Here is a 144179-nt window from a genome sequence, read left to right on the forward strand (position 1 = left end):
TCACATTTGCCCCATTTTATCGTCGTTACATTGGTTACCTGTTAAATTTAATATTAATTTTTATATTTTGTTAACTACGTACAAATCTTTGAATGGTGTAGCTCCACAGTACTTAAGTGACCTTCTACCATGCTATTGTGATAATCTCAGTTGACTTTTAGTTTGTGTACTTTTATTTAGAAATTTCCTGTTAAGTTCCTGTTTCCTAGTCTTGTCATTTCCTGTTTTCCCTTCTTGTTCATGTGTCTGGTTTTCATTGGTTCATTGTTTTGATTCAGTTCTAGTTTGTTATTGGTTTTAGTTAATTGTCTTGTTATCTTGTTTTAGAGTTCTGTTTGTTTTATTGGCCTGTGTTATCCATGTCTTGTATATTTAAACCCTCATGTTTGCCTGTGTCATTTGTCAGGTATTGTACGTGTAACCTTGTTGTCAAGCCATAGTTTTGTCCAGTCAGTATACATGTACCTTGTAGTTTTGGTCCAGTCTACCCTTAGCCTTAGCCATAGTTATTTCATGTTGTGTCTAGTTTTGTCATTATTAGTTAGGTCCTTGGTTTCTTGTTTTGTTTCCTTTCACACTGATAGTTAGGGATATTGGTTTCACGTTTTAATAAACTGCACTTGGGTTCATCTTCACTTCGTCATCATTGTCTCTGCCTGTTTCAGCAACACCGTTACAGCTATATTCCATCACGTTCATTATAATCGTAAAATTCTGGCCTGATAATAGTTACTAGGATATCAAAATCCACAAAAGGAGGTAAATCCTTTTCCTGTTTGGCTTCTAAACTATGGAATAGTCTACCTAACAGTGTTCGGGATGCAAACATGCTTACTGAGATTAAGTCTAGACTAAAGATTCATCTATTTAGCCAGGCATACACCTAATTATCCATCAATTCACAATTAGGCTGCTTTAGTTTGGTGTGCCAGAACCAGAAAAATTGTTTGTGATCTATAACTCTGCAAAACATTTAATGGTATCTACACTAATCATATCCTGCTCCATTCCTGCTTGGTTTCAACCTCATAGCTACGTGTCTCTGAGTGATGATGGTTAAATGCAGGTGGTGCCAGCCAGACATCTGTCCAGTGTATTATAATGGACTTCAGAGGGTGAACTGATGCCAACTCCAACCATAAGACATGGAACACTTTATATGCCACTGACTGAACCTTGGACTTAAGGTAGACATCACCAAAATGACCTGCTAGTTGATCTGTGGTGCACTTCACTGATCTCTTTCTGGATCACCTTAAAATGGAATACATAGAATATCAATAAATTGCCAACAAATGCCTTCATCAGCCAACTAACAAAGGACAATGCATCTATATGTACTTCTGCAGTTAATCCAGGATGAACTTCAAAGACAGTAGTCATTAATCTTACAATTCATACAAAATCTTTGTTTAAACACTGGCCCTTAACACTTATTTGTTGACTAATTTTAAACCATGACATGCACTGCACACAAATAAATAATATTGGCATTATATTCATGCTGTTTAGCCAGAGGGGAACTAGCCCCCACAGTGAGCCTGGTTTCTCCCAAGGTTATGGAGTTTTGTGTTATGGAGTTTTGTGTTCCTTGCCACAGTCGCCTTTGGCTTGCGCACTGGGGTTCTAAATATAATTATGATTTATTTATTTATTTTTTATACACAATTTACAATAATATATTTAATCAAACTACATAATGATGACTCTAAGACTTCATAGATATTACAGTTTCATTTTCTGTTAATGCATGATTTTCTGTCAAGCTGCTTTGAAACGATGTGTGTTGTGAAAAGAGCTGTACAAATAAAAATGACTTAAATTGACTTAATTTTGCAATATACACCAATCAGCCACCTGCCTAGTATTGTGTTGGTCCCCCTCGTGCTGCCAAAACAGCACCAACCCGCATCTCAGAATAGCATTCTGAGATTATATTCTTCTCACCACAATTGAACAGGGTGGTTATCTGAGTTACCGTATACTTTTATCAATTTGAACCAGTCTGGCCATTCTCTGTTGACCTCTATGAAATCAGCCCATCTGGCACCAACAATCATGACACAGTCCAAATAAAACAATGTCCCCATTCTGAGGGTTCATATGAACATTAATTGAAGCTCCTGACCCGTATCTGCATTATTTTATGCACTGCACTGCTGCCACATGATTGGCTGATTAGATAATCGCATGGATAATTGTTGGTGCCAGACAGGCTGGTTTGAGTATTTCTTTTACTGCTGATCTCCTGGGATTTTCACACACAACAGTCTTTAACATATACCCAGAATGCTGCCAAAAACAAAAAACATCCAGTGAGCAGCAGTTCTGCAGACGGAAACGCTTTGTTGATGAGAGAGGTCAACAGAGAATGGCTAGACTAGTTCAACAAAGTCTACTGTAACTCAGATAACCACTCTGTACAATTGTGGAGAGAAGAATATCATATCAGAATGCTATTCTGAAATGCGGGTTGGCGCTGTTTTGGAGGGGGACCTACACAATATTAGGCAGGTTGTTTTAATGTTGTGGATGATCGGTGTATGTAGGAAATCATGACCAGTCACATTAAAATGTAGACTCCAGTCATATCAGTAAACTTATAAAAGCTGTTTTATTCTACATGGAGTGGGTCCACATATGGGGGCTGCCACCTTTAAAGGTGCACTCAGTAATTCTTTTTGTCTTTTTGTCTTTTTGTCTTCTTGGACTTACACTGACACCTAGCTGCTTGGATGCAGCATCATTTAAAATCAATAGTTTTCAGATTCAGTTACCATTGTAGAAATGTATTATTCACAATTAGCCATGATTACTTGAATCAATGAAAGTGTCAAATAACAGGATGTTTACTAAGTAGTATTCGGCTGGTCATGTGATTCTAACATGGCTGCCCCCATGTGTGGACCCTCTCCATGTACAATTTTAGCTTTTATAAGGTTACTGATATGTCTTAATTTTAATGTGAGTGGTCATGATTTCCTACATATATTGCAAAATTACAATTCATGTCTTTTAATGAGGAAAACCTTTAAAAGTGATGTTTAAAAGCGTATTTTTAAAGTAACAGGAAATGTTTAATCTGTATGTTACATACTGTAATGCATATTTTTCTTAGCATATTTAACATAATGACTTTTGCAGAACAATAAAATATTCTATTATTACAATACTTTTAGATTATATTTGTACTTGAATGATGAAGTACAATTTTAAGAATGACGAATTCAAATGTGATAAAATTCAATCTATTCATACATCTTATAGAGAGATTTCTCAGGTGTTTGAGAAAGATTGTACAAATGTAAATGTTGGTATAATGTTATTGCTGTCCAGATGTTCACTGCCAAAAGAGGCTTGATATTCAATAAAAATACAAATTACAGCGGGAGACATGAAAATCTTTAGGAAAAGAATATCTGGATAGAAAAATTGCCTGATGCGTTTATTTGATAGAAATGACAGAAGTGTTGTAACATTTGCTTAAGATGTGGCATATTGCAACGTGTCGTGGCCCCATCTCTGTAGATTTGGCTGATGGTATGCTATCCAGGTGTTAATTTTGCTCTGAAAGTAAGCGTCCACTCTCTTTAGCCATGTGATCAATTTCTCACCCATCAATCACAATCTGTCATGGATTATGTCAATTTAAAGCGCTTAATTCTACACCAACAACCTAAAAAGCAAAGCGGACCTGGACAACGCAGACTAGAGCAGATGGCACTTAATTGCCTTGAGGTGGAAACAGGGAGGCCATTTTACGGGTCTCCCGGGACTTGATCATAGTGCACTTGCTAAAATACAGGTGCGTTTGTTTTTGTTAATCTTTCTCTTTAATCAAAGTATTGCCATGATCATTGGAAAACTGTCAGTTTAGAGAGTTATAATTCACACCAGGGGACATCCATTCAAGCTCCACTTATGCTGGGGACTTGATGCATATTATGAATGTGGGCAAACCCTACTCACAAACTCCTCTGTAATAGATTAATCATTTTTTTTCCTCAGATTGGAGCAGGGGATCTCTATAAATAGCCAATTGTAAATTGTGATCATAACAGCAGCCAGATCTGGAATGGAGCAGGTGTGCAAATTCTTCAAAATGAATTCTACCCAGCACACACAGCTTTAGAGTTGAAATATGTACTAGAATTTAATTTCTGAGCTGATTGGGAAGTGTGTGGGTATATGTGTGCTGCTAGGATAGCTAGAGATAGGAGGAAATAACTTTTCAGTACTTGGTCTCACTAATTACTTGTGACTTCAGGTCACTTTGTAACTGCAATTCTTGTGCCAAGAATCTGGAAACTGTATGGTTGTGAAATGCCAAAAAGACACATACACTGGCATTTGGGACTGTGCTCAGATACAACCAATGTTGTATTATAAGTGTTGAAGGTGACAGCCAACTAGGGATACACAGGGATTTATTTAAAACTGAGTGTCAGCTGCTGTGGAAGTTATGTGTGTCCCTGCTAAGACAATTAATTGAACGAAAATGCAGTTGAACCAACTCTATATAACATAAAATCTACCACAAAGGGTAAACAAGCAGAATATTATACAAATATCTGATCTGGGTTGTGAATGTTAATGCATGTTTATTCACCTTTTTTTTTTTTTTGCCAATCACCTGAGCTGTGAATTCCATGTGACTAATCACTCTGGAGCTGCAGGAAAATTATGTCCTGACAACATTGATTAGCTAATGGCACCACAATGTGCATGGTCCCAAGCCCTTCGCTAGTCACTGTTCATTCCAAGAATGTATTTAGTAATATTTAGCAGCAAGAAAACGTATTGTCTGTCAGATGAGATTGACATCTTATTTTTAGTGTCTTTATATCCTATTTGTGATCAGATTTTCAACATTATGGTAAGTTATATGGCCCACCAATAACGTTAGGGTACCCCTCCACAGGAACGAAAACTACAACCAACAATATTGCCACTTGGCACAGTGCAGTCTCATGATGGCGTCATCACCGTAGCGATTATCCAGTGTGCGGCAGTTCTGCGGGTGGAAACGCCTTGTTGATGAGAGAGGTCAATGGAGAATGGCCAGACTGGTTCAGATAAGCACTCTGTACAATTTTAGTGAGCAGAATAGCATCTCAGAATGCACAACACGTCGAACCTTGTGGCAGATTGGCTGCAACAGCAGAAGACCACATCAGGCACTTTTTTTTAATGGAACCATAGAGTTCCTAATAAATGCTAAGTGAGTGTATATCCCCATACCGTTCCAGCCCTAGAGTGACATTACAAATACAGACCATAGTCGACAATTTGGGTGTGCAAGCAACAAATCAAGGGTGACATATTGGTGGTGCAGGGAAAATAAGAATGTGTTGCTCAGCGACTTCTAGCAATAAAATTGTTGTAAGTGTAAATGCCCCATAACACATCTTAAGCGATAGGTTGAATGATACATATTTTATAAATGTTTACAATTTGTCCAGAGAATTGTGAGGCATGCTTGTAAGTTTACAAGCTAACAAAATTCAAAAATGTGTATATTTAACTAAATCTTTGAAAAAATCAACTTTTGCATTTGAAGCTTGACATCGACGTAGCGAACTATAAAATATAGTGACATTATATCATTGATAAATATTTGCTTCAAAAATCCCTGAAAAAAATACTAATCCCATTAAGCCACTCCTTACAGATTTACAAGGCTGGGCAGGCTATCCAAGCCTAGTATGTTTTCTTCCAACTGAATATGCAGAAACCTGGCTCAGGTGGTCAATTTAAAGATGAATGGCTCTGAGATGCTACAAGGAATGCACCGGAAATGGGATAGGGCATGAATTCCAAACAAGCTCTGTGGAGATTGGCGGTGCTGTATAATACCTTTCTCTTTTTTTATCAAACTAATAAATTACAGCCCATCTCTCTGATAACTAGGGAGAGAAAGTGCTTGATTTAGACCCCAGATGTGACCCAGGGTTACCTGGCAACTGTACAAGCTCTACAAGCAAAAAAATAAAAACACCAAGAAATCATTGGCTGGTAAGAAAGACAGAGAGTGGCAGAGAGAAATGTAAGTATACAGATATGACCTTTCCATTTTGTGATAACCTCCTCTTGCTGACATTTCCTAACATCAAACGAGATAGATTTGAATGTGTTTGGTTTCATGTGTATTAAACTAAAATAAAACACAGTGTTGTTTATGTTGTTTAACACTTTATTGGCAATGTGCACTGCCAAATGATCTTATCCTCATTGGTATTATATGTATATATTAAGTCATCTATATGAACATGTGTAAATGTCTCATTTTTTATTCCTTTCCTCTCTTCCTGCTTCCCCTCTTAAAAGGAATGCAGTATTTAGTGCTGTTCATATCCACTGGTGCATGTTTAGTTATGTTAGAAATTGCAGCTTCTTTGTTACGTACCCATATCGCCTAAAGCCTATGAGAATGGAACAACTATTCTCTCACAACGCAAGCTGGGGTCCACTTAAATTTTTGTAAATATATATTTTTTAATAATATTTATACAATATCTTTTTTGTTAAATATATGTTATTATTTGTTTACATTCCCCTATTACATCCCCATTATTTATGCATAATGTCATATCAGTAAGACAGTGCAAGATTATTAAGCTTTATCAGCACATTTAATATGCAGTGGTTATTTAAAGTGCTTTTCACAATCATAATAATGAAAAAACAAAATAGACAGTAAATAAACATTAAATAAAAAGTGCATTTATCCTATTAATTTCTGGTATCTGTCATTTCTATCTTTTAAGATTTAAACAACTGTGCGAATAAATAGATTAGTATAATCCAAGTGAGGGTGTTTTTCCAATTATCCAGTACTCACAATCTCAAGAGAGAGCCAATTAAGGTTATGGACTTTGAGCAGTCATGCCCAGACATGCTGTAGCCTGAGTGACTGCATGCACACTCACCAACAACATACATACTGTGCTTTCTCTCACATCAGGGAAATTCTGCATCATAGATCCTGAGCGCCTGCAGGACATGACCTCTCACTTTCTTTCACTCGGTCTGTCTCTCTTACTCCCATGATACACTGCAGATTTTACTCTGCATTCCATGCTGATCACCCAATTTACATCTTACCCCTCTCCATTAGGCATAATTACCACGGTAACCTGTGCCTTTAGAGACAAAAAGAAAGCAGGACTCATATATTTCCATCATAAATACACTCACAACAGACACACACAAATAGTGTTTGAGCTCAGCCACATTCCTCGAGGGTATCTGTACTACAGGGGAAAAGCATGTAATAGTAGAGAAGACAGGGCAGTGCAAACCAATCATGTGACAGCTGATCCATATCATATTGACAGAGGAAATACAAACCCAAGCAAAACACCCAGACACCTGTATTAAAAAAACAAACAGTTGATAGACAAAAAAATTGGGGTTGGGGGATAGGGGGTCATCATAGGGATTGCCACTCTTCATTAGAGGCATGATTATGGTGGTAGAGGAAAGGCCCAAGGGAAATAGTGTGATTTTTTTTTGGGGTGAAAGAAGTAAATAAATTGAATGAGAAAGAAAGAAAGGTGGCACACTGGACAGCCCTCCTCAGGCAAGACACCAGTTCCTCATATCCATGTGTCCACTCCACTCCCATCACCCACAAACATACCCGGCCACACAGACAGACATGACATAAACGAAACATGATGTGAATGCAGAGGGAAATCTACACAGCCTAATAATATACCACAGGTTTAGAAACATTAAAAGCTTGATTTTTATTCACAACAAATGCCTGCAAGAATGTTCATTGTACATTGCATTTAGAAACATGAATGCCAGGACTCTGTCTTTGGTTGTTACTTGCCATGTAGTTTCTCTCAATATGAACAATGCAGCTTTTTTTCATTTAATTCACTTTTTGCATGCCTGTATTGTATTCTCTCTCCCCTGCCTATAGTCACTGTGACACCATCCGATCTATAGAGTGCAGTCATATTTCAAACTTACAGAGCAATATTACAGTTAGGGATGTGCTAAACTACCACTTTTAATAATCGAATAGTCGATCGGTTGTATGAAAAACTAGTTGTATATTCTGTGTTAAGTCGCTCTGTTATGTTTACGTGACCCCGATCAGACACGTTTCAGTGGGATATACTGACACTAAGCGCAACACTTCAACATGGTGACTAATGGATATTTAACAAATAAATAGGCTAAATAAATATAACATCTTATTGCACAAAACTATCTTAAAAAAGAAGAAAGGCTCTACTCAGGGGCATGAATTTGCTTAAGCGCATCCTGACTGCAGAATGACATGCTTCAATATATTTGGAGTACTTACATTTAAATTTATGCATTTGGCAGAAGCTTTTATGCAAAGCAACTTACAGTGCACTTATTACAGGGACAATCCCCCCAGAGAAACCTGGAGTTAAGTGCCTTGCTCAAGGGCCCAACAGTGGCATCTTGGTGGTGCTGGGGCTTGAACCCCTGACCTTCTGGTCAGTAACCCTGAGCCTCAACCACTGAGCCACCACTGCTACATTCAAAATGGTATGGCAGAGGCCTCCTCTTTTTAGCAAGTGGTGCCCTAGTTCGCTTATGCCTAGAAAGGGCCCTGATTTAAAGGTTTGACAGTGATCATCTTGAAATGCATTGTTTATGCAGAGCTTTGCTCTAACAACATTTGGCAGAGGGTTTACTGTGCTGACTGTTATTCACTAGTAAATATCATCACACAAAAAACTCTCTTCAAAATTTGTCTCCCATTAAAACCACCACCACTAAAAATACTAATTTTAGTAGTCAAACCCACTAATTGACAAGTCAGTTGTTGGATGACTAGTCAATTAGTCGACCACCCTGGCACATCAATAATTACACTACATGACAACAAGCCCACCTGTCTAGGGCTTGTGCGTAGATTTAATATACAGGTGAAACTCGAAAAATTAGAATATCGTGCAAAAGTTCATTAATTTCAGTAATTCAACTTAAAAGGTGAAACTAATATATTATATAGACTCATTACAAGCAAAGTAAGATATTTCAAGCCTTTATTTGATATAATTTTGATGATTATGGCTTACAGCTTATGAAAACCCCAAATTCAGAATCTCAGAAAATTAGAATATTACATGAAATCAATAAAAAAAAGGATTTTAAATACAGAAATGTCGGCCCTCTGAAAAGTATAATCATGCATATGTACTCAGTACTTGGTTTGGGCCCCTTTTGCATTAATTACTGCCTCAATGCGGCGTGGCATGGATGCTATCAGCCTGTGGCACTTCTGAGGTGTTTTGGAAGACCAAGATGCTTCAATAGCGGCCTTCAGCTCTTCTGCATTGTTTGGTCTCGTGTCTCTCATCTTTCTCTTGGCAATGCCCCATAGATTCTCTATGGGGTTCAGGTCAGGCGAGTTTGCTGGCCAATCAAGCACAGTAATACCATGGTCATTGAACCAGGTTTTGGTACTTTTGGCAGTGTGGGCAGGTGCCAAGTCCTGCTGGAAAATGAAGTCAGCATCTCCATAAAGCTTGTCTGCTGAAGGAAGCATGAAGTGCTCTAAAATGTCCCGGTAGACGGCTGCGTTGACTCTGGACTTAATAAAGCACAGTGGACCAACACCAGCCGATGACATGGCTCCCCAAACCAACACAGACTGTGGAAACTTCACACTCGACTTCAAGCATCTTGGATTGTGTGCCTCTCCATTCTTCCTCCACACTCTGGGACCTTGGTTTCCAAATGAGATGCAAAATTTGCTCTCATCAGAAAAGAGGACTTTGGACCACCGAGCAACAGACCAGTTCTTTTTTTCTTTAGCCCAGGTAAGACATTTGACATTTGAAGCCCATGTCCAGGACCCGTCTGTGTGTGTTGGCTCTTGATGCAGTAACTCCAGCCTTAGTCCACTCCTTGTGAAGCTCCCCCACACATTTGAATGGCCTTTTCCTGACAATCCTCTCCAGGCTACGGTCATCCCTGCTGCTTGTGCACCTTTTTCTTCCACACTTTTCCCTTCCATTTAACTTTCTATTAATGTGCTTTGATACAGCAATTTGAGAACATCCAACTTCTTTTGCAATTACCTTTTGAGGCTTTCCCTCCTTGTGGAGGGTGTCAATGATGGTTTTCTGCACAACTGTCAGGTCAGCAGTCTTCCCCATGATTGTGAATTCAACTGAACCAGACCGAGAGACCATTTAAAGGCTCAGGAACCCTTTGCAGGTGTTTAGCTGATTAGAGTGTGACACTTTGAGCCTACAATACTGAACCTTTTCACAATATTCTAATTTTCTGAGATTCTGAATTTGGGGTTTTCATAAGCTGTAAGCCATAATCATCAAAATTATATCAAATAAAGGCTTGAAATATCTTACTTTGCTTGTAATGAGTCAATATAATATATTAGTTTCACCTTTTAAGTTGAATTACTGAAATTAATGAACTTTTGCACGATATTCTAATTTTTCGAGTTTCACCTGTAGATTATTGCTCGCTACCGTTTATATTTTTTTAAATATTTAAGCATTTACCACATTCATTTTCTGACTTTTGATTTATACTTTTCTGACTTTTATAGGATTGCACAGGATTCTACTTTGGATACTCATTCTGCACTGGAAAGTAGTGGAATAGAGATAGGACAATAATAGGGACTGGGATTAGGAAATTATCTGGGCTGGATACAACCCCATTAGTATGATTTTACCTTATAATAAACAAAAATACTTGTTATGTTTAACAAAACAATACATGTACTTTTTGGTAAACTATTGTAAACTTTACAGGGCAAATCAATAATTGGGCGTTCCCATAATTTCCAGCGTGACATCAAATGTTATTATATTTTATTGAAATATTTATGTTTTTTCTTATTTTTGATATTAGATATGTACAGTGGTGTATTTATGCTACATCTTATGTTATGTAGTTAATTCTTATTGCATTATTTTAGTGTCATGTGTGTTACCCTGATGGTGTTTTGTGTTTGTGTGAGTGACACTCTGCTGTCTTTACATACAGTATGAATTGGCCATTGTTCCTGGAAGGGCAGCTCTAGATTAACTTTAAGTCATGTGGACTTCTGTTGCTTCTACTGTGATTGATAATATATTTCAAATGAGATTTTTGTAGTTCTAATTGGGTGGTATTTTAACATTATATCATTTAATACTGTATGGAAAAGTACTTAAGTATTAAAAGTGTTTTAACAGTGTACAATAACAAGTAAGAAATAAAACACTACCTTTACATAGGTTTGAATATGTGATCCTCTCTCTGAAGTGTTTGATAACAATAATTTATTGGATTAGGTTTAGATGCAATATTGACAGTACCTATAATGCCCATCCTTTATTATTGTCTCTCTCTTTACATGCCAGTGACAGTTTCAGTCAGGCATCACTTATTTGGTACATTTATGTCTACACTGCTTTATTGATTTTAATATCAAGCCTTATATGTATACCAGACTGACAAGAGAAACAGAATCTCTAAATTTATAATGCATTTGTATGAAATAGTAAATACATTTTGTATTTTTATTTTGTAATTTTGTATAATTTGCATTTAATAGGAAAGAATTAACATTTGCAAAAAATGTGTTAGAAGGGTTAGAAATGAACCCTGTAGAAGTTTTTCATAGTTTTACTCCTTATTACTCCTTATTCTGTATTCATACCAAAGTTCAGTTAGTATCTGTTGCCTTCCTCTAGCTCAGAATATGTATACACAGACCAACTATTCCTCCGATGGCAATTCCTTTTTTAAAGTTAATTTCTCCTGCACTGTCCATGGTGCTGAATTGTTTTACTTGCTGGAGACAGCTTCATATAGAATTGTGTTCCTCAAAATCTTAGAGGAGGCCTCTTCCATTAATATAATGTAAATGAAGCACTTTAGGGTTATTTTATATTAAAATTGATCACATGGAAAATAGAGAAACTTTAAATTCTGAGAAACGAAATGCAACGAATGGGGATAATATAACAAAAAGAGTGTGAATGCTTGTTAGAAAACAAATGCCTTTAAATTCAACTAGGGACATAAGGAAGCAAACTCTGGGTATACAGAGCTGATCCTCACCTTTAGTGTACATATGTCGGCGTGGGTATGTATACATGTCTGTATATATACAGAAGCAAAGATACATTTTTGGAAAAATATAGGTAATCCACAGGAGCTATGCACTGTCTACTCACACACACAAACACACAAAGCAGTATTAAATGAAAGTATTTGGGGGTTCCATTCTGTCACATTATAGCAGATGGTGTCCAGTTCAAGCCAGGCTTGTACAGTCCCTGGAGACAAAGTGGGAGGGAAAAAGAGAGAAAAGCAAAAAGGGAGAAAGATGTTGGGTGCTCTCTTAACTCCCCCTTTGTCTCAGTTATTTACACCTCAAAGATTGTTCTTGGGGGAAAGGCTGACCAACTCAGGCGTGCACACACCCACTCACAGTTATCACCCTGGATTTCAGACTGTGGAAACAGTGAGCTTCTTGTCTGTATCAGGGTAATAACACATTACGCTCTAAGAAAAAAATGGTTAATTAGGGTTTTATATAGAATCTAAGGGCCCTTTACTCAACACCAAAAGAACCCTTTATGCCAAAAGATTTTCAATCCTATTTGGTACAAAATGGTTCATTAAGCTAAAAAATAAATAGCTATATAATACAATAATGTATTATACAGTATAGTTAGGGTTAGTTTAGGGTTATTTATATACCTATATACCTATATACCTATATACCTATTTAGTTTACATTTCCTTGAAATATTTTGCCAATAAAAGTTAAACTAAAATTGTTTTGGATTTCTATTTGAAACTTTTTTTGCTTCAAAGAAACTTTTAGGGGTTCCAAGTATGACGCAAGCATTAGAACCCAGTATAATTTCTTAGAAGAGTGTGCAAGATAAGAGAAAAGCCCAAATTAGATTAGAGTTTTTATTACTCGGGTTGTCAAACTCTTTAATTGCCAATATGTGCAGGTGCTATGATGACCTTTCCAATTGTATCCATGCATTTACACACACCAATTTGCCTCCAGGATCTCTCACAGGTGCAACATTGGCCCCTGGCCGGCCTGGCACACTATTCTCCTGCTCATCACCACCACTACCAAAACACACGCACAAACCCTCTGCCCCCCCCACCCCCCCCCACCCCACACACACACACACACACACACACCCACCCTCTCCAAGGTCCAGCTGATCCCCACCTGATCCCAATTCATGTGGGAGGGGGAGGTGTTCTGACTTGAGTTCACCCCGGAGATGTGAGAGAGAAGAAAATATATGACATCGCTCATCTTTCCTGTCTCCCTCTCTCTTTCTCGCTGTTTCATGGAGGGATATAACTTCTTTGTGTTCCTGTCAGCTTTAACCAACAATAACACCAAAAACACCATGTTATATAGTGTCCTTGAGAATTGTATGCACGCATGCCCATATACGTAATATTGTGTATATGTGTGCAAGAGTGTGCAAGAGTGTTATTGTGTGTAAAGGGCAATATGTCCAACTAGGGCTGAGCTCTGAGCTCAGGTGTCCTGTGCTGATGAGCTGCAGCTGGCTTTCATTGGGGCTGTATCCAGTGCTTGGGTCAGTCATGCAGCTGAGTTTAGACTACCCTGACTCTAACAAGCCATGTTAAAACTCATTTCAGCCTCATAATAATGGCTCTATACTTATGTGAGATCCTAATGAGGTACACCATTGAATGATTTCCTTAATTAAACCACATATTTTATGTTTTGTTGAGATTGCCTTTCTTGTTTTAATATTTCTGGTCCCATAGTTGGGTAAAATAGTAATTTTGTAATAAACATATTATTTTCACTTCATATTATTTAATATGTTCCTCTGACCTCATAGCCCAATAGACTGAAAATATTGAAGCTTTACCCCTCTGTTTTACCACAAAGTAGGCAAAGACTTTTCAAAAATGGGACTAGTATCCATTCTAGTTATTATGCTCACCCAAACCATACCATGTTGTTCACACAAATAAGCAAATTAACTTTGCTTCTCATATCATCAATACATGTACTGCTTGGATTGACAGTATGTTGTGATTCATTTTAACAGACATTTTCAACAGATAATATATATACTCACACAGCTCCTGGGTCAAAATATTCCATTGGTAAACATAACTGTAAATGTCGCTTTGTTTTAGCTCATTATGGGACTGAAAACTGTTCACTACTAAGTGGGGAATTCTTCTGATTTTCCCGTGGAACAAATTTCCCTTTTTTAGAAATTAGAAAGGGAACACTTAACTGACTTTGTCAGTGTCACCTGTCACAAATGCCAGACTATTCTGCTTGATACTGGTAACGCACAAATTGCATACATGGGTTACAACCTGTGAGACTAAAGGCCAAAAAATAGTAATACATGGTGGTTTTCTTTAATTCACCTTCAATACTTTGCATTATTGAGATGATGTGGGGAATGATGGCTACTTCAAATTTTTAAAAAAAGCATTCGAAATATGTGTACCTATTTTCTACATGTGATTTAAATGTTCATGCATGACAGCTTGGCCTGGCAGAAGATATTCTTATTGACCGAGTATTTGGACTGCATTAAGCCGTGAAATGAGCTTCTATCCATTTTTCTATCAACGTGAACAACAGGGATCAATACTTTTGATATCCACCAGCCCTCCTGAAACTGAGCAAAAATAAATTAAATCTGACTACAGATTTTGCCCAAAACACACATGATCTTCAATTATCCACTCTTTCCAGTGCAAATACTCCATCCCACTCTATTTTCCTTCTTTATGCCCAATACTCTTTACCTCCTGCTTTCTATTGTTTCTCTCTCTGGTTCTTGTTATTTTCATACCCCTCAATTGGCCCTAGGTCAGATATCCTACCTCCATCCATCTCTCCATCCATCCATCCATCTTTCCATCCTTCCAGCAACATCAGCCAGCTTCCCCAACCCACACACACACACACAAACACAAACACACACACACACACACACACACACACACACACACACACACACACACACACACACACACACACACACACACACAGAGAAAAAGAGAGTAGACCTTGATTCAGTCAGTGAGGTCCTTGCCCCCTTCCCTAAGCAATGCCCAGATATAAACACATGCACCAGGCAAAGGGGGCAGCAGAAGGGGGATGGGTGACTCTGGAAGCCATATGCCTCTTTCTCACATTTGACTCTGAGTATTCAAATGTGTATGTGTAGGAAGGGAGGGGTATGTTGCAGGAAATAGCGGAGCAGCTGACTTTGTTCACAAACAGAGGATACATTTAGGAGGTTTTAATGAAATGTAATATGTCTCATCAGCCTTGATAAATACAGTCTAAAAATACTCAATTTAGCTGATGTGTTTATCCTGCAGAAATCTTTTTGATAATTTAATATCGAAGAGCATATTTTCTCATCAGACTTGGATTGAACTATTCAACTTTACTGATTATATTTTAAGCAGTTGTTGTTGATTTACCAACAGTCATATGCACAGACAAACACAGAGTGACAGGGTGGCTAGTAGTCATTGACGTGCCTGCTAGAGTGAAAGTAAAAGGGAAGCCTACCATTTACAGGTCTTTTATGAGAAGTTGGGCAATCCATTGCCTACTTTTTACCACCCCATGTCCCTTTTACCTTTTATGAGAGGTGTCTCATTAAAATTCTTACTCTTCGAGTCTCTCGTCTCGAAGAGTAAGCCTCTCCAAGGCTGGTCTCTAGCCATGATTTTACCCACAGACACAGATAATATGAAAGATCTGTAGAAACAGAGAAAATCTATGGGGTATTGCTGATCCAAAAGTTGTTTAGAGGGGGGTGGGTTTTGGGGTGTCACTGACTGTAAAAAGTGCTCCCCTTTGGCACATGGACTCTCCCAGCTACCCCTGTTATTCAGCGAGAAATGGACTATTCCAAAACTGTCCACTGGAGGTTTTGCGAAGTGACAGGGAGAGAGTTAGACGGGTGATAAATGGAAAGGAGATCGGCTGAATATTGTATATAGTTTGTAGAGTGAAACATAGTGTATTAGCCCAAATCGGAGGAGTTTATCGATTGTGCGTGTGCGTGCATTACACTGTAAGTAATCACATAATTGTTGAACATTCTCAGCGGAGCTAATCCGCCTGTATCCCTGTTTACATTTAAGGTTGTTTACTTAATTTTATTCTACTGCTGTGACACTGCTACAATTCCATGTATATTTATGTCATTTGTTGTTAGTAATAGTTATATTTATTCCTTATTATAACCGAGGCACGGTTGTACCTCAGATCGTGCGCATGCGCTCATAGTTGTTTACATCTCGGTTCGACCGCACATGCATCAGTAGCCATGCTCGCGTGCACAGCTCGTGCACAGTGTTAGCGCAAACACATCCATCCCCACCTTTTCAAGTATATCATCATCATAGAGATTGTATTGTATTATATTTCACTGCTATTCGTCAGTATTTTACCAAAGAAGCTTTATTGACGTTATTTATGGTTTATATATGTTTATATCTGTATTTTGTATTAACAGAACCACACATCTATGCATCTTCAATAAACCAACGATTTGGAACATAACCTGAGTGAGACATCGTTGTTCTAACCGGACAAACTGCAGCCTTCGGCCAACCTGAACTAGCAATTAGAGTGAATAGTTGAAAGATTTTTCATGGTCCTTCGAGCCGGATGTTGAATCGCTACAGAGATGTCTCAACCCGAGAGGAAAGAGCCTGTCGTGCGCCCACGAAGACAGATCAACCCACCGACTCATTTAGTTTATTACGAGCTTGGTGAGCCATTGCCACATCGACAGCCACTCCCAGAATTCAGTCATAGCAGAGTTCAGTCACCAAGTATGATATGACAGACTCGATCGACTTCTCCTGTCAGTCAAGAGTTAGATCATGATAAGTGGACACTGAGAGATGAATGGCAAAGTGAAAGATCTGATGGGCGGGGAGAAGAGGAAGTAGAGCTTACAGCTATGCTGCAGGTGATGAAACGTGAGAATGCAGACTTGCGGCTACAAACCAGCCAGCTTCCAGATGTTATTTCAGCATTACAGGAGATGCGACAACAGAATGCCATGTTACATCAGGAACTTCAAAGTCTTAAGGCGGAAGGGGGAGCCCCCTCCAGGCCAGTGACTATACCAGTGCTATCTCCAGGTCCCTTTTCTTCAGTGGTGAGCCCTGAGACTCCAAAACGGTTCCGTCCTACTCCAGCCCCACGGACAAACCCCCCAACACCGCTTACGGCCATGAGAGAACCGTGCTCAGTTACAATGGATGAGCGACTTGGATTAGCTGAGGATTTCAGAAACATGGATATTTCCTCCTCAATACATGTAAGAGCACCACCACAAGTGCGTTACAGTGACTCACCTCAACCCAGGTACTCTCGTTCCTCCCAACACATTCCAGCTCATCAGCCAGAGTTCGAAACCACAACATATGAGCGTGTGCTACCTCCGCATTCAGGCCATAGACAGGCGTATTATCAGTCTTCATCAATGCAGGAGAAAATGTACCGGGGCCCTGCTCCAACCATTCCCTTCCTAACCTCCCCTGATTCTAGAGATTTCTCTCGAATGAGAATAGCATTGGAGAACATTTTGCCTGAGGATGCAACAGAGCGATTCAAGTATCAGATCCTCACGGACCATCTTAAGTTGGAGGAAGCCCTACTTGTGGCAGACTCATACAGTAACTCAAGCTTTCCCTTCACAAACACAATGATAGCCCTCAATAAAATGTATGGCCAGCCACATCAGCTAGCCTTACAACGCATTGCAGAACTGATGGATGGACCAAACATTCGCAGTGGAGATGTGAAAACATTTCGCATGTTCGGACTTGGCATTCCCTGGTCAGTATGTTGGAACAGCTGGGTCAGAAAGGTAATGTTGAGTTGGAGTGTGGATCACATGTGTCCAGACTGATGAGCAAATTACCACATGATCTCAGGTCCAGTTTCAAGAGGTACACACATCCTCTTCATGTCACTATCCCCACATTATTGGACTTTGCGGACTGGCTTGAGTACGAGCTACAAGTTCAGGATGACCACACTGACTATACCAGTCAGTCTAGAGTTACGACAGTGCCGAGGAGGGAGTTGAGGAGCGACCATAGGCAGCCCCGCAAACCCACTACCATCCTCCTTGGTACAGAGAAACCGAAGGCCAGCCCAGCATCACCATTTTATCCACCCAAACCAACTGCTGCTAGGAGAGAAGGGGTGAATGTTTACTGTCCATACTGTGACAATAACAGACATTTCCTGAGTGGCTGTGAGAACTTTAAGTTACTCAACAAAGAGCAGAAGGTGAATTGGATTAAAGGCCAAAATAGATGCTGGCGCTGTGGGCGTGGCCATCATGCTGCCAATTGCACACTGAAAGCCCTTTGTCCATCTTGTAACAGAAAGCATGTGTTAGCCTTACATGATGTGAATGAACAGAGCAGGGCCACAGAAGCATCGGCTCCAGCCAGTGCAGTCTTGTATGTGGATCGTCCAACCTGTGAGAATAAAATTCTGCTAAAGGTGGCTAAAGTTCTGCTCGAAATGGCAACAAATCCATGGAGGCGTATGCAATCCTCGATGATGGGTCAGAGCGGACTATTATTCTACACAAAGCTGTGCAGAGGTTGAATCTGAAAGGACAGCCAGAGGACTTGGTTCTCTGTACAGTCAGGCAAGATACACAGACTCTTCACGGGGCGGCTGTGACCTTTACTGTGTCTTCAGTGGTTAACCCTCGTAAGGCTTTCAGGATACAGAGCGCATTTACAGCCAGTATTCTGGGTTTAGCAGAGCACACGCATCCCGTCAAGGTACTCCAGAAGAGGTACAAGCACCTTGTAGGCCTGCCACTACAGCACCTTTACAAAGTGAAACCTGTAGTTCTCATTGGTTCCGACTGCCCTCACCTCATCACACCCATAGAACCGGTCAGATTGGGTCCACCTGGAGGCCCTGCTGCTGTGAGAACACGCCTAGGATGGACGCTACAGGGCCCAGCACAAGAACTAACCAGCAGACTTTCCCCACAGCAATGTATTTTCACCAGCTTACGGCCCACTAACGACCTTTATGTGAATGTGGAGAAACTGTGGAAAATGGACATTCTTCCATATCGAAACGAGAAGGTACTGATGAGGTCTAAACAGGATCAAGAGCCCATCCAACTTCTTCAGGATAAAACCAGGAGAGTGGATGTTAACGAAATCCAGCGCTATGCGACCCCCCTTCTACGTGCTGGAGATATGCCAGGTCTACATGCACCCAAAGAAGCTGTCCTGCCACAATTAAGGGGAATAGAGAATCGTTTGAACAAGAATCCTGATCAAGCGGTGGCCTACCAAGAGGAGATAGTCAGGTTACGGCAAGCTGGTAACATCACAAAACTCACTCCTGAGCAGGTGGACTGTTCCAAAGAGAGCTGGTACATTCCACATCATTTGGTGGAGCATAACGGAAAGAAAAGGGTTGTCTTCAACTGCTCGTTTGCTTACCAAGGCCGCAACCTGAACGAGTACTTGCTCCCGGGTCCACCACTCAGTCCTTCTCTTCTGTCAGTTCTTCTGTGATTCAGAGAACATTCCATCGCCATTAGTAGTGACATTCGTGGGATGTTCCACCAGGTACGTCTTTTGCCTGAGGACAAACCACTACTGAGATTCATTTGGAGAGATCTTCAGAGAGATAAGGCACCAGATGTGTATGAATGGCAAGTACTTCCATTCGGAACAACGTGCAGTCCTTGCTGCGCCACATGCGCGTTACAGAAGCACGTCCTGGATCACAGTGAGTCTGAAGACACACAGTACTCATTAGAGAAATCTTTCTATTTTGACAACTGCCTTCAGAGCTTCACCTCAAGTGACACAGCAAAAGATCTTGTAGACAGACTCCGCAGTCTCTTAAGTTCTGGAGGCTTCGATCTAAGACAGTGGGCGAGTAATGATCCATCAGTCATCAGCCACCTGCCAGCTGATGCTCAATCTCAAAGCAGCATCCAGTGGCTCAGCGAGGGTTATCAAGATGCACAAGAGTCAACTCTTGGGTTACACTGGCATTGCTCATCAGACACTTTCTCCTATAAGCAGCGGCAGGCAGACTATGACTATGAACTAGCAATTACAGTGAATAGGTGAAAGATTTTTCACTGACGCAAAAGTTGTTGAGTGTCCTTTTGTCGCTGTCCTTTTCTGTCCCGTTTCAGCTTATCGCTGCCCGTTCTCTATGTGTTTTTGTTTATGTGACCTGTGTGATGTCTCAAGGGAGCTAGCAGACATTGAGATTAGCCAGTTTGTCTGCTTTCTGACCTGGGCCCCAGTTAGTTTCGCAGCCGGCCCACAGAGAAAATTCCCAGTTCTCCCTATGGCCATTCCTCCCCTGGTAGCTTGCTAGCCCGCTTAGCATTACTTATTCCTCTACGCTCATAATTTTATTTTACCGCATGATTTATTTTTTCCCCTACTTTCTACTGTTTCAACTGCATATATATTACCGCATGCATCTGTTTTCCTTCTTTTCTTTTCTTTTTTCCGCATTTCAACTATGTGCATTCGTTTTCTCCTCTGTGTTTTCACAGATTATTGCATCAATCTCAAATCAGGAACTAACACAACAACATAGGTGATTCTATTGTAAGGAAGGTGGAAATAGAGACTCCAGCCACTATTGTTAAATGAATTTCTGGTGCCAGAGCATCTGATATCAGATCAAATTTACAAGTGCTGGCTAATGGTAAATGTTGATTTTCTAAAATTGTTATTCATGTTGGCACTAACGATGTGCGGCTTCGCTAGTTGGAGATCAGGCCCCCTCTGGCCCCCTCCCTGCTCATCGTGGTGATGAAGTTTATTGTAGATTAGTGTCACTGAACGGCTGGATGTCTAAGTGGTGTCCAGAAAATAGCATAGGATTTACAGATAATTGGAAGATTTTTGGGGGGTAGACCTAAACTGATAAAGAGAGACGGACTCCATCCCTCCAGGGAAGGTGCCGCTCTCCTCTCTAGTAATTTGGCTCATAGTCTTAAAAGTGATAGTATTTGACTAACTGGGGCCCAGGTCAAGAAGCAGACAAACGGGCTAATTTGAACATCTGCTAGCTTCCTTGAGACATCACACAGGTTACATAAACAAAAACACATAGAGACTGTATCACCTAGATATCACATAGAGACTCGTCTCTTCCCCAAACTACCAAACACAAACCCCTCCCTAAATAATTTAGAAAACATTTAATTACCTTAAAACTTATATAAGTTAGTGCTTTGAAAGAAATCAACCAAAGCTCTAATTGTAAAATAAAGTATTACAGATCACAATTTGGATGCATTCTGTTTGAATGAAACCTGGCTTAAACTGGAAGATTATATTAGTTTAAATGAATCTACTCACCCAGGTTATTGTTATAATCATGAGCCTTGCCTGAAGGTTCGAGGATGAGGTGTTGCTGCAATTTACAGTGGTGTTACTCAAAGGACAGGATATGAGTTTAAGTCTTTTGAACTAATAATGCATAATGTGACACTGTCAGATTCAATAAAAAAGTCTCTGTCGTCTTTTGCGCTTGCTACAGTATACAAATCACTCTGGCCATATTCTGATTTCCTTGGTGAATTTGCAAATTTTCTATCAGATCTATTAATTACTGTTGATAGAGCTTTAATTGTTGGTGACTTCAACATTCACATAGATAATAAAAATGACACATTGGGATTAGCATTTATCGATATTCTAAACTCTTGGAGTCATGCAAAATGTGACAGGACCAACTCATCGCCGTAATCATATGCTAGATTTAATTCTGTCACATGGAGTTGATATTGATACTATAGAAATTCTGCCGCAGAGTGATGACATCTCAGATCATTACCTCGTCTCTTGTATGCTGCAATCAGCTAATGTAACTCAATCTACACCATGCTATCGTTCGGGTAGAACTATTCTTTCGACCACTAAAGATGCTGCAATCAGCTAATGTAACTCAATCTACACCATGCTATCGTTCGGGTAGAACTATTCTTTCGACCACTAAAGATAGCTTCACTAATAATCTTCCAGATTTATCTCAGATACTTAGTAAGCCAAAAAGTCTAGAAGAACTTGAAGTAATATCAGAAAATATAAATACAGTCTTCTCAAGCACTTTTTATTGTGTCGCCCGCTTTGATTAAAGAAAAAAGCCATGCACCATGGTACAATGATCACACTCATGCTCTCAAGAGAGCAGTTTGGAAAATGGAGTGCAAGTGGAAGAATACAAAATTAGAGGTATTTCGTGGTGCATGGAAGAATAGTGTCTGTAACTACAGACAGGCACTAAAAGCTGACAGGTCAGCATATTTTTGGCAAACTCATAAAAAATAACCACAACAATCCTAGGTGTTTTTTCAGTAATGTGGCAAAATTGGTTAGGAATAAAACCTCGACTGAACCAGATATTCCATCACAGCACAATAGTAATGATTTAATGAATTCTTTACTGATAAAATTTAAATCATCAGAAATAAAATTGGAATTATGCAATCGTCTTTCACAGTACCACAGAAAACAGTATCTCATAATTTTCCTCACAAGCAACTTCAATTCTTCACTGTCATAGGCCATGAAGTGCTAACAAATCTTAACAAAACATCAAAAGTCACAACATGTATGTTAGATCCTGTACCAACAAAGCACTTAAAAGACATATTCCCAGTCATCTCAGAACCTCTTCTTAATATTATTAACTCATCGCTATCCTTAGGACATGACCCAAGAAACTTTAAAATAGCAGTTATCAAACCGCTTATTTAGAAGCCACAGCTTGATCTTGGAAAAATGGCTAATTATAGACCGCTTTCAAATCTCCTGTTTATGTCAAAAATACTTTAAAATGTAATGTCCTCCAAACTTTGTTCATTTCTACAGAAAAATAGTATATATGAACAATTTCATTCAGGATTTAAGCCTTGTCACTGTACAGAGACTGCACTTATCCGAGTTACAGATGACTTGCTCTTATCACCTCATCGCAGCTGCATTTCCCTTCTAACGCTTTTAGATCTTAGTGCTGCCTTCAACACCATAAATCATGACATTCTCTTGAATAGGCTTGAGAATTTTGTTGGCATTTGTGGACTTGCATTAGCATAGTTTAGGTCCTATTTAGCAGACCGCTACCACTTAGTCTGTGAAAACGAGGAATTGTCAAATCAAACAAAAGTTAAAGTATGGAGTGCCACACGGATCAGATTTAGGGCCTCTTCTTTTCTCCTTATATATGCTTCCCCTGGGAGATATTATCAGGAATCATGAATTAAGTTTCCACAGTTATGTCGCCGTTACTCAACTTGATATTTCTTTGAAACCTGGTTAAATTTCATAATTCTCCAAATTAGCAGTGCATCAGTTAAATCAAAGATTGCATGGCCAGAAAATTCCTTCTACTCAATTCCGATTAAACAGAGGTACTAATTATTGGACAAAAAAACCCTCTAAAAATAAGCAGCTAAAATATGATTTGCCTCTTGATGGATGTACTATTACATCATCCTCTACAGTTAAGAACTTAGGTGTTATATTTCATACCAATCTGTCCTTTGAAAATCTAATTTCCAATGTTTGTAGAACAGCATTCTTCCACCTCAGAAGTTATGACTCAGGATCTCTGTTGCTGATGCTGAAAAAGTAATTAATGCATGACCTCAAAACTAGATTATTGTAATGCATTACTGGGAGGATGTCCTGCAAGTTAACTAATAAATAAACTTCAATTGGGCTGACTCGAACAAAGAAATATGATCATATTAGCCCCATTTTATTATTGTTGCTTAAGCTACCTGTTAAATTTCATATTCATTTTAACATTTTGATAACTGTTAACTTTGGGTGGAAGAGTAGTTGAGGACAGGGCGACACATGTCTGGGGAACCAGCGAGCAAGTTTTTCTCTCTATGTCCTCTCTCTCCCTCTCCCTCTGTGTCTACCACTCGCCCTTTCGTTTTTGATGACAACTAAATGAAGCCGGTGCCAGCCAGACATCACTTCAGCCTATTATGATGGACTTCAGGGGATGAACTGATGCCAACTCCAACCATAAGACATGGGATACTTCATATGCCACTGCCTGAACCTTGGACTAAAGATAGTCCTCACCGAAATGACAACTAAAGCCCTCATCAGCCAAACTAACAAAGGACAATTGCATCTATATGAACTTCTGCAGTTAATCCAGGAAGAACTTCAAAGACATTCGTAATTAATCTTAGTTCATACAAAATCTTTGTTTAAACACTGGCCCTTAACACTTACTTAGTTCACTAATTTTAAGACCTGCACTGCACATAAATAGCTATTATTGGTATTATATTCATGTTAGACAGAGGGGAACTGGCCTCCACAGTGAATTTAATTATTTAATTATTTATTTTTAGCTTCACATTTCTGCCTTTAAACGCCCCAAAAATTGTCCCCATTCACTTCCCTTATAAGTGCTTTTTTTAAAGAAAAGGAGAGATGACAAAATCTTTTTTTTTTTGTAGCATAATTGTAACATTATGCTACAAATGCTATCGACTGAGCTTAACTTAAATAACCTGTAATATTCTTTCAATTAATAAAATAGAGGGAGATTGTACATTTTAGATACTGTGACAGTTCACCTTTTCTTTTTCATAATTTTTAATGTGTTTTTCACCAGTATGACATGCATTTTGTCTAACAAAATATTCAATTTAGTCTCTGAATGAAGGTTATTCAATCACATGTATAATAATTACAAAATAATTAGAGAATGTTGTTTGAATTAGTTTCAGATGAAGCTGCATCTAAAGTCACACTGCAGCAGACTGCTATCACACAAAATCTCACCTAAATCTAAAAGGGGGTTTATTTAAATCTTGTGTGTGGATTGTCTAGATTTATAGTTTTTTTTTTTCTTTTAAAAAGCTGTACTTCAATTAACTTTTCAACTGCTCCAACAAAGCCCACATAAATAGAAGTGTATGCATATTCATTAACCCGTGTCTTACTGCCAACCCCCTGAACTGACGTCCAGCATGTTTGAAGGCTCTTGCCTGAGGCGGTCCTTTCACTCTGGAAGAGAAAGAAGTCGCTGAGTGGAAGGGGGAAACGAGGGGGTGGGACGTGAGTGTGACTGTCGTGGACAAGTGCATAAAGTGAGTGAGTGAGAGAGAGAGAGAGAGAGAGAGAGAGAGATCCTCCGTCATTTCGTACTTTATTAAAGAGCCAGTGGAATGTTATCTCTCAAATCATCAGAGGCACAGGGACAAGCACAGAGGGATGTGGTTGTACAGAGGGATGATTGGAGCCATATTATCCAAATCCCCTGGAAATAGAAGAGACATTCTGAACGATTGACGGCACTTCGATTTTATCCGAGGACGAGTGTTCATTGTTGTCCACGCAAGGGTCAGAGGGCATCACATCTACAAACGTGCCTTACCGGTCCCGTTATATTAATCTCCATGGAAATGTCATCGTACAAGAACACGAATCTACGGTAACGTCCTGCTTATTTAGTGGATAATAAATTACTATGAACAAATGCAGAGGAAATAAGATTTGAGAAAGAAGAATGGACAGGTGAACATTTTTCTCTAAGGACAGACTTATTAAATCTACATTTTGAGAAATAACATTTTCGTTGAATTTAACATCACATTTTTTAAAGGTGAGTTTCAGAAATTGTGTTTGTTCTTTAATTTTGTTTTTATTTTATTTTCCCTAAATGTCTTTAAAATACAACCCTTTACATTACAATGTTCATGTTACACACATTCAATGTTATTATAATGAATTACTACAGCAACAAAGTTAATTATGAGTAGCTCCACGAACAATTATGTAGTTCATCATTTTAACAAGTATGCAAATAACACGCAAATAAAAGTAACATGAGTTGTGTGATGTGCCCAGGTGAACCTACATATCTTATATAAATACAAATTTAAAATTTCAACCACTGCTAAGTAAGAGCAAATAAAATTAAAGGTTTGTGAAGCACCATGTCTAATATGCACGCTCCCTTATGTCATATGGAGGTATAGCCTCTGCTTTTGCGACAGATGGTCCTCTATGACTTTGCTTTGGTGACAGTAATCGATTTCAATTCACTTTTTTGTGGAGCCAGTGAAAATTTATAACCATCTAGGCCTACTGATTATAAACAGTGCGCTGAATGATACGAAATGCACATTGACAATTACATTTCATAAACATTAGGCTATGTGTAGCTATTTCTGTGGTGAAAATAACATTGATTTGCTGGGTGCAAACATAGGATATTAATTATTGCAAACACAGGATAAATGGTGAATAAAATTAATTCAAACTTAATTTAGATACTCTATCCGTTTATATGTTTTTTATTACAGTAAGTACAAGGGATACATTCGTTTGATTTGATTCTTTAAGTAATTCTCTTATGTAACTTTTCTCCTATAAAAGAACAAGCGCAGTCCCAGTGCAATACATGCTGGCTAGATTGAGATTTACTGAATGTAGCTATTAAGCTACAATAAGGGTAGATTATTCTTTATGTTTGAATAATATACCATCTATTTTTCTTCTTCACCAGAGCAGTTAACAACCTCTACGTTGCTGAAAATGATGCTGAGTCCCGATCAAACGGATACTGACCTCACCTGGTCACAGTCGGACTCAGAATGTCTAAACATCATGAAGGTGGAATGTGTGGCTCGCGGGCCCTTCGAGGCCGATGATGTCGAGACGCGCTCACTTGTGCCATCCGCACTCACAAGAGAGGAGAAGAGAAGAAGGCGGCGCGCGACTGCGAAATACCGCTCTGCGCACGCCACGCGCGAGCGCATCCGCGTGGAAGCGTTCAACGTAGCGTTCGCTGAGCTTAGGAAACTGCTACCGACACTCCCACCCGACAAGAAGCTCTCAAAGATAGAAATACTTCGCCTGGCTATCTGTTACATATCTTACCTTAACCACGTTTTGGACGTTTAGACGAACTTTGGGGGCATTCAACAGTAGGTCTACCACCAACGCGAAATCCTACAGGTGTATTTGAACAAGTTTACTGACATGGAGAAGTAGTCTACTTTTCCAGGAGAACACAAAATATTAAGAAAAATAGGTAACACGTTATAATTACTTTCATTAAGACGTCATTAACAAATATAGCCGGTAACACATACAATAAGGTTCCATTCGTTAACATTTGTTAATGCATTATATCACGAACAACAATGAACAATATATTTTTTACAGCACTTATTAAGATTTCTTAATGCTTTAAATAAAAATACTATTGTTCATTGTTAGTTCATAGTGCATTAACTAATACAACTTTTGGTTTTATAAATGCATTACTATATGTCAAAATTAACTAAGTTTAATAAATGCTGCAAAGGATGTTGGATGTTCACTGATAGTTCATGTTAACTAATGTTAACAAGTGGAACCTTATTGTAAAGTGTTACCATTATTGCTTAACAGACCAGTAGTTCATGAACATTCAAATATGAGCTAGGCTTCTATATGAAAGTTTCATGATATTTTGAATGATATCTGTATTTTAAGCATTATATTAGAATTATGTTTGTTAATGTTATTAATGTTACAAAGTGTTACCTAAATGTTGTTTGTTGCAATAATGTTTGACATAGCAAGATAGTTTAAAGAATAGCTGTTCAAAGATTATATAGCCTAGTAGCTCAACATCATAATTACATTTGTGGCATAATAAATTGAAAGATTTAACTTGGGTAGGATTGAGCAACCTAATTTTGATTTAGATTGTATTATTAGACTAATACATTCCCAACTATCATATGCATTCAGAACAGTTATCCTAATCCATCTAAAAATAGTTACAGATAACATTTGGTATGCACAATCTGGACATAAATCAACCAGTTTTAATGCCAACCTTCTGAAAAAAGTGGATACTTCTGTGCTGGAACATTTTTAGTTCTTAATTGATAATTTCCTTGTTTATTATGTTTATAAAGTTAATTAAAAATAGCATATGTGAGTGTCTTTAAAATAGCCTGTCTAAGGTGTTTACATACATGTAAATAAATATTTAATGTTTTATGATTATTCAGATTTTAGACTGGTGTGGCAGAGTTGGGCTTTCTGTTGCTTTTCACTTGCACTTTTCATTGGCAGTTTTCTTAGGCGTAGGAGGGCCTTCTCTGTGTATGCACTAAGGTCATTATAATAGTGTTGATGTCCTGTATGATAACGAGAAGCACTTCCCTGAAGTATTGCTGTATTGTTTATTTCGTTTACAAATTGCTCATAGATAGCGTCTTGGGTACCTGATGACTTGTTGCGGTTTTAAAAGTACTACTATACTCTCTGTGATTCCGATGTCATTCATAAACTCAATTAATGCCAAGATAATGATTGGCAACACAAAAAAAGTTATTCTTCCTCCAGGTTGTTTGCATTCCAAGTTTGCTACCCACAGACGCTCTCTCTGCTGCGACCAAAAATTATCTAAAATAGTTTCCTTTTATCTTTCGCAAACTATTTTATAAAGATTATTGGTAACACTTTACAATAAGGTTCCATCTGTTAACATTAGTTAACAACATTAGTTAACATGAACTAACAATTAACAATACTTATTAAGCATTTAGTAATCTTAATTAATGTTCATTTCAATTTATGCTAATACATTTTTTTAATAAAAACTTGTATTAATTAACATTAGCTAATACGCTATGAACTAACATTAACTAACAATGAACAATTGTATTTTCTATTAACAAAGATTAATAAATGCTGTAACAGATATTGTTGATTGTTTGATTGTTTATTTATGATAACTTACTAATGTTAACAAATGGAACCTTATTTTAAAGTGGAACCAGATTATTTGTTTACGTGTTTCTTGTAAACCTCTTGAAAATTTTATAGTGAACAAATTATCTGACATCTGCCTCATCTCCAAAGATCACCCTATTAATTTAGGGTTTGTCTGTCATTTTGTAGTGGAATAGCCAGTTCACTGGTTTTTACCGACGCAGTTTTTCATAACTATTTAAAAAGAAATGGTGTGTATATATACATATATATTCGATGCTGGTTTGTCTGTTGTAGTTTTTGCAATAACAACACAATGAAATAAAATTAATTGTGTTCCTATATGTTGCTTATATTGTTTATTTGGTAGCTCCTCTTCACACATGGACTGCCATTTCTGTCCATTCCTACCACTGAAATCATATTTTAAAATAATAAAATAGCCTACATTTTTGTCACTATAATATTAGTGTAAGAACATGGTTTAAAAGGAGTATTTCATTCTGTCACACGCGTGCATGTGTTCACAGTCCGCTCTGCTCTTGTCCCATTGGCGACTATCCCAGAGAGGAGACAGGTGCTTGCCCAGACGGACCAAGGCAACCGAATTACGACCCGTCTGCAGCGTCCCGTGGGAAAGACTGAGAGAGGGGGGGGGGGAGGGGGGGTTTCTATTTCACGGTTCAGAAACTATAATGTTGATACACGTTTGAAGGTATATTGGCCGATGTCACTCAAACAATTAAGAAGAGAAATTTAAGAAAGGGGCTAAATGTCTGAAAATTGAAATGGTCTCGTTTATTTAGATTTAAAACATAAAATATAACCTAAGATTAGAAAATCAAGCAGCCTAAACATTTCCATGTCAGGAAGTGCATCATAAAGTTATTTACACAGGTAATATGTGTGGCATGTTAGAAGTGAGAAGACCTTGTTATAGAGGATTATGTAATGACTCTAAGTCTCGCTGTATGCCATAAGTCTGCCTGCATGTCACGGAGAAGGGTCGAATACATTAGCCCTCAGTTCAGGTAGCCGGATTAGACGATAACCCTTAATACAAAGAGCCAATCTGTCCTCTCTGCAAAACAAAACAATGTATAATATACCCCATCCAACCAGTGGGCCACTGTATCTTCCTTCTTTCCTGTCTGTCTGTCTGTCTGTCTGTCTGTCTGTCTGTCTGTCTGTCTGTCTGTCTGTCTATCTATCTATCTATCTATCTATCTATCTATCTATCTATCTATCTATCTATCTATCTATCTATCTATCTATCTATCTATCTATCTATCTATCTATCTATCTATCTATCTATCTATCTATCTATCTATCGTTCTGTTTCCGTGTCAACCCGTCAAAGTTGTCAAATTATTTGGAGATAGATGGAAACGGACGGATGATGGACTGAGGATAGGAAGGGTTTTTTTTTTTTTAAAGAAAGGAACAGGAGAAAAAAAAAATACTTAGAGGGGGAAAACGAGAGTCAGTCTGTTCTCATTAGCTCGCGCATAAAAAGTGTCACGCTCAGAACAATGCAGCCCGGCTGCACGCGCACTCCCAGACCATCTGTGCACGCGTCAGACAATGATCACATTTTCATCATCCAACACTGACTGACATGGTTGCCGCATGCATTTGTTGATGCATTCAATGAATAGGCCTATTACTGATTTTTTTATATTTGCTTTGATTGCTAAATTTCTAAGTCCTTGAAATATTATAGGATTTTCACACCCAGAGTAGGCTACAAGGGGCTAAAGTAAAGGCCCCCGGGGTATAAGTCACTTTTATTTTCTCCCAAAAACACTTACCGCAACAAAAACTGCCATAGGGCCTAGTATATATACGCTTCAAAATATTCCTGATCCATCTGAACAATGCGTGTGCAATGTCTAATTTTAATTTTAGTTCTAAGATTTAATCATTTTTAAAATGTTGATAATTTATACAGCTTATGAGAATTCCTGAATTTATCACATATTCTGAGAAAAAATTGTTATTTGTTGTTTTAATTTTGATTCAAGGTGATTAAATCAAACGTTTTTTAATAACTGCGAAATAAGTGAAAGGATAGTATTTGGAATAAAAAGACCCCCTTTTGCAGGGGCTAAAGGCCCCCATAAAACTCAATGTTTTTCTTAAATAGGGGGAATAGATTTGTTATGAAATTATTTTCAAAGCTCATACTGACTGATCCAATCACAACGGTAACATTTGTTTATATTGAATGCTTAAGATGTTATGAAATGTCAAATGTGATTAGAATTGACTGGAAATCGTGCGAGATTTCTCAAGTAGTTGTTTTTAACAAGATTTTTTTATTATTATTATTCGTTTTTCTATCTCCATACACTATGTGACCAGCATTTTTTTTAACCCCTTTGTACCCTAATACGCTATATACAATGAACCCAAAAAGTAGCTACTTGGATACTTAGCCATTCATCAAAATAAAATATTCCTATGGCATTAGATAAAATAACTGCCATTTATTATAACAATCTTAGCAGAATTACAACGATTGTTTTTAAGCAATTAAATAATAAATACTCATCTTTAGCTATAATACAATATGTAAAAACTACACATAACAGCAGCTGACACAGTGAACTGTTTTCAACAACAGTTTAGATTTTGGCAGGTAAAGCTTGCTAAAGTCACACAAAATTGACCCTAAAACAAAATATGTTTAAAAATCAAGATTTACACATTTAATCATCTCTTGATAAAGACAGCAAAATTTACGTGGAAAATATAATATCATGGAATGAGTCTTAAATATATCTAAAGAATAAAGAAAAGAAATGAATGCAATTGTTTTGTTATGTTGAAATTTGTCTTCATCGGTTCCCAATAATCAAGATGTATTATTAATATGAACAAAAACAATCTTAACGGTATAAAAAAAACAATAATACAATAAAATATATCTTCTTCATAGAGTCTCTAGAATTTTCTATAAAAACAAGACCACTGGAACGGGCAGATATCATGCTGGCTATCCTGCATCTCCTCTCCAGCTTTGACCATAAAAGCCATGCATCATTCTATTGTGTGCTCACGAGCGCCACTTAGTGGAAAAAAACACTTAGTGTTTTTATTTTGTTATTTTTTATTTTTTATGTAAGATATATGTCTTAAGATAATTTAGATAGGCTAACTGTATTATCAGTGACATATGATATTGTCACAAAGAACGTGTGTTACAGTAAACTGTCATTTTCTCTGAGCAATGTCAATGGAAATGTTCAACAGACTTTTTTTCAAGACATTAAGGTTTGTGTAAATACAGAAACTTTAAAACATAACCCTATAGCCTATTCCTTGCAATAAAAAGTGTGAGAAATATAGCCCCAGTCTCGCCTGCTTTCCAGATTTGTGGTGAACAGTTTTTCTACTTTCCTAAATATTGGTTCTCTGTGAACTCATTTTTCGCAGAGAAATATGAGCTGATAACAACTTAATCAACATGCATTGTTTTAGCTTTAAATTTCTTTAGAGAAAATATTTTATTTTACTTACATTTTCTTAATAAACTCAAAAAATGGTATTTGCCGCCACCTATTGGTCAAAGAGGAGCTGTAACAGCGACTTGAAAAAAATTATGAAAAATACAATTTCTTAAAGGTTAGTGAAGGACAGCTACGTCAAGTATTTTTTCAATTTTTTAAATATCTCTTTCTATATATCTATAAAGAAATAATTACAGTCCCTTTTCCTCGTTCATATGTACAATCAGAACCCTATGATAATATACTTCACTTAAATCCCAATGTTCTGAATTTTTAGGCGAACCTGGTAATTGCAGACTGTTGTTTTCCATAAGATATTTTATCAGTATGTTAATTAAGAGTCGTTCTGTTAAAAATCCTATTGTCTTCATAAATCATGGTTTTGTGCACAAGTGGAATATATATCTTAAAGATTCTTGAGGACTCCCAACACATTTAACTCCTCAAGCACAGGATCATGATTCTTCTGATGCATTTTGAAGCACAAATAACCCATTGCTAAACATGGACACTAGAGGGCCCTTTGACAAAACTTGCAGACATTTCTTTTTAATTTTTTAAAGTTCTTTCTTGTTAAGTTCTAATGAATTTAAAACATATTTACCATGAGAACATGTACTATAAGGTATGTCATAATTGTAAATGTGGCAACTGCCGTAGTTGTTAGAGAGAATGACTCGTAATGTGTTTAGGTCTCTAAAATGTTTCTTAGTATCCAAAGTCAACTTATCACTACTGTTTATCTGACACATTTATCCAAAGCGACTTAGAGTACTACTACAGGGACAACGTCTCTGAAGTAACCAGGGGTTACGTGCCTTACTCAAGGGCCCAATAGTGATAGTTCATGGCTCGCTCCTTGCAGATGCATCTTTTTCTGTTAACCCAACCTAAGCTTTTAAACTCTATGCCACACCACTCCTCATGATCATGCCTACTGATGTAATGTTCCTGGCCTCAGTCCTGTCATCACTGGTTAGTGATTCAATATACCAAAGGGTATATTACAGTATGTGAGTGTAACCAAAATACAACCCAAACGACCCTGTTTTGGTGGCCATTGAAAATGTACACTGAATAGAATGCTTAAAATGAAAAGAACAGTGGATGAAATGTGTGGGGGAGGGAATGAGATTTAATGGAATCTTTAATGGTAGGATCTCTCTCTCTCTCTCTCTCTCTCTCTCTCTCTCTCTCTCTCTCTCTCTCGCTTCAGTAGTTTTATGTGGTATGATCGCTGGATGCAATCAGTAAGTCCAGAGTAAGTACAGACTGGAGACACTGAGAGGGTAAAGGATTCACAGTATAATTCACAGTAAGACAGACAGACAGACAGACAGACAGACAGACAGACAGACAGACAGACAGACAGACAGACAGACAGACAGATAGATAGATAGATAGATAGATAGATAGATAGATAGATAGATAGATAGTTTTAACATAAGAATTCATGTTACTGTTTTCATAAAATTATAAGCTTCACATTTCTGTCTTTAATAATGCGTTCCATTCAACTCAGAAAGTCGTATTTTCCAACTTCCTACTGGGAAAAGTGCATGGAATGCCACTTGAAGTCGTAATTCCCATTTGGCTAAGATGCAGGTGCGTGACGTCACACAATCAAGTCGGCACCCAGCAAGATAAGCAAAATAAGTGATAAACATTCCCTTGTATTAAATAATATCAATAAATGATTCAAAGTTACCACATATACATGATATTAATGTGTGTTACTCAAACGTTAGCACAAATGCTAGCGCTGCAGATTTTTTATGAAATGGGTTGCTAGGAGACATCTAGTGACAGTCAAACACCTGCTAAGCTAACGGGAGCATTGCTGTTTTGTTTTCTTCTGACATCTTCAGAGCATCTGGCAATGGAAAACATTTATGACTGGAGATCGGAGAAATCGTGTAGGAATATCCCACATCCGATTTGAATGGAACACAGCATAAGCCCTCAAAAACAAGATGGCCCGCACTTCTTTTTCTCAATTTCTTATATTGTATTCATATCTCACAGTACAGGAGAACGGACGTTTCGGTTCTGTCTTTAAGCCCTCCAAACATTGGTCCATAAAATTAAATTTGAATTGCCTCACTGTAAACTTGCTTTTTGCTTCTTCTTCTTCTTCTTCTTTTTAAGAAGGGACTAGTCAAAATAATTTTTATGGTAATCAACATTTTGCCACAAATGCTGCCAAAGGCTTTATCTAAACTCACACGTGCCAATGGGTATCAATGAGGACATGCATGAGGTATGACTTTTTGTAACAGTAGCTATACCTCTAGAGGCGATAACTCCCCCTAGCGCAAAACAGTGGATTCAGACTAGGTCCCTCCACCTTCTCTGCCAAAGTGCATCGCCTGTGAAGAAGCTTTACAGATTGGTCGCAGTGCTTGATAGAATGTAAATCTGGATACAATACTTTGATCACAGGATCATTTTATTGGAAGATGCTGGCGTAGCGACAAGGTAAGTTTCTGATATACCTATTGTCTATTATTCTTTTGTGCTCACTGCATTGATCTAAACAAGCAATGGTCACCTTTGGCATTAAAAGACACCGGCATGAATGCTGTTAAAGCCATATTGTCCTTGCTTCTGTCTGTAAAACACAGATGTCCAGCCATTGGTCATGTAGTCTATAGTATTGATTATAGTCCTTAATGACAGGGTTCCGTTTTAGACCAAATTCATTCTTAATGCTTCCTGCGAGACGTCAAAGATTAACCCATTATATGCACAGTGAAATTGCTATTTAACTTATAACACTACGTTTAGATACAACTACTAAAATTTACGCCGATTGATTTGGTCCATTTGGAATGAGCTCCTCAGTAGTCTTACGAGTGTCATTCAGGCTCCAACAAGTTCTGCTGGGTGCGCCCCATGAAGAGTGTTTGTGTTCAGTGCTTGTTTATTTATTTGTTGATTTGTTTATTGGATGTACTGGAGACAGTGACGTGCCACTTTAAAGCACATGGTTGGCATTCCATTGAATTGGGTGTCGTATCCATAGTGTATGCGTTACTAGATGTGTCCGATTCGTGAATGAATCGTTCGTTTCGAACTAGTTCTTTGTTATGATTTGGTCGAACCGATTCGCAAAGTACTTGTGCTCACACGAATCGATATGTGAACAGATTCTTGCTCAAATGAATCGGCTCGTTAAAATGAATCGGACTTTCCAACGCTATCCATTACGCCCATGAGCTATGCAGGATTTAACCTCTTGCGGTTCGCGTTGGTTTCTTTCAACACATTCTGCTCCTCGGTTGAGGGGCTATTCTCGCATTTTTGCATGAGAAATGGGTGTGTTCAGCGTCAAAGCTTAACAGGAACAGTTTTTTTTAATGCGTGGTCCACATGAAAACAACAAATGCTTTTGTGGAATGATACATAATTGTGCATTTATCACATTGCGTTTGAGCGTTGGTGCATTAACAAGGCGAAATAATACTTATCTTTTACTCTAATCATTAATGACTAATTTATTCTGTTTGTATATACAGCCATAGCAAAAAGGGGGTGTGGCTGGGAGGGGACAGCGCACAATTTAGCCTTTAACCTTAATCTTGATGGTTTTAAAGAGGGTACTTGGAGGTCAACAGTCCTTATGTTATTGAGATGCCCGTTTTAATCCCTCTTTTTCATTAAGTAAACATACAGCTGTAGTAGGGAATTCTTAGCCCCATGACTCTATAGTATTCTGGGACCCTTTCATATTAAAAAATACAGTCCAAAGTTTGTTGTGGCTCCTCTGGACCTGTGCGCCCCTAGAATTGTTACCACCTTTCACCCCTTTAGCTATGGCCCTGTACCTATGCATATCCCTTACTTTGAGTTTACCATCATCAGTACCAAGCTTTACAGTTAAAGAGATAGTTCACCCAAAAATTTATTATTTACTCACTCTCATGCATCCCAGATATGTGTGTTTCTTCAAGCTCCAAAAATCACATAAAGGCAGCAAAAAGTAATCAATAACACTCATGTGGTTAAATACATATCTTCAGAAGCTATTAGATAGGTGTAGGTGAAAACATCAGTGTTTAAGTCCTTTTTTACCATAAATATCCACTTTCACTTTTACGTTCTTTCAAATTCTGAAAGTGAAATTGTAGATTTATATTAAGAAAGGATTGAAATATGTATCTGTTTCTCATCCAAAGTGATTGCATTGCTTCAGAAGACATATATTAAACCACTGGAGTCTTATGGATTACTTTGTGCTGCCTTTATGTGATTTTTGGAGCTTTAAAGGTCTGGACACTATTCACTTGCATTGAAATGACCTACAGAGCTGAGATATTCTTCTAAAAGCCTTCATTTGTGTTCAGCAGAAGAAAGAAAGTCACACATCTGGAATGGCATGAAAGTGAATAAAATATTTATTATCATGTCAATTTTTAGTCTTGAAGAAGAGCATATCTCCAGAAGTAAGATGATTAATTTTACACACATATATTGACATTCTAAGCTGCTGTAAGTTTATCTACAGTTTACTGAAACAACGTCTCTTGTCTCAAACATGGGCAATACTTTGTCCAGTATATGAAGAATCATGCTGCTCACATCTGACCTAAATTCCCATCTCTATACTTCCTGGTGCTTCTTGGTCACTGTAGGAAGCTACCGCAGGCTAATGGAGGCCAGATAATGCAGTTGCACTTAGGGTCATCTAAAAGATGGGGGGGCATTTCAACTTTACTTGAGTTGGTGTTGCACATTTGTAGCTTAACATGTGAATATTTCAACAGAGCATCCGTTATGTGTTTTGTTATTCCCACTCTTAAAGCTCCAGAAATAAGCAATGAGGCTGTCTTTCTTGCTAGGAAGGCATGTTATGTCTTTTGCACATCAGAAAACACACACACACACACACACACACACACACACACACACACACACACACACACACACACACACACACACACACACACACACTCGCAAAAGGTGCCTTTTATTCTGTCAGCACAGCTCTTTCAGTTTATATCTGACAACACATGAATTATGCATACACAAAACTTTTACGCTCATATGCACTAAAACATTTTTTTTATTGAAAACAAAGCAGAGGGAAAGGGCTTCATCATTGTTTTTTTGTTTTTTGTGGGGTTCCTGTTATGTATTTATAAAATATCATCCTCTTTATACACACTTTCTGTGTGCTACATGCGTATCCTGAATCTTTTTCTTTTATCATATTTTAATGTTTAATAATTCATTCAGAGTTCGAAGTGTTCAAGTTTCAGTCCTATTTTGTTGAGCTCAGATGGAACCTGTTATTGCACAAAACGGGTTTGCTTGCATGTGCTGTTCAAGATGAATACATAATATAAATATGTGTTGTGTGCAGACTTTCAGATACAGAGTGTAGGGCAGGATCACAGGGCAAGAGTAACAATGTAACTATTTACTTCAGGGTGCGTGTAGCAGAGGATGCACACAAATGAGCTGCATGAATGAAAAGCATTAGGAACATACACTGAAAAAAGTTTTCATCTGCAATTGTTACTTTAGTGGTAAATATTTACTTGATCTAACCCATAAAAAATTACTTGTGTTGTTGCTACCTAATGTAGTCAGGTTGATTTATTTTTTAATTTAATTTAACATTTTGACTTGTTACCACATGATTTAAATTTTTTTAAGTTACCTGAGAAACATTTTTACAATGTAAAATCTGATGCCATTGTTGTTGTTTGCATAATCAGTTTAGAATATCTTTACATTATTGTCAAGTCAAGTCAGTTTTATTTGAATAGTGCCTTTCACAACACACATTGTTTCAAAGCAGCTTTACAGAAGATCAGGCATTAACAGACGATAAAACTAATGTCTATAATGTCGATGAATCATCATTGTGTAACTAGATAAAATACAATTGTTTATCGTCTTTAAAAATAAGTAATTAAATAATAATTGTATTAATAACCCCAGTGAGCAAGCTGAAAGCGACTGTGGCAAGGAACACAAAACTCCATAAGATGTTGATTAATGGAGAAAAATAACCTTGGGAGAAACCAGACTCACTGTGCGGGCCAGTTCCCCTCTGGCTAACATCATGAATATATACTTATGTATAGTTAAAGTCATGGTTTAAAATTATTAAACTAAGTAAGTGTTAAGGGTCAGGGTTTAAACATCGATTTTGTTTGAACTGTAATATTAATGACCAATGTCTTTGAAGTCCATCCTGGATTAACTGCAGAAGTTCACATAGGTGCAATTGCCCTTGTTAATTGGCTGATGAAGTCTTTTGTTGGCAATTGTTAGTCTATGCATTCCATTTCAAGATCGTAGTCCATCAATAGACCGAGGTGATGCAGGCAGAGATCAGAGATGAGAAACGCAGTTCAACCTGGCTGGTAATTTCGGTGAGGTTCGGTGTGGTCCATCCTAAATCCAAGGTTCAGACAATGGCATATGAAGTATCCCATGTCTTATGGTTGGAGTTGGCATCAGTTAATCCTCTGAAGCCCATCATAATAGACTGAAGTGATGTTTGGCTGGCACCGGCTGCATTTAGTCATCATCATTCAGCGACATGTAGCAGTGGAATTCAACACGAAGCATGAATGGTGCTGGATCCAGCCAGTTCTTGTGACCTCAGGATAGGAGTCCCGAGGTTAAGACAGGGAAACAAATTGAATAATATAAGCATAGATGCCATTCAATTTATTGCAGAGGTATAAATCATGATCAATGTTTCTAGTTCCGTCAGACTAAACTAAAGCAGCCTAATTGTGGGTTGGAGGATAAATTAGGTGTATGCCTTTAGTCTAGACTTAATCTGAGTGAGTGTGTCTGAGTCCTGAACAGTGTTAGGGAGACTATTCCACCGTTTAGGAGCCAAATATGAAAAGGATCTACCACCTTTTGTGGATTTTGATATTCTAGGAAATATTAACAGGCCAGAATTTTGTGATCGTAATGAACAAATTATTGTGTGGAATTAATTGGGTGTGCTCTTTAAAACGTAAAGAAACACAAACCTCTAACTACACATTATTTCAATATAAACGTATAGCTTATTAAGAAACACTTTATTATGAACTAGTATACTGGATAATGTAGCAGCAAAATTAACAGTAATTCCAGTATAAGTCATCAGTAGAAAAGAAGCCTTTTTTTCAACTTGTAGGCTATCTGTAATTTAAAGGATTCAGATCTCTTTTTTGTTCAATTTAGTTATAATATATCTTTTAATTCACAGTTATTTTTTGGAACCCATTCAACCTAAATATTATTATCATTTGTAAGCAAATGATAATAATTATAATATATTATAATAGTAATATATAGAAATATATCTCAATCATTCACCTTTAACTTTTAAACATTCACACTTTTATTTTGACATTCTGAACTCTCCAGGAAGTCCTGTAAGTGTGTCTGATTGTAGGCAAGTTCACAGTAGTTTAATTCGCTTCTTATTCAAATTCTGGTAAATTTGAATAAGTGCCGTTCTAAGTGCGTATTATTGTCACGATCCCTTGTTGTCTGTCCCGTGTTTTCTGTTTCACTGATCACGTTCCATATCACGTTTTCCTTGTTGTCTGCCCCGTGTTTCACTTGTCTATTGTCATGCACTACATTTCCCATAGTGCCCTGCCCATGCACTTCATTGTTCTCACCTGTATGTCGTTTAGTCATTAGTGTGTCTGTGTATTTAAACCCTGTTTGTTTCTCCATTCCCCTGTCGGTCTTTGATGTATGTGGATGCCTGTTTTCCGTGTTTCCCATCGATGTTTACCCCGCCTGTTAACTCTTCGTATACCTTCCGTGTTTTTGTTTTACTTTCTCCCATTGTGGATGTTTCCTTTGTTCGTGTTTTTTCGTGTTGCCCTTTTATTTAAATAAAGCCTCGCTGCGTTTAGATCCTCGCCCCTCGTCTGCCTTCTTGCTCACCTACACTCATAACGGAAAGACTGACCAAAAATGGATCTAGCAGCGGTTTTTACCGAACTGGCCCAGGCAGAGTTGACCATTCGCGAGTACTCACATCTCTTCTCCACTGTCGCCATCTACACCAGGTTCAACGACGCTTCCTTGAAATCCATCTACTGGATCGGGTTGCCATCAAGCCGGCGGAGGGAAGTGCCTTAACCCGGAGAGCACATGTGGAGGGAGTATGTGAGTCTCGTGGTAGAGAAACTTGCTGCCGAGGAACCACCCCTCTTGATTCCGGCTTTCGAGCCAGCACCCACGCCTGACACGGTCAGGGAGCCAGCGCCCACGCCTACCACGGTCAACGAGCCAGAGCCCACGCCTGTCACAGTCAGCGAGCCAGCGCCAACACCTGCCACGGTCAGCGAGCCAGCGCCCACGCCTGCCACGGTCAGCGAGCCAGCGCTCAAGCCTGCCACGGTCAACGAGCCTGAGCCCACGCCAGCCACGGTCAGCGAGCCAGCGTTGCCAGCCTCGTCCGACCGGAGGAGGAGAAAAGGAAAGGCCTCTGCCCTCCAGCTTCTGCCTACCTCTGCCAAACAGCCAGTGCCAGTAGCCTCGACCGTCCCAGAGCCAGCGCCAGTAGCCTCGAACATGCCTCCCTTGGCTCCGCCTCCAGAGCCTCCCAGGGCTACGCCTCTCAAGTCTCACGAGTCTTCCAGGGCTCCTCCTCCCGAGCCTTCCAGGGCTCTGCCTCTCAAGCCTCTTGAGCCTCCCAGGGCTCCTCCTCTCGAGCCTCCCGAGTCTTCCAGGGCTCCTCCTCCTGAGTCTTCCAGGGCTCCTCCTCCTGAGTCTTCCAGGGCTCCTCCTCCCGAGCCTTCTAGGGCTCCGTCTCTCAAGTCTCTCGAGCCTCCCAGGGCTCCACCTCTCGAGCCTCCCAGGGCTCCTCCTCTCAAGTCTCTCGAGCCACCAAGAGCTCCGCCTCTCGAGCCTCCCAGGGCTCCGCCTCTCAAGTCTCTCGAGCCTCCCAGGGCTCCTCCTCGCGAGTCTCTCGAGCCACCCAGGGCTCCGCCTCTCGAGCCACTCAGGGCTCAGCCTCTCGAGTCTCTCAAGTCTCCCGAGCCACCCAGGGCTCCGCCTCCTGAGCCTCCTACGGCTCCGCCCCAAGCCTCCCTCTGCTCTGCCTCCTGAGCCTCCCTCTGCTCTGCCTCCCGAGCCTCCCTCTGCTCTGCCTCCCGAGCCTCCCTCTGCTCTGCCTCCCGAGCCTCCCTCTGCTCTGCCTACCGAGCCTCCTACGGCTCCGCCTTCAGAGCCTCCAGAGTCTTCTAGGGCTCCGCCTCTAGAGCATCCTACGGCGCCACCTCCCTCGGCTCCACCTCCAGAGCCCTCCAGGTCTCCGCCTCTAGAACCTCCTACGGCGCCACAACCTCCCTCGGCTCTGCCTCCAGGGCCTCCCTCGACTCCGCCTCCGAAGCCTTCCTCAGCTCTGCCTCCTGAACCTCCCCCGGCTCCGTCAACCACGGCTCCGCCCCCGGAGCCTCCCTCGGCCCTGCCTACGGAGCCTTCTATGGTTCCGCCAACCACAGCTCTGCCTCCTGAGCCTCCCTCTGCTCTGCCTCCTGAGCCTCCCTCTGCTCTGCCTCCTGAACCTCCCACGGTTCCGTCTCCTGAGCCTCCAGAGCTCCCCACGGCTCCGTCTCCTGAGCCTCCCGAGCCTTCCTCGGCTCCGCCTCCTGAGCCTTCCTCAGCTCTGCCTTCAGAGCCTCCCTCGGCTCCACCTCCCAAGCCTCTCTTGGCTCCACCTCCAATGGCTCCCTCAGCTCCGCCTTCTGAGCCTTCTACGCCATCTCCTCCCTCGGCTCCGCCTACGCCTTCCAGTGCGCCGCCTCCCAAGCCTTCTACGGCTCAGCCCACAGTGTACCCCACGGCTCTGCCTGCCTCTGCTCCACCCCCAGGGTCTCCTGCGGCCCTGCCTGCGCCTTCTTCGGGGCCGCCACCCAAGTCTTTGACTGCTCCTCCAGCTCCGCCTTTTGAGCCTTCTACGCCATCGCCTCCCTCAGCTCCGCCTCCTGAGCCTCCCTCGGCTCCACCTCCCAAGCCTCTCTTGGCTCCACCTCCAGTGGCTCCCTCAGCTCCGCCTTCTGAGCCTTCTACGCCATCTCCTCCCTCGGCTCCGCCTACGCCTTCCAGTGCGCTGCCTCCCAAGCCTTCTACGGCTCAGCCCACAGTGTACCCCACGGCTCTGCCTGCCTCTGCTCCACCCCCAGGGTCTCCTGCGGCCCTGCCTGCGCCTTCTTCGGGGCCGCCACCCAAGTCTTTGACTGCTCCGCCTCAGAAGTCCTCCTTGGCTCCGTCTCACGCAGCTCCGCCAGCTCCCCCAGTGGCCACTCCTCCTCCCAGACTCCCTAAACCTGTCCCTGCCCGGTCGACACCTCCTTGGCCTCCCAAACCTGTCCCTGCCTGGTCGACGCCTCCCAGACCACCTAAACCTGTCCCTGCCCGGTCGACACCTCCCTGGCCTCCTAAACCTTTCCCTACCCGGTGGACACCCCCCAGGCCATCTGACCCGTTCCCCGTCTCATACCCCCATGGACTGCCTGTCCGCCCTCTCGGCCTCCCTGGTCTGCCTGTCCGCCCCTTGTGCCCCCATGGACTGCCTAATTGCCCCTTGTGCCTCCTTGGTCTGTCTCTGTGTCCCTTGTGCCTCCTTGGTCTGTCTCTGTGTCCCTTGCGCCTCCTTGGTCTGTCTCTGTGTCCCTTGTGCTGTTTGTCTGTTTTCCCCCTTTTCTAGCCCCTCTCTCCTTGAACATTTGTTTATTTTTGCTATATTTTTGTTTCTTAGGACCGTCTGGAATCCGGTCCTTTTGAGGGGGGGTTATGTCACGATCCCTTGTTGTCTGTCCTGTGTTTTCTGTTTCACTGATCACGTTCCATGTCACGTTTTCCTTGTTGTCCGCCCCGTGTTTCACTTGTCTATTGTCATGCACTACATTTCCCATAGTTCCCTGCCTTCATCACTGCCCATGCACTTCATTGTTCTCACCTGTATGTCGTTTAGTCATTAGTGTGTCTGTGTATTTAAACCCTGTTTGTTTCTCCATTCTCCTGTCGGTCTTTGATGTATGTGGATGCCTGTTTTCCGTGTTTCCTGTCGATGTTTACCCCGCCTGTTAACTCTTTGTATACCTTCCGTGTTTTTGTTTTACTTTCTCCCATTGTGGAAGTTTCCTTTGTTCGTGTTTTTTCGTGTTGCCTATTTATTTAAATAAAGTCTCGCTGCATTTAGATCCTCGCCCCTCGTCTGCCTTCTTGCTCACCTATAGGGCTGGGATAAACGATTATTTTTTAAACGATTAATCTAGCGATTTATTTTTCCGATGCATCGTTTAATCTAACGATTCATTTTTTCAGTCCGATTCGATTTCGATTTGATTAATCGACTTGTGACAACACCGGTAATACCGGTTTCATCGGGGGGGGGGGGTGGCATTTGCCGGGAGTTTGATTGACTGGCGATCTGATCAATCAATCATGATACGCCATTTTTGTCCGACAAAGTAGTCAGGAGAGAGAAGATTAACGTCGGTGGATTTGAATTTGAATAATGGATTGTAGGCTACTGTACTGACATCTTTCCGCGGTTAAAACAACTGTCCTTCTGATGTAGGCTACATTCATGTTTAGCCTATTTGATGCTATAAATTAACCAAGGAAAAGATGATCGGTTCACGAGCAGCTTTAACTGAGGCAATCTGTCACGACACATTAAAGAGCCACAAATTAGTAGGCCTATTTATGGTTTAATTTTCTTTGAATGACCAAATTTGAAAGTTGAGACTTTATTAAATGTTACCTGCTTGGTCCTGTCTGTCAGCGCGTTGTCAGTGTCCTCCATGTATTTTTCATGACATTCATAGCTATAAGCGAAAACTTTAGGTGTCGACAACGTATTATAGCCTACTCCAACATCGAGTGCAAAGTGGGGAGTTGAAAAAAAAACTCACGGTGCTCTGTCATCTGCAGCTGCAACCGGGTGGCGCCTCTTAAGGTGCTGGTGCATTGCCGTGGTGCTAGAATGGAAGGCCATCTCCATTTTGCAAAGACGACATATCACGGAATTGTTTCCTTTTAAATTCAAGAATTCCCATACTTTAGAGGAACGAGTGCATGCCGCCTTGCACTTCTGATAGTCTGAGGAGCCACTCGCTGGCGCCGCCATCTTTGTTTTGGGTCCGACGAATCGATGCGCATATTTTGCGTCGACGTATTTTTCATCGATGACGTCGACGCGTTGTCCCAGCCCTACTCACCTACACTCAGAATAATTATAAGTGAACTGAACTTTTGAGCATCTACATCTGAGATGTTGTTTGTGAGTAGCTCTCAAATATTGCGCACCGCTATAACGCGCTGCAGCTGTGCGTGCATTTTATATGTTTATTTATTAAATACAGCCTTTTGTGATTCACAGAGCTATAGCACAAGTGGCTTTTAATAAAATGTAGTCATATGAACTACTTTAATTGTGTTTTTATGGTTCTTTTATGTCATTTTTGGAGCTTGACACTAATGTATACGACTAACACACAGTATCGGATTTGGATCAGGCTCGTCGGACCGACCCAATCCATCTAAAAGCTTCAGTATCGGAGCCAATACCAATCCAGGTATTGGATCGGAGCATCCCTATATACAGAGCTGCCACAGTTTCCAGCACAATTATTTAATTTCCATCAGGCCTCAACACCCAAATTAAAGAGATGAGGCTCTGTAACTTCTCTTCTGTGACTTCTCTTTCTCATCTCTTGTTGTCTCCCTCAATTTCCTTTTCTCTTTCACAATATACACACACAAACATACTATTTACATATTCATGATGTTAACTCCTTTGAAGAGCCTGTGTGTGTTGTAACATGACCACACAGGAAGTTGTTTCCAAGAGTTCCAGTATCCAATTACGTACACATGATTTTGACTTACGGACAAGTGCCATATCCAATCAGACATATTTGCATCGGCTCCAGTGTGATTACCTTTCCCTGTGGCATGACCAGAAGCATATTGCTTCAGCAGTATGGAAGACCTGGGTTTGGATCTCCCGTTGAAACCAGAAGTAATTGTGTTTTCACAGTGAAGAGCGTGTTTTGGAGGTTGCATTTTCCCCTGTAGCATAAATGTTTTCCCCCAGAAATGTTATGTTTAGGGTTTGGGTTAGGGTGTATAAATGTGCCATAGCTCGCTTTTGGCGCCCCTTTGTGAAAATTTCACCCAGTGGAGCTCACACATGCCCATATGGAGAAGGATATAGCTGCAGGCAGAGCTCCAAAAAGGGGCGGGAGCTCTAAACCACCAGCAAAGATATAGGGAGCCCCTAACCTAATGCCCCCTTTGGAGTAACCCCACACCTTCTGGAATAACTCTGCCCTCTTTTGGAGATTCCAAACCACTTTTTATGAAGAAGCAATAGGCCAGAATCGAACCTGCATCACCGACATGAACACCACGGCTCAGTGTATTTGGAGTATACATTTGCACCAGAGCTCTAAACATTGAGTAATGTTTTGATCAGTTTACCATAATAAACTTCAGATTAACAAAATGACTATAATGGATATAAACTGTTTGTTAGGTTTGCAAAAGGATGGTGACTATATCGATGTTGGCCAATATTAATGTTTTGTAAATTATAGACATATGTGTTTAAGCCACAATTAAACGCAGATAATATCAGGGCTCTATAATGTCTTGATACCTGATTTTACTAAATTCAAGATTGGCGCATGATGGGGGAAAACAGGCGTGTACTGTAAATAATTTTAATATTGTAAAACAAAGCATTGTAAAATAGGATTTTGAAAAACCATATAATCGGTTATTGACATTAAAATTATTGACATTAAAATAACTTGGTATCTGTCAAATTTTTGATATTAGTGCAAATATTATATTTCAGACATTATAAAGCAGCTTTGAAGTCTATGACTGAATATATTGGTCAGTTTTATGATAATGTTTGTGTGCTTGTTTTTCTATGTCAAACATTCTGAAAAAAAGAGTATTTTTTCCTTCATTACTTTGATTCCTTTGACTCTTACTGTCCCTCCCCCTTCCAGTCTCGTTCTCTCTGCTCTCTGTTTCTGTCTGTCTCTCTGCCTGTCCTGTATTCTTGTTTAGGAGGTGAAGACATGCCATTGTTCTGCCTTTGATCAAGCATGACTGCCTCTAAGCACACGTGAAAATGTTGTATGTGTGTGTGCATGCATGTTTCTGCATGTGTGTATATGATACACATTACTCAGCGCTTTGAACATATGTTAAAGGCTTCGCTGGCTGAGTGAGTCTCTCAGTCAAATTATGTGTGTATTCATGTGTCTTGGCTCTGTAGGTGTAATGGCTGTGAAAATCTGAGTTTTGATGGCTAAATGTACAAGCCTTCATGGAGTCTCTTGCTCCAGTTAGCATTACACTGTGACTGTATGCTCAAACTGCATTGTCCATGTTCATATTAAAATTATCCACTGTATGTTACTGCATCCACCATCACATTAAAGGAATAGTTTACCCAAAAATGATAATTCTCTTATTATTTACTCACCCTTATAACATCTCAGACACTTATGACTTTATTTCTTCAGCAGATCAAATATTTTTTCATAGATGTATGATGTGTTTATATCCATACAATGCAAGTCAATGGGGCCCAAAACGTCCAAGCACCAAAAAGGACATAAATGCAGCATAAAGGTGATCCATACAACTCAAGTGGTTTAATCCACGCCTTCTCATCTGATACGATTTGTTTTGGGTGAGAAAATGTAACTCTTTTTTTGGTGGTGGTGTAGTGGGTTAAAGCACATAACTGTTAATCAGAAGGTTGCTGGTTTGACCCCCACAGCCACCACCATTGTGTCCTTGAGCAAGGCACTTAACTCTGGGTTGCTCCGGGGGATTGTCCCTGTAATAAGTGCACTGTAATCGCTTTGGATAAAATCGTCTGGCAAATGCATAAATGTAAATGTAGCGTGATAATGATTTGAAGCTTCATTGTACTTCCTCGCGCTTGACGCACACGCACAATTGGAAAAAATCCTGTCATCTCATTTCGGTGTTTATTTTGCGCTGTAACGTGATGGACTATGCATTATAATGCAATACACGCTAATCATGACACAATCAAGTCAAACGATAGACGTTTGTTCATTATAGCTGCTTTCCCATTGAAAAAACAAAACAAAAGTACTAAACTGCAATTTGTCACATATCTTTTCATTTATAAATAAATATTGAAATAAATCGTTGTTATGTCATATGATTTCTCCCCTTTGCAATTTTCTTTCTTGGCTCTTTATTTTGATATTCATTTTCTTCTGATTTTTCATAGCACAAAAGCATTTTGCTGGTAAAGTAAAGTCAAATGTGTCCAGTGTTTCTCTGCAAATTGAGATTCACATAAGCCTGGTGTCCTTCTCTCCAGAAGACAGCAACACAACACAATGTTTTAATATGATTCTGAAGTGAGAAATTTCTCATTGCGGGCATTCGAAATGGGAATAATGCTGGCTGCTTTTGTCAGTGTACGGGATACAGTGCACTGTAGTCGCTGATCAGAAATTCACAAGCTTGGGGAAAGTTTAAACTTCCATGGCGGCTAAGCGCTGCAATCACTGGCATGGCGTCACACTGTACACTTGCAGAACTTTAAGGCTCCAAGAGCACATAAAGTCATCATATAAGTAATCCATATGACTTCAGTGGTTAAATCCATTTCTTCAGAAGAGATATGATAAGTGTGAGTGAGATCAATATTTAAGTAAATTTTTACTATAAATCTCCACTTTCACTTAATTTTTCTTTTGTTTTTGGCAATTAACATTCTTTGTGCATATCACAACCTTCTGGGCAGGGAGGAGAATTTATAATAAAAAAGGACTTAAAAAGTGATCTGTTTCTTACTCACACCTATCATATCACTTCTGAAGATATGGATTAAACCACTGCAGTCATATGGATTACTTTTATGCTGTAATGTAGTGTTTTTTGGACCTTCAAAGTTCTGGCCACCATATATTTGAATTGTATGGACCTACAGAGCTAAGTTATTCTTCTAAAAATCTTTGTTTGTGTTCTGCAAAAGAAATAAAATAATACACATCTGGGATGGGATGAAGGTGTGTAAATGAAGAGGAAATTCTCAATTTTGAGTGATCTATCCCTTTAAGGTTTTTGTTTAATATTTTTTTGCATTTCAATATGCTGTATCCTCCTGTTCTTATACATTTAAGCAGAGATTGGTCACAGGCACACAGATAGTTAAGAGCTTTTTATTAAGAAAAAGTAAGAAATAAGAAAAACTACCATTCAAAAAAACAGTGTGTTTGTATGTGTGTGTGTGTGTGTGTGTGTGTGTGTGGGCGGGTTTGGGTGGTTTACAAGGACATTCTTTTAGTTTATAAACTGGTAATTACAAGGGTATTATGCTATAAATGTGGTTTATGAAGACATTTCTAATTCAAATTGCTTAAAAAGCATACTAAACGAAAATGTAAATGTAAAAATGGAGAATGTTTTTTGTGAGGTTAGGCTTAGGGGTCGAGTTAGGGTATAGGATCTATAGTTTGTACAGTATAACAATCATTATGTCTATGGAGAGTCCTCATAAGGATAGCCACATAGGATGAGAATTCTTCATAAATGTCAGGTCAGTGCAGATTGTGTGTTTTAATTTGTTTATGATTTATTTATGATCTGTTGGCCAAACAATGTTTTGTTATCTTTGTAAATTGCCAATTAGTACATATTTGCTATTTTATCAATCATTTTGTTCTTCATAATTGTTTTACTGTTTAAATAATTCTAGGACAACATGCCCTACTAGGTCAACGTGTGTTTAATAATCTGAATTGTTGTAATGACGCTAAACAGATGAGATTGTACATTGCAATAGAGCTAGACAAATCTGGTTACATGCTTTAGACTTGCTATTCATTTTATTATTTGACATATATAGAAATAGTTCTAATAATCTGTTTTATATAGCTCTCTCTATATATCCTATATTACCCTGCAACCTCATTTGCGTTGGCCAGAGTGTATTTATAAGATTACTGCTAGCAAGCAAGTTCATTTGTGCCAGTTTTATTAATATATAAATGTAAACCCCCCAAGTCCTATTCGTCCACCTCACCGTGGCGGGGGGTTAAACAGGAGGCTGTCGTCGATGTACAGCGGGAAGCAATTCCTGGCAGGTTCAGCCATGCTGAGAAGATGACAGACACCTGGCTAAGGACGAGGGCACAGACCTAGTGGCCTTGCAAGCCGAGGTCTGAACCCAACTGCAACGACAACGACAAACAAGGGCCTCAGTACCCTGCACGCCCCTGCGCCCGTTCTACGGCGGTGGAGCGATCCGGCCAGGGACGAGAGGCTGCTAAGAATCTCAGGTACCAGGCCGCCATCTGGATACCGACCAAAGGACCGGACTACCAACACCATGGCGCTCGACATTGCTACCTTCAACGCCAGGACTGTGTCGAATGAGGCCAACCTGGCTGCCATCCTGGAAGGCTTGAACAGCATCTGCTGCGACGTGCTCGGGCTGTGCGAGACCAAGTGCCGGGAGCCGCTGCACGTGCGCCGCGACGACGGCAGGACGGTCATCTTGGGTGCCAGGGAAGAGACGCGGCCTGTTGGTGGCGTCGGCTTCATTGTATCCAAACGATGGTCGCCGATGATTGACCTGGTCGACGTGACCAACCCCGAGTCGGCGTGCTCACCCTGCACCTACACAACAAAGCCACCATCCGGATCGTGCAGACATATGCACCAACAGCAGCGGCTGCGGCCGAGCAAGATAAGGATGTGCTTGAGCAGTTCTATGAGGCCGTCGAGGCAGCCACTTCCCCCCTGTGCCACCTACCTCGTCCTGATGGGCGACTTCAACGCCAAGGTGGGCAAGGGGTTGGATGGCGAGCGCTTTGTCGGCCCGTTCGGCAGCGGCAACAGGAACGGACCGGGCGAGCGACTGGTTGCAATGGCCGAGACCAACCGGCTGTTCATCGGCAACAGTCTGTTCAAGAAGCGCCCCGGCCGCCGATGGACATGGATGACTCCCAATGGAGAAACAACCAACGAGATCGACTACGTCCTCTGCAGCCACCGCCGCATCCTGCAGGACGTCGCTGTCATCGGCCGCAAGTTCTTTCACACGGGCAGCGACCATCAGCCGGTAAGGGCCAAGCTGGTCATCGACGGCAGGACCGAAAAGCGCGCACTGGCAGCCAGCAACCGGGCAAAGCAGCCGGCCACCACTGACCTAGCCGTCTTCCACACTCTGATCGACCACACCAACTGGGCCCAGCTTGAAGCCGACATTGACCTGGACTACGACCACTTTATAGGCCTGCTCAAGTCAAGCCGCGATGCAGCTACAGTGCCCACCAACAGCCGGGCCAGCCGAATTTCGGACGCCACCAAGGCCCTGTTGCAGAGGTGGCGGCAGATGCGCGCTGACGGACCCACACACGTCGAGTACGGCCTGCTGTGCAAGCAGATCCGGCAGCAGCTCAAGACCGACCTCGACCAGTACAGACAGTGGCGCCTGCTGGCGACAGCCGAGGAGCCTGAAAAAGTGCAGGCGGGCGATGCAGCAGCAGCGCGGCCAGATACCAGCACTGAAGACGGCCGACGGGCGGACGACCAGGACTCGGTCCGGCATTGAGGCCGAGTGCAGGCGCTTCTACAGTGACCTGTTCGCCAGCAAGGTCCCCGTCCCCCCACCTAACCTTCAGCTTGACCAGCTGCCGCCCATCCTGCCAGTGCTGGAATGCGAGGTCCGACATGCAGTCGCGCAGGCACAGGCGGACCGGGCGCCCGGCCTGGATGGCGTTGAGATCGACCTGCTTAAGGCCGGCGGCCACTCACTTTGGACAGCCATGGCAGCCCGATTCAGCAGCTACATGGCACAATGCCAAATCCCCAAACAGTGGAAGACGGCCAAGACAGTACTGCTGTTCAAGAAGGGCGACCGCGAGCTGCTCAGCAACTACCGGCCGATCACACTACTGTCGGCCGTGTATAAGATCTTCACTAAGGTGCTGCTCAACCGGTTGGCCAAGCAGCTGGACGAACAGCAGCCCGTCGAGCAGGCCGGATTTAGATCTGGCTTTAGCACCATGGACCATGTGCAGGTACTGAACCAGCTGCTCGAGCGGGCCAGGGAGTATAAGATGCCGCTGGTCCTGGCCTTCGTCGACTACGAGAAGGCCTTCGACTCGGTCGAGATCAACGCCGTGCTGCTCGCCCTCCAACAACAAGGCATCGGAGATGAGCATGTGGCCCTGCTGCAGGAGCTGAACAGCAACTGTGCCACTACCATCACCCTGTTCGACCGACCGCTTAACATCGAGGTCGGCCGCGGTGTCAAGCAGGGCGACACCATCTCGCCCAAGCTTTTCACCGCCTGCCTCGAGCAAATTTTCTGGCAGCTCAACTGGGACGAGGTCGGCATCAAGATCAACGGCCGCTGGCTCAATCACCTGCGCTTTGCCGACGACATCGTGCTGATAGGCTGCTCGGCAGTCAATGTACAGCAGCGGCTCGACCAGCTCAACCAGGCTGGCGCTCGGTGCGGCCTCAAAATCAATCTGGCAAAAACCAAGTGGATGCGCAACGACCAGGTGGCTGACACTACCCTTCATGTCGGCCAGCACCAGCTCCAGCAAGTCGATAGATACATCTACTTGGGCCAGGAGCTGACTACCGACCACAAGATTGGTCGAGAACTGGCACGACGACGCCGAGCCGCCTGGGTCAGCTTTGGCTCAATTGCCGAGACGGCCACCAACAGAGCCATCGACCCGGACATCAGGGCCGCCCTATTCAACAGCACCGTCCTGCCGGCCATGCTCTACGGGGCCAAGACCTGGGCAACAACGGCGGTCGACCGACAAAAGCTGGCCGTGACTGAACGCGCAATCGAGCGGCGCATGGTCGGGGTTAAAAGGATCGACCACGTCCGCAACGAGCAGCTGCGGGCCATGACCAGGGTGGCCGATGCGGTGGACCTGGCCAACAAGGCCAAGAAGCGCTGGGCTGGGCACCTGATGCGGCGGACGGACGAAAGATGGACACGCGAAGTCACCGTCTGGTTGCCGATCGACATCAAGCGGCCACGCGGGCGCCCTGCAACACGATGGCGCGACTCGCTACGACAAGATCTGGGACACAATTGGATGGGACTCACCCAGGACCGACAGACCTGGGCAGATCGTTGTGGTCTGCGCTGACCACCTTTGGCCGGCGAAGACAGACCGATTCTGGATTCTGGATAAATGTAAAAGTAACATTTTTGTAAAATAAAAATACTCTGATAAATTACAGATATCTGAAAAATATACTTAAGAAGCCTATAATAAAAATACTTTTTTACTGTCCACCACTGTACACTTGTGGCATCATCTTACACATTGTCTTAATATTTTCACCAGTCATCAGCCATTAGGACATTTTAATGGTCAAAAAACGGTAATTACCAGCTAATGGAAACCCTGGCATGTGCACTCGCTGTACTCTGCACATGCATCAAGCGTGAGGAAGATTAATCAAGCTTCAAATCATGATCGTGAATTTTTGGACCCCATTGACTTGTATTGTATAGATAAACACGCTATTCATTTGTAAAAAATCTTCTTTTGTGTTCTGCAGAAGAAAGGAAATCCCGAATTTGAAATGGAATTATAATTATTGGGTGAACTATTCTTTTAAGATCACAGCAGTGTTCATTTAGTTGGTTAAAGCTTTTACACAGAACCTTCTGATTGTAGTTGCTGAAACAAAAGATTAATTCAATGAAAAAGTGTGAACCTAATAAAATGGTTGTCATTGAGGATATTTAACAATGACTGATTACAATCAATATTTCATGTCCATTTATTTATTTTTGCTGTGTAACAAGCAGGATAATGTTCATTCAAGTGTTCATTCTCACAAAATAAACACCTTCAGGGTGATACTGATACAAAGAGATTCTAATGACCCTGTTGTGTTGATTTTGTGACAATGACTGGCTGTCTGTACATTATCCCTTACATTATGGGGTATATCATTACATATAGGATTATATTCAGACTTTGTCTCAAAACCAGACCTCTAAGTCTCAGACCTAGACTTGAGGCCCAGATCTATAGCTAAGACCCAGAACCAGCCTGTCCATTTTAATGAATTAAAATTATATTGAATTTGTTTCAGCATTCACTTCAAACGCTAAGCTTGTTTGTACAGTGCCTAATTAGCCATTCAGAGCCATGAAATTAGCGTGAACTCTTTGTATTGTTGAAGATACCATGCCAAATTGTGGTTGAGGTAATTATCACTTTTAGTTTTTTGGAAATAGACTGCGGTCTGTCTTATACCATTAGCTGAGACCCAGATCCAAACCAACACTTTGTGTTTTGAGACCCAGACCAGGACACTGTGTAATTAGGGCCAGAATAAGGCCATGTTTTAAGACCACAAGATCAAAACTCCAAATCTGACTCACTCAATAAAAAGAAAAAAGAAAAAAGGCACAAACACAAAAGCACAAAAGCTTTACTGTTTGATCTTTATCTGAACTCATGAAATACTGATTAAAGTCAACAGAGCAAGCCTGGTAAGATTAGAGAACTATTCACTCTGAATTAGGAATGCCTTTTGCTTCTTAACACTCTGCATCCTTATAATACAAGAACATTTTAAACTAAATTCAGGCATGTCTTCCTTTCATTTGCTTTAGACAGTCCATCTGTCAATTTTGATCCAGTCTTGGTAATGCCCTCATTATGCTTACATTCCCATGGATCATGTATCAAAAGTTGTCACATTCCTGCATTCTTGGTTTACAGAACAGATTTATTTGGCATTTGCTGCCCTGTAAAATATGCAACAACTTGTGAATTGTAGACATGCACAGATAGACATGCAGTGGCAAGATAAGAAGAGACAAAACTGTCTGAGGTTAGAATTTATATTTTTGGGGGAGTCCTTTGTGATAGGATATAATGACATGTACTTAGTACAGAAAATATTAGGCCCCCAGCCTTCCTAACTTGATACACGTTCTGTGAGTATGCTTATGAGGGCATATAGAGTAACTTTAGAGGAATTCTTTGTGCATCTGTGTGTGTTTTTAGGGCATTATGAGGTAATCCCAGAGGAATGCTAGGTGTGCATGTCCATGTCCAGGTCAGATTTCTCTCCTTGATAAGAGAAATTAAGACTTGAAAGTGGTCAGTGCAATCTTGGAAAGTTCACATACTTCAGGTTGATCAAGTTATTCTCTGTCATAATTGCTACTTTGTTGGAGAATATCAGCAATTACCCCATTCAAGGAAAACTGTTATTTTTTCTCTTCTAATACAAATATTCTACACAATATAATTTTCTATAATTCTTGTGATTACAAAAAGATTTGCTGATTACCTATCAAATCAATATAATTCTTGATGGGTCTTTCATGTGGTTGTTGAAAACATGTTGTCCCATCCAGACTTCCTTTTGGTTCTGCTAGCATTGCAGAAATCACTTTACCTTAAATTTCAAATTATAGTAAACACCATAATGTATAGTTTGTCCATGCACTAGTTAAATGCAGACCTCTAGACTTGAGTGTGAGGAGGGAAAGAGAGTGTATTTGTAGAATTAAATTGCATGATGGTTTAAAGTGAGTTGAATTGAACTTGTAATGGAATAAATTTTTCTGTGCATTTATCTAAATTTTAGACTTTTAAATCCTCTTATGGTGTGTTTGTGTGTGTTTTTGTGTGTATGCATGCGTTGGCTTTGTGAGTGTTGTGTTGGTTGCTTCCTTTGAGATGACAGGTGGCACTAGAGAATCTTTGTCTCTCCAAATTAGTTATTTATGAGTGGATAAATCAGTGCACAGCCTGTGCTGAGCCTTGGCATACAACCCATCTTTGAATACAGTGGTGACGTTTAAAGTCTTACCTTTTCTCCAGAATAGTTACTTAAAGTTAAAGTATGTATTTTTATAAATATTAAAATACTTTCTTCTATTCATGTGTAAGTTTATTTTCATGAAACGTGCAAAGACTCTATCTTTGTCACACTTTTAAAACATTGCTCTGTTTGTTTAAGTATCCCAGTCAGCCTGAGTATTGCTGGCTCAGCCAATTCCTCAAGTTTGAGGCAGGACTATTTGTTTTTCGACACATGGCAGAGGGGAGTGTTTGGGAAACCTGTTTAGAAAAGTTTTTTTTTTTTAATTATTTGAATTTACACACTTTAGCTTAACGTTTTTAATCCGCAGCTTGTATTGTTGCAAGTCACATCACTATGGCTCTGGGTGCTGACCAACTGATCATAATAAGCCTTAAGGACAAAGTATACTTCGGTTGTCCACGTCGCTGATCGCACACTATACATGATGCAAATTTAGTCATCAGCACAGTCTGCGAAGACTGTCCACGTGCGACCCAGATTTTCTTGAGCGCAGTCCTCGACTGTGCACATTGTATTCCATTGTGCCTGCCATTGTCTGTACTAAAAGAGTATAACTAAGCAGTCCTAGTGTGCATGCTTTGAAAGCCTTCATATTCGCTTGTGGTCAAAAGAGTATTCTTTGAAACGCAATGCAGTCGACCAGTCATGGTCCAATCCGGAACACAGAAAACAAAGTATACCCTGGCCATTAGGTGTAGCACTCTGCAATGTCACTTAACAGTCATTAGCTATAAAAAAAATGCTATTTGCAGTAGCTAGCTTAGTCTAAATTTGATTAACACATAGGTGTGGAAATTAACTTTAGATTTGAGCAGGAGTATGTGTGTAGAATGGTGTGGGAAAGTGTGTATACAATTTTAAAAGATCAAATTTAAAGTGTCACTTTGAAACCATGCACCAATATTCAGGGAAGAATTCCCTCAAGGTGGAGAACTAATGGGCAGAAAAAACAAATGCATTAAAAAAAAACGTTCCCCATCAATGCTAAAGAGAAGGCAGCAGCAGAATTCATAGTATGAGGGAGTAGTACAGATTAGAGTTTATATCCATTGTTTAATAAATGATCACTAATGAACAAATTCCAGCATGTACTACTGTGGTTTGAGGGGGAAAATGCCTCTTGTAAGCACTGTAAATTTGTCAGCTTGGTAACTTGCTAAGGTTAAGTACCACTGGAATAGAGATACTGGTTGAATGAGTTGAACACCTTGATGCCATCAGCATGCTACAGTTGTCTAAGTATTGCTGCAGTGAACCATTTTGTTTCCGTTTTTAGTAAGTTTTCGTGATCAAGGCAAGCCGACTGTATTTCATGATTTGAGTGATCTTGGTGTATTTTACAATGCTTTTTTGTTTGTTTCTTTTGTTTATAGAGTTCACTCTAGGATTGCTTTTTTCACACGTGGGACAATGGAAAGAGACTTCAAAATGTGACCTTTGGGGTTGGGCTTTAGTAGCATTGCTTAGAGGAAGAAATGTGCTTTTAATCTTTTTTGAGAAATGCTATCATACAATAAGTGTGAGACAGTTTATGCTCTGAATAAAATGATATACAATATTAAAACATGATTTTATTGTATCTGGTGTATTTATGTGTATAGTATGGTTTGTTAAAAATTCTCTTCTTTCTCTTTCTTTTTCTCTTTCTTCTTAGGTTAATGTTTGATAACTAAAAGGCCCCAGAATTGATCCTTTCATCTCACACAGCTTCATGTATTTCCTTATTATCGTCTGCCCTTTAACTGTCTCTACATTCCTTCCTCCACGGCATTAAACCAATCACAGGCAGAGAGCATTGCCATGGACACGGAATCCATTCAGTCTGGTTATTCCCACCACTCCAACAGGTCACGGGGATCAAACAAACAGAGGTAAACGACTCTCTCTCATTTAACTCTCTTGAGAACAGCATTTTAATTAGTTCAGTTTACATTTGCTTAATTTTTTCCAGATTGCCTCATAATTCATGCAGATTAATATTAACCTAATTAAACAATTCTGCATTTATTTAGAGGTCTAAGTGTAGGGAATTAAATGAATTAGTCAGTGATATTATTCTGTTGCTCATTAGTGATGGAATGTTTAATTAATTGCTGATGAATTTGTTCAGAAATGGCCTCTAATGGTCCTAATTCTTACTTTGAAAAGTTAATCAGTGTCATTACTCATTTAAAGAAAGTTCCCAGTTAAAGTTAAAATGAAAATAATTTTCTATGGTAATCAATAGCATTATAAGTACATTACCGTAAACATAATTAGTGTTTGTTTTTACTAACTGAGAGATTAATTAAATTATTTTCTGTGGTAATCGACATCATGCCACAGAAGCTGTCAATAGAGCTTAACTTGTATTGAACCAGGATAAACCTGGGATCAATGACTTTTCCATGCATCGATAATTGAAAGATATTCAAGATGATTATCGATATATCTCGTAATTTTTTTTCAGATAAAAATCAGGTTGCTCATTGCATAATAGTCTTAATCTTTTTTAAATTCTTCTCAACACAACTTTGCTAAAGTGTGAGCTTCAGGGTAAATTAAAGAGACACTGAACACCTCTGGTGTATGGCTTGACGTGTTCTAAATTTAGAAATCATTTTTTTCTATGAAGGTACGCGCACAACTGCAATGTTCAGAGTCATAATATTGCTGTGCCGTGGTGTGCAACTCTCATAGTTTTCAATTAAACTCAACCAAAATCATTATCAAAGGACAAAGATTAGTGAGCCGCGTCTAACTGATCGAGCAGTTCAGGTACCCATCAAATTTAGACACCGCATTGACTTTTCTATAATCCACACAGAACCTGACTGAGCTGTCACTCTTCGGAACCAGCACCACCAGGCTGGCCCAGTCACTGTGGGATTTTTCTATTACCCCCATATCTAGTATGGCCTTTAATATTTCCCAAACTACTTTTATTTTTTGTTCAGGTAATCAGTAGGGACGACTACGTACCACTACTGCCCATGGGGTCATTTCAATATGGTGCTCTATGAGATTCGTATAGCCGGGAAGAGGCGAGAACACGTCTGAGAATTCTCCTTGCAACCTGGCAACCTCTGTGACTTGTGATGGTGAGAGGTTGTCTGCGCAAGTTTTGCACAGGGTCGATCGGTGACTCAAAGGTTACATTTTTACCTTCGGTCCACCATCGCTAATGTCATGAGAACCCCCTCCCTCCACAGTTTTAGGAGATGGAGGTGGTAAATCTGATGTGCTCCACATCTATCATTCATTTAACCTCTAAGTCGGAGAAGTCATAATCTATTTCCCCGACTCATCATGTGACCTCAAAGGGTCCTTGGGACCTTAAATGTGGAGAGCAATACAAGGACTTTATCTCCCAGTGTAAATTCCTGTAGCCAAGTACCCCTATTATACAGCCGGCTTTGTCGTTCTTGAGCCTGGATCAAATTCTCCTGTGTTAATTGACCCAGTGTGTGGAGTTTTGCTCTTAGGTTAAGAACGTTTTGAATTTCGTTTTTTGCTGTTTGCAGGTCTCTCCTCCAAATTTTCAAATAGGGCATAGAGCACACCATGCGGACGACGCCCATACAATAATTAAAATGGGGAGAACACCATGGAGGCTTGCGGGACCTCTCGAACTGCAAATAATAGGGGCTCGAGCCACTTGTCCCAATTTCGAGTGTCTTCGTGCACAAACTTAATTATCATATTCTTTAGGGTCTGATTAAATAGTTCAACCAAGCCGTCCACTTGGGGGTGGGTAACGCTGGTCCGAATTGATTTAATCCCCAATAATTAATACAGTTCACGTTGCATACATGACATAAACTTAGCGCCCTGATCGCTGAGGATTTCTTTCGGAATCCCCACCCGGGAGATTATTTTGAAGAGTGCCTCCGCAACACTTCATGCTGAGATGTTGCACAGAGACACTGCTTCCGGATATCGCGTTGTGTAGTCCACCAGAACCAAGAACCACTAAGGGCCTCCCTTGCATCATCCTGACGTGGAGTTGATGTAGACGGCCCTGGTACCGCCTCCCCAGCCACAAATTGCACACCACACACTGATTCACTTTGTTACAGGACCGCCATCTCTATTTTATGCTTTTGCCCTTTGAATTGAATAAAGATGGACACTAAAGAATAATCGTGAACATCCCCATGCACACACCTCATCTTCACCTGGCGTGCTGCATCCAAAGCCTCACCATGAACCAAGCATTGATGGATTGAGGCTTGATATGTACCCCCTTGGATACACACCGGTATCCGGTACGTCCCAGCTGTGGAGCGTCGTGAATCTGAACCAATGCCCCCACCTGCATCAGCTGGCATTGGTCCTGGAAATGCCCGGGATGCCCACAGCACCAGCAAATCGGCCCAGGAGGCCAAGAAGTCGCCAACCTGTGAGGGACAGGAGACAGCCACAAGGGAAACAGAAGGGTTGGGGATGCCCTTTGGGATCCTCTGAGCATCAGGTATTGGTGGCAGGTACCCCTGGTTCCGAGGCACAGGAATGGGAAAAGGGGAGGATGGAGAGGGGTAAGAGTGAGAGAGAGAGAAGAGGGCTCGCCAGCCCTGATATGCCACCAAATGGTCCTCTGCCAGCTGGACTGCCTTTTCCAGCAACGCTGGATGGTGGCACTGGACTCACTCCACCATTCCCCTCGGCAGCTGGTCGACAAACTGCTCCAGCAACACCAAGTTTATGACACCATTGGCATCACGGTCTTCAGCCAGCACCCACCTCAGACAGGCATCACAGAGCTGTTGCACGAAAGCGAGCGGGCAGCCAAACTCCCCGAATATCAGCACCCAGAAGCGCTGACTGTGCTGTTCTGTGTTACAGCCGAACCATTGCAGGATGGCTCGTTTTAGGTTTGGGCACTCCAGCAAACTTGTGACCTGAAGCTGTTGGGCCACAACAGCGGCAATAGATGGACTGCCCACTGTGTGCAGGTCCAGGGTGACCCCGCCTCGGCATTCTCAAACAGATCTATAAATGCCTCGGGCCCCATTTTTACCAGTGTGTTCTGGGACATGGTGGGTTACTTCGAGGTTGCTGCTGGAGTACCCCCCTGTGGCAGTAATCTCCGTATCACCTGTTGGTCTTCGGCCTGGGCATGTATCAGGGCCTGGAACCATGGTTTTTGTTATGCCCACAGCTCCATGAGGGCCTGATGTTGCATTTGGTGGATACCGGCCACTGTCTTGACAATTTCAACCAGCTGCGAGGACTCCATGACGGCAATATTCCTGTAACACCACTGTAACAGTTCCCTGCTTCCACATGCATTTACATCAGTTTCATACTCTAACCTGCATCTCATCAACATCACTTTGTTCATTATTGAAGAAGTACAAAAACCTTTGTAACTTTGGACTGCCATCTGCTGCGTTGCATCAGCTCGTCCAGTTTGTTTTTGTGTGTGATTGTGACCACGACCGGTTTCAGTAAATGTTATATAAATCTCTCCTGGCCTCCCAATGCTATTACACCAGACTGTTAGAAAGAGGATAACTGAGGAAATTGGAAAGCATGCAAATTGGTCTTCTAATTTAAATTTCAGCTAATTTTAATATATCGATGCCTCAAAAATATATTGATAAAATAACACGTTGATCAATAATTGATATTTGATGACATCCCTAAACAATTTTTTTTAACACGATAGACACATTAACAAGAATCAAGCTCTAAACATGACTCCAAATTTTCACCTGATCTGGTGTATTTCAATTTCACATTGGATCCAAAATGTGAACAGGGAAATATGAGGTGTTGGTAGTGTCTTTAAACATAACTGATCAAATTTAATCTCTTCCCTATCTCTCCCAGAAGAGCAAGTTTTTGGACATTTGATTGGCATGACTCTGATGGGGTTAGTTCTCATTTGGTCTCCAGGTTTTTTGTGTAGTTTCCTACCTTACATGATTGTCCTTATTCATTCACATTTGTTTCAGATTCTGTGCACCTAATTAAGTATATAATCACTATTACTTGTATGACTTTTTTCACTCTTGCTGTACTCCATATTTAGGCTGGATTTTGGTGTTGCGTTCTGAGCCAAAGATTCCATATGCTGTCACAGCTCTGCTTGTCAATGCATTCTGATATGCCATAATATTATTGGACAGTGCTGACCCCTCCCTCTGTAATTAGGAAGTTATTTATTGAGCTTCACTATTGTTAGGTTTCCTATAACAACTACAGTGGAATGCCCAAAAAAGCCTCTGGAATTCCAGATTGAAGGCAGAGAATTTAAGTGGCTTCACTGAGAAAGCCGCAAATGCATTTTCTCTTTCTCTTGGTTTGGATGTTAAATGTCCTGCCTCTTTTATTTCTCTCATTCCTTTTGTCTAATATTCTTTGTTGGCCAGTCTCTATTTTTGTGTGTATCTCTGGATGTATACGTGTTAACTCGGTCTGCCCAGTAGAATTAGGTTTTGCTCAAAAAGAACAGAAATTAGAAGGAACATTGGTGTATACAGAATACAGACATACATACAGAATTGTGCATGGACAGTTCAGAAATATATTAATACATATATTGTATTTAGATAAAGAAATATATATATATATATATATATATATGTATATCTTTGGGAATTCAGTACAAAGCCATTTAGCATGGTCAAAGGCAAAGTATATATGTATAATTTTTAGAAAATAAAAGAGAGAATAGTGAGAGACTGTGGTGTGATGTAGTGTAGTGGTTAAAGATCTGGCCTGGTTATTTAAAGACTGCAAGTTCGACACCACAAGGGTTGATCCATAAACTGGATCAACCCATATCACCAAATATGCCATTAAAGGTATAGTTCACCCAAAAATGAAAATGTTCTCATCATTTTCTCACATCATGCTGTGTATGACTTTCTTCTGATGAACAGAAATTAAAGTTTTTAGAAGAATATCTCAGCTCTGTACTGCAGGTCTTTTCAATGCAAGTGAATGGTGGCCAGACATTTGTAGCCCCAAAAATCACATAAAGGCAGCATTAAAGTAATCCATAAGACTCCAGTGGTTTAATTTTTGTCTTCTGAAGCGATGCAATCACTTTGGGTGAGAAATAGATGAAATAATTAAGTCCTTTTTAACCATAAATCTCCACTTTCACTTTCAGAATGTGAACGTGAAACTTATATATTCATCTGTTTCTCACCACACCTATCATATCACTTCTAAAGACATAGATTTAACCACTGGAGTCATATGGATTACTTTTATGCTGCATTTATGTGATTTATGGAGCTTGAAATGTCTGGTCACCATTGACTTGCATTGTATGGACCTAGAGAGCGGAAGTATTCTTCTAAAAATCTTTGGTTTCGTTCTGCAGAAAAATGAAAGTCATACAAATCTGGGATGATATGAGGGTGAGTAAATGTTTTTTTTAATTTATTTATTTATTTTATTTATTTATTTTACTTTTATGTATTTATTTACGGGGGGGTCATTTAATTGCATTTGAATAGGTTGCTGCTAACCTTTCAAGACATATTTAATCAAAGTGTCATGGCCACAATTGTCATAGACTTTGCCAATATTCAGATAAGTGGTCACATTGGTTTGGGTTTAGCGATGGCCAGTTCTTAAATTATTACCCCATATTGTAAATTCCAAAGTACCAATAGTTATTTATCTTTACTAATCCTATGCCTAACCCTAAAATGCCACATAACTTCAAAACAGTCACTGTGTGTTACAGTAAATGTAACAGTCAAACTAAGTTCAGTGTCCTGTTAATTATATGAACAGTAAGCCATTTGCACAAAAGCACACAAAGGGCACCATTTATTGATAATTATGGTTTTGTTACCTATATGTACAAAATATGATTACATGTATTCAAAAATACATTCTCATCAACTTTTCCATAATTTACATTATAAGTATCATTGAAACAATGTTAGTTCTACCTACTATTCCTGTCTGCCGGCAAATTTTGAACTTGAACTTTGTGCTTTGTTTTATTTCAAAGCAGCTGTTTGGCTTAGTCCATTCAGCTCAGCTATAGACATACTGTTCTATAATACCACACAATCTCAAAGTACCCAGCATTCCCACTCTGTCCAGGCTGACAAGGATTAATGTAAAGCAACAGTGATGACTAGCTGTAAAAAAAGAACATGTATTTATTTATTTTTTTATAACAAAAGGGTTGTATTGGATACTTTAATACTAAACTTATTGTTACAAATGAAAACATGAACATTTATTAAAGTATCAACCCGTCTTCAAATGTAAAGATTTACAGGTCATCATCAACTGCAAAGCAGTTTTCTAGTCCTCATAATGCACTCTCTCCATTTTTGTTCACTGATCTAACATGATAAGAATCACTTATTTACAGTCAAACTTTGTCCATATTCAGGGTCTTTTTTTGAGACATTTTACACTGATCAGTGTAATTGTTAAAATCAATGAATTCAAAAGTTTGGTACCTGACACACAAATGGAAATCAACCCCAGCATTCTCTAAAAAACGTAACTTTTAATCATGAATGACATGGAAAGGTCATGGAAAAGTCATAGAGATTTAATGGTGTGGGAACCCTGATTGTAAAACACAGGTTGTGTGAGCATGGAAGCGTAATCTATCTGTGCAGATGTTCACCAGAGACTTGTTTGCTGATGTAAAGAATTGCACAGAGCAGGGCGACTCTCGGTCACTGATTGACAGAATGTGTGCATTAATGCTGTATTTGTTTGTGTTGATTTGTTTTGTTTTATTCTAAGGCTTACCAGACATTAGCTATGAGGGAAATGAAAAAGACAGAAAAGAGAGAGAGAGAGGGAGAGAGAGAGAGAGAAAAATCTCTGCTTGGATTAGGGTCGTCACAGCTGACTGCATCTAACCCAGTTTGCACCAGATGCTCCAGCGAGGGCATGTGTGAGAGAGCGAGAGAGGAAAGTGAGAGGAGGAGGATGAGAAGGAAGAGTGATGGCAGTAGTTATCCTGTCATTAGTCTGACTCAGTGTCTCCTCTCTGATCGTCATGGCGACAACTTTTCCCTCACCTCCATCGCTGTGTGTGTCTTTGTCGTGCAGTGAACGCAGCAGTAGGGATCGGCACAAATCACACAGCCGAGACAGCAGCAGCCGCTCAGACAAAAATGTCACCATCAGTGCATCGTCTGCTCAACTACAGCAAGATCAGAGCTCCGCCCCCACAGATGCCCAGGTGAGTGAACGTGTGTGAATGAGTAAATGAATTATTGTACATGAATGCGTGGGTAGAGAGTTTAGTGTGTAGTGTTAAAGTAGAAAAACCGTGAGAGTGGGAGAAAGAGATTGAGTCTCAAAGGGATAGTTCACCCCAAAAATGAAAATTGTATCATCATTTACTCACCCTCATGCCATCCCACATGTGTATGACTTTCTTTCTTCTGTAGAACACAAACAAAGATTTTTTAGAAGAATTAAACAGCTCTGTTGGTCCATACAATACAAGTGAATGGTGACCAGAACTTTGAAGTTCCAAAAAACACAAAGGCAGCATAGAAGTAACTGATGTAATTGGTTTTGGGTGAGAACAGACCTAAATATTACTCTTATTCACTGTACATCCTGCCATTGCATGATCTATGCACAATCATGATTTCAAGCTTGATTACACTTCCTAGTGCTTGACCCATACACAAAGCACTAGATGGTACTAGAAAGTGCAATCGAGCTTGAAATCATGATCTCCATGGAGATGACAAAGAGAGGTATATTTGTGTCTGTTCCCACCCAAAAACGATTGGATCCCTTCAGATTACATGAATTAAACCCCTTGGAGACTTATGGATTACTTTTATGCTGACTATATTTGGTTTTTGGAGCGTCAAAGTTTTGGTCACAATTAACTTGCATTGTATGGGTCTACAGAGCTGAAGTATTCTTCTAAAAATCTTTGTTTGTGTTCTGTAGAAGAAAGAAAGTCATACACATCCGTTACGGCATGAGGGTGAGTAAACAATGAGATAATTTTCATTTTTGGGTGAACAATCCCTTTAATGCAGAAACATTGGAATAATTAACTTGTTTTGTTGTATCACTGTTATGGGTCATTTAGCATATTGTGCTAGAGAGAATGTATGCCAACAATTTATGAATTTAAAAATAATAATAAAGAGTGAAAGACTGCACTGTAGAGGTTAAAGATCTGGGCTGGTAACTGAAAGTTTGCAGGTACGAACTAACATGGGTTGATCCATCACCTTTGAGCCATTGATCAAGATACTTAAATGGATAGTTCATTCAAAAATGAAAATTGTATCATCATTTACTTAACTTCATGCTGTTCCGAACCCATCCGACTTCCTTTGTTCCATTGAACACAAAAGGAGATGTTCGGCCGAATGACAGAGTCCACTCACTTTCATTGTATGGAAAAAAAAGATGCAGTTGAAGTGAATGGTGACTAACATTCTGCCTAACATCTGTGTTCCACAAAAGAATAAAGTCATACAGGTTTGGAACAACATAAGGTTAAGTAAACTATTTTTGGTTTAAGTATACCTTTTACCTCTGTTCAAGAGGGGCTGAACCTGTGATAAGTGTACTATAAATTACATTGAATAAAACACAATCTCAGAGCGCCCACCATGCTGTCCTGGCTGACCAGGATTAGAGAGGGGGCCAAGGTCTGTGACGGCTAGCTGTTAAAGGAAAGCGAGCACAAATGGGTTGTTTTAGAAATAACTATATATTAATAAAGATACTTTACTCTCCATTCTGAATATTTAAATTGCAGACATACACTAATTACACTGTATCATCAATCATTGTGACAATGTCAATTCCATGCCTCATTGGGAAGCTATATTCTGTAAAACACAGGTTCTGTGAGCAACGAAGTTTAATGAATGGAGAAAGACAGTTTTTTGATTTACAATCAGTTACTTGTGGGGACCTGGAATAAGTTGACTAGTAAGTGTTATGTAGGTTGATTTGAATGAAGGTGTCTGCTAAATATCTACTTATTTAGAATGTGATCACTTATGCTACACAATAGAAAGTTTTTTTTTTTTAATGTATTTATAAATAGCTCATTGCACTTTTAAAGACCAAAATAAAAAGGGTAGACACACACATTATCATGTTCACATAAAATACATAGATGTACAGACACAAATACTCTCTTGTGCATTTTAATGCTGCATTGCATATGCATTTGCCTAGAATCATGTAGACTGTAATTTGATGATCAGTCAAATGAGGTGGAATGCTCTTAGTGGCGTCATCCAGATTTCGGGCAAACACACAGCTCATAGTTACCAGAGTAAAGAGGATAACAGGGATTTCAGATAGTGACATGCTACAGAAAACAGTCAGTGTACTGAATGTTCCGATCTGTCAGTTATTTGTTTGTGAAAATGTACTGTTTTGTGATTAAAGGAATATTCCGGGTCATTTTCAGCCTTATGTTTACGTCCCACATATGTGACCGGCTGTCGGGTCCACAGACAATAATTTCATCTCATTGTGTGTATTGAATAGAAAATTAATACACTAACAGGCAGCTCTGCAAATTAAAATATGATACCAGCTAAAATCTTGACCAGCTAAAAATCTAAGTCTAATTACTTTTGTTCCCCGTCTGTCGCTCACTTCACGTTGTGTCGCGTGAAAAAGCACTAGGGGACTTCTTTGAAGGCCTCGGTTTCCTCTGAACTTGAGAAAAGGCCAATGAGAAATTGGCAGACAGAATTTGCATGTCCCTCCCCTGGACATATGTCATATATCAGATTTCTTCAGAGCGGAGCGGTTGTGCGATCAGTGAGCAGAGATCACTTTCTGTTCCACTCACCTCTGCAGAGCTTACGCTGTTGGATCCTATGGCATATATCAGTGGCTTTATCCTTCTCTGTACGGCAGTGCAGCTTTGAAACTGGGTGCTTCGACAGCGCTGCTAAAAGAGAATATTTATAAAATAATTTATTTTCCTAAAAGAGCAAATACACTGCTGGCATTGAACGTCCTTTTTAGGATGCATCTTTATAAAGATACCCTTCTGCCCCTGTGTAGTTCCTGGATGTGGTCAATTTCTCCCTGCTCCTGATGGTCACAGGTGCTGCCTCGTGTCTTTGTGCAGCAATCACACCGAGGCGGCGTTTGTGGATGGTTCATGTTCTCACTGCGAGAACCTCAGCTTGGCAACGTTGCGGCCACGGCTTTCCTTCTTAAGGATGAATGCCACTCCAGCCACTCCCCCACGTCGCTCCTTCTTCCCACGGGATTGAGGATGACCCGGCTGGCGATGGAGGCGATTTGGGGATGGCTCGGTTTCGTCGACTAGATCCCCACAAACCGCCCACTGGAAACCTCTGTCCTGCCCACAGCCTTCATGGCTAGACGATTGGTTCCACAGGTCTGGGCACTGCTTACAGAGCGGACGCAATAGAGCCTGTCCCTCCAGCCGAGATGAAGAAGGGTTTCAACAGCCCTTACGTCATCGTACCCAAGAAAGGCGGCGGCTTACGACCGATCTTTGACTTGCGAGTTTTCAACCCGGCCTTACACAAACTTCCGTTCAATATGCTCACGCAAAGACACATTTGAACTTGCGTCCGGCATCAAAATTGGTTCACAGAGGTTGATCTGAAAGACCTTACTTTCATGTCTTAATCTTGCCTCGTCACCGACCCTTCCTACTGTTCACGTTTGACGGCCAGGTATATCAGTACAAAGTCCTCCCCTTTGGCATGTCCCTGTCCCCTCGCGTCTTCACGAAGGTCGCAGAGGCAGCCCTTGTGACAGCCCCCAATGACAGCGCGCCTCACCAACGAGTGCGCTCAGTCGGAGCTTAAATGCCTCACCTTATTCAAGCCAATTCCAGAGGCTCCTGGGGCATATGGCATCCTCCACGGCGGTCACGCCACTGGGGTTAATGCATATGAGACCGCTTCAGTACTGGCTTCAGACTCGAGTCCCGAGATGGGCATGGCGACGCAGCACGTACCTTGTGTTCATCACCCCCGCCTGCCACCAGACTTTCAACACCTTGACAGACCTCTGCCATACAGCAGGTGTCCTGATGCATACTGGTCACCACAGATGCCTCCAAACAGGGTTGGGGTACCGTGTGCAACGGGCACGCATTCGCCGGATGCTGGACGGGGCCCCGGCTGGGTTAGCACATCAACTGCCTAGAGTTGCTGGCTGTAATCCTTGCCCTGCAGAGGTTTCTCCTGCTAATACGGGGCATGCATGTCTTGATCTGATCAGACAGCACCACCGATAGCGTACATAAATCGGCAAGGCGGCGTGTGCTCTCGTTATATGTCACAACTCGCCCGCCATCTCCTCCTTTGGCGCCAGCAAAATCGTTGTGCGCCACTCACATCCCGGGCAACCTCAACACGGCAGGGACAAGGTGTGCTCAGCGGAGAGTGGTGGCTCCACCCCCAAGCGGTTCAGCAATGCACAGATAGACCTGTTCACTTCCCAAGAGACCTCTCATTGCCCGCTCTGGTATTCCCTAGTGGAGGCTCCCCTCGGGACAGACGCGCTGGCACACAGCTTGCCCCAGGGGCTGTGCAAATACACATTTCCTCAGTGAGCCTACTTGCATGGGTGCTGTGCAAGGTCAGGGAGGACGAGGAACAAGTCACTCTAGTGGCCACCTACTGGCCCACACGGATTTGATTCTTGGATCTCACTTGGATCTCCTCGAGAAAGCCCCTATATGGTGAATTCCTTCTTCCTTTGAAGGACCTTCTTTCTCAGGAACGGGGCACCCTCTGTCATCCGCGGCCAGACCTCTGGAACCTTCACGTCTGGCACCTGGACTGGATGCGGAAGATCTAAGTGGCCTACCACCTTCTGTCGTTGACACAATCAGCCAAGCAAGAGCTCCCTCTACCAGGCACCTATACACCCTGAAGTGGTGCTTATTTACAAATTGGTGTTCTTCCCGATCTGAAGACCCACAGTGATGAGCAGTCGGGTCAGTGCTCTTGTTTCTGCAAGAGAGGTTGGAGGGGAGGCTGTCCCCCTCCACCTTAAACGTTTATGTAGCCTGCATATCGGCTCACCACGACTCATTGGACGGTAAGTCCCTAGGGAAGCATGATCTGATTATCAGGTACCTTAGATGCGCCTGGAGGCTGAACCCTCCCAGGCCATGCCTGTTCCCTTCATGGGATCTCTCTGTGGTCCTTTCAGGCCTTCAGAGACCTGCTTTCGAGCCGCTAGAATCAGTCGAGCTTGAAGCCCTCTCCTTGAAGACGTCCCTCCTGATCGTGCTCGCTTCCATCAAGAGGGTTTTGGACCTGCAAGCGTTCTGTCAGCGACACCTGCCTGGAGTTTGGTCCGGCAGACACCCATGTCGTCCTAAGACCGCGACCGGGCTACGTGCCCAAGGTTCCTACGGCTCCCATTAGGGACCAGGTAGTGAACCTGCAAGTGCTTCCCAGGGAGGAGGCAGACCCAGCCTTGTCGTTTCTGTGTCCGGTGCATGCTTTTTGTACCAGACAGCTTTAGATGTTCTGAGCAGCTCTTTGTCTGCTTTGGTGGACAGCGGAAAGGGAACGCTGTCTCTAAACAGAGGCTTTCCCACTGGGTCATTGATGCCATCGCATTGGCCTATCACACCTAGGCCGTGCCCGCCCCCTTGCGGGTTCGAGCACACTCGACAAGAAGGGTGGCATCCTCATGGGCACTAACCAACAGCACCTCCCTACCAGACATATGCAGAACACCCAATACCTTTACAAGATTCTACAATCTAAGGGTTGAGTTGGTCTTGTCCCGTGTTCTCTCATGTCCGAGCACGTAGAACTCGGGAATGCGGAACGTCTGACCGGGTGTTCTGCTTGCACATAGCGCCCTTCCCCTCCACTGAGGTGATCATGTGCACTCTTTTCCCCAGGAGAGTGCACTAGATTCGCGCTCCGTGGATGTTCTTCCTCCCTAGCCCTCTGGTCCGCGAATTCAGCTGAGGAATTCCCCGACCAGACCCACTATGTGTACTAAAACTATTCTGTACTGTAATAGGTGTTCCACAGGATAGGCCCTTTGTATTAATCCCCCTGTGTGTATTTTCCACAGTACGGTCTCCCTTGGGCAGTCCCCGCTGCCCCCCAGTCACCGTGTTTGTAGCAACTCCTCCCTCGCAGCAGGTAGGATCTACCACCGTGCCATTCCCACATGTGGCCTGAAAACCCAAGTGATGTATTTCGCCACTCTTTACCTCCCCTCAGCCTGGGCAGGTGGTGGTCTCCATGGGGACTTTCCCTCCTGAAAGAATAGGAGAAAAGAATGCCTTCCCTGATGCATGTGATAGCGTTAAGATGGCCCCAGCCACTTTAACTCTATGCGAGAAATAGCGAGAGTAAAGACACGGCTGGCGCGGCCTGTTCCCATGTTTGGCATGTCGCTTTGTTCGCCCCTTTGGGAATTTATGGGGCATTGGGGAAGGGTACATGTAGTCAGACGCAGCCTGTCGCTTTGGCACGCAACTGCCTGCCCACACCTGCTTCAGCAGCACACGTACATGGTTCAGCGCATGGCGTGATTGAATAGGGACCCCTGGTGTCGCTTCACTCGACACAACGTCAAAGTGAGCAACAGACGGAGAACGTCTAGGTTACTGTTGTAACCTCCGTTCCCTGATGGAGGGAACAAGACTTTGTGTCCCCCTGGCCATGACGCTGCACCGAGCCACTGCTATGGCTGATACTCTTACTCTCGGCTCCTCAGTGCAAAACCTGAATGGACAGACGCATGATTCCCTCCTTTTACATTTACATTTACATTTATGCATTTTCAGATGCTTTTATCCAAAGCGATTTACAGAGCCCTTATTACAGGGACAATCCCCCTGGAGCAACCTGGAGTTAAGTGCCTTGCTCAAGGACACAATGGTGGTGGCTGTGGGGTTCGAATCAGTGTCCTTCTGATTACCAGATTACCAGTTATGTGCTTATACCACTACACCACCACCACTCCCCGGACATACTTTTATACCGGTATGTCCGGGGGAGGGACATGCAAATTCTGTCTGCCAATTTCTCATTGGCCTTTTCTCAAGTTCAGAAGTAACCGAGGCCTTCAAAGAAGTCTCCTCGTGTCGCTTCACTCGACACACGTCTCGTTCCCTCCATCAGGGAAAAGAGGTTACAAGAGTAACCTAGACGTTTGCCATCAATGTGAGTTTACCAGGAAAGGACATGGAAGTAACGTGACATACCTGTAGGAATTCATAAAGCATCGTTTAGATCAGTGTTTCTCAATTGGAGGATCACAGACCTTTTCTGATAATGTCACAGTCAATTTACAAAATTGTTATTTTTCTTATTTAACCTACTTAATGTTAATAATTTAGCTTGTTGCTGGGCCTATGCAGTTCATGGTAACAGTAAAACATTTTAGTGTTTGATTTCAAGGACATGTTTGCTTTTGTATGATTACTGTAACTATTTTAGTACTGTGGTGAATAATCACTTTGTGTCCAATGTAAAATGCTGTCCCTAAAGCAATTTTTTTTTGCAAAAAGATTCGATTGAGAACCGCTGGTTTAGATGGAGTTGAGTTCTGCTAATTTCACTAACAGGAATTAAGTTAATAACACATAAACAGAAGTTCATCCTCCAAGAAAATTTGTACCACCTCAAAGGGATGATTTAGACCATTTTTGTCAATTTTGACAATTATTGATTTTTGTCTCAAGCAGCATATAATTTTTTCTACATACTTCAATGAAAAAATCACTTAAATTGAACAGGGAGTGTTGTATAAAACTGTAGTGCCTTTACTTAATGTGACCTTTACAACTGTTTTTGCTGTGACATTGGTGATGAGAAAATCACTTCATACATGCTGACATAGTGACTATTGAGTTACATAAATACACATGTACAAGACATAACCAAGGCACAGGGAAGGTGCAGTGTCTGTGCTGGAAAATTTAATGAGGAGACAATGAAAATGCTAATGACAGTTCTTGAGGGGAAAGTGTGAGTGGCGAGGGGGGGGTGTCTGTGTGTAGACAGATATGGAAACTGGCAATGACACACATCTCGGTTTGAAGGGACACTGCTTTGTACTCCCTACCGGGTCTCAGTTATTCTGACCTACTTGATTCACCCTCAGGGCCAAAAGGCACACTAAGTTTTTATATGTCCTCATGTCTGTCTACATTCATTTGTGTGAGTGTATATGTGTGTGTGGTTTTAAATGCATTAGTGCTTGAGAGGGCTTTAAGACATGGAAGAGATTTCCAATCAAACAGGGCAGACCTGGTACTGAAAATTTAATGCTTTATATTTTATAGATCAATAGAGAATAAAATGATATTCATATATGGAAGCTAAAATGAATCTGTCTGATGTTCAGAATCGCTGAACGTTAGTAGGGTTTCATTTGTTCATGGATAATTACATGTACTCTCGCAGAGCTGTTAGAATTCTACCATAATATTAAACAGTGGAGGTAAAAAAAATATTTGTAGGTGAGGTTGGAAACAATTGTAAAAAACTCTGAATGATGACACATATTCAGCATCAGGAAAGAATGTTCATTTGATAATTTCATCTGAAAAGTCTTGAATGAAATTGAAATTGAATTAGAGATATAAATCTTTTTTGTTTTTGATGTCTAGTATGTTTCTTCTGTTGTGATGACCTTAAGCTAGCATATTTTACAAGTTTTTGGTTAAAAGCTCACATGAATGAGAGATACAGCTGCCCCAATGAACTAATCATTAAAACTTTAAATTACAGAATTCCATTTAGGTGTACTCCCATTGTAGCTAAATGTTATATTTACAGTAAATTTTCTATTGATAATTTTTTTTGTCTGTTGTGTACTCAACGTTTTGTGTATCATTTAATTAAAATGTATATAACACTTTTTTCTTCATAATAAAGTAATTTAGGAACACATTTATTAGCTTGTTTTGGATGTGTAGCCTAAATAAAGAATATGACATCCAGTTGCCCCACACAAAATAAGTATTTTCATGTAAATTATTTCTAATTGAAATGATAAATCTAAGTAAAAAATTATAATTATATTCTGACTTATTGTATTAAATTCAATATTTCTTGATGTAAGTATTTTAATGATACCATTACTGGTGGCACATCTACTATACATGTTGCAGTAAAACTTTGCAATAAGGTTCCATTTGTTAACATTAGTTAATTACATTTAAAATGAACTAACAGATACGTTTACAGCAATAATACATTTTGGTTAATTTTATTTTCAACATGTAGTCAGTGTTATAAGTATAATAAGTAATCCACACATTACTAATTACTTATCTAAAAATATGTAATCATATTACTTTACTGATTGCTTTATCTAAAAAAAGTAATGTCATTACTAATTATTTTACATTTAACTTTCTATATCACCTTTCCTTGAAGAGTTTTTGGTTTTCTGCTCAAATTCAAAATATCTATATTTCCTCATTCATTGTTGCACCCCTCAGCTGTCACAGAAACACTAACAGACATACATATTAATTCATATTTTAAATGTACTGTTTTACACATATTATTTTAGTTCAAGTATTGTACTTAAAAGCTATTTCATTAATTGAAAGTACGTAAATGTAAACTAATTACAAGAATTACAAAATTTAGATGACTTTTTTTGACTAAAAAGTCATTAGATTACAGTAACTAATTACTTTGTAATCGGATACACCCAACACTGCATATAGTAATACGTTTTTAAAATCATGAACTAACAATGAAAATTTGTGTTTTTATTAACTAACATTAACAAAGATTAATAAATGTTATAAAAATATATTTTTCATTGCTAATTCATGATGTCAAATGCATTAATCAGTATTTCTTATAGCAAAATATGTAAACCTATAAAATAGGTTTATAGAAGCCTATGGGTTATGTAAAAATAAAAAAAGAATAAATAAATATAATTTCCCCCAGTCAGCCCTATATGAAAGATCCTCTGAGCAAAACACTCTAGTACATTTGGTACACTATAAATATCCTGTAAAGAGAGGAAAGCCCCTAGCACTGCTAACAGGTTAATGGCATGCCATTGAATGGCTGTCAAGTCTATTCTTCCCTGTGTGATGTCATCATGTTGGCTCTGATATTTTTTCTACTTCCTGTCATTCATCCTGGGCCTCTGAATTGTAGTCTACAGTGAGGAAACTTTAGACATTAATGAAAATTATGACTTTCAATAGCAAGCATGTGAAGCACGCCAAGAAAGTGTATGTTTATTTTTGCTTGTTTGTGGCCTTGTTTAAGTGTGCCAACTTATGTTAATAAAACAGATAATTCTTGCTTTAAAATCTGTTTGGATGAGCCATTGAAAAATAGCTGATATACTCACACATCATCTGAATATCAGTTAAATTCCCTACCAAGTTTCCACAAACCACTACTAACCATAAGCAGCCTACAGTGTACACTGTAATCATACAGTAAGCATAATAATAATCTATTAGTAGATATAAACAATTTATTCTTGTCCCCTGATTAAGTCAATCATCATCCTTTATTTGGGGTCTTTAGGTGTTTTCACTGCTTAAAAATCAAATTAAGGTTTATGGTGGTTTTGTTAGTTTCCTGACAAATATGTGGACAAAACAAATTCCTCTGTTTGTTCCATAAGTGTTAGTCCCTACACCCCAGATTCACTTACCCCAACAGCCTCTGCAGTGGCCATCACTCACTTGACTCTGATTAATCACACCTCTCATTCAATGTAATATCCCAAGACTTATAAAGAGGCACTTGAGACTCCTTGCCTGTCAAAAGCAGCTTCTAACCTTTCAAAAATTCAGCTTTTTAGGGAATGTTCAATACATGTTAAAGGGATACAGTAGTTCACCCAATAATCTAAATTTTGTTATGATTTACTCACCCTAATGTTGTTCCATCCAAACCCATATAACTTACTTTTTTCATGTAAAACAAAAGACAATGCAATAGCCTCACTCACTGTTTACTTGCCTTGTATGAAAAAAAGATGCATGTGTGAATGGTGACTGAGGCTAACATTCTGCCTAATATCCCCTTTTGTGTTCTATTGGAAGAAAGAAAGTCTTATAGGTGTGGAGCAGCATAAGACTGAATAAGTAATTACATAATTTTCATGTTTGGTTGAACAATCCCTTCAATTATTTAATAATGGTTTCATTCTGTATATTCATTTTAATGTGAAGTTGCAGACCTTACTAAAACACCTATTGAGTTTTGTTTTTGAAAAAAAAAGTAAGAGGAACAGGATGGAGGGTGGAGAGGAGCGAGGTACTTGAGTTTCTCACACTTGGTTACCACTCCCTCTCTTCCTGCTTTTCTTTCTATGGTCCAGCTCAGACTATGGCTCTGTCAGAGGGAAATGAGCAGCACACGAGTCTAGCAGAACACACAAACACACACACATACGCACACACTATTTGCTGTGTTGTGTGCTTCTTTTGTCTCTCTCAGTGGGGGAAGCACACTCAGCAATGTGGACTGTGGGCAAATGAAACAGATCAGACCGCAGTTCTAAACCAGAGGCAGTGCTGCACTATAGTCTGCCTTCTGGCACAGAAAGAATCTGCTCATTAGAGTTATTGAGTTAACAAAGACATAATTTCTTAAAAAGCTATAGTGCAGTTGAACTCACTATCAATTTATATATCAGAAAGTGTACTACACCAAAAATATAAAATGGTTGTGCTTGTGTTAAATCAAACGCTAACGTGAGTTCAAACAGATTCTACAAACAGGCATAAGGACCATTCACACAAGATGCATTCTGTCTGCCTACACTTTGAATCTGTCACAATGGAAGGCTTTATAAAAAGACTGTATTTTGAAGGATGCAGCCCATAATGGTTGTCACTTCACATCATTTTCATAGAGAAGTCTTAAAGGAATTGTTTACACAACAATTATAATTCTTTCATCGTTTACTTGCCCTTATGCATGATGTTGATTTTTAATTATATATTATGTGTTTTTTCCATATAATGCAAGTCAATAGGGTCCAACACTTTTTTAAGTTCCAAAAAGGGCATAAAGGCAGCATAAAGATTTGCGCATGCATCAAGCGTGAAGAAGCATGAACAAGCATCTCTCATGAGCACGTCAAGGTGACTGCAGATGTATAGTGAAAAGAGAATTACATTTTGGTCAATTTCTCACCCAAAACTGACTGTATCACTTCCGATGACATGGATCAAACCACTCAAGTTGTATGGATTACCTTATGCTGCCTTTATTATCCATGACATGCATTTTATGGATAAGAACACGTTACACTGTATATTCTTAAAAAGAAGTCTTTGTGTAGAAGAAAGAAATGATAATAAAGAGTTTGAGATGGCATAACGGTGAGTAAATGATGAAAGAATTATCATTTTTGAGTGAAGTATCCTTTTATGCAATGCAAGTTTATTTATTACACAATGACAATTCAAATCCTTTGCATAAAAATGCTAAAGAAAAGAAAAGCTAAAGATAAAATACATTTTAAAACCAATTAAGATCAAGAAATAAGAAAATATAATCTTAGAAATAAGAATAAGAAATAAGAAAAAAAATTAAAGTAAAAATTATTAAAATGAACAAAAAAGAAAAATAATACGGAAATAAAACGATGCCGTGCAATCAGTAAGTGCTGCACTGTTGGAGCACACCTGACCTCTTCTGGAAGCTGGATTCAGCTGCGGGTTGCATAACAGCTAAACGCTGTCTCACCTTGTTTCGAGTGAACCCTTGGAATTTCTAAATTACTTGATTGTTAGGTTTCTATTCAAAAAGCATATGTACTTGGTGCTGAGCGCCTGAAGTTTGCCAAAGATCACCTTGACACTCAACTCAACTCAATTGTCACTACACCATTACATAAGTGAAATGATGAGTTAAAAGCTTATGTGTGTGGTCCAGACATTGCAGCCATACATGTAAATAAATATATACAGTGCATCTGGAAAGTATTCACAGCGCTTCACTTTTTCAAATTTTGTTATGTTACAGCCTTATTCCAAAATGGATTATATTCATTATTTTTCTCAAAATTCTACATATTGTAGATGACAACGAGAAAGAAGTTTGTTTGAAATCAAAATTGAGCTTAGGCGAATACTTTCTGGATGCAATGTGTGTATATATATATATTTATATAAAGCATTTCATGAACCCTTTAATAATCTTAATGTTAATTTCTACATAAACTTGTGCATTTTGTACACTAAAACTTGTATACTGAAGTGGTGGTGGTTTAGTGGGCTAAACCACATAACTGTCAATCAGAAGGTTGCTGGTTCAGTCCCCACAGCCACCACCATTGTGTCCTTGAGCAAGGCACTTAACTCAGAAAGAAGTTGAAAGAAGTTTGTTTGAAATCTTTGCAAATGTATTAAAATAAAAAAAAAAAAAATCACATGTACATAAGTATTCACAGCCTTTGCCATGACACTCAAAATTGAGCTCAGGTGCATCCTGTTTCCACTGATCATCCTTGAGATGTTTCTACAACTAGATTGGAGTCCACCTGTGGTAAATTCATCCTGATGGACACTCTGACAGAGCTCCAGCATTTCTCTGTGGAGAGAGGAGAAACTTCCAGAAGAACAACCATCTCTGCAGCACTCCACCAATTAGGCCTGTATGGTAGAGTGGCCAAACGGAAGCCACTCCTCAGTAAAAGCACATGAAAGCCCACCTAGAGTTTCACCTAGAGTGCCCCAAAAGGCACCTGAAGGACTCTCAGACCATGAGAAACAAAATTATATGGTCTGATGAAACAAAGATTGATCTCTTTGGGCTGAATGGCAAGCGTCATGTCTGGAGGAAACCTCATCACCTGGCCAATACCATCCCTACTGTGAAGCATGGTGGTGGCAGCATCATGCTGTGGGGATGTTTTTCAGCGGCAGGAACTGGGAGACTAGTCAGGATCAAGGGAAAGATAAATGCAGCAATGTACAGAGACATCATTGATGAAAACCTGCTCTAGAGCGCTCTGGACCTCAGACTGAGGTGAAGGTTCATCTACCAACAGGATAACAACCCTAAGCACACAGCCAAGATAACAAAGGAGTGGCTATGGGACAACTCTGTGAATGTCGTTGAGTGGCCCAGCAAGATCCCAGACTTGAACCTGATTGAACATCTCTGGAGAGATCTGAAAATGGCTGTGCATCGACTCTCCCCATCTAACCTGATGGAGCTTGAAAGGTCCTGCAAAGAAGAATGGGAGAAACTGGCCAAAAATAGGTGTGCCAAGCTTGTAGCATCATACACAAAAAGACTTGATGCTGTAATTGGTGCCAAAGGTGCTTCAACAAAGTATTGAGCAAAGGCTGTGAATACTTATGTACATGTGATTTTTTTGGGGGGGGGGTTTATTTTGTATAAATTTGCAAAGATTTCAAACAAACTTCTTTCTCGTTGTCATTCCCGGCCCACATGGCTCCACATGCTGAAGTGTACTTGGGCAAGACACTGAACCCTGAGTTGCTCCCAATGGCAGGCTAGTGCGGATGGGTGATTGGGACATAGTGTAAAGCGCTTTGGTAACATCTAAGGTTAATAAAAAAAGCGCTATATAAGTGCAGACCATTTACCATAACAAAATTTGGAAAAAGTGAAGCGCTGTGAATACTTTCCAGATGCACTGTAAGTACACTCAATGTACACAATGTACACAATAACAATATAACAGTGTACAGAATGACAATTAGAAATATACAATATAACACTATATAGAATAACAACATAACACTATACAGAATAGCAATATAGCACTGTACAGAATTACAATATACTGTAACTCTATACAGAATAACAATACACAGATGTTTACACAGTTTGCATGTTTCACAATACACATTACACACTATACAAACTGAACAGTTAGAGGCAATTGCACTGAATTGAATTACGTACAGTATACATAGCGTGAAGTTATGTGTGCTATATACTATAGTGTTGCCATTCATTTTCAGATGTGTGTGAAGGGGTAGATATTTATAATAACAGATGTGATATATACAGTGGGTACGGAAAGAATTCAGACCCCCTTACATTTTTCACGCTTCGTTATATTGCAGCCATTTGCTAAAATCATTTAAGTTAATTTTTTTCCTCATTATTGTACACACAGCACCCCATATTGACAGAAAAACACAGAATTGTTGACATTTTTGCACATTTATTAAAAAAGAAAAACTGAAATATCACATGGTCCTAAGTATTCAGACCCTTTGCTGTGACACTCATATATTTAACTCAGGTGCTGTCCATTTCTTCTGATCATCCTTGAGATGGTTCTACACCTTCAATTGAGTCCAGCTGTGTTTGATTATACTGATTGGACTTGATTAGGAAAGCCACACAACTGTCTATATAAGACCTTACAGCTCACAGTGCATGTCAGAGCAAATGAGAATTATGAGGTCAAAGGAACTGCCTGAAGAGCTCAGAGACAGAATTGTGGCAAGGCACAGATCTGGCCAAGGTTACAAAAAAATTTCTGCTGCCCTTAAGGTTCATAAGAGCACAGTGGCCTCCATAATCCTTAAATGGAAGATGTTTGGGGCGACCAGAACCCTTCCAAGAGCTGGCCGTCCGGCCAAACTGAGCTATCGGGGGAGAAGAGCCTTGGTGAGAGAGGTAAAGAAGAACCCAAAGATCACTGTGGCTGAGCTCCAGAGATGCAGTCGGGAGATGGGAGAAAGTTGTAGTAAGTCAACCATCACTGCAGCCATCCACCAGTCAGGGCTTTATGGCAGAGTGTCCCGACGGAAGCATCTCCTCAGTGCAAGACTCATGAAAGCCTGCATGGAGTTTGCTAAAAAACACCTGAAGGACTCCAAGATGGTGATAAATAAGATTCTCTGGTCTGATGAGACCAAGATAGGACTTTTTGGCCTTAATTCTAAGCGGTATGTGTGGAGAAAACCAGGCACTGCTCATCACCTGTCCAATACAGTCTCAACAGTGAAGCATGGTGGTGGCAGCATCATGCTGTGGGGGTGTTTTTCAGCTGCAGGGACAGGACGACTGGTTGCAATCAAGGGAAAGATGAATGTGGCCAAGTACAGGGATATCCTGGACGAAAACCTTCTCCAGAGTGCTCTGGACCTCAGACTGGGCCGAAGGTTCACCTTCCAACAAGACAATGACCCTAAGCACACCGCTAAAATAACGAAGGAGTGGCTTCACAACAACTCTGTGACTGTTCTTGAATGGCCCAGCCAGAGCCCTGACTTAAACCCAATTGAGCATCTCTGGAGAAACCTGAAAATGGCTGTCCATCAACGTTTGCCATCCAACCTGACAGAACTGGAGAGGATCTGCAAGGAGGAATGGCAGAGGATACCCAAATCCAGATGTGAAAAACTTGTTGCATCTTTCCCAAAAAGACTCATGGCTGTATTAGATCAAAAGGGTGCTTCTACTAAATACTGAACAAAGGGTCTGAATACTTAGGACCATGTGATATTTCAGTTTTTCTTTTTTAATAAATGTGCAAAAATGTCAACAATTCTGTGTTTTTCTGTCAATATGGGGTGCTGTGTGTACAATAATGAGGAAAAAAAATGAACTTAAATGATTTTAGCAAATGGCTGCAATATAACAAAGAGTGAAAAATTTAAGGGGGTCTGAATACTTTCCGTACCCACTGTATATTGTTATATTGTTATATACATACACACAAACACACACTCTACAACGCTACTGGGAAAATGTTTTGTAAACTGATGAAACTGAGGTTGAATTGTTTGCGAAGAACATGCAGCACTATATATTGTGTAAAAATGGCACCACATACCAACATGAAAACATCTTCCCAACGGTGAAGTGCAGTGGAGGGAGTATCATGATTTGGAGCTGCTTTGCTGCTTCAGGGCCTGGACCGCTTGCCATCATTGAGGGAAAAATGTTTATCTAGATATCCTACAAGATAATGTCAGGATGACTGTGCGCCAGCTGAAGCTCAGTAGAAGTTGGATGATGTAGCAATACAATGACCCTAAACACTGAAGTATAGCCACTACAGAATGGCTTTAAAAAAACAATAACAAAAATCCAAATTCTCACCAGACATCCTAAGAACATGGTAGACCTGAAGCTGTTCTGGAAGGAAGAATGGTCCAAAATGCCATCTGATCACTGTGCAGGTCTAATCTGCAGCGAAAGTAATGCTTGGTTGAGGTTATTGCTGCCAAAAGAGAATCGACCAGAAATTAAATCCAAGGGTTCATTTACTTTTTCCTCAGCACTGTGAATGTTTAATGGGATATGTTCAATATAGACATAAAAGATTATAATTGTTTGTGTGTTGTAAACTAAGCACATTGTGTTTGTTTATACTTGTGGCTTTGATGAAGTTTAGATCACATTTTAGGACCAATTAATGCAGAAAACCAGCTAATTCCAAAAGGTTTACATCATTTTTATTGCCACTTTATAATAGCAAAGCCAGCCCTTTTAATTCTAAAAGTTATAGTGCATCTGTGTTTGGGTTTCCACAATGCAATACACTTCTGTAACCTTTTCCATCTGTCATTTCCTCACTTCTGATGATTACATTTTAAGCTACAGTATTTTTGCACAAGAGTTGTCCCACGCTTCAACTATGTGTAGATTGGAAAGGGAAGGTTTTCTCTTTTTTTTAAAACAAAAATGCACCAAAAGCTGATTCTGAAATATTCTTTTCTGCCATTATTCTTCTCACTCACCAGTAATTCCTAAATTTTCCTCTCCGTCATTTACATCCTTTATTATTATTATGATAATAGCATTGCTGTCATTTATATGGAATGAAAAATGTTCTCTATCCAAATTTAATTGGCTAAACTGCATTACCATACCACCTGTAGTCTCTACTCAGAAAATCAAACAAACAAATGCATAAATTAATATATAAATAGCTGGGGATGTTTTACAGTCTTTAGTGCAGGAAAATCTATAATGGAATTCTAACTTGCTTTGCATTTCACATTCTAGTGGAGTATAGACGCCCTGTTGTTTGCATTTAAAAATTCTCATTTGTTATTATGTTGTCTCTTAGAACTCAAGTTCATTTATATGCAGATGTATGTGAGTTTTGAGTGTTTGGCATTATTATATGCTGATGAGGGAGACCTGGGTACTTCCATACTGTCTGTCTGCATTAGCATGTAAGCAGATATGTCATCTCACTAACAGGCAGGGAAAGGAAGTTTATTCATTCTTTATGATTGGTCCTAGTGCTGGCCTTGGTTGTGTTGAATTTTTCATAGTGGTCGAGCGTGGCTGCTAATGGTTGATAAAATGACAAAATGTACAATACAATTTAATGATAGAAAATCAAATAAAAGAACAATTAATTTAAGAAAATGCTAATTATTCACCTCTTTACAATGTTTGCTCAAAAGTGTACTAACACACACACACACACACAAAAAAAAGTGCTCTATATATTGACAAGGCTTTCGATAGATTTTGGAACTGACACTACCAGGTTGAATGACCACTTCTGCAAATCAGCCAGTTGAAAATGGCCAAATAACAGGTGATCAATAATCACCCTGACCGATATATTGGCCTATCATTAATTTATTATGTGGGTGTTACATTTTTAATGCTGTTCCCCTCCCACCTCTTGGATGACAGGATGACAACTGGGGCGAGACTACCACAGCAGTCACTGGAACCTCAGACCACAGCTTGTCTCAAGAGGATTTGGCTGGCTTCGGAAAGGAGACGGAAACTCCAGCAGAGAAGTTGAACTGTATACGCTTCCTTCCTTTGGTCCTCACCCTCTTCCTTGGCCTGCTGGTCCTGGTCACCCCCCTGGCCTTCCTGGTGCTTCCCCAGCTGGTGTGGCCGGAGCGTCTACAGGCTTGCGGCACAGCCTGCGAGGGCCTGTTTCTTTCACTTGCTTTCAAGCTCCTTATTCTGCTGCTGGCCGGCTGGGCGTTGTTTGTGCGTCCTGCAAGAGCCTCACTTCCCAGGATTGCAGTGTTCCGTGCCCTGCTGGGGTTGCTAACGCTTCTCTTGCTGCTCTCCTATTGGCTGTTCTTTGGAGTGCGCATCTTGGACTCACAGGTATGGGCAAATGGGTGTGTAGCAACCATAAATAGTCATTATGATATTTGTGGGACTGTGATTGTAACAATTCTTTTTTTATGGCTTTGGCTGCACAATCAGATTGGATGAACCACATTCAAAATTTAAAATGAACATTAAAATTGATGTGATTGAAGTGATCACACATCAATTGAATTCTATATTAATGAGCCACCTGAATGATCTTTGATATTTACATGTTACAAGCCTACAACTGAACGATATTACTTGATAAAATAATTGTATAACATAAGTGTATTAATTGCATATTGCCATGAGTTATAGAAATTGTTCACAGTTAAATGGATTTTAGGTATTAACATTCTTTAAAGGGATAGTTCACACAAAAATGAAAATGCTGTCATCATTTACTCACCCTCACGCCATCACAGTTGTTTTTGACTTTGTTTCTTTTGCTGAACACAAATTAAGATCTTTAGAAGACAAGTTCAGCTCTGGTGGTGCACACAATGCAAGTGAATGGATACCAAAATGTTAAGCTCCAAAAGGACATAATGGTAATCCTCATGACTCCAATGGTTAAATCCATATCTTCAGAAGTGATATGATAGGTGTGGGTGAGAAACAGGTAAATATTTAAGTCCTTTTTTTTAAATAAATCTCCACTTTCACATTTTTCTACTTTTGTGTTTGGCGATTTGCATTCTTTGTGCATATCACCACCTACTAGGGAGGGAGGAGAATTTCTAACAAAAAAGGACTAAAAAAAATCTGGTTCTCACCCACACCTATTATAATGCTTCAGAAGTCTTATGGATTACTTTAATGCTGCCTTTATGTGCACTTTGGATCATAAAGATTTTGGGACCCATTCGCCTGCATTGTGAGGAACTCCAGAGCTAAAATATTCTTCTAAAAATCTTTGTTTGTGTTCAACAGAAGACAGAAAGTAATACACATCTGGGATAGCATGAGGGTGAGTAAATGGTGACAGCATATTCATTTTTGGGTGAACTATTCCTAAAGCTCTTATAATTTTACTATGTGTGCTGGACAGGATGAGAACTACCAGGGCATAGTGCAGTTTGCAGTGTCATTGGTGGATGCTCTGCTGTTCATCCATTACCTGGCAGTAGTGCTGCTGGAGATCCGGCATCTGCGGCCTTGCTTTTCTCTTTGCGTCGTGCGATCCACTGATGGAGAGACTCACCACTACAACCTGGGACTACTTAGGTGCGGAGTGTGTATATGTGTGCAGCTGTGAAAAGCAGAAGTCAGTTTTTTAGGTTGACTAAACAACACTGATTCTAAGGCTGAGCTGCTCTTCTGCTGAGATATTATATGGTTTATGTACTGTATATACAAAACTGTGTGTATGTTTGTCTGCGCACTATTTAATGCATTATCAATGAGCTGAGTTTGGGCCAAGGGAAAGAAGACCATTAATCACTCCATTACAGACACTCCCAACTCTGCCCTCAGTGGCTTCCCCTCTCCCTTCCTCTCTCCTGCCCATCACGTTCCTTTGTTCTTGCTCTCATTCTTTCATTGGCTGCACATTTATGATTCAGCCTTCAGTTTTAGTGCTATTGCTGCAGTCAAACAATGTCATCATTGGTCACACACTCACACACACCAAAATACACATACATACATTTTATTTTTCTACCTAAATGATAACATACAATAGACTTCTATTGACTTTATATAAAGCAAATTAAAACGATTAGAGACAACCTACCCCTACAAGAAAATATATTATTTGTGTATAGTACAGTTTACATGTATGTTCAAACAAACAGACAGTACATTTGTTTTTTTTGTTTGTTTGTTTTTTGTTTTCTAAAGGTGAAGTGTGTCATTTCTGTCACAAGCAGCATTAAAAAGAAAATCAATTCAAACTTTTTTTCTATACATTTCAAAGACTTCCCTCATCGTCCACTGTTGACAAACAGGTAGTCCTCCCCAAACTCACACCATTAGTTGAGCCAGTGTATTTATTTCCAGACCAGATGGGCCATTTAGTGCCACTAGTGGGACAAAAATACACACTTTAAGTTACTTATTAAGTCAAGGGCTGTTGCTGAGACATTAGTAAGACACTAGAAAGAAGGCTAGGGGTTTAGTATGTCTGCAGTATCATGGCAGCAGGGTGTGAAAATTTACATTCAGCCATGGCAAATAGAATCACAATGCTGATTGGTCCAGCACACACAACTTGGTCTCTGACTTGCTTGATTATTTGTTGATCAGCATCTCTCTCTCTCTCTCTCTCTCTCTCTCTCTCTCTCTCTCTCTCTCTCTCTCTCTCTCTCTCTCTCTCATGCTGTAGCATACAGCGAGCAGCTCTGGTCATACTGGAACACTATTATAAGGATTTCACAATCCACAACCCTGCCCTATTGACAGCTGCTAAGTCCAGGGCAGCTAAACATCTGGCTGGACTTAAAGTCTACAATGTGGATGGTGAGTTCTTATCTCTGCAAAATCATTTGTCAATAGTGTGTTATCAGGATGACACAGCAAATTAAGTGCATCATTTGGGAATGCCCATAATAAAGAAAACTCACAAATGAGATTTCTTCAATATCTCAGTTGTCTCCTTGATAGAAATTAGAGCTTAAATGTACACTCAGTTATTTCGTATTTATGTTGCACTGGTCGATTGAGCCATCTTGGAGTGATACTGACACCTAGAGGGGTAATGCAAAAGCAAAGATTTTCAGTTACCAATGCTGGTCATGTGATCTCAACAAGGCAGCCCAGCCCCATTAAAATAAAACAACTTTAGTTAGTTAGGCTACTGACATGACTGGAGTGAACATTATTAAAAAAATTATATATATATAATTACTATTCTAAGTCTCCTGCTTCATGGATTTTTCTCCTAATGAAAATAATCCAGTAGTGCCATGTGTCCCAGACAAACTTTTTAATGTTTTTATGATTATGATTATTATTATTGCTCAGAGGTTGCTCTCTTCATAATTAATAATGGACAATAAAATGTCATAGAATTTCATAAAATATCAATATATAATTTATTAATCTGTAATTTATTTATTGATAAATTTTTGAGGCATCTATATATTAACATCAGCCGACATTTAAATTAGAAACCTAGTTTGTGTCTTTTCAATTTACTGCCAGTTGTATGGCATTCAATGTAGTCTAACGTAATAGCTTTGAGAGACCCACAAGGGGGGCGACATAACATTGACTGAAGCTGGTCGCGGCATGGACCCAAGTCTGCGTCCCACAAGACTGCAAGAACACCCACTTCACGACATGTCCACTACACATAACGCACCCTTTGGATCATTAAGTTATTTTATTGGCTACAAAAACTTTTAAAATCCTATGCAATTGTTGTATGATTTATTTTCTATTAACTCTTTAAATATGACAAAGAAAACTTTGTAATATATTTTACATTTATCTGTTCTGTTTTCTCCAGTTAGATTTCAAGCTAATCAATTAGCATATTAGCTTAGCATGCTGCTAGCTTCTTCTCCTCTTTATTTTCATCACATTTCTCCTCCCTGTTGCCACCTAGTGATATGCCGTTATGACTGAATTCAAAATAACTTTACAATTGCGTTATATTTAATGATTTTACCAACTTTTCATTTTTTAAATCTTTGTGGTTGTGGTTAGGTGTTATGGATAGGTGTAGGGTTGCTGTGGGACTCCAGATAAATATGGCATATATAGAATGTGGCATCCAATTATTCCAAGAGACCTCAGGATTTCACCGGTTATTTGGAGGGGGCGTAACTTATTGTGGGCATGCTTTGTAGTGGGTGTGTCTTGTAGCCCCTCTACCTGGACACAGCATTATACACACATTATGAGCTGATGGCAGTCCAAAATTACAAAGGTTTTTGTACTTCAAGAATAAACAAAGTGACATTGATGAGTTTGCAGGTTAGTGTACGAAACTGGCATAACTGCCGTTGAATTGGCTTGGGGTTGTGAGTGGTTGGAGGTAAGATGGATGGTGGACTTCAGGGCACCCACTTTTTTGTGTGGGTGTCTCGTGCCGCCCCTGTCAAGATGCCTCCCTGGGCAGCTGCCCATGTTGCCCATGCCTAAATCTGCCCCTGCATATTTTAACTGAAAATATGTTGTGTAGGTTCTAAGAGAGATACCTATACACAATATAACATCCAGTAATGACTATAGTAAATAATCTATTTTATTTGATAATGATTTGGTTTGAAATTAATGGAAAACTATGCAAGCTGAGCTTTTAATTGCCTCTGGATTTTAATTGTGGGTACATACCTTCACATAAAATATTTTTTAAATTTTAAAATGCACCATGTTGTCCGCCAGACGCCTCCAGTGTGCAACACCTTTAATAAACCTTGCTGCTTACGCTTTACTAAAGTTGTGTTGAGAAATATGTTTGAAAAGAACATACAGCTCTATTTAAGAAAATAATGACTGAGGCTAGCATTTATCATCTTTTTTATTTCACTGAAGAAAGGAAGTCATATCGGTTTGGAACAGTATGGTGGTGAGTAAATGATAACATCATTTTCATTTTTTGGTGAACTGTCCATTTAAGTCTCCTGAACTATGAAACAGCAACTTCTGAACAAATAAAAATATATCTGGATGGTTTTGCTTTTAGTTTTAATGTGGAAATTGGATAAACATACCACAACAAACACATGCAAACACACAAAGAATCATAAACTTATCATTCTGTTTTTTTCTGCAGAGTTTAAAGCCAAACTGAAAAGATATCTTTTCGATTGTAAGTTCAGACTGTGGAATGCATTTAGAAATCTCTTCACGAATTCACTGAACTGTAGGATGTTCACATGTGCTGTGCATGCAATCATTTTACACTGTGCACGAGGTCACAGAACCTCATCTAAAAAAATCAATAAATAAAGATTTGCATCAATATATCTATATATCATGGAGAATACACTCATCTCTGCATTTAGCATGCTATAAAAATTTGAAAAGTGTAGAAAACATGTTCTCACCTTAGGCTGTTTCAGCGGGTCTTTTTCATCAGGGTGTGTGCGTAAGGTGTGTGTAGAATGAAAATCTGCGGGGCATACTTTTTTTTTTCCTTTCAACAAATTGTCAGAGTATTAATAATGCATCACTTAGAATAAGATACTCCCCTGAAAATTCCACATCTCTTTTTTCAGGGTTTAAAATCATCTCCTCCCCAATACATGATTATGTCTGTGTGTATATGTTCACTGCAGTAATATTTGTTTCACCTATGCTGGACTCTTCCACCCTGAATTGTTGTTTCTTTTCTACTAATGGTCTTTGATTTATGTGTGTGTATGTAATGTACATGTTTGTTGCCATTGTCCTTTCAATCTACAGCTACCAATTAATAGAATGGCAGTCTCATGGTTTGTTGGTCCGCAGTACAGGTGATATCTTGTAGACTAGCTCTAAGGGGTGGATTCAGTGCTGGGATAATACAGTTAACAGACCTGCCCTGCTACTCTGGTGCTGCCCTAGCCATGCATTATTAATTATATCTGTGGCCTGAATATGGATAAATATGCGTAAATTATTCTGTTCACACTATCACCATGCACACAGAGCTAATATGCATAATGTATGATCATCATAACCTGAATCGTTATAGCTGTGAGTGTGGCTGCCAAAGGGCTTTTTGTAGTAGACATGACTTTGCTTAGCCTGATGGGAAATGATTAATCAAAGTGAAAGTGATTTTCTTTCCCTGTATAAAATGTAATGATTGCTACACCCAACCTTAAAGAGCTACAGACAAATCCTATCTGGGGCTAATATTCTAATGCTAATCTTCATCTTGCCAGGTGCTGGTAGCGAGGCTGCAACCGCTCAATCTCGTGCTAAAATTGCAGCTGCTGCTCGGCACAGAGACACCAGCCACAATGAGCTGTACTACGAGGAAGCAGAGCATGAGAGAAGAGTCCGGAAACGCAGGGCACGGTAGGGGAAGTGGAGATAGAGAGAGAGTTTGTAAGATGTTTTATTCAGCAGGTAATATACCAAATTGTCTCTTTTTAGACTGGTGGTGGCAGTAGAGGAGGCTTTTACACATGTTAGACGGCTGCAGGAGGAAGAGAAAAAGAAACAGCCAGGAGATGAGATGGATCCTCGTGAGGCAGCACAAGCCATCTTTCCATCCATGGCACAAGCACTGCAGAAGTACCTACGAACCATCCGCCAGCAGCACTGCCACAGCATGGACAGCATCCAGGCCCACCTTGCATTCTGCATCACAAACAACATGACCCCAAAGGTGGGACACAAACATACAGTAATTTCTCACACTTTCACACACAGATACATACACAATTGTATTCTTTTTGACTACTTACATTCTCTGCATGACCAAAAACTTTCCTATTATAGAGATGCTAACACATTCAAATGCTTAGAATCTGTTTATTTCCCCCCACAATTTTCTGCATTGCTTAATTTTCAATCACAGACTCTTCACAGACACAATCACAAACATTTCCTCATAATTTACTCACCCTCATGCCATCCAAAATGAGTATATCTTTCTTTCTTCTGCAGAATGCAAAAAATAAGATTTTTAGAAGAATATCTCAGCTCTGTAGGTTCATTCAGTAAATGTTGTCCAGAACTTTGAAGGTCCAAAAAGCACATAAAGGATGGATGGATAGATAGATAGAAAGAAAGAAAGAAGGAAAGAAAGAAAGAAAGAAAGAAACATAGTAGTTACGAAGGCCTTAGTGTGAACTTCACATACTCCCAGTATGAACAGGTTGTGCTACCGGTGTTCCCTTTTCTGACGTTGCTCCTTCGCAGACAAAAAAAACATTGGTGTGGATGGAACTTTCAAAAGTGTTTGGGAAAACCTCTTGAATAAGAGCTAAATTAATTATCAGTGATTCAATAGGGATCCATACATTTTTAAATACTCACCATCATACTGTTCCAAACCGATATGACTTCCTTTCTTCCGTGAAATAAAAAAGATGATGAATGCTAGCCTGTCATTATTTTCTTAAATGGGGCTGTATGTTCTTTTCAAAAATATTTCTCAACACAAATGTGGTAGCCTATTAAATAAAAAGCCTATTAATCAATCAACAATATTAAAAATAATCAACTTTAATAACAAAAAACAGATATTGGTAAACAGATCTGTGTGCTTTTGTTTCTTGCAAGGCATTTCTAGAGAGCTATCTGGTTGCTGGGCCCACACTGCAGTATGGGAGAGAGTGCTTGCAGGCCAGGCAGTGGACATTGGTCAGCGAGGCATCTGTCACCAGTCCTCTCCGTCATGGCACTGAGTTCCAGCTCAAATCATCTGACTTCAGCTTGGTGGTCACTAGCAAAGCTATCCCTCACCTCAAACTCAGCGAGGAATTTGTCCACCCCAAATCCCACAAGTTTGTACTGCAACTGCAGTCTGAGACCTCCGTCTGATGGATTACATTTTTCTTTGTCCATTTGGTTTTCTACACATGTAAATTTTGGACTAGTTCTAGTTTGTTTTAAATTCTTTTTCACTTTCTCACAATTTATAAATGGCATTTTACATACTGTATGTATTTTGATACAATATTTGTTATTGCCAAGAACAAAAAAAAAAAAACCTTGTATGTATTGCATTACCTAGTGCTGGCAGGTGTGATTGTGCATTTGTGCTATTTGTCTGTATGTTACACTGTGCAAAGAGCAAATACTAATTACATAATGTGTTTAGCAACAGACTGAGGCAAAATGGCTAGAGTTTTGTTTTTTTGCAGGTAGATGTTATTTAGCATATCTGCGCACACACGTATGTGTGTGTGTGTGTGTGTGTGTGTGTGAGAGAGAGAGAGAGAGAGAGAGAGAGATTTTTTTTGTGTACATTGACCACTACACAAAAAGAGCATGATTGATCACAAGATCAAGGTCGGAAACATCATTCATCACCATTGCCGTAATAGTCCAATCACAATGGACACTTATTGGAGCTGCTGTATGTGCTTTGCCAAACATACATGACCATTTTTAGTCCTCAGGATTATTAAAATTTTACCACCGTTATATACAGTATATTGGGTAAATATTTTCCAAAATAAATCAGCTTTTCCTTTGTCATGAATAAAGTGTGATTTGCCTTTCATCTCCTCCTTTGTGCTAAATTGTGATTTAGTAATTTTTTACATTTAATTTATTTTGTAGTGCGTTTGTGTGTGTGTGTGTGTGTGTGTGTGTGTGTGTCTGCGTGTGTGTGCGCATCATTGTGAAAGCAACAACACATGTTTATAAATCACAAGCACATTAATGCTGCCTAAAGATTTACATTTCCTTGCTTATTAAAGCACAAAAAAGAACAAACTGTCATGCCTTTTTTCTACTGCTCTGTACATTGTTTCTCAAAGGATAATATATGTTTTCTTTTGTATTGATAAGGGAAGATTGTGTTGTATTAGATTTTCCTACATTGTAAAACGTAATGCAAATTAAACTTGTTCAGTTTTAAGAGTTTGAAATGGCAGAATCACCTTTAAAGATGGAACAGAACAACAGAAGTGTCAGTGCTTTACTTCAGTGTGTCAGTGGAATAAAAAAAAACTTGGGAGGTCCTCACCAGAAATCAAATTAATTGGCCGATTTCTGTGTTTTGTTTGTTGGTGGAACAAAAAGTGGAATTGTTTGCTACCCAAACACTTGGGAATCTCAAATTCTTAATTGTAAAACACTGGATGTTGGAAGAAAAAAACAAAAAAATCAAGTGTAGTATAATGTTTTCAGCAAGAATATATTTAGTTGCGGATTCTTAGTAAATTTTAGGCTGGAATTTGTTGTCTTCTGATTCAGAGCCATCCCCCCATGTATCTGTATATATTATAAAAATTGAATATTTCATATGCCATACTATATGTATTTATTTAAGTTTTTAGTGTTTGTAGCTCACAGTTGCTTTGTTTACACCCTGGCATGTGGATATATGTTTATATAATGAAATAATTCTGGCTGATTTTCCTTATTACTGTAATAACTATAATTTCCTCTGTGGATATGAAAATATAAAATATTTTTGGCCAGTTGAATCCCCATGAAATGAATTGTGTAGATTTGTCTAAACTATTCATAATGAGGATTTATTTTGAGACAAATGACCAATGCTGCAGATTAATATTCTGATTTTGATCTGGCTGATTAATTGTGCAGCCTTAAACCTCTGAACCTGCTCATCAAAGTATGAATTTCATTGATTGGTCATCTATTTATTTTATTGAGAAATTGTAAAAAGTAAAAACCCATGCTATTTTTAGATGACTGTTTGGTCTTTGAACTAGAGCTAAGGTCAATCCTAAAGTTGAGCCATCTTTGTTATAAATAGCCAATACCAAATTCTTAAGCACACATTATCAGAAAGTGAACAGCAATGATATTCTTTGTGGTTTTCTGTTTTATTCTTTAACAAATTGGATATTCTCTATTTTTTTAAGGACCCATCACATGCATCATGTCTTGTCAAGTGAAATATATTGTATGATTAATATAGACATTTTCAGGAGTCTAAATCAATGTCTCCCATCTACTCTTTTTAACAGGTTTATATTGGGTGCTCATTGTTCACAGTGCATTTCAGAGTAAACCCCAAGCCACAAAGTCTCTATTCAAACTTATAAAACACTAGCAACAAATTACATGTTTGGTAAACTTTGGGACACTTTGTTCATTAGCATCTAACAGAATAGTTTGGAGTTTCCAGGCACCATGGGCACTCTGAGAAAAGCCTTAGTCAAAAGGTGGACAGTGACTAACTGGTCATTCAGAAGATCTCTACAGGACTAAGGTTTCTGAATGGGGATTAGACAGAATGCAATCTTAAGTAAAATGTTTATGACACTCCTGCCTGGAGTGAACTGACCTGCCTAGACAAAATCTATAGAACTTGAGACCTACAGAAACTCTGTGGAGAGACCTGAAGATTGGTGTTCACAGATGCTCCCCATCAAAGTTGACCTTTAATTAGATCTGCAAAGTGAACTCAGAAACTGTCTCAAACCAGTTTTGTGGTAGACTGGATTGGTGGTCATGATGTTGAACTAAGTTAGTCATTCTGCTGCTTTTTAAATGTTGACAAATAAGTAGTTAGGTTCTGTGACCTAAAGAGACTGGTTTGGCTGGGTAACTAAAATACATGCATTAAAAATAAGATGGAACGATCAATCCTGTTCAACCTCAATGGCCTATATACGTGGAAAAGGCCTCTGAGATCATAAGTCATTCTGCTGAAGAAGTACTTTGATTTGACCACGTACAATTACAATTTTCCCAACTTATTATCTCTACAAAATGTCATTCATTATAACTTGAACTTCTTATCTTCAATCTTTAAAAAACAAATCCAGATAAACTTTCAAAATCAGTAAAAATATTGATAAAGCAAATCTTGTCTAATATACTTGAACATAAAACCTGCCATATAGAAAACAAATTTTGATATGCAAAAAAAAAATATATATATATATATATGGTTTTATCATAAGAAATGTTTAATGTTTCTTGTGTGCTCTTTGCAAATACAGGCATGAAAATGGCCATTTCTGAATTTAAAAACGTATGTGCCAAAAATGATGTTCAGTTTCTAAGACTAAGTGACAGCATTTACCCCCTGGCTCATTTTACCCCACAGGGCTTCACATATTTCTTTTTAATTCTACTTTCCCCATCAAACCTGACATTATTCATTCATTAACAGGCACCCTTCAAAAAACACACTAAATGTTTCTGAAAAGTTTAGAGAGAAGACAAAAATATAAAACTGTTATTCATAATTACTAAGAATTAAGCTTTCAGCATAAGATATTTTTTCACTTTGTCCTTTAGGACTTCTCACAAGGATGGGCAGAAAGGCCTCTTGTGGCAGAAGTTGGTAAAACATACTGATTGTTAGCCAAAAAGCTATTTTTTTATTCTTTGCCCTTTTAGCAGACATTGGTTGTAAGAAAAGAAGTATGAACAATATTATGCAGAGAAAATATATATATATAAAAAATGCAAAGATTATGCAGAATTAAACTGCATATACATATATATTTAAGGGGAAATTTATTCCAGAAGTTTTTACCTTGTACATGAAGAAAAGAGCTTCATTAGTTATACAGAAAGCTTTCCTATATGCATTTTAAAAGTTTTCTAGTTGTGATTGAATGATTTCCTTCACAAAATTTATGTTCAAAGAGAAAGACATAATTTCAAGGACAAATAACAAAGTGCAATATTTAATTTGAATCCTTTTGCAATTTCCAGTTTAAGGCTGCTTTAAATCATACATAATTTTAACTCTTATAATTAGAATTTTTTTTATCTATCATTGTGTCATTAAGAATTGGACAAAACACTATAGTTTCCAATGATGTACAAAATGTAAAAAATTATTTTACGGTCAAGGTATTCAGACACAAAATAGCTCTCTCTTGACAGAAATAACTTTTTCTATTTGATTAAGGTTTTATCAATTTATGAATTAATCATCATCGTCGTCGTCGTCATCATCATCATCATCATCAGTCTCATCATCTTCATCATTATCATCATTGTCCTCGTCATCATCATCAATGTCACTGTCATCTTCATCATCAACATCATCATCATTGTCTTCATCATCGTCATCATCCTCAGTGTTGACTGTTCCAGAGAGCACATCTTCTATCCAGTTTTCCAACTCTTCTGGTGAAGGCAAATCTTCATCATCAGGTATATCCAGCCAGACACTGTCCGCCTGTTAAAGTCATCAAGAGTCAATGGAAATTATATAAGGATTATACCACATTTTTATTATTGGAAACATTTTGTACAGTAAGCTAATTTTTTCCCTATAATAATATGGTAACATGACAGTGAGACATAAGCCTGAGACTGAGACCTTTCACAATGAACTCACCCGATTATGTTTTACTCAGATCAAAGTGTACATTCAATTAAAAAAGTAAAGTATTGCACTTACATCTGTAACATTTACTATACCAATCTGTGGTCTGAAGAGATCGATCTTGAAAGTCTTCTCCCAGTAGGGAATGAGCTAAGGAAGAAAAGAGCATGACCAGGATATACATTAAGATTAGTTTAGAGGAAAGAAAAGGTTTACTATTATTTACTTATTTTTGGATAATTGACTTGATATAATGTATGTTAATGCATCTATCAAGACTTCTTTTATTCACCAATGGGAAGTTGTCTGGGTCGATCCACACAATGCTCAGGTCTGGATTGTGTGTGTTGTCTCTGGCCACTTCCTTTAAAATCTCCAGGAACTCGAAACCATCTGAAAACCACATTCAATTGTCAAGCCCATGGCTCATTAAGTTTATTTAATTTATGGTTTAACCAAACAAAACATGTAATAAAGAGCTGCATTTATTATGTATCAATCTTGTAAATCTTGGTATTCAAAATGTAAATACCAGGGTCCTCCTCTTCTGCAAAGGCTACAATGTGAATGTCATTCAAATCATCCTCCTGAAAATCAGAATATTTAAATGTTAATGAGCTGATTTAATTCAATAATCATAGAATTCAGTAAAAAGTTTCATTTAAAGGGATAAAGTTCTGTCATCATTGTGATAGGGCAGAGGGCGGGCCAGGTCGTGATTCTACACACCCAGCCCCTTAACAGGCTAATCAAGCCTACGAGAGGGATAAAGGCAGACTGTGGACGGAGGTGCGACAGAGAGAGAGAGAGAGAGAGAGAGAGAGAGCGAGAGCAGTTATGAGCAGATGTCTGTCATGTGTGTATTTGTGTCTTTTGGTTTAAGTTCTTAATTAAATATAATTTATATTGTCAAGCCGGTTCTCGCCTCCTCCTTTCCATTAGTCCCGTTCCACTGGTGCCAAAACCCGGGAAGGAGGAGGGATTTCTCATCGCTACCATCCACCCCAACGGAGTAGCCACCACCATCTGCTGGGGGACAGAGGAGCCTGGCCGCCTGGATGCAGAGGAATGGCCGCCGACCGCGAGGGGAGAAGGGGCTCCTAGCTGACCGCCTGAAGCGGGAGACCCGCTGCCAGGGGCGGGGGAGACCCCTTATGTTCCCCGAAAACACGACGCCTCCGATCTGCCCGGCAGATAGGGCGTAAGGCACGTTCTCCCACAGGGAAAGGGTGGGTGGGGGGATGTACGTCATGCTGGGTGCTCCCCGGCCTGAGAGAACGAGGGAGGAATGTGACAGGGTGGAGGGCGGTGCCGGGTCGGGTCGGGATTCTACACACCTGGCCCCTTAACAGGCTAATCAAGCCTCCGAGAGGGATATAGGCTGACTGCGGACAGTGGTGCGACAGAGAGAGAGAGAGAGCGTTTACAGGCAGCTGTCCGTCATATGTGTGTGTTTGTGTCTTTTGATTTAATTTCTTAATTGAATATTATTTATATTGTCAAGCCGGTTCTCGCTTCCTTTCCATAACTCCCGTCACAATCATTTACTCACCCTCACGTTGTTCCAAATGCAGATGACATTCTACCGGGCATCATGAACAGAGATGTTTGGCAGAATGTAAAGGACTAAAAGTCTAAGTCTTTTTTTCCATGCAATAAATATGAATGGTGACTGAAGCTGCACTCTGCCTAACATTTTTTTGCGTTCAGCAGAAGAAAGTCATACTGATTTAGAACAACATGATGTGTCTAAATGATTTGTAATTTTCTGGTGAACAATCCCTTTAAGAAACATGTCAAACATTGCTCACCCAGGTCTCAAACATGTCCTCTGCCCTGAGTTTCCTAAGAGTTGGTCTGTGGAGGTATTAAAATGGTCAGTGAAGGCTAATATCAGTGAGCATTATAAGGTGATTTATCTGTCTATTTGTCTTTCCAGAATGTTACTGGATTAACCTCCTTGCTTACCTCCTGTGCTCTGATATGAAGGCCACCAGCTCTTCCTCTGAATGGGGCTTGTCTGGAATGGTGACTGGTTCCTCCATGAAGGGCTCATAAAAGTCCACCTCATTCATCTTCAGAGTCAACTCTTTAGCAACCTAAACCCAAACAATAAAAATTATAGTGATAAAAACATGCAGCTTGTTAATTGCCACACACATTCTTCTTTCAAACTATGGTTTTCAAAAGATTTCATGGGCATGTGGAATTTTTTGACAAGTCACCAAAATAAAAACGCTGCCTTAAATTTGATAGCTAGCCTACTATGATAATTTTTCAACATACCTGAGCATTAAAGGAATAGTTCACATAAAAATGAAAATGTATACATTTTTAAGTCGCTTTTCACTGTCAATCTCCACTTTCACATTCTTCTTCTTTTGTTTTAGATGATTCGCATTCTTTGTGCAAATCACCACCTACTGGGCAGGAAGGAGAATTTAAAAGGACTTAAAATGTGACTTTTTCTCACCCACACCTATCATATCGCTTCTGAAGAAATGGATTTAACTATCAGTGTCTTATAGACTTATAGCTGTCTTTATGTGCATTTTGGAGCTTCAAATATTGGTACAGATTCACTTGCATTGTGAGGACCTACAGAGCTGAAATTTTCTTCTAAAAATCTTTGTGTTTAGCTGAAGAAATAAAGTCATGCACATGTGGGGAGGAACGAGGGTGAGTTAATGAGAGAATTTTCATTTTGTGTGAACTAGCCCTTTAAGTTACTGTATATATAGGCTATACAGTATATTGCATAGCCTAAATATAACTTCAAGGGATAGTTCAAGTTTTATGACAAGGAATTACTTTTACATATTCAGATTTATATCTATTCATACAATACTTTATTTTCACATTTTTGGATTAAAAAAAGATATTTATATTTACTGTGTATTCAGGATTTTAACAATATATATAGATTAGCATCTAGCATATATTTGGCATTACAACTATATTTTCAAATTTACATCTACATATTTACACATATAACAATATATTCAGTGATACATTTATGCAATCAGGATTATATAATTTGGATTTTTTATTACATATTCTGAATTATTGCTATGTTTTCAGGATTTATAACTTTGTATTCAGATTTACAACTATATTCAGAATCTATATAATAATTTCCTGCTTGGCCTAAAATATTATGTGTGTATGTATGTATTTATGTATGTGTGTATGTATGTATGTATGTATGTATGTATGTGTATAGCATGAAATAACAATACTCACTGATTTCTCAAAGGTTGCAAAAAATTTTATAAAAGGCTGAAACTGTTCAGCTGCTTCATTGAAAGCCAGAAAATCTGATGAAACCAGAGAGAAAATTAAGGGGTTATGACAGAATGCTTTTTATCTTTTCTTTCTTTCTTTCTTTCTTTCTTACTTTTCTTTTCAAATTCAAATGTTATTTTTTAATAAAAATGCAGCAGTGATTTCAAGTCAACCATTGCTGGAGGAATGCTAGCCTACCAGATTGGTCTACTGAAATAACTGACCTCTACACTTATAACAACTGTCGACAGCTTGAAAGAGTAGAGCAAAGCTCAAGAGAGCTCCTAAGGTTTCAAAACTTGAAAATAGAGACATTTAAAAACTACTTAAGGTTTCTAACATGGCATTTATTCAGATTCACCACTGCAGCTGAAGGACAGAATTGTCTCTTCACATCCGTAATGTTGAAAAGGTTTCAAATATCTCCTGTCTCTCTTAGTTTGCACATTGCACACACAAACTCACGTTCAGAGTCCTGACTCTTGAAGAAGCCAATAAGTTTGATGTGTTCTTCCATACGGTCAAAGGCTCGCAACTCCAGAGCATTATCAATGACCTCAACTGGATCGTCCAACAGCTGAAGTGTGAAAGAAAGAAAGAAAGAAAGAAAGAAAGAAAGAAAGAAAGAAAGAAAGAAAGAAAGAAAGAAAGGAGAAAATTAAATAGACATACAACAGGAAGGTACTTACACAAATAGATGTCTGTTTGGCAACGAGAGTCAGGATTTATGACAAAAACGTAATCTTTACATCCAGAAGGAACTCCACAAGAGTGTCTGCAGAGAGCAGTCCATCAAATTCAATCACACGATCCTCCTTAAAGACATAGACGCTGCCCTCCTCGTGCAAACCTTTCAATGAAACATGCATCATCATCATCAAGTTCTACATATCTCTCAAAATAAGAGTTACGTTTTAACTTGCATTCTAAAATTTGGAATTAGCTCAAACTTTTAAGGCCATATTCTGATTAGTGGAATAGGTTCTATTCATATCGACATCCCTTTTCCATCTCAATTGATGCTAAACATTTGTGTAAGTTTATCAACCAGTGAGAGAATTTTAAGATGTTTCTCCCTTACCTAGTTTCTTGGCAACCTTTGCATCCTTTTGGGAGTCAACCATTCCAAAGCCAATGTCCTTTTCCTCCAACACCTGAGCAGCTAACTGCAGACAAACAAATTATTGACTGATTAGTAGTGTAAAAGCATGTTTTTTTTTTATTAGTTTAGGTTAAAGTAAAATTTAATTAGCAACATTATGTATTTTCCAAGTAAAGTTAGTCCCAAACAGGTACTTTGATGTTTCTTTCACAGTTCAAATATTTTTTTTTGTATTAGATGGCAGTTTGCCCTCCAACGTGAGACAGAGACATCAGTCCTAATACAATTATAGGAGAGGCATGCTAAAGGAATTATTAGGAGTGAGATAACAGCTGTTTTTATACACCATGTTATATCTATGTGAATATCAAAGGCGTAATAGAAAAACATTGCTGCTGAGTCACATTGGCAGTATTGTCTAGATTGGGAACCTGGCATGAATTTAGCATAAATGAGAACACGCTTACGTAATCGTTTTAGACGCGCTCTCCTTCCATAAATACCCTCTGTGTTCTGGTTTCATTATGATGAAGTAGTTTAATGGGCTGAATTTTAAAACACTCCAGTCAGTCCCAAGACCATTTCCTAAGCTTAAATCTGCCATGTATCATGACAAATATTTAGAAGCTATCAGGTGTCCATGAAGTGCTTGATTAACATGCTGAATGATGAAATATGCTATCTTTTGTAATCCAGATACAGTTAATCAGTAGCTGAAAACAGAGAGCAATGTGAAGATGGACAAGTCAGTCAGCTGCAGTCTATGGCCTTCTAAACTTGGCTAATGTTTCCTCCATTATTGATGCTGCAAGCTATTGCAACATACAGCCTTGAAAATTGTATGATGCATGATGACCACGCATGATCATTCTAGACAGAAATCCACCTATATAACATTTCACAATACTTATTTAATAACCACTGCACAATCTACAGTCAACACCATGTTGCTTGCTCCAAATAACATTATCCTCTCTCATATGCATTCCGTCTGTTTCATAATACGCATTCTCTCTGGATTTCATTTTTTACCCTTACCTCTAGCACTAGTTCAGTCATTTGGAACTGTTTCTGCAGCTCTTTTTTGGTTGGTGGAGGAGCATGGTAGAACAGGCACAACATGTCATATTTCTTCAGGGCTTTGCGGTAGTTCTTGTCATCTATGTCCAGGACACGATCTTTTCCATCGTAACGTGGGAACTCAAGACCCTTCTCGGCAAAGGCAAGGGTTGCCAGTACTAGAGAGCCCAGTAGCAAGAGCCAGGTGGTTTGCATGATCTTTACTAGTTGCTAAGACCTTTCCAAATAGAAAAGAAAAAAGTTAAATCACACTCCTACCCGGTCATGGCTCCTTGGCTGCTTTAACATTCATGCACATCCACAAGGTTTTAGAGAGCCTTGGACTAGTAGAGGGACAGATAAGTTAAGTCCAAAAAAGAAAGAGTTAATTGAATTCATGGAAATAATTACAATGCCAACCTACAGGGCCTTCTTTTAACCTTCTTTCCAAGGGTTTGTGTACCCTTCCTCCAGAATTCAGCTCTCCTCAGGCAAACCCCAGTTTTTCTCTCTGCCTTCTTCTATCCTGACCAGAGACAAAGAGTGTGTGATAAATTGTGCTGGTAATAGGATGGGGGAGAGCAGGCTGGATACCTTACATAGCAGTGCTCCTCTTATCCTTTTTTAGGAGCCCAGTTGTTTAAGGGCTAAAAATACTTCTGTTTGGGCAGCAAGGGGACAAGAGTACTATGGAAGGCTGATTAGACCACAGCTTTTGTTGCTAAAAGGGGGAAAGAGTGATATAAAGATTTTCACTGAAACATAGGACAGATGTAAACAAGTGCAAATACACTCTTTCCAGTATATTCATATACATGTGTGTATGAGATACAGAAAGATTGCTTGTGGTTAGTGAAAAAGTCAATGCAAGTACTGTACTGTACTGTAACAGGACACTTGTGTACTTCTGGATGTGTGAGCTGTGTTTTTGGCTGGGTATCTAGTGTTTGTGCTCTTGTGTAGATGTGATAAAGTGATTTGTGAGGTGTGGGCAGTGAAACGTAATTTCCACAGGGATAGCTGGCCAAAAGTCTGCTTCATTTTGGAAAATCTATCAGACTTAACACTGCTTTGTGCTCGCACTTGGCGTTTGTTGTCGTACTGCTTATCCGTGTTTGTTTAATCACTCCAGCAGGGACCATTTGTTTGGAAATTGTATCTTTCCACTTTTACTCATTCTGTTTGGACTGTCTGATGGATCTCACTCATGTTTATCAATACTGTACCATCACTGGTACCATTAATTACCATGCATGACACAGTGTTATGTGTTGTCAACATTGCAGCTTCCTTGAGGGGGCGACCCACTCCATGTAAAATTAAACAGCTCTGATATGACTGGGTCATTTTCAACTTATTTCAAAAAAATGCTATTCATGTCTTTATGTGTAAAACTTTTAATTAGCAAAAACGTATTAGTGCACCTTTAATTAGGTTATATGTGCAGATAATATCAAATATAATTTTTTCTGTTTTGATTAATAGTAATTCTTGATGACAAATTCAAGCCCTCCAATACGTATTTCACATAATTAATTTGATTGCTTCTTCTGTACATCTACAGTATGTTAGGTATCTGCTGACATACAGTAAATACATGGATCAGTAAAACTTTAGCCAGCATGACTGATTGGTCTCATGATAAAGATTTTGCCTCAATAGAACAAGGTCTGGGTTCTTATCAACATTAATACTAAGTTTTAATTGAATAAACGAAGTTTGCATCTGTACACCAGCCATACAAAAAAAATTAGAGAGTGGGTTGTGAGAGACGAAACATTGGCAATTGCACCATTTCACGGATGCTTCACTTGACAGGGGAAGGATCACGGAAGATCCAGCGAGAACAGAAACTAATAGCTGAATGGATGAACATACTTAAGGTAGCAGATCATCACCAGTTCAATACTGACTGTTGTCTCACAATCTCAATCAGTTAACTCATTCCAACAATCAGGGGTGTGTCCAGATGGGGGGCATGGGGTGGGCCTGACCCCCAGAATTTGATTCGCCACACCAGGTGCCACCCCAAATTCAAAACTGTGATTTGTCATTTTAAAAGTCATTGGCAGGCCTTCAATAAACCAGGTACAACCTGGTATAAATAATCTTTAGTTATTAAATAACATATATAAATAACCTTTCTTTATTTATAGCTTAGTTTTTAGTTGATTTTATTAGTATAATATTAAAAGCAACAAAATATGTGTTTTTATGTTTTTACCTTTATTATTTTAACTTTTTTTTTGTTATTTTGCATGTGTGGACTTTTATTTTGAAGTTCTGTTCCTCTGAAGATTGGGAGAGTGAATGGAAGAGGAGAGTCCAGAGGGACTTCCAGTGTGGAAGCTGGAGGAGCTGAACTTTTTAGTCTGTACCTTGACTAAGTGCCTGCTCTAAATTTTGTATAATTTGATGCACATGCTGTGTGCATATTTATTTTACCTTGTAAAATATATATATACAGCCGTGGCCAAAAGTATTGGCAGTGACATACAAAGTTTGTTTTGCAAAGTTTGCTGCTTCAGTATTTGTAAATAATTTTTTCACGTGTTTCTATGGTATACCGGAAAACAATGAGCATTTCACAAGTTTTAAAGGCTTTTATTGGCAAAAACATTCAATATATGCAAAGAGTCAATATTTACAGTGTTGAATCTTGTTCTTCATAACCTCTGCAATTTGCTCTGGCATGCTGGATATTAGCTTCTGGGCCAAATCCTGTCTGATGCCGACCCATTCTTGCCTTATTAGTTTTCGGAGTTGATCACAATTTGTGGGCTTCTGCTTGTACACTCGCCTTTTGAGGATTGACCACAGGTTCTCTATGGGATTAAGATCCGGGGAGTTGCCTGGACACGGATCCAAAATTTCAATGTAATGATCACCGAGCCACTTCATTGTCACTCTTGCCTTGTGACATGGTGCTCCATCATGCTGGAAAATGCACAGATCATCACCAAATTGCTCCTGGATCGTTGGGTGAAGTTGCTCTTGCAGGATGCTTTGATACCGTTCTTTATTCATGGCAGTGTTTTTGGGAAAATGAAAAGCAACCCCACACATGGATGGTCTCAGGATGCTTCATTTTTGGCATGACACAGGACTCATGGTAGCGTTCACCTTTTCTTCTACGGACTATTGATTTTCCAGATGTCCCAAACAGTCGGAAGGGGGCTTCATCAGAGAAAATAACTTTGCACCAGTCTTCTGCTGTCCAATCCTTGTACTTCCTGCAGAATGTTTTTCTTGGAAAGAAGTGACTTCTTTGCTGCCCTTCTTGACACCAGTCCATTGTCCAAAAGTCTTTGCCTCACTGTGCGTGCAGATGCATTCACACAACCTGCTGCCAATATTGAGCAAGCTCTGCACTGGTGGTGACACGATTCCATAGCTGACTCCTCAGGAGGAGACGGTCATGGCGCTTGCTGGACACTCTGGGACGTCCTGAAGCCTTCTTCACTGCAGTTGAACCTCTCTCCTTGAAGTTCTTGAAGATCTGGTAAATGGTTCTTTCAGGTGCAATATTCTTTGCAGCAATTTCCTTGCATGTGAGGCCATTTTGATGCATAGTGATGATGGCTGCAAGTCTTTCTTTAGAGGTAACCATTGCTAACAAGAGTACAATGATTGGAAGCACTTCTTTCCTCCTTTTATAGAAATCAGTTTGCTCTTATAATCCAATCAGAATGATAGAGTGATTTCACCTGACTAGTACCCGTTCACACTTTCCAAGGTGCTACTGATATGATTAGTGAAATTATTTTAGCTGGTCATTTTGTGCAAGGGCAAAAAATACAGTGTAATTTTGTTTTTTGTGAAAAGTAAAATTTTTTGGCCAATGAATCTTTTTGCAATTATTTAAAATGCATCTGATAACTCTTCACAATAATCTAGAAACAATGTGAATCAACACCACAACAACTGAAGCAGAAAACCTTGCAAAACACAAAATTGATGTCACTGCCAATACTTTTGGCCACGGCTGTATTGTTTTTTCTTGCATTCATTCCTTAAATCAAATAAAAAATATATCCACATAGTATTTTCAGGATATTTTCTGACCGCCCACTCCCGTCCACATTTCATGGAATCACCATCCACTGCCGCCTTTGGAAATGTAATCCCACACCAAAAGAAATAACCTGCGGGAATGCACCTGTACGCGTCCTATCACCAGTGCTTGAAGTGAAGAAGCCAGTACTCTCTCCTATCCCAACTAGACAAAAACTGTAATGCTGTAAACTTCTACATTCTTTATTTTACCATCTTATTCTGGCCAAGAACCCTTCATTCATTCAGATAGGAAATGTCTGACTTTTTTCCAAAATGATGTTTTGGGGTGTGTATAACATCGATGTGTGCATCATAACTAGTTTTTAAACATGCTGGGATATCTTGTTTACTTAAAACTATCTGCCTCTAACAAAGTTTTTAAAAATCTTTATCATAACCATGTGTTGGAGTTACAATAAAACTAATACACCTATCAGTTTTTTTAATTAGCAGAAAGTTTAATCTTCATAGAGCCTGTTTTTATTTCCTTTCATAATGTAATGCATTCCATCTTATTTCATTGTATGTCTCTTAAGAATAGATGACAAATAAAATCTACCCCGTAGATTATCCATAAACGATCTCTCTCTCCCGCACGATCCTCTGCAGTCGACCTTTATCCCTCTCGGAGGCTTAATTAGCCTAATACGGGACCGGGTGTGTAGGATCATGACCCGGCCCCGCCCTCTGCCCTGCCACATTCATATATTATTATTATTAATAAAATCAGAAATGTTGAGTTACAATTCATGCCACCCTTGAATGAGTCTGTGCCCCACATAGGCCACCCCAGTCAAAAAAGTCTGGACACGTCACTGCCAACAATATTTTTTACTTTCACAAAATAAAAGTAAATCAATACCAATGCAACCGCTTGACACAGTAAGAAAATAATCAGACTTTACAGCTATCAAAATATTAAACTCAATAAAACAAACTGCACAGTGTGCCTTCACTATTATATTATGCTCATCAAGCCCAATTTTCTTATTGCCAGTGTCCATAACGTTTACAATCCAAGCAAAATAAAAGTAAAAATAAAAAACTTTATGCCATGTAAAAATGTAAAGGCAATCACTCAAACTTCAGTAAGTTTCTTGAGTATTTAATTTCTACACATATCTTTACTGGATCTGTAAATTAAAATGTCTAAATTACAAAGCTCTAAAAATTTGAACCATGATTGGTTCAAAAATTTGACCTTTTTGCCTGTGTATTTTTAATCGCTTTCCACTCTTAATTAATCTACAAACAAATAGAGAAAAATGTAAAGTTTATCCAGTCAGAATTTATTCCTTGGCTTACAAGCAAAGTGTGATAACTGTTTCCAGAGGTTAAATTGGGCCGGAGCGCACCGGAGCGCAGCTCCGCCTCCTCAGGTCCACAACACCCTGTGCCGGAGCTCAGCTCCGTCTCCTTCAGCACCAAATATTGTTACTCCACTTGAATTATTTTTCATCTCCTGACTCCTGGCAAATATGAGACTGAATATTTAGCAAGACTCACAGAGACACCCAGGCTACATGGAATTATCAGACGTCATAAATGCATTAATGGCTGGTTCAGCACCCCGCCCACAGCCATCAAGGGAAAACTGTCACAATTCTAAGCATAACAGCGACGTTACCAAGGAAACCCGCTAACGGCTAGAGCGATCGAGCAGCTACCACTGAAGTCCTCTGTTCACAGCCTTGAACCTCTGTGCCTCTCCATTGCTCCGGTAAGTGATAGGAAAACAATAAAACTAGGTAAAAAAAAGTTTGAGCTGAAAGAAATGTTAGTCTGTATGTTTAACTGTTCAATTGAGCTAACGTTAATGTTAGCGAGCTCAGTAACATCAGGAACAGGAACAGCGCCCTTTGTTACTTTACATAGCAAACGCTGAAATGCGTGCGGTCAAAATGACCGTTATGGCCATTCAAGGTAGAAATAATACCTATTAATAAAACAACAATGTTAGAATAAAATATACACACATTTAAGAAAAGTCATGGTCCTATGTTTATATGGGTTTTATTTCAACAAAGTTATTTCATTGCAAAATTTAAAAACAGTCAAAATGACCGCCGTGGTAGTTCTAGTGTTAATGTTAAAAAATGCTATAATGCGGCTTGACCTTTTGACCTACCCATGGCCATGTCAAAACACATCTGGTGAACTCATCTAACTTCCTTACACATAACACAAAGCTTCTTTTTAAAAAAAAAAAAAAAACTTATATAACTGATTTTATAAATATTTTTTAATGTTAAAAAATGCTATAAATCTATCTCTGTTGATAGTTTAAAAAATAAAAATAATTAAACATAAGCTGATTGTGTTCATTCAGACGCTGAATAAACATGAAGCGGACCCTGGAGGATTTTTTTGGGAGGTAAGTTAATGCTGCAATTGCCATATCAAAAGAATGATAGAGATTGAAGACGTAAGCCCAGAAGTGTGCAGAATCAGTAATTTTGTTGTATGGAACTATGCATTTAGTAGAAAAGCCCTAAAGAAAGGCACAACCAGCAACCCAGCTCTCAGCAATGACAGTGGTAGCAGCAGCAGCCCAGTGTCAGCCCTCAGCAGTGGTAGCAGCAGCAGCCCAGTGTCAGCCCTCAGCAGTGGTAGCAGCAGCAGCCCAGCGTCAGCCCTCAGCAGTGGTAGCGGCAGCAGCCCAGTGTCAGCCCTCAGCAGTGGTAGCAGCAGCAGCCCAGCATCAGCCCTCAGCAGTGGTAGCAGCAGCAGCCTAGCGTCAGCCCTCAGCAGTGGTAGCAGCAGCAGCCTAGCGTCAGCCCTCAGCAGTGGTAGCAGCAGCAGCCCAGTGTCAGCCCTCAGTAGTCATAGCAGCAGCAGCCCAGCTTTAGCACTCAGTTTGCCAATTTGTTGGACTCTGGCCCAATATGAGCACTTCAAAACCAAATACTCGTTCATATTCCTATCTAATAATGCACTGGGATGTGAAATATGCAGAGATGCAGGGTCACCAGGTGTGCTAAGATCTGGTTCAAACAAATACACTTTTTCATCAGAGTGGCAATATGGCAGAGTTAAACCGTATGGGGATACTAAAGACAAGCAGATGAGATCGTTACGAAAAAAATATGCGAGCATGTAACATCGCATAGCCACAAATTAGCCGAGTCGATCTGTGAAAAAAAAGAAGAAAGTACATTAGATGCCAGCTTCCTAAAAGCACAACAAGAACAGCTGTGCACCACTGAGAAGGTGTTTAGGACGGCATATCACATTGCCAAAAGAAATCGCCCATACACAGATCACCCTTCACTCATCGACCTACAGCGCATGAATGGTCTTAATATGGGGAGAGTTTTGCACACTAATGTCACATGCACAGAGATTGTTCATTTCATCTCAAAAGAAATTAAACATGCCCTGATGACCAGCATCAGGAATACAAAGCCCAAAGTGTCCATCCTGATAGATGAGAGCACGACACTAAGCAAAAAATCTTGTTTAGTTGTATATGTTCCAAAATTCAGACCCACTCACTTTTTTCTTAGAGGTTATTGAGCTAGAACAGACTACTGCAGATGGCATCACTGATGCATTGCTCAAGTGTCTCATGGACAATGGGTTAGATGATGAGTTTCTGAAGCAGTGCTTTCTTGGCTTCTGCTCAGATGAGGCATCGGTGATGCTGGGTAGAAAGGCAGGGGTGTATGCGAAGCTAAAGTCCAGATATCCAGCAGTGGTTGGCTGGCACTGCCTTAATCACAGGCTAGAGCTGTCAGTTGGGGATACCGTAAGGAGCTGTGTGGAAACCAACCACTTCACCAGTTTCCTGGATAAGCTGTACTGTCTTTATAGTCAGTCCCCAAAGAATTTGAGGGAACTGGATGAGGCTGCATCAGTAGTGGGCACACAGTTGAGAAAAATAGGTTGTGTGTTAAATGTGAGATGGGTAGCCTCTTCCTACAGGACAGTTGAGGCTGTCTGGAATATGTATGGTGCTTTGCACCAGCACTTTATTAGTGCTGGTAAAAATACATCCAGGACCTCGGCTGAAAGGTGCATGTATGACGGGCTTGCAGCTAAATTATCCTCAGAGGGTTTTGTTGTCAATTTGGGACTAATGTTGGATGCTCTAGAAGAGCTTAAAGACTTGTCTGAGGCATTACAAAACCGAGAAATACGTCTCTCAGAAGGGTTAAAAAAAGTTAAACGGCAGGCTGATGTTTTCTTAGCAATGATGGAGACACCAGGCCCTCATTACCAGACTGCCTGTCAGGCTGTTCAGGATGGTGTTTTTAAGGGGGTTCCATTGAAAACTGGTGGGAGACAAATAAAAATCAATCATGAAAAGTTTTTTCATGCACTTAGTTGTAGCATGCAGTCCAGGATGGTCCCAGAGCATGAGCTGGAGCTTTTTAATCAAATAAATGTGTTGTCACCTGACACCTGGCCCTCTCCAGTTCCACTGCTGTATGGAGAACAAGAATTGAGGCAGCTGTGTAATAGTCTGGCAATGAACTACTGTAGTGTCAAACAAGGCTTCAGGGACTACAAGGAAAACCCAAACATGGCAATTAAAGAGGGTCTTCTGAAATTAAAACACACAGTAGATACACTGGCTGTGAGCACAGCTGAATGTGAAAGGGGCTTTTCAGCGATGAATACTATAGTTTCACCACTGAGAAATCAGCTGAACATTGTCAATGTGTCCTCTTTGATGTTTGTAAAGTTAGTGGGTCCACCACTAGAGTTGTGGAACCCAACTAAGTTTGTTAGGAGGTGGGTGATGACAAGGAGGTCAGCAGACCATGCGGCCTGTAGACAAAGGCAGCATAAACCAGAGGAGCCTGCCTTTACTCCTATTTGGAAGCTGATGAATGCATGAATTGTAGTATGTGAATAAGTAAATGTGATGTATTTAAAGTGTAAACTGTTATGTCTGCACACAAGTGCCTCAAGTGTTGTTCGGGTTGTTTCATAATGCACTGAGTTGAGTAATTACCTCCCGTGTCGGTGTGATTAAATAAAACATAACATAAACTGCCAAAGAATTTGGCCCTGATTCTTTTAAAGTGCTCATATTATACTCATTTTCAGGTTCATAATTGTATTTAGAGGTTGTACCAGAATAGGCTTACATGGTTTAATTTTCAGAAAACACCATATTTTTGTTGTACTGCACATTGCTGCAGCTCCTCTTTTCACCCTGTGTGTTGAGCTCTCTGTTTTAGCGACCGAGTGAGGCATCCCACTTCTGTTCCATCTTTGTTGGGAGTCGCACATGCTCAGTAGCTAGGTAAGCACTGCTAGCTAGTCAGTTGCAGAGTATGAGGGCATGCCATGGTGAGCATTATAACGTGTGTTACAAAGTGACTTACGTTGGTCACGTAATTAAAGGCTGGACTATAAGAGAGCTGTTTGTAGCAGTTTGCGAACAGTGTTTTCTGTTGGAGATAGTAAGTCCCTTTGGGCTGGACTTTGTAAACCTATAACATGCACAAAAAATATATATAACACAATAAAGGAAAGGGAAAATCCAAAAAGCATAATATGAGCACTATAAATCAACATAATTTCTTTTGTATAAAAAGATGTTTACATATTTGCCAACCAATATTTTCAAACATGTTCATTTCATACATTTTCCGAGGGTGAAATCTGTTTTCTGTCTGTTAACATTCAACGTAAAAAAATAATAATAAAGTGAATTGTAAATTATTTGTCTTTGTTTGAATAACTACTCAACCCTACCTTACACATTAATACTGGAAAAAGAGCCCCTTTAAGTCATCTTACGGTGGGATTTTGAATGATGACCATTCACTGTAAATAAGGGCTCCCCCTCCCTACAAAAGCCAATTTAACCACTGACTGTTTCACAAATCGCATGCTCCTTAGCTGAAGCAGCATGTGAGTATGAGCTCCACCCTGTCAGGCCTTCAGAATTTCCACAGAATCCCTCAACAGTGCAAATTAATGAGCAACTGAAGTCAGATTGTCAGATTCATTGGCCAATCAGATTGATATATTTGTTCTTGGTGGGTGTGATCTTTAGGATATATCCTGCTCGAGGCCTTCTAGCTGGCCTTGAATGATGCAGTCATGCTTTATGTGCACATAATTCAAGAGCGAAAAGCCTAATGCCGAGTTTACACTACACGATTTTAAGCCTGATTTTCGCTCGCCGACAGTTTTGTGGAGATCGCCAACAAAAGTCCAAAATCATAGGCAAATCGGCGCTCGCACCAGTGAGCGACAATCGCAATGTATCAAAGACGCGATTTGAGAGAAGCAACGAAACGTCGCCGATGTCAGCGAGATATCTAGAATGTTAAAAATCTGGACCTGTCTGCGATTCCAAATCGCATAATGTCTACAGCCAATGAGAGAGCAAGAAACGGGGTACGGGAAGTTTCAGTGGGAGGAGTCCTGATGTACCTGCAATAGAACATCAATTAGCATGCTGTGGTATCAAGAAAGTCTCATTGGACGAAGAAATGGAGGAAGGATTAGTGGAACATTGGCAGGAGCACTTTTTGATGTTTTATCTGAACTGTACCACAACAGGTGGAGAAAGAGAAGAGTTGGAGAGAAGTTGCGGTAAGCAAATAGGTCAATTTTTCAGTAGGATGTACTTTTTCATATTGTAACCTATAAAATATAATAGGCCTTGAGGCAATTCAAAACATACACATCATATTCTGAAATGCATAACATATGATCATGCATTTGTTTTATGTGTACTCTGTGTACTCTGTTGTGAAACGTAATTTGGAGTCCAGGCAGAGTCGTCGCCGATTCGTCGTGTAATTTGAAAATGCCACGAATTCCATGAAAAGACAGACAGTTGTGTAATATGAACAGTATCACAATCCGACGTCTTTGAAAGTCATTGTAACGCAGTTCAATGGAAAGGAGGAGGCGAGAACCGGCTTGGCAATATAAACACTATTTTAATGATAAACTTAAACAAAAGACACAAACACACACGACAGACATGCCCGTAAACTATCTCTCTCTCCCGCACCATCTTCCGCAGTCGACCTTCATCCCTCTCGGAAGCTTAATTAGCCCGATAAGGGACCGGGTGTGTATAATCACATCCCGGCCCAGCCCTCCGCCCTGACACAGTCATGTAGTGTTTAGGAGGCATAAGATCAAGCTGTCTGATGAGTCGGCTGTCACTGCCACATCACCACTGAGAAAGAGATCCTTATAGATTTAAAAACAGGAGATGTTCTGCATCACTGGATTATTAAACAGGAAAGGAGGACTGATTTTCACCTGAAGTAAATTGGTAAGTGCTTTTTGCATTGTTATAGCAACATCAGGAGTTTTATAAGTTTAAATTAGGCTGCTTGAGCATTCAGTGTCAAATCAAGTTTTGAAAAGTAGTGCTGCGTTCCATTAAACTCGGAAAGTCGGATTTTACAACTTCCTACTAGAAAAAGTACAATGGAATGCATCTTGAAACTTGTAGGCTCATGCAGAAATTCTCAACTCCGATTTTGCTGAGATGCAGGGGCATGATGTCACACAAACATGTCGACACTCCATGAGGAAAACAAAGTAAGTGATAAGCATTCACTTTATTATGTAATATCGATAAATGAGTTTCCACATTACATGACATAAATGCTTGTTTAACAAATGCCTGCAGAAACAGGTGTATAAAACATGGTAAATTATAATCTTTTGATAATCGTACATCTGATGTACAAATGCTAGCACATGCAGCATTTATCAGTTGGGTTGCTTGGGGACTCTTATGACAGTCAATCCCCTGCTAAGCTAACGGGAGCGTTACATTGCCAAATATTGGGGAATGGACTACATTTATGGTCAGAGATATCAAGTAGCAATATCCCTCATCCAACTTGAATGGAACTCAGCATAATTGTGTACCCTTACGAAAATAAATGTATTGCAAGCAACTTTTAAATCGCAAATATTATTAGATAGATTGCTCCAGGTATTATAGACCTCCTTGGTAGATTCATATAAAAAATTATGATTTTTGCATGTCTGTTCTGGAGACTTTCATTTCACAAAATAGTCTTAAAATTAGGCTCGCTTGAGCATTAAGAGTCGTTTCAAGTTCTGGCTTTTGTACGTGGACATGTTTTTAAATGTCAATTGGTATTATGAGTTAGCTGTGACATAATTTATGATGCCCAAAGGAATGGGGTGTCTTATTCATTGTGAAACTGTGTTTCCCCGTCTGTCGCTCTCTCCAACGTTGTGTCGGAGAAGCGACACTAGGGGTCTCTCTTGAGCACCGAATATACCTCTGATCTATGGCCAATGAGAAGTTGGCAGTCAGTATTTGCATACCCCGCCCCCGGACATACGGGTATAAAGGCGAGGAAATACTTGAGTTCATTCAGAAATTTTTTCGTCTTGGGAGCCGATGGTTGTGCATGCTGTTCGTGTGAAGACACACCTGTTCCTGTATTCCTCTGACGCTACTGCATGCTGTTGGATTGAGGGCGCATTACAGCGGCGATTTCTCTTTGCACGGCAGTGCATATTGCCCCTGGGCGCTTCGACAGCGCAGTACAACCCAAACTCGAAAGAGTTAGTTAAAAGAGTGATTTCCTCTAAAAGAGCAAAATACACAGCGGTGTTGAACGTCCTTTTCAGGACGCGTCTTTATAAAGATGCCCTTCCGCCCCTGTGTAGTTCCTGGATGCGGTAGAGTGCTCTCCGCTTCAGACGGCCACAGGCGTTGTCTCGTGTGTCTGGGTAGCGATCACACCGAGGCTGCGTTTGTGGATGGTTCATGCTCTCACTGCGAGAGCATGACCATGACAACGTTGCGGTCGTGGCTCGCTTTCAACCGAAAGCAAGCCACTCCAGCCGCACCCCGCATTGCTCCTTCCCACGGGATTGAGGACGATGCGAGTGGCGCTGGAAGCGATCTGGGGATGCCAGCGGGTGCGGCTCCATCAGGTACCCCCCCTCGGACCACCCGTCCCCCGGCACGCTCGTTGACTCCTGTCCGTGCTCGCGGCAACAGCGGCTCGCCTCACAGCCAGCTCGCCTATCCTCTAGAGCTTGAAGCGGATGAGCTCGCCGCTGCATTGTGGGCTTGGACTGGAACCCCCGTCCTCCCCACAGCCATCACAGTTGGATGACTGGTTCCTGGGGTCCGGGCGCCACTCATGGCCACGCCCCCCCCCGGTCCCGTTTTTCCCGGAGGTGCACCTGATGAGCTGATGTCGCTGTGGAGGGCACTGTTCAACATGACATCACAAAGCCACACGCTCATCCGCTCTCGCTACCCTCGACGGCGGAGCGGCCCACGGGTACACAGAGATTCCCCCAATGGATAGGGCTGTTGCGCTCCACTTATGCCCCGGAAACCCTACCACCTGGCAGGGTCGCCCTGTACTCCCTTCCAAGGCCTGTAGGACAACATCCTCGCTGACAGCGAAGGCCTACAGCACCGCCGGAAATGCCGCTTCGGCCCTGCACACCATGGCCCTCCTGCAAGTCCACCAGGCCAAGGTGCTTAAAGAATTGCACGTGGGTAGCCCTGATCCCAACGTGCTGCAGGAACTGCGCTCAGCGACCGACTTCGCCCTCAGAGCCACGAAGGTCACGGCGCAGTCACTCAGGCAGGCGATGTCCACCCTCGTGGTCCAGGAATGACACCTATGGCTGAACTTGGTCGAGATGCGTGAGACCGACAAGGTTCGCTTTTTTGACGCCCCAGTCTCCCAGTTCGGTCTCTTCGGCAACACTGTCGAGGACTTCACCCAGCAGTTCTCCGCGGTGAAGAAAGAGATGGAGGCGATATCACATATCCTGCCCCGCCGCAAACCTGCCGCCTCGGGCCCTGCCCCGTCTGCTCGCCGAGGGCGTCCCCCTGCGAGGAAACAACAAGCTGCTCCGCCTCAAACTGGGCCCAGCTCTCAGCCCACGCGTCGAGTGCTCCGCAGGAAGCAGACGCCCCATGTCTCTCTTCTACTCAAAGACGTGATAGAGCCTGTCCCTCCAACCAAAATGAAGAAGGGTTTCTACAGCCCTTACTTCATTGTACCCAAGAAAGGCGGCGGCTTATGACCGATCTTGGACCTGCGAGTTTTCAATCGAGCGCTGCTCAAACTCCCGTTCAAAATGCTCACGCACAAGTGTATCTTGACATGTGTCCAGCACCTCAAGTCAAGTCAAGTGGTTTTTATTGTTTTTACCTAGATTGGTTCGCAGCGGTAGACCTGAAGGACGCGTACTTCCACGTCTGCCGCTACACCGACCCTTCCTATGGTTTGCGTTCGACGGCCAGGCGTTCCAGTACAAAGTCCTCCCCTTCGGCATGTCTCTGTCCCCTCGCGTCTTCACGAAAGCTCTTGCCCCGCTCCGAGAAGCCGGCATCCGCATACTCAATTACCTCGACGACTGGCTCATACTGGCCCACTCCTGAGAGTTACTATGCGCTCACAGAGACCAGGTGCTCAGGCACTTCAGCCGCTTGGGGCTTCAACCGAGAAAAAAGCAAGCTCACCCCGGTTCAGAGCATCTCGTTTCTCGGCATGGAGTTAGACTCAGTCTCAATGTCCGCACGTCTCACCAACGAGCGTGCGCAATCGGTGCTGAGAGGCCTCGCCAAATTCAGGCCGGGCACAACGGTCTCTCTAAAACTCTTATAGGGTCATATAGCATCCTCCGCTGCAACCACGCTGCTGGGGTTGATGCATATGAGACCGCTTCAGCACTGGCTTCAGACTCGAGTCCCGAGACGAGCATGGCGCCTCGGCATGCACCGTGTGACAATCACCCCCGCCTGCCGAAAAGCACTAAAACCTTGGACAGACCTATGCTTTCTACGGGCCGGTGTGCCCCTGCAGCGCGTGTCCCGATGCATCCTGGTCACTACCGATGCCTCCAGATTGGGTTGGGGCGCCTTGTGCCGTTTGCTCCCGCTCCTTCTCTGGTACGCCTGAACAGAGGCACACAGCTGGCCCGCGGGGCTACACAAGTATGCATTTCCCCCAGTGAGCCTTCTTGCACAGGTGCTGTGCAAGGTTAGGGAGGACGAGGATCAAGTCACACTAGTGGCTCCCTATTGGCCCAACTGGGCCTGGTTCTCGGACCTCATGCTCCTCGCGACAGCCCCTCCCTGGCAAATTCCCCTGAGGAAGGACCTTCTTTCTCAGTGGCAGGGCACGCTCTGGCATCCGCATCCAGACCTCTGGAAACTTCACATCTGGTCCCTGGATGGGACGCGGAAGATCTAGCTGGTCTACCACCTACCGTCGTAGACAAGATCAACCAAGCCAGAGCCCCTTCTACCAGGCAGCTCTATGCCCAGAAGTGGCGCTTGTTCGCAGATTGGTGTTCTTCCTGGGCTGAAGACCCACAGAGGTGCGCAGTTAGATCAGTGCTCTTATTCCTGCAAGAGAGGCTGGAGGGGAGGCTGTCCCCTTCTACCCTAAAGGTGTATGTCGCTGCTATCGTGGCTCACCACAACGCAGTAGACGGCAAGTCCCTTGGTAAGCACGACTTAATTATCAGGTTCCTAAGAGGCGCCCGGAGGTTAAATCCCTCCCGGCCAAGCCTGTTCCCCTCCTGGGATTTCTCGGTAGTCCTTGTGGGCCTCCAGAGACCTCCCTTCGAGCTGCTAGAATCAGTTGGACTCAGGGCCCTCTCTCTTAAGACTGCCCTGCTGATCGCGCTCGCTTTCATCAAGAGGGTCGGGGACCTGCAAGCGTTCTCTGTCAGCGACACTTGCCTGGAGTTAGGTCCGGCAGACACTCATGTGATCCTAAGACCGCGACCAGGCTACGTGCCCAAGGTTCCTACCACGCCCTTCAGAGACCAGGTAGTGAACCTGCAAGCGCTGCTCCAGGAGGAGGCAGACCCAGCCCCTTCGTTGCTGTGTCCGGTACGTGCTTTGCGTACCTATCAGGGCGCTGATGGGTACGCGTCCTCATGGGCACTGGCCAGGGGTACCTCCCTAGCAGACATTTGTAGAGCAGCGGGTTGGGCAACACCTTTACGAGATATTACAGTCTCAGGTCCGAGCCAGTAGAATCGCTTGCATATAGCGCCCTTTCCCTCGGTTGAGGTAAAATTGTGCGTCTTTTTTTTTCCCCAGGCGATTCCACATCTCGAATCACTGGTCGATTCCTCCCTAGCCCTCATGGGTTCAGCGGAGGAACTTGCCGACCCAATCCACTGCGGGTACTCAGTCTACTCTGTACTGGAATAGGTGCTCCGCAGGGTGAGGACTCCTACTCGGACTCCCCCTGTGTGGATTTTCCGCGATACGGTCCCCTTACGAGGTGACCCATGTTTTCCTTGGGTAAGTTTCGGCTGCCCCCTGGTCGCCGTGTTGTAGCAACTCCCCCTCGCTGAGGCTGGATCTACCACCGTGCCACTTCCACGCGTCGCCTAAAAACACATGTGATGTATTCGCCACTTTACCTCCCCATCAGGTAGGTGTGGTCTCCGCAGGGTCTGTTCCCCCTGAAAGAATAGGAAATTGGGTAAGTCCCCCTTCCCTCGATGCATGTAAGGAACATAGAGAGAAAAGAGGTCCGGCCAGGCTTGGCCCGTTCCCAGGTTGGCAAGCGTCACCTTGTTCCCCTGTCTAGGGTAACCAGAAGGATTCCGACGACTTTTTTGGGGCATTGGGGAAGGGTACGTGCAGTCTGACAGAGCCGGTCGTTTGGCACGTAAGAAATACCTGCCCGCTCCTGTGTCAGCAGAACACGTACACGGCTTTAAATTGGACCCCTAGTGTCGCTTCTCTGACACAACATCAAAGAGACACCAAAGACTAGGTTACAAATGTAACCTCCGTTCCCTGATGGAGGTAACGAGTCTTCCTGGCCACGTCGCTGAGCTGAACCGCTGTAGTGGCCAGAACATTTCTCTAGTATTTCTTCGCCTTTATACCCGTATGTCCGGGGGCGGGGTATGCAAATACTGACTGCCAACTTCTCATTGGCCTTTTTTCATAGATCAGAGGTATATTCGGTGCTCAAGAGAGACCCCTAGTGTCGCTTCTCCGACAAAATGTCTCGTTCCCTCCATCAGGGAACGGAGGTTACATTTGTAACCTAGACGTTTCTTAATGGCATGAATCACACTGAAGGCCTAGACTTTAAATGCACGACCCGCTACTGGTCTGTTGTGTCTCTCAGCTGTAATAAACCTTTATGCTGAAGCAGTTTGTTTAACTCTATTTCCCAGCTGTAGTGTAGTAGTAATCTGAGCGATCATGGAGTGAGTGACAATGCCGATGACTTCAAAGAATGGCTCATTAGCATCGTGTATATATTTGATGCGAATGCTGACGTGGAAGCGGCAGCGAAAGTGGTAGCCCTCCTGTAAAGACCAGTGAGTCTACCTGTTCGAGTCTACCGAGCAAGGACACGACAAGGCACCACTCACCATAGCATGTAAGTATCTTTTAATTGTTTCTATTTTCTTATTTTTCTTCTACATACTACATAGTACATACATGTCTACTTCACGAATAACATATGCCTTCAAGCACATCCCTGTTATCTGTTACAGACCGTTTACACGATATAGATGCAAAAAGACAAAACACAACCCACACAACCTACGGCCTCTTTGCACTTCAGCATCTGTTCCGCTCTCTTTCTCAGTGGGACTCTGGAACTGCCAGTCAGCCTTCACCACACAGTCCACCCTCAGCATCCTGGCACTGGCAGAAACATGGATGCATCCAGAGGATACAGCAACACCTGCTGCTCTCTCCAACAACTTCTCCTTCTCTCACACCCCTCGATACACCGGTAGGGGTGGGGGAACAGGTTTGCTCCTTCCAAACAACTGGACATTTTCACCACACTCTTCTCTATTTTTTCTAGATTTTTAATTATCTATGTCTTGCTGCTGTTTTTGTATTGTTTTTGTATTGTTGTGCTCTGGAAGCTCCTGTCACCAAGACAAATTCCTTGTATGTGTAAGCATACATGGCAATAAAGCTAATTCTGATTCTATGTAACAATACTACTTTTGAATTCCATGCTATTCCTACAATGCAACCCACCAAACTACATGTTGTTGTCATCTATCGCCCTCCAGGTCAGCTGACAAACTTTCTTGACGAGTTGGATGTCCTGCTGTCCTCCTTCCGGAGGATGGTAGGCCACTTGTGGTTCTTGGTGATTTCAACACACACCAAGACAAGCCCCAGGCCACTAAACAATGCACTTCTGGCCTCATTTGACTTGGAAAGACTAAGCACCACAGCAACTCACAGATCGGGCAACCAGCTGGACGTAAAGTGAAAATAACTGTACCAACTCAAATATTCTTGTTACTCATTTACATGTTTCTGATCACTACTTTGTTCAATTCAACATGACTCTCCCATCTACATTAAAACAAACTCCAACTTTGGTTTCCTTTTGCCATAACCTCTGTTCTCTTTAACCCTCTTGCCTTTCCACTGCTGTCTCTGCCTCTCTTCCCACACAAAATTTATTTTCCACCCTGGAAGTAAACACTGCCACTGACACAGTAAGCTCTACTTTGACAACCTGTCTAGACAGCATATGTCCTCTCTCCTCTAGGCCAGCACATACTACACCACCCAGCCCCTGGCCCTCTGACATCCTTCGTGAACATCGGACTGACCTCAGGGCAGCTGAGAGGAGATGGTGGAAATCTAAAGATCCAGCAGATCTAGGTAAGTATCAGTCTCTTCTTGCAACTTTTACAGATAACATTAAATCTGCAAAAACTTCCTATTATCAGAACAATATCAACAGCACCACAGACACTCGCAGCTTGTTTACAACATTCAACACACTTCTCTGCCCTCCCCCTCCACCGCCTAACACATCACTGACAGAAGATATATTTGCCACATTTTTTACTATTAAGGTTACAACCATCAGCAATACATTCTTAGCACCACACCCTGTCAAACATTTGTCTCCTGTATGCAACTCTTCTGTCTCTATGTTCTCTCCTCTGACTGCCACTGAGGTCTCTAAACTCCTCCTCTCCAACCACCCCACCACCTGTTCCCTTGACCCCATTCCTTCTCACCTTCTCCAGGCCATCTCTCCATCCATCCTATTTGCACTCACACACATAATAAACACATCTCTACTTCCCACTACATTTATGCAAGCTCGAGTAACCCTGCTGCTGAAGAAATCTGGTCTTAACACCACACAAGTAGAACACTACAGTCCAGTCCCTCTCATCCCATTCATGGCAAAAAAAAAAAACACTTGAAAGGGCAGTTTTCAATCAAATCTCTCACAGAACAAGCTGCTGGAAGACAATCAGTCAGGCATCAAAAGTAGACACTCCACCGAGACTGTCTGTCACTGATACAGACGAAAGCTGAATCCAGATCATCCGTCCTGATTCTGATGGACCTTTCTGCAGCCAACTATGAGATCTTACTCTCCACCCTCTCTTCGCTGGGAATCGCAGGAACTGCACTTGACTGGTTTAAATCTTTCAGGTAGGTCCTTCAAGGTAGCCTGGAGAGGTGAGGTGTCCAAGCCACATTAGCTACTTACGGGGGTTCCTCAGTGTTCAGTGCTTTGGCCACTTCTTTTCTCTATATACACAACATTACTGGGACACATCATTCAGACACATGGTTTCTCTTACCTCTGCTACGCTGATGACATGCAACACTACTTGTCTTTCAAGCCCAATGACTGCTCAAATCTCTACATGCCTGGCAGACATCTTGGCCTGGATGGAGAAACACCACCTGCAACTTAACCCAGCCAAGACCGAACTCCTTGTCTTTCCAGCCAACCCTGCTGTTGAACACAACATTTCCATGCAGCTGGGTGCAACTACAGTAATGCCTTCCAAAACATTCTGAAATCTTGGGGTAACTATCAATAACAAACTAAATTTCACAGACCACATCTCAAAGACTGCAAGATCATGTAGATTTACACTCTACAATATCAGGAAGATAAGACCCTTCCTCTTTGAACATGCCACACAACTTCTTGATCAGTCACTTGTCATAACTAGACTGGACTACTGTAACGCTCTCATTGCAGGCCTCCCTGCATGTGCAATTAGACCCTTGCAAATGATCCAGAATGCAGCAGCATGTATGGTCTTTAATGAACCAAAGAGAGCACGTTACACCACTCCTTGTCTCTCTTCACTGGCTGCCAGTTGATGCACGTATCAAATTCAAGGCTCTGATGCTGGCATACAGAACAGTCCCTGGGTCTGCTCCAGCATACCTAAAATCATTTCTGTAGAGCTACACACCCAATAGAATCCTGCAGTCGGCTAGTTGTACCAACACAAAGAGGCACTAAAACACTTTCCCGGACATTCGGCTTCATCCACCGCGTTGGTGGAATGACCTTCCCAACTCCATCCATGAAGCTGACTCGCTCTTCAGAAAAAGGCTAAAAACACACATTTTCCATAAGCACTTAACCAGTCACTAAAAAAATTCTTATTTTTGCACTTTAATCTGTTTTGAATGCTACTACTCTGATGCTAGTGAAACTTTGTAATATGTCACTTTTGTACCACTGTCTCCTGAAGATGATTTGCTCATGTTTTCCTCTTTTGTAAGTTGGATTAAAGTGTCTGCCAAATGAATAAATGTAAATGTAAGAAGCCTCTGACTGACTGACATCACTGACTCAGTCAACTTAACTGGCACACAACCAGGCCCGGTGCCAGATCAAAATCAGGGTGCTTCTGAAAATAGTGGTGGTGCTCTGTATAAAATGGAGATGTATCATAATTACACATTTTTTTTATGTTTAAATGCTACTTAACATAAAGAAAAGTTTTTTTTTTTTTTTATGTACAAAACATTTATTCAAGGTTTTTTCCCCCCATGATCTGTTGCTGAAAATGACAGAAAAATGCTGTTCCTGTAGATTATCAAGATGATCATACACGTTTATATGTTTTGATGCAGCATTCACAAAACGCAAGGATTTTTGTGTTTTAATTTTATATATTCAATTGTTCAGGGTGCAATTGGGTGCAATAATTGTGCAATTATTTTGGTACTGGGGCCACATCAGCCATTAAGTAGAATATGGAACAGAGAAGATAAAAAAAAATGGCCAGACATGCACTCAATGAATGATGCACAGTTTTCTGAAGTGTATAGACTGATGGGACCATTCTGCGATTGCTTGAAGTTTTGCTGCTATACTTTCTTTCATGTGTTAGTAAAACAGAATAAAGCTGAATTATTAATTGATTATTTTACCATACTTCAATGCAATGGTAATTTAGTATTAAATTTAACACTCTATAGCAGGAGTCTGGTTTAAAATTAAAATTAAATATTCTGGAAAGAAATTCTAAAAACGTATTTTAATGTTGGCCGCAAAATTGACCTGTTTACTTGTTTTATTCTCAGAACATTATCAACCTGTTTACATGCTCATGGGTCATGATGTGGATCTCGTCAATGTTTGGCATCCCAGCACACATGACACTGATAAATGATTACTGCCAGAGTAGCATTCACAGACAGGTGTGAGGGACTTCAGCATTTTACAAATAACACAAAGAACAAAAATGTTCCTCTCTTGCTTGGATTTACTCGCGTGTTGTTTGTTTGTTTCTTTGCAGAGAGAAAGTGCGTGCACTCGCATGTATGGTTTCCAGATTGCAAAAATTAAGTATGACATAAGGTGAAATATATTTCCTATTTGTGCAAATATAAATCACTGATTGGGTGTTGCATCTATTATCTGGCAACCCTAAGCATATTAAAAGCTTGTGGATGCACGATAGCTCTTAAAGCCAGATAAATTAAAGATCTAATAAAAAACGTTCATAATAAATCGACCCACGGGCAGTAGTTTGCCCTGGTCTGCAAAAGAGGGTGCTCTAAGTTTCGTTTGAGGGATGCTTAGCACCCTCAAGCAACTCCGAAGAACCGGGACTGGACACAACACATAAAAATGGTCTCTTGTCACCACCTGCTGGCTAAAATCTTTGATGTCAAAGAGAAACAAGAAAAGACGCATCTAGCTTTTAACACATCAGCGCTGCTCTAAGACTTTAGTTTAGAATGCCACAAACACAATTGGAGTAATACAAACAGTATAGTGCCGAGTGCTGCAATTCTGGGACATCAGCACTCCTGGAACGCCTCTCGTCCAATCAGATTCGAGGAACAGAACTAACTGTTGTATAATAAATCATATTTTTGACTTGAATAAAAGCAGTTAATTTAGATGCTTCCACATGAAGCACATTTATGTTAACACTTTTTTAAATGTATTGGGCAAGTTGTGGAAGGTGCAATCATGCTGTGCCAGGTTGCCATGGCAGAGACTGTGGCAGAAAGATAAAATCCAGTGTGCTAAAAAAAGGTGCTGATGAGAACATTAAAGTTTTATATAGACACATCTGATCAGTGATTAATCATATAATACTAGCAGCAGTGGTTGTATAAAAAATGTAAACTGTATAACAATATTACTGTGCATACCATCTGAAAAATTATATTTTGCTCTCTCTTTCAGCAATCTTAAAATTGAATGCAATTTCCACATCATTCCACAGCAACAGTTAAACTAAACATATATTTCAAAGCAGCTTTACAGAAGATTAGGTATTAACAGAAAATAAAACTGTAATGTCTATAATGTTGATGAGTCATCATTGTGTAATTAGATAAAATACGATTGTAATCATGTAAAAAATAATAATTAAATAATAATTGTATTAATAACCCCAGTGAGCAAGCTGAAAGCGACTGTGGCAAGGAACACAAAACTGCATAAGATGTTGGTTAATGGAGAAAAAAAACTTGTGAGAAACCAGACTCACTGTGGTATTACCTATGTATAGTGCATGTGGTGTATTGTGAGTGGTGGTGGTGTAGTGGGCTAAAGCACACAACTGGTAATCAGAAGGTCGCTGGTTTGATCCCCACAGCCACCACCATTGTGTCCTTGAGCAATGCACTTAACTCCAGGTTGCTCCAGGGGAATTTTCCCTGTAATAAGTGCACTGTAAGTCACTTTGGATAAAAGCATCTGCCAAAATATAAATGTAGTGCAAGTCATGGTTTAAAATGATTAAACTGTTAAGTTTTAAGGGTCAGTGTTTAAACAAAGATTTTGTGAGTTTAATGACTTATGTCTTTGAAGTTCATCCTAGATAAACTGCAGAAGTTCACATAGAGGAAATTGTCCTTGTTTATTGGCTGATGAAGGCTTTTGTTGGCAATTGATAGTCTATGTATTCCATTTCAAGAGCATAGTCCATCAATAGGCCAAGGTGGTGCACATACAGAGATCAGCGAGGTGCATCGCAGTTCAACCTGGCCGGTAATTTCAGTGAGGTCCATCCTAAATCCAAGGTTCAGGCAGTGGCATATGAAGTATCCCATGTCTTATGGTTGGAGTTGGCATCAGTTCATCCTCTGAAGTCCATCATAATAGACTGAAGTGATATTTGGCTGGCACCGGCTGCTATTATTCATCATCACACAGCGACACGTAGCAGTGGAGTCCAACACGAAGCAGGAATGGAGCTGGAAACAGCCGGTTTTGGTGACCTCAGGATTGGAGTTCCGAGGTTGAGACAGGGAAACAAATAAATTAATATAAGCATAGATGCAATTCAATTTATTGCATAGTTACAGATCATGATCGTTGTTTCTGGTTTCTAGTTCCAGCAGACTAAACTAAAGCAGTCTAATTGTGGGTTGAAGGATAAATTAGGTGTATGCCTAGCTAAATAAATGAGTCTTTAGTCTAGACTTAAACTGAGGGAGTGTGTCTGCATCTTGAACAGTGTTAGGGAGACTGTTCCATAGTTTAGGAGCCAAATATTAAAAGGATCTACCACCTTTTGTGTATTTTGATATTCTAGGAACAACTAACAGGCCAGAATTTTGCGATCGTAATGACTGTGATGGAATATAATGTGGTAGAAGGTTACTTACGTACTGCGGAGCTGGATCATTCAAAGCTTTGTATGTAGTTAAGAGAATTTAAAAATGTATATGAAATTTAACAGGTAGCCAATGTTACAATGATAAAACGGGGCTAATATGATAATATTTCTTGGTTCTCGTTAGCACTCTGGCTGCTGCATTTTGAACCAATTGAAGTTTATTTATTGATCTTCCTGGACATCCTCCTAATACTGCATTACACTAATCTAGTCTTGAGATCATGAACGCATTAATTAGTTTTTTGGCAATCAGCAACAGAGAGCATGTGCTGTAATTTAGCAATATTTCTTACGTGGACGAATGCTGTTCTACAAACATTGGAAATTTGATTTTCAAGGGACAGAATGGTATCAAATATAAGATAATGTAACAGTACATCCATCGAGAGTCAAATTATATTTCAGCTGCTTATTTTGAGAGTTTTTTTTTTGTCCAATAATTAGTACTTCTTTCACATTTTAATATGTTGCAGCCTTATGCTAAAATGCATTAAATTATAATTTTTTCACATCAATCTACACTCAATACCCCATAATGAAAAATCAGAAAACAGATTTTTTTTTTATAACTTTGCAAATGTATTAAAATAAAATTGACAATTATTCAGACCCTTTATTATGACACTTGAACTTTAGCTCAGGTGCATAACAAAATGTGAAACAAATGAAGGGGTCTGAATACATTCTGAATGCACTGTATATCCGCCAATCCAGAAACATTAAAAATACTCTCTATTTTTAAAAAGTATAGCCACAAGACAAACAATATGCACGATAAATGGATTTTAGTGTGATAAAGTCACTTACTAATCTATTATTGTAAGTACATTTACACAAATATAAGAAAAACATTTCTGCCTTTAAATCCTTCCAAAATAGTTCCCATTAATCAACATTGTAAGTGCCTCACTGTAACCTTGATTTTTTGCTTTAAATGTATTTTCTATCTGTACATTTTCATCTGTGACTAAATGCACATATAAATGAACAATTCTTTGTGCTATTTAAATAAATGTGAATGCGCTGTTGCGTCTTAAATAACTTTTGAGACTGTTATAATCTGCAGGGTTGCAGATTATTTTTTTAATCTTAAAAATATACATTCATGTGACATTTTCTCAACTTCAACAAAGAAGAAAATGGCCCCAAAATTAACTAAAATTCCCTAAATGAACCACTTTCCCCATGAAATTAAAATGAATGCTTACTCTCATTGTCTTGCATTATGGGCAACTGTCACATTGATGTGTTTTAATTTCATGTCTTTTATTTTGAAGATCATGTTCAGTTCATGTGTTTCATCAGTCCTGTCTTGTCATTGGTTCATGTGTTTTTGTCTTGTTAACCTGTTTATTTGTTCAGTCCTGCCATTGGTTCTCGTGTTAGTAGTTCTGGTCTTACATTGGTTGTCTTGTTATGTTTATGTTTGCTTTGTGATTTATAGCTTCACACAGGCTTGAACTTCTGAAGGCGCTGAAGGCGGGAGGGGTGAGCTGACGCCGAGCGGCACCGGACTGGAGACGAGAGATCGTTTGTTTGCCATCAAGATAAGTTTGTTAAACCGCCATAAAACACCAAAAAGGTATTTCGGATAGTTTTAGACGGCTGTTGTGCAGTCATGGAGGAAGATTCTGAAGAATCGATAATAGAGGATAGGGAAGGATTTACGGAGGTATTGGGAAAAAGCCAAAAGAAAAAAAATTCAAAACGTAAGAAATTCAAGGATCAAGAGGATAGCGAAGATATGACGGAACTAATGCAGGATAAAGTTAAAAAAAGACAAAAGAAAATCAAGAAATTGTAAGAGAGCAAACTGTACAAAATGTTAAGGAGTCTGGATTCAAAGTTATGTTGACATTTGAAAAGAGTACAGGAATACATTTGCATCCAATAAGACTATCCAAGGCAATCGATAAAATCATTGGGTCAGTTGTTTTGGCTAAATGTTTGGGACTTGGGAGAGTTTTGATCATAGTGAAAGATATTGGGAAAAAAACAAACTTCTCAAGATTAAAGAAATGAATGGAGAAAAGGTCACAACCAAAGAGATTGGAGTAGAAAAGGTGGAAAAAGGGGTTATATATGGAATTCCAACATATATATCCACTGACGAAATGTATGAGAATTTAAGAGGAGGTAAGGTTATTAATGTGAGAAGACTGTATAAAACAAAGGAAGGACAACGACAAGAAAGTTTAAGTGTCTTGTTGACATTTGAAGGAAAATGCCTGAAAAGGTTCAAATGGGATATATAAGTTACCCAGTAAGAGTGTATGTCCCAATGCCATTGAGATGTTTTAAATGTCAACGAATAGGACATGTGGCTGCAGTGTGTCGGGGAAGGTAAGATGTGTAAAATGTGGAGGTGAGCATGAATATGATAAATGCACAGAGGTGAATGGATTAAAATGCTGCAACTGTGGAGGTGCTCACAGTGCAGCATATGGAGGATGTGAGGTACAAGTTAAAGCAAGAGAAGTACAAAAATACAAGTCTGAGCATAAAGTCACTTATGCGGAAGCAGTGAAGATCTGTAAAAGTAAGGAGGTCAGGAGGGAAGAGAAGAGGGATAATTTCAATCAAGACCCAAGGGACCTAAGAATGGAGAAAGCTAAGGAATCAGAACAACAGTGTGATATAAAAGATAGTACTTTAATAATGACTAAAGAGAACTTTCTAGCCTTTATTGTTAAGGTAATTAATGTCACTGCTATGTTGCCAAGCAGATCGGCCAAGATTAAAACAATTCTAGAAGCTGCATCAGAATTCCTAGGGATCTCTGGGATTTCAGTGAACGCAATTCATGAAATTCTAACTAGAGAAGCAGCAGTAGTAGTTTCACAGGTATCTGAGTAGTTAAATGGTGATTCATGTAATGCAATGGAACGCAAGGAGCCTTGTAGCAAATGGTCAAGAACTAAAAAAAACTGTTTTGGATATGGATCATAAACCAAGTGTAATTTGTGTTCAAGAGTCTTGGCTTAAGCCAAATCTGCAATTTGTACTACCAGGATATAAGTCTGTTCGAAAGGATAGAGTTGGGAAACAAGGGGGAGGGGTGGTAACATTTATAAAAGAAGGAACTATCTATAGGGAATTAAGTGAGGTCAAGGATATGGAATGTGTTGTGGTTGAAATATATTTTAGAGAAGAATCAGTTGTAATATATAATTTTTATAATCCATGTAAGAAGATTTCTATTAAGTTGTTTGATAAGATTAAGAAAGAGACAAAGGAATTATGGTGTGGTGATTTCAATGCTCATAATTGTCTATGGGGGAGCTCAAATATAGATTATAATGGGGAAGTAATAGAACAGCTCATGGATGACAGATCACTAGTATGTTTAAATACAGGAGAAGGTACTAGGTATAATGTAGCAGAAAATACGGTTTCAAGTATAGATCTAACACTAATATCAAATGGTATGGCTGACCTATGTGAATGGAAAGTAAATAGCGAGAACACAATTGGAAGTGATCATTTTCCAATTATTTGTAAAATAAATATTGATAATAATCCAGAATGTGTTCTACAAAAGAAATGGTTGTATGAGAAGGCAGATTGGAATTCTTTTAGTAAGCATTGTGAAGAAAATAAAGATTTAGTGGTAAAAGATTCAGTAGAAACATTTTGTGATTCAATTACAAATATAATAATGGAAGCTGCAACATTATATATACCTCAAAGAAGGACAGGTCAGAAAAACAAAAATATTCCATGGTGGAAGGAAGAGTGCAGTAATGCAATTAAAGAAAGAAATAAGGCATTTAAACATCTCAGGGAAAATATGAATATGAGTAATTTGTTGGAATATAAGAAAGCAAGAGCTAAAACAAGAAGAATAATTAAGAATGCTGAAGAAAGAAGGATGGAGAGAATTTTGTTCTACCATAGGAAAAGATACTCCTTTGGATAAAATATGGAATATGTTAAGGAATATGAGTGGGAAAGGAAGGAAGTCTACTCTAATACCAGTTTTAATTGAAGAAGGCAAAGTTGCAGTAATAGATATAGATAAAGCAAACATGTTAGGTAAGGTATTAGAAAGTGCACATAGAATAGATTTGGGAGAAGAATATGAGATAAGGAGAAAGGAAATTTTAGACAAAAATCCTGATATAATGAAGAAAAGAAATAGCAATAAAAGCTGTATGGATGTAGAGTTTTCACTTACAGAATTGAAAGTAGCTTTACATAAATGTGTCAATACTACTCCTGGGGTTGATAGAGTAAGCTATAATATGATAAAGCATCTGTCAGATAATATATTATTAAAGATTCTTGAGCTATATAATAAAATATGGATGGAAGGAATTATTCCAAAAATATGGAAGAAAGCTGTAGTAATTCCAATTTTAAAGCCAGGAAAAATCTCAGCTAACCCAGGAAGTTATCGTCCAATTGCTCTGACTTCAAATTTATGTAAATTAATGGAAAAGATTATAGTTCATAGACTAACATATGATCTAGAGAAAAAGGGTAAATTAAGTAAGTATCAATGTGGATTTAGAGGTAAAAGATCAACCATGGATGCATTAATCAAGGTCAGTAATGAAGTAGAGAAGACAATAGCTATGAAAGAGATTATGGCAGTAGTGTATTTTGATATAGAAAAAGCGTATGACACGGTATGGAGAGAAGGGTTGTTAATTAAAGCTTCAAGGATAGGAATAGATGGGAATATGTATAATTGGTTATCTCAATTTCTGTTTGAAAGAACATTTGTAGTTCAAGTGGGAGGGTGTCAATCTTTAATTTATAAAGCAGAAAATGGTATTCCTCAAGGGAGTGTTGTAAGTCCAATTCTTTTTAATATCATGATTAATGATATTTTTGACAATTTAGGATATGGTGTGGGATGTGCACTGTATGCTGATGATGGGGCTATTTGGAAGAGAGGAAGAAATTTCAAACAAGTGATGTCAGGTATGCAAACAGCTATTAAAAAGGTGGAAGAATGGAGTATAGAATGGAGTTTTAAAATGTCAACTAGTAAATCATGTTATATGATATTCAGTAGAAAAAAAGATTTTAAGGATAATGAATTACTATTGTATGGGAAACCTTTAGAACAAGTTAAAACATTTAAATATTTAGGAATGTGGTTAGATGGGAGATACACTTGGAAAAAACATATTGAGGAAGTTGATAAAAAATGCAGGAGGATTTTAAATGTGATGAGGGCAATAGCTGGGAAAGAATGGGGAGCAGAAAGAGACTCAATGCTAACAATATATCAAGCCTTGATCAGATCTTCTATTGATTATGGATGCATAATTTATGGGGCAGCTTCAGAATCACTATTAAAAAGTCTAGATAGAATTCAATATAGAGCCCTTAGAATATGTTTAGGAGCAATTAAAACTACTCCAGTCAATGCATTATTAGTAGAAGCGAATGAAATGCCATTGAATTTAAGGAGAGAGAAACTGTCTTTGGTATTATGGACATCTTTTATGAGTTACACTGGAGGAAATATAGCTAAAGATGTTTTAAATAATTGTTGGGAATATTTAAGTAGAATTGAGAGAGGATATGGATGGAAGATAAATCAGTTAACAGAGAAATATCAGATTGCAAATATTGAGTGTAGTGTGTCACCTGTATGGGGAGAGGTTCGAACTGGATTATTCCTGAGGTTAAAATTGATTTAGGAATATTAGATAAGAAATGGGAATGGGAGGAAATGGGTATAATTAAGTCTCAAGTTAATAAGTACATAAAGGAAAGATTTTATGCAAGTATGAACATTTATACTGATGGATCTAAAGATCCAAGAACAGGGATTACAGGAATAGGAGTGTATATTCCAGAGTTCAGAATATCAATATCTAAACGATTAACTTCTAGATTGTCAATTTATACTGTTGAAATGGTCGCTATTATAATAGGACTAACATGGGTAGAGGAGGTTAGGCCTGACAGAATAGTGATATGCTCTGATTCTGCTTCTGTCTTAACATCACTACTTACTAATTGTACTTCTAGAGAAGATTTGATGTGCTGAAATATTTTCATTAATATGGCGAATACAAAGGAAAGGAGTAGAAGTTGGATTCTGTTGGGTGCCAGCGCATGTAGGAGTAGCTGGTAATGAGTATGCTGATGAGTTAGCAAAAAATGCTTTAAAAAGGGAAGAAATGGATTTTAATGTTCCATTAAGTAAAAGTGAAGTTAAATCTATTATTAAGGAAAATATTATTAAAGAGTGGCAGGAAAAGTGGAATACAGATATTAAGGGACGATACTTATATAATATTAAAAAAATGGTAGATACTAAGAAAAGCATAAATGGTAGAAATAGGAAAGAAGAGGTCATTATGACTAGGATGAGACTTGGTCATTCAAGATTGAATGCATCAGCTCTTTATAATTGGAGTTCATGAGTCAGGCTTATGTGAGAATTGTGGGGAGAAAGAGTCAGTGGAGCATGTGATATATGATTGTAAAAGGTATGAGGAGGAAAGGAAGGAATTGATATCATATTTAAATGAAAGAGGGAAGGTTAATAGGGATTTATCATATTTGTTAGGTTATGAGTTTAATAAGGATAGAGAAGGATATAGAATATTAATGAAATACATATATAATACTGGATTAAGTGAAAGGATTTAGTTTAGAATAAGGATGGTCTGTTTTGTCCCAGATTTTATAGTCCAGTTTGGAGGAGCTGAACACGCAGCGCCAAGCGGACTATGGGAGATGGAATGAGATGGAGCATCAAATAAATAAGGATGATTATGTGAGAAAGAATCAAAGGAAATAATAATAATAATAATAATAATAAGGAAAACCTGATTAAAAGAAATCATGACTGCATAACAGCAAAGGTAGGTGGCGATATGCACTAAGAATGCAACGCTCCAATAAACGAAAGAAGAAGAAGAACTTCTGAAGGCTGTACTCTGAAAAAATCAGGTAAGTGTCATACTTAAGAACGTTGCTCAAAGTAGTTTTGTTGGTTTTCTAGAATATTTGCTGATAGTCTCCAGTGTGCCGTATGAGTCCAGATATATTACTTGTCCTGCTTATTTTCAGATTAATCATGGAATTGATGATAACTCTTCTGCTTCTCTTCAGTACATTTTCTCTGGGGAATACAGAAGGTAACAATACATTTATTTAGTGTTACGGTTGTGACGTAATGCAGCTATGTTGTTTTTGCTGTTGTTGCTGCTGTCTCCTTCTCCTTTAGGATTGGTCCTGGATCTAATGCAACGCTATGGGTGGTTGGATCAGAGAAGAGGCTTGGACTATAAATTCCCCGGAATTTCTGTAGAGGGTGCTCTCTGCCTCTTTGATTGCCCGGTGTTGTACTGTGTGTTTGTTAGCCGGTGAAAATGTAGCCCAATCGTGTGATTTTATGTGCTCTTAGCTTGTGTTAGCAGAGTATGGTGTAACTACTTTGATACTGTGTGATTTGTACCTAGCACATCAGTGCCCGTGATCGTATTTGTATGTTTATGATTAATTTGAGAAGCCGTAGGGGGTGAGTGCCTTGTTTTCTTTGTAGGCCGAAAGGCCGTTATTTTTCTCCTGGTTATTGTGCTAGTTAAGGAGATAGGGTATTTCATTGTATGTTTTGTTCTTTTTTTTCGATTCACAGGAAAGGTAGTTTTCGTGGGAAAGTTAGTTCTGGTTGGTTTATTGTTTTGGCATTTGCTCACCCCTGAAGATCTTGCTTCTACTTTTTTTTCCTTGCTTGTTTGATTCTTTGATTCTGTATTTTCAATATATTGTTTTGTGAATGTCAATATAAGACGGCCCTGAAAACAACTCAGAGGGCAAGAAAATAGCAATAAACTCAAGCTAACTAAAGGAATTGGTTTTGTTGTTTATGTTACACCCTGACCTAGACCAGGGATCGTAACATTAGCAAAACAAAATGTCCTTTATTATTTAAAATCTATTAGCTTCTACACGTTTATGGAAATGTGGCAATGATTGGTGACTGTCTTTGCATGTAGGTATATGTAACAAAACATTGCAGTGTTTTCCACAATATACACATGTTAAGTCATTGCAATACACTTACAGTACCCAAACTATATGCATGTAACACATGCTATACAATGTAAATGTACTGTTGCACAAGTGTTTATGTACACTCCGTTAATGGGAGTATTATGGTATATGATGCACATAAAAAAAATCCAGTTTAAAAACTCAATCATCCTGTTTTGACTTTCCTAACATTTTGACTAGGTATAACAGGATATCTCAAGTTTGTCAAAATATATTGTCATGATTAATGAGGGGTCTAAAGACCATGCAATACTCATTCTGAACACAACATCTTGGCTGTGAATATTACAAGAGCAACAGTGTTTTTTCTGTGTAGTTGAAGATTGCCCCTTTGGATGGACACCTTTTGGCGAGAAATGCTACAAATTCTTCTCTCCACAAAATGACTGGATCACAGCTGAGGTGACGTGTTAGTTGCAGCAATATGAAGTTGATCATTTGAATAAAAATCCTTGTTTGCTAATAAATGCAGGAATATTCAGGACCGTTCCCTGTTTGACATGTCTATTAGGATTTCTGCTAGAATATTAGATTTTGCATTAACTGAACGTGTCTTTTTAGAAAAACTGTCAAAGCCTTGACGCAAATCTTGCACCTGTGCGAAGTCAAGTGGAAAATGAATTTCTGCTCAGTCTGGTGCCTGTTTCTGCACGTTGTTGGATTGGTGGTCATGATGGGGTAAAGGTAAGTAATTCTGCTTTTACAAGAGCTGACAAACCGTTGTGAACAACAAAGAGATGTGATTCCTAACAAGACTTGTTTATCTGGAAGACTGAAATGTATGCTAATCTAAGGTTCTAATGAAGATTATTAAATGGACCCTACTTTTAATGTGTTATAACGTAGTGACCGAATAACCCTCTGAATGGAGTCCGTAAAATAGTACACTTAATCATTCTACACCCATTTAGGATGGACAATGGTTGTGGAGTGATGGGACCACCTTTGACTACACCAACTGGTGCTCTAATGAACCTAGTGGGGGTACTGAGAACTGCTTGGAAATGAACTGGACCAGTAAGCATACAGTTTGAATCCTGACCATTCACAATACTATAATGTCCAATATGATTGATTTGTTGTCTGAAGTTCAACATTTCATGTTCCATGTCTGATATATGGGTGTACCCCATTTTGGTTGAGACCTAATGGTGATCATCTTGCCAACAGATAAACGTTGCTGGAACGATCAACACTTTTCAATTCCAGTGGGCTATATTTGTGCTAAAGGCATGTGATCCGATGAAATTGTGCTTCAGAGGTACTTTTGTCCTCCAGGCATGTAAATGTATTCTGATTTTGCCATCTCAAATCTCTTTCGGATTCATTGTGAATTGAAATTTAACTTCTCTTCTGAACTGTATTAAACTTCTTTTGAAACCATCAAATCAATAAAAACATTGTATCAAACCCTGTTTCTTTTGAAGTTTAATCCCAAAAACGTATTTAATGCAACGTTAAGCATGGAGTAGGTGACCGTTCACATGCGCGTGCACAAACATGCTCAACTTGATCATGAACCCACTTAAAGGGGAAATGGGAAGTTATGCATTCTATAGTACATTTGATCTAGTTCCATATGCCAGTGGAAAATCAAAAGTTCAGAACGAGAGACACTTGTTTGTATGCAGTCCTGACAATTGATCTCAACCAAGCACAACAGTGCCTGCCCACTTTTTCAGCTGTGTCTATTCTTGGAGTGTTTCCCTTTTGAACTTTCACAAAAAAAAACAAATCCTTTGGACGGTTCTTGGCCATGAACCAACCATCTTTTGAGGAATCACAACATTACAAAAAGTATTTGAACATCGGACCGACAAAGGTACAACACCATGCACTTGCATCTTTCATGAGGGCACAAATTACAATCCCATGAAGGATTGGGCATAACTCTATTGGTTAAAAGCTGAGAAGTTCAGAAACTTCGTTTTATGGTTAGAACAAACGTTCCGATATAGATGCGTAGTTCGACTGTGAAGGAAGTCAGTCTTAACGAGTCCCACCGAGTGCATCATGATCGTGGGTGGTCCCTTCCAGGATTTTTTTTTCCCTCCAGCTTCCTTGGCCGTAGTTCACTGGACTTTTCACAGCTGTACCATGGATCATAGTTCACCAAAAATTGCAGTTTTTAAACCATGAAGTTGAGATGACACTACTGGCTTCAACAGATGCGTTTACCATGGATTAACCTCAGAGGTCAAGGGGTGTTTTTCTTATGGTTTAGTTCTTACAATCCATTTAGTCTACAGAAATTACAGGTTTTATTTTCCAATAAATATACTGAGTTTATTTCACTTTGGTCTAATTATATTGAATCAAAATGTAGAACTTTAGAATTAGAAGCAATACATTTTGTCACTTTCAAACATAGTTCAGATGACCCCACCAAGACCACGTGACTATCTGTATGGCTATGCTATAATGCTACTAGTATATATCCAAGCCTAAATGAACACTAGTATCTTAATTGAGTCACACTGAAGGCTCACTTGTGTACAAATGTCTGTTCCACATGGTTTTTATTATACAAACAATTGCAATGTATGGAAATGCATAACTACAGCAATCAAGCGAACATCATGATGTGCATCATTAAGAAATTAGGTTTTGCACAATGGGACTAGTGCACAAATGTGTTCTATAAATTTCTGACCATTCAACAAAAAAGGACACATATAAAAATGATTGAGACACAAAATATTGCTCTTTTGGTGTATAGTTCTTTATTATTTGGTCTCATGGTATTGAGAGAGACTATACATGTATGCATTTGTCTGATGCTTTCATTTAGAACTTTCAGTTTTTTTTTTCTTCTTTGGGATAGAAGCAGGGCCAGCTGCGGCTTTGTGGGGTCCTAGGTGAAATCGTGAAAATGGACCCCACATTTCTTTAATGTCATAACTTTAATACATCCGCAAAACCCCTGCAAACGTAATGAGTGGATTTTTTTTTTCAATAAAGAGCACTAAAATATAACCACTCTATAGCTTTGTAGATGACTGTAACAACCCTCATGGGAAGGATGACAGGAAACGAGGCTCCAACTAAAAGGTAAGGCTTTAATTGCCGTCTTTCTCCCAATACTTTACAAAGATGCAGCAATGCAAGCACACTGGGTTGGGTTCTCTCGACTGGAGGCTCTGTGTCTGCTTTTATGCCGCTCTCCTCGTGCTCACTGGAATTAGAGACAGGTGTTAGGCATAATTTAGCTCAGGTGTAAGCACCCTTACCGCTTTCCTCTCCCGGACGGGCGCTTGACCACACCCCCGCTGCCACAATGACAAATTATGCATTCAAGAAAACTTTTTCACCAGCATGATGTTAGGTTAAAATGTACATGAATGTATAAAGGAAAGTGTATATTTTAGGTGCTGTGTTGTCAACATTTCTTAACTACTTAAATCTTAACCTTTTAACTTTTTTTCTAGAAGTTCAAATAAACTACTGTCTCAATATGAGGTCAAGGAAACTGCACGTATATACTTTTCAGGATAACACTACAATAAGGTTCTATTTGTTAACATTAATGCATTAGGTATCATGAACTAACAATGAACAATATAATTTACAGATTTATTAATCTTGATTAATGTTATTTTATAGAAATACAATTGTTCAGTGTTCATGTTAGGTCATATTGCATTAATGTTAACATATAGTATACATTTACGTTTATGCATTTGGCAGACGCTTTTATCCAAAGCGACTTACAGTGCACTTATTACAGGGACAATCACCCCAGAGCAACCCGGAGTTAAGTGCCTTGCTCAAGGACACAGTAGTGGTGGCTGTGGGGATTGAACCAGCAACCTTCTGATTGACAGTTATGTGGTTTAGTCTACTAGACCATCACCACTCCAGTATACAAGTTTTAGTGTTCGAAATGCATTAGTTTATGAAGAAATTAACATTAAGATTATTAAAGGGTTCATGAAATGTTTTATATATATATATATATATATATATGTGTGTGTGTGTGTGTGTGTGTGTGTGTATGTGTGTGTGTATATATATATATATACACACACATTGCATCCAGAAAGTATTCACCTGAGCTTCATTTTGAGTGTCATAGCACTCAATAGCATTTAATATTGGACGACCATCTGACTTCAAACATTTTCTGTGCTTCCATAAAGCACCAAAATCGTGTGTTACCCCAAAGGCATAATGCTAATCTGTGTAAATTGTCTGCCATAAGTTTACATGCTTCTGTTAAAGCAACCAGTTCAGCTACCTGAGCTGAATAATTTGATGGCAGTTTGCCAGATGTCACGACCTCAAATTCAGTGGTTATCGTGTAACAAACCTTATTCTTTCCTGTTTGTGGACCCATCCACAAAGAGGATATTGTCACAATTGTCTAATGGCGTGTCTAATAGATCTGGATGCGGTGTGCACACCTGTTCAAGCGCTGACAGACAACAGTGATGTTCCTCGCCATCCTCCTCTGTGGGGAGGAGTGTGGCAGGATTCAAAGTTGTGCATCTTTTAACAGTTATGTTTGGCATGTCCAATAAAATTGTGTGGTACCTCAGCCATCGGGCTGTAGATAAATGTGACGTTCTCTGTTCTTGCAAAATCATGGAGACTGCATGTGGAACCATCAAAGTTAAATCAGAATACCCCACAAATTCCCTGGATGCCAGTACTGCCAGTTCAGCAGCCGCCACAGCCCTCAAACAGTGTGGTAGACCTGCTGCTACTGCATCAAGTTTGGTTGAAAAATATGCCACAGGTCGCAGTCTGTCTCCATGAGTCTGCAAAAGAACAGAAGTCATAAATCCATTTTTCTCATCAACCATCTGAACAAACGGTTTGTTTACATCTGGCAGACCCAAAGTGGGAGCCAGAGCCATTTGTACTTTCATGTTAGCAAATGCCTCGTTGGCTTTGCTTGTCCAAACAAGCTTGTCACGTGACCTCAGCCCTTTCCCTGTCATCAGGCTCATAAAGGCTGTTCAAGAATGGCATAATTAGGAATAAATGTACGAAAATAAGCACACATTCCTAAAAATGACAATAATTGTTTTTCCCGTAATTGGTTTTGGCACATCTTTTATGGCCTGTACACGTTTGTCACAGATGGATTTACTGTTTGGTCTGATAACATGTCCCAAAAACTTTATTTCCTGTTTCACAAACTGCAATTTTGAAAGACTGACTTTGTGTCCCTCTCCTTCTAGGTGCTTCAAAAGGGACACAGAGTCAGCCACACACGTAGCTTCATCACACGCACAGATCAACAAATCATCCACATACTGTACTTCAATTTCAAAATCACATTTTGACATAAATGCTCCTACACTTCTGCTGTGTTTCACTTCTGCACTTATTTCAGCCCAATCTGTTGCTTTTATGCATTCTCTCACAAAGGAGCCCAGATCTGCTCACAGCTGCTCTTTGGCCTTGGTCACTGATTAAGTGTGGCAGTGTTCCCTGCTATCAAATAGAACTGCATTTGTTTTTCTGTCAGGCAAGCTGAGAGCGCACACACATTTTCTGTCCAGAAAATCGTATCAAATTTCAGTCTCATTTTCTACCCTGTTAAACCACTCCTCCTCATATTGTGGTTCCCGTTCAATTACAACATGTGACGTGCAATGCAATTGGTCAGGCGTCATATTTTCTGTGTTAAATGACATTGTTCGATCCTTTGCCAATTTCAAGATCATTTTTGCCCAATCATAATTTTTCACACGCCATTCATATGCCCACTGCGGTTCAAATTTAGAACAACATATTTGTGGTTCTTCCTCAATGCTAATTCCAAAGGAAGTAAGGGTCAAATTCAATTCACACATTAAATCTCTGGCCATTTGAGGTACCGGACAGGCTGGTGAACACAGAAACGCATGTTTAAATGTTCTCCCCTTCTCCGTCTCACACTCCAAGGGCACTGTGAATTTTTCAGAAATCAAAAGGCCCAAGGCCAAAGTGCTCTTTATGCACTGAACCTGTCAATTTTGGGACACATGACAAGTCACATGGTCGTATAGTAAAATTGCTAGCCCCAGAATCTACCAAATAATCTACTAATGTCCCATCAACTAACATTTGATATCTCGGCATTTGTAAAAACCCTGAGCTTTTGTATATCCTCAAACATTCATCTGAAACATTATCACATAAAGCTTCATCAGTCACACTCAAAGATTTGCAAGCATTGTCTTTATAGCAGAGAGCAGTATGTAAATCAGTGTATGTGTGTGTGGTTAAAAAATGTTCACTTCCCTTTTCTGTAGCCAGCAGCTGATCACCCTCAGCTTGACCCCCCTCCTCGCTGGACTCTGCTCTCTTTCAGTCTGCCTTTTCCTTCCCCGGACAGTCTGTAGCCCAGTGTCCCTCTTGTTTGCACAGTTTGCATTTCGTGCATTCTCTGAACTCATGGTCGTCAGTCTCACACAAGCCGCAATTCCACTTCCGCTGATTTCTGTAGCCTCTCTTCTTTTTGTTGGCCCACTTCTGCTGCGGTTTCGATGTACTGACATTAGACTGTAGTTGCACAACTGCCAGCTGAAGATCTTTCTCCCCCTTTGCCTTGACTTTGTCTTTCTTTGTCAGCAGCTGTTACTCTGCGTGCACAGCGTGTGCCAGGGTGGAGGTCAGCCGCTCTTCCATTCAATGTAACTTGCTTTCACCGCTTGCGCGATCTCAGGTCTCAGAAAAAAGTTAATTCAGGTCTCCTTCACTGTCCGAGTCGGGAGAAGCTGCTTGTGGTGCTTGTCTTCTGGGCGGAGAGCAGTCGAGGTCAGGGTTCAGTTTAAGGGCTTTCAGCTCCGCCACGGGATAGTGATGATTATACGCTGGCGGCGCCGGCACAATCATGTTGCATGTGGGGAAACACAAACATACTTTTCATTAGTCGGTTCTGGTGGTGCTGACACACAAACAGATCTTTCACACTGTGGCAGCAGGGGCGTGGTCAAGCGCCCGTCCTGGAAAGCGGTAAGGGCGCTTACACCTGAGCTAAATTATGCCTGTCTCTAATTCCAGTGAGCACGAGGAGAGCGGCATAAAAGGCAGACACAGAGCCTCCAGTAGAGAGAGAGAGAGTCCAACAAGCAACCCAGTGACCTTGTATACTGTTGTGTTTATTTTTATACTGTGAAAGAGAAAATGGCAATTAAAGCCCTACCTTTAGTTCACAACCCTGTTTCCTGTGTCCTTCTTCCCGTGAGGGTCTTACACTGGTGCCGAAACCCGGGAATTAATTTCCAAGTGCAACCAAGCATGGAGAAAGGTCGTCCCATAGAGTCCTCCCAGCTGGCGGAGGTCCTCCAGTCCCTCGCAACGTTACATCAAAGCCACCAGCAATCCCTGCTTGAGCTCCGGCAGGACGAAGATCGCCGGTTTTTCGAGATCATGCAGGCTCAGGCAGAGGACCGGCAAGCCATCCGGAGCCTCCTCGGCCAGGAGACCGCGTCGGCCACAACCGCGACCCCGGACACCCGTGCTACGCCACCCCCGCCCATGTTACAGAAGATGGGGGCAGCAGATGATCCTGAGGCCTTCCTCGATTTATTCGAGCGTACGGCAGAAATCTGGGGCTGGCCGCTCGAACAATGGGCAGCCCGCATAATTCCTCTCCTGTCCGGGGAAGCTCAACTCACGGCACAACAACTGCCGTCGACGAATCTCCTGGCTTACTCTGACCTGAAGAGGGCCATTCTGCAACAGGTCGGTCGGAGCCTGGAAGAGAATCGCCAGCTCTTCCGGGGCATGAAGTTATAGAAGTCCGATCGGCCGTTTGCGTTTGCTCAACGGCTCCGGGACGCCTGTCAGCGGTGGCTGCTCACGGGGGACCGCGACGTTGAGGGAGTGATCAATCATGTGGTGCTGGAACAATTCGCCCAACGGCTGCCCAGGAAAACGGCGGAGTGGGTCCAGTGCCACCGCCCGGCGTCGCTGGAGGAAGCTGTTCGTCTGGCGGAGGACCATTTGGTGGCGATCCCGAGGGCGGACGAGCCCTCATCTTCTTCTCTGTCTTTCTCTCTTCCCCCTGTGTCTGCCCCCGCCTCCTCCCCTTCCCCTGTGTCCTCTCGTTCTGTTCTCTCCCCAGGGCCCGTTCCTGCCCCGCGCAGGTGTGGAGTATTGGTCCGACCGGCTTCCCAGCCTTGGGAGAATGTTCCTTCCCCGTCCTTCAGCCACTCTCCTCCTCAGGTGGGGGCTGGAGCATACCGGATTCCGGTAAGGATGGGTATTTACCAAGCTTTGCTGGATACGGCTGCAATCAGACCACCATCCACCAACGCTTGGTTCAACCTGGGGCTTTGGGTTTAGCTAAACTGGTGAGGGTGAGGTGTGTGCACAGGGATGTTCACAAGTATCCCATGGTGACTTTGGTGATTAAATTCAGGGGAAGAAACCATAGTGTGGAGGCAGCAGTTAGTTCCCGCCTCACTCTAATCTTGGGCTAATCTTGGGCACTGATTGGCCGAATTTTAAAGATATTTTAGAGGGTATTTGCGCAGATGGGTCCTGCATAAAGAGGTGCGTGGTGCGTGATGCTTTGGCAGGGGAGGCAGAGCCGGGGCCGTCCTCGGCTTCTCTGAATGACGAGGGAAGGGGCGAGGTGGCCACCCCTCCTCTCAGTGAATTCCCTGAGGGGGACTTCCCTCTAAAGCAGTCGTGGGACGAAACCCTTAAACATGCTCTTGACCAAGTGAGAGTAATTAATGGTCAACAGCTCCGGCCGGGCATCGCCATTTCGTACCCATATTTTGCCATGATTAAGGATCGGCTATATAGAGTGACGCAGGACACTCAAACAAAGGAGGAAGTGACTCAACTGTTGATTCCACGGAGCCACCGGGAAATGGTTTTCCAGGAGGCTCACTATAATCCTATGGCCGGTCACCTAGGGGAACAGAAAACACTTCTCCGTCTAATAGCCTGTATCTATTGGCCGGGCATTGGCGGTGATGTCCGCAGGTGGTGTGCGGCGTGCCGTGAATGGCAGCTGGTAAACCCACCAGCCACCACAAATGTGCCATTGCGCCCTCTACCATTGATCGAGGTCCCCTTCGAAAGAATTTGGATGGACCTCGTCGGGCCATTAGAACGGTCTCTTCGTGTTAGTCCTAGTGGATTACGCAACGTGATATACGGAAGCAGTGCCTCTGAGCAACATCTGCGCACGTAGTGTTGCAGGGGCACTCTTCAAGATAATCTCCGGGTGGGGATTCCGAAAGAAATCCTCACCGATCAAGGCATGACTTTTATGTCACGAACACTCCGCAAACTTTACGAGCTCTTGGGCATTAAGTCGATTCGCACTAGCATTTACCATCCCCAGACTGATGGCCTAGTGGAACGATTTAATAAAACGCTCAAAAACATGATTCGTAAATTCGTACACGATGACGCTAGAAATTGGGATAAGTGGCTGGACCCCCCTGTTGTTTGCAGTACGAGAGGTCCCGCAAGCCTCCACAGGGTTCTCCCCATTTGAGCTGCTGTACGGGTGACGCCCACGCGGGGTCCTCGACGTCATCCGCGAAGCTTGGGAGGAGGGACCTTCGAATAGCAAAAAAGAAATTCAGTACGTTCTCGATCTTAGGGCAAAACTCCACACACTGGGGCGACTAACACAGGAGAATTTGCTCCAGGCTCAAGAACGCCAATGCCGGCTGTATGACAGGGGTGCTCGGCTACGGGAATTTGCACCGGGAGATAAGGTACTTGTATTACTCCCAACATAGAGCTCTAAATTGCTCGCCAAGTGGCAAAGACCCTTTGAGGTCACACGACGAGTAGGGGATCTCGATTATGAGGTTAGACGTACCGATAGAGGGGGTGCACGTCAAATATATCACCTCAACCTCCTGAAATTGTGGAGGAAAGAGGCAGCCTCTGTGACGTTGGCCACGGTAGTTCCGGAGAGGGCGGAGCTCGGACCGGAGGTGAACAAAGCCCGCAATCTCAACACCCCGGTACTTGTGGAGACCACCTCTCACCGCGTCAACTCACAGAGGTTTCCGAATTAAAAAAGGAATTTGCAGATGTGTTTTCCCCTCTACCGGGCCATACAAACATCATATAGCACCACATCGAGACCGAGCTGGGTGTGGTGGTACGTTGCCGCTCCCTATCGCTTACCCAAACATAAAAAGAAAATAGTTCGGGAGGAATTAGATGTGATGGGAGTAATAGAGGAATCCCACAGTGATTGGTCCAGCCCGGTTGTTCTTGTTCCCAAGAGCAATGGGTCTGTTCGATTCTGTGTGGATTATAGAAAAGTTAACGCGGTGTCTAAATTTGACGCGTACCCAATGCCCCGTGTTGATGAACTGCTCGATCAGTTAGGTACTGCTCAATTTTATTCGACCTTGGATTTAACAAAGGGCTATTGGCAGATCCCCTTGACACCAATGTCCCATGAGAAAACCGCCTTCACTACGACGTTTGTATTACACCAATTTGTGACGCTTCCTTTCGTTTTTTTTGGGGCTCCAGCCACGTTTCAGCGACTCATAGATCGGGCCCTCAGACCTCACGCCGCGTACGCCGCTACGCACATGCAACATCTGCGGGCCGTCCTGAGATCGCTGAGGCGGGCGGGGCTCACAGCAAACCCTAAGAAGTGCACGATTGGGCGTGTGGAGGTACGGTATCTGGGGTTTCACTTGGGTCATGGCCAGGTGCGTCCCCAAATTGATAAGACTGCGGCGATTGCGACTTGCCCTAGACCTAAGACCAAAAAGGGGGTGAGGCAGTTCCTGGGGCTGGCTGCTATTATAGAAGGTTTGTGCCTAAATTTTCGGACGTCACCAGCCCGCTGACTGACCTCACTAAAAAGGGGGCTCCAGATCCGGTTCAATGGTCGGAGCAGTGTCAACAGGCATTTACGCGGGTTAAAGCCGCACTTTGTGGGGGGCTGCTTCTTCATGCACCTGACTTCTCTCTCCCTTTTATTTTGCAGATGGACGCTTCAGACAGAGGGCTGGGGGCCGTACTCTCGCAGGCGGTGGAGGGGGAGGAGCGCCCAGTGCTGTACATTAGCCAGAAGCTCTCTTTGAGGGAAACTAAGTACAGCACCGTGGAGAAGTTTGGCCATCAAGTGGGCGGTCCTCACCCTCCGCTATTACCTGCTGGGGCGGGCCTTCACCCTCTGCTCAGATCACGCCCCACTCCAGTGGCTCCACCGCATGAAAGATACTAACGCCCGGATCACCCGTTGGTACCTGGCTCTCCAGCCCTTTAAATTCAAGGTGGTCCACAGACCAAGGGTGCAGATGGCTGTCGCCGACTTTCTCTCCAGAAATGGGGGGGGGGGAGTAGTAGACAGGCCGGAGTTCAAGGAGTTGGAGGAGTTGTATTATTAGGTCCACTAATGTCGAGTCCTTTTTGCACCAAATCTGTCACAATTTAGTAATATATGATCATTTTCCACCCTGTCTCTGGCCCTTTGTCTGAGACACTCGTTTTGGCCTAAGCACCTCCTTAAAACTTCAGTATAAATGCCCACTGTTATGATTGGCTGAAAGCATGTAGCCGCTTGACATCAGCCATGTTTTATACTGAAATGGAAGAGAATGAACAACCTCACAATGTTAAAAAGCGACTTGGTTACTAACGTAACCTCGGTTCCCTGAGAGGAGGGAACGACTGTTGCGTAAGTAGCTTACGCTATGGGAAAACTCCGTTTCTCGAGAAATATTGAAGTCTTTATGTAAAACGCATTGCAG

At 40.6% G+C, this 144179-nt stretch overlaps 3 protein-coding genes and 1 pseudogene across 4 annotated transcripts; 3 read left to right on the top strand and 1 right to left on the bottom strand.

Annotated features, from left to right (window-relative positions):
* Window positions 1–26634: 26634 nt before the first annotated feature.
* Window positions 26635–27003, top strand: LOC127654592 (helix-loop-helix protein 2-like). Its single transcript, XM_052141810.1, has one exon. It carries the CDS (start codon window positions 26635–26637, stop codon window positions 27001–27003), a length of 369 nt encoding a protein of 122 aa, XP_051997770.1.
* Window positions 27004–34665: 7662 nt separating this feature from the next.
* LOC127654640 (vang-like protein 1) lies at window positions 34666–92065 on the top strand. Its single transcript, XM_052141869.1, has 9 exons — window positions 34666–34802; window positions 56875–57091; window positions 64251–64383; window positions 82775–83209; window positions 84249–84424; window positions 85524–85657; window positions 89017–89152; window positions 89231–89465; window positions 90365–92065. The coding sequence occupies exons 2-9, from the start codon at window positions 57021–57023 to the stop codon at window positions 90623–90625; spliced, it is 1581 nt and encodes a 526-aa protein (XP_051997829.1). The 5' UTR covers window positions 34666–34802; window positions 56875–57020; the 3' UTR covers window positions 90626–92065.
* On the top strand, window positions 49714–52507 carry LOC127654593 (uncharacterized; annotated as a pseudogene).
* Window positions 92066–94235: 2170 nt separating the features above from the next.
* Window positions 94236–101111, bottom strand: casq2 (calsequestrin 2). Of its 2 annotated transcripts, none has more exons than XM_052143225.1 (12): window positions 100946–101111; window positions 100501–100759; window positions 99442–99526; window positions 99110–99210; window positions 98826–98937; window positions 98319–98392; window positions 97044–97174; window positions 96887–96932; window positions 95608–95662; window positions 95368–95468; window positions 95151–95225; window positions 94236–94925 (listed from the first exon to the last, which is right to left on the bottom strand). In XM_052143225.1, the coding sequence occupies exons 2-12, from the start codon at window positions 100735–100737 to the stop codon at window positions 94671–94673; spliced, it is 1272 nt and encodes a 423-aa protein (XP_051999185.1). In that variant the 5' UTR covers window positions 100738–100759; window positions 100946–101111; the 3' UTR covers window positions 94236–94670. The 2 variants fall into 2 exon arrangements, with proteins under 2 accessions (XP_051999185.1, XP_051999186.1); XM_052143226.1 differs by having other exon boundaries at window positions 100942–101108.
* Between the last annotated feature and the right edge of the window lie 43068 nt (window positions 101112–144179).

This window comes from Xyrauchen texanus, chromosome 14 (genome assembly GCF_025860055.1).
Source record: "Xyrauchen texanus isolate HMW12.3.18 chromosome 14, RBS_HiC_50CHRs, whole genome shotgun sequence".
Classification (NCBI taxonomy): Eukaryota; Metazoa; Chordata; class Actinopteri; order Cypriniformes; family Catostomidae; genus Xyrauchen; species Xyrauchen texanus.

Excerpts from the sequence above, each read along its gene's own strand:
- LOC127654592 (XM_052141810.1), top strand. The coding sequence starts at position 26,635 with ATGATGCTGAGTCCCGATCAAACGGATACTGACCTCACCTGGTCACAG.
- LOC127654640 (XM_052141869.1), top strand. The coding sequence starts at position 57,021 with ATGGACACGGAATCCATTCAGTCTGGTTATTCCCACCACTCCAACAGG. Across the intron at positions 64,384-82,774 it reads CCGCCCCCACAGATGCCCAG|GATGACAACTGGGGCGAGAC; the intron begins GTGAGTGAACGT and ends CTTGGATGACAG. Across the intron at positions 89,153-89,230 it reads GTCCGGAAACGCAGGGCACG|ACTGGTGGTGGCAGTAGAGG; the intron begins GTAGGGGAAGTG and ends GTCTCTTTTTAG.
- casq2 (XM_052143225.1), bottom strand. The coding sequence starts at position 100,737 with ATGCAAACCACCTGGCTCTTGCTACTGGGCTCTCTAGTACTGGCAACC. Across the intron at positions 98,393-98,825 it reads CAAGAGTCAGGACTCTGAAC|ATTTTCTGGCTTTCAATGAA; the intron begins GTGAGTTTGTGT and ends TGGTTTCATCAG. Across the intron at positions 94,926-95,150 it reads GTATAGTAAATGTTACAGAT|GCGGACAGTGTCTGGCTGGA; the intron begins GTAAGTGCAATA and ends TGACTTTAACAG.